We start from the raw sequence: 144179 nt of genomic DNA, 5'->3' as shown, positions 1-144179 counted from the left end.
TTTCATATATCTGTTGGCCGTCCACATATCTTCCTTTGAGAAATGCCTATGCAGCTCCTTTACCCATTTTTTAATTGGGTTCCTTTTCTTTTTTACTGTTAAGTTGTTTGAGTTCCTTGTATATTCTGGATATTAATCCTTTCTCGGATGTATAGTTTGCAAATATTTTCTCCCATTCTGTAGCTTGTCTTTTTGCTCTGTTAATTGTTTCTTTTGCTGTGCAGAAGTTTTTGGTTTGATATAATCCTTTTGTTTATTTTTCCTTTTATTGTCTGTGCTTTTGGGGTCTTGTTCAAAAACTCTTTGCCCAGCCCTACTTCCTAAGGTGTTTTCCCTATGCTTTCTTTTAGGAGTTTTATAGTTTCAGGTCTTATATTTAAGTCTTTAATCCATTTTGAGTTGATTTTGGTATATGGTGAGAGGCAAAGGTCTAGTTTCATTCTTCTATATATGGATTTCTAATTTTCCAGGCACCGTTTACTGAAGAAGCAGTCTTTCCTTAATGTATGCTCTTGGTGCCTTTGTCAAAGACCAGTTGGCTGTAAGTCTGTGGCTTGATTTCTGGGTTTGCTATTCAGAGGACCATGTTGGTTTTCATATTTGTCCTTTAAAAGCCCAGCTAAGGAGCTGCTACTTTATCCTGTAGTTAGGTAAGCATGGAGTTGATTTTGAGCTTTTTCACTTACTAGCTTTCATAAGAGTGCTGGAAAAATGAATAGTGATAAGCCAGATGATAATTGCACAGCAAAGTGTCTGACACATAGCAAATGTTCAATAAATATTACTACCACTACTATTGTCACTTGAGTAAGTAGCTCCATTAGTAGTAAACCACCACTACCAATCCCGAAGCAGGACCCACCATCAGTTCAGCTTTAGGGCAAGATGAGAAGTGGGGCCTGAGTGCTGGGGGGTTTGGAGTCATCCCAGAAAGCTAAGGGGTTTGCAGCAGAGGGAGAAGAGCAATCCCAAGGCTGAAAGCAGAGAGGGCAAGGGAGTCTGCAGGTGTTCAGCCAAGGGTATCAGTGAATTGGGTTAGAGTTAGTGAGGGAGGAGAAGGAGAAAATACAAAGCAGATGCCATAGGAAAATCATTGGAAAAAAGTAACTCGGATGACAAAGATATATAAAAAAAGAAAAAATCAGTCTTTAAATTTATATTGTAGGATTATGAACAGAATCTGAATGTCAAAGAATTTTATGGTATAATTGTGACATTCTCTTTGAGATAAAGATATTGCCAGTTCTTGAGGGTTCAGCACACCTTGGATTTAAATTAAATATATAAATCTCTTTCTTTAGTTTGGATTAACCAGTTTTTAAACATTTTAAACTAGCTTCTCTGTCTTGCAGCTTTAAAAATGATAACACAAAGGTAGTAGTAGTAATGACAGTTATATGTAATTATCATGCTACCTTCATTTGACTGAAGAACAGATCTAGTGGAGAAAGTAATGAGCCTTCTATTAAAGAGGAGGCTGGATAAGATAGACTGGAGCTGGGTGTGTGCCCCTGATCCCAGAATTCTAGAACCCACATAAATCATTCACTCACTTATCAAACATGGAGAGAGCACTGGGAAATACAGGTAAGAATGAGTCTCAAAGCTCTTGCTCGTAAAGAATTCAGTGAGTAATGAGACACATAGAAACAGAGGATGTGATGTGGGAAATAGTAAAATAGAAACTCAAATAACACATTGTGGGAATCCAGAAAAAAATGCCTAACCTGCATTGGGTGGTCATTGAAGACTTCCAGAGAGAGAATAAAGGCTGAATCACCTAAACAGGAATTTTCATGGTAGAATTAGGGACTGAGGATTCGAGTGGGGGGTGCAGGGTGAATGGGATGGGTTTTCAGGGTAGAAAGCTGTCTGTAGAGAGCATGTTACCTTCAGAGAACAGGTAGTTCACGGTGGCTAGAATATAGGCTATCCATAGGGAAATGTCAGAAGATATGGCTGGAAAGATAGGGGCTAGATCATAAGTGGATTTTTATGCTTTAATAAATGAGTGTCTTTCCAAAATGCATTGATGTAGAGACTAGATTGTGTAGTATTTGGAGAATGAAGATGGGAACTCAAGTTAGGAAGCTGCAGCATAGTGCAGATGGGGGTCACAAGGGCTTACACTTATGCAGTGACAGTGGGAACAGAGAAGAGAGGCAGGAAAAGGATTTGGGTGTGTGTGGAGGGTTGATGATGGTAGGTGATGGGAATGCAGATGGGAGTCTTGAATTACATTCTAAATTCTCCCTTAGGCACTAAGTAGATGCCAATCACCAATGTAGACAATACAAGACAGGTGGGAGTGAGGGGCTTTCTTTGAAAATACTCCATCCTCTGAATAAAGATTAGTTAAAGGATTTGGGCTATACACTTGCTGTATGCTTCACAATTTCCCATTTCCCAGACTTTGTGTTATTTTCTCCACTGAGAAAGCCCTCCTCCAGTGCTTCTGCAAATTCAAGAGCTACCTATTCTTCCAGGTCTGACACAAATTCTGACTTTTCTGGAAAGCCCTTTCACATTCTCCACCAGCCAGAAGTTACCTGTTCAGTGGTTCATTCATATAGTTCTTTTATTCTGAGAAGCAGCATAGGATAGTTCTAAGAATGTGGGTTCTGGAGTCAGACTGTGTGGGTTTGACTTTGCCTGTATCACATATGAGTTGTGTGACCTAATCACTCTCTGTTTCCATTTTCTCATCTGTAAAATGGGGTAATATTCATTCATACTCTTTTGCAAGCTTAATTGAGTGCTCAATGAGTTCACTCAGGTAAAGCAATTTGAACAGTAGCAAGCACAAAGTGCTCAATAAATGCAGGCTGTTGTAGTCATCCTCTTCTGGAACTAAACCCTTCCTACATTGTATTGTAGTTACTTATGTAAATGTCTGCCTCCTTAACCAGGCTGTCAATGGGGGTAGAAATTGTCTTTTGAATTTCTTTCAGCACTGAGCATAATGCTTATGCAACAAATATTTATTGACCCATTGATCTATTCTGTACCATTGTTTTTGACTATGCGTTTTCTTGTTTAGGGCAAGCAGTACATTTCAACCTAGTTTTTCCTCAGGCTTCGAGCATCCACCTAGTGTTTTAAATAATTTAAGAGTTTATAGTTGATGGTTAAGACATGTTCTCATTCATATTTATGATTTTCTTGATGATGAATACTTGGTCAGAAATGCAACCACTGGTTATTTCATTTTTCTAGTGACAAACATAATTTTCCTTATGATTTGGTTTCCAGGAATGGTGAAAATTGAGGACTATTTGTGCTGTTTAAAAAACATTGACCTATATTATCTCAGATGTCATAATTTCTTAGTTTTTCTATCTGCTTCACTGACAATAAGCCAAGAAAGAGACTTAGCATGCAATTGTTCACCCACGCAATAATTGTGTGGTCTAATAATTCTTGGCAGTATTTTCCCATTTTAATGGCAAGTATATCTGAGTCTTGTTTATATTTAGGCTAGTCAATAGCAAATAAAAATTGTTGTCATCTAGGTCTAGTCATGTCATGTCTTTCATGAAAAAGGGGCTCCACATAAGTGAATTTTCTAGGTAATTGAAATTTATCATTCAGGTACCCAAACTATTTTCACTTTAATTGCATTTATTAGAAATTCTCTAAATTAGTGGCTCCGTTTCTACTTTCTTAAGCATACTACCTCAGACATAAGATCACTTTTCATTGATAATTTATTAATTTATAGCTTAATTAATGCATTAGTCCATTTCTGTTGCTTATAACAAAGTACACAGAACTGGGAACACAGCTGGTGAAGGTCTTGGTGGTGGCAGTAGTGACCCAGGGGTCTCACATGGCAGAAAATGGTGGAACACACACACACACACACACACACACACACACACACACACACACACACACACACACACACAGACACTAACCTCCTCATTCACTCTCCTTTTAAAAACCTCCAAACCATGCTCACGACCACTATTTTTAATCCATGGTCCTAAAATCTAATCACCTCTTCAAGGCCCCATCTTTCAATTACCATGATAGGATTTCCCATTCTCTTAACACTGTCACAGTAGGGGTCAAATTTTAGGGGGACATTCAGTCCAAGGCAATTAAACAAGATTTTATTAAGCATTCTACCACATGGTAGGTGCTGGGGACCAAAACCTAACAATTTGAATTCCAATTGTGAGTGCTGTTATTATGCAGGAGTGACCTTGGTAGACATAGAGGTATATAGGACTGTCTCTGCACTAAATGTCTCTTAACTTCTTTGCCCTTTTAGGTTTTCAGATACATTTCTTTGAGGTTTTTCTAGCTTCTCCTCCCCTGTGCTGGTGCTTCACCACCAAGTAGTGCCAGCTGAGAGCTACAGTCTCAAATCTCCATCCAGATTCCTGGCTGTGTGGCCACTTGTATCCAGGCAGCTGAACATGGTTGTAGAGGCATAGACTTTCCTCTGAGAGTCTCAGGAAGACCACCAAACAACAGGGACAACTGAGGGTCTACCTGCAGCAGTCTCTGAAGAGCATGGGGACACATGGAGACCAGCAAAAAGGTGTATGAACTTGTTAAGTTGGAGCAACTCAGATGATCTGTCCAGTGGTGTCTAGCTCTTCTGGATTTAAGGGACCTCTTTTTCATAGTCTCATCTTCTGCAGGAAGCAGCTTTTCTGGAGATAAGCCTTAGAAGGTGGGGCTGAGGCCATGATCACAGGCATGTGGTGTCAACCACCATTTCTGGATGTTCCAAGCATTCTTCCAGAAATTCTTTTTTCCACTTTCTAATGTTGCCATAATTATCTATAGCTCGGAAAATATTTTCTGTCTGTTCTTGATAGAAATATGAGTGAAGAGAGGGTAAATATGTTCTAACCCTGGGTCTATGTGCAGACTACATGAGCTTTAGTCTGTTGTCTTTATACTGTCTCTTTTGATGACCTTTCTCTATCTCTTGGTCCTCGACTATTTGAGGGTGTAGCTGAGGTTGCCAAATTAATGACTTCCAGATAAATGAGTCATTACTGTCTCTGAAACTTCTACTGAAGTGATTTTTGCAAGTATTTTTCTAGGAATATACATCAAGTTTTCATGCTTTCATCTTAAGAGCATTTCTTGAAATAAATATTATTTAACATTAACAGCAATTTTATTTTCCTCTTCACTTCTTTAGAAGTGTTAAAAAATAGTGGCAGTGACACTGATGTATAGTCATTTTTAAATGTTCTGAAATGTAGCTCATCAGAGCATGTAGATTAGTTATACTATCTTAGTAAAATACACTGTTTAAATTCTCTCCTCTTCCTTTCACTTTCTCCATAATCCTTCTCTTTTCATTTCCCTCTATTAGCACTTAGGGTCATTAGACTCAACTACCTCCTTCCCTCTGTCCTTCATCTGGGCTTCAGTTAGCTCTTACTGTATTCTGGGTGGTCCCTGCAGGATTCTACACTCTGGTAGGAAGGGCAAAATGTATACAAATTCCATAATAAAACAGTATGTGTTTAAATGTTGCAAGAGTTACAAAATGTGTTAGGCCTTCATGAAGGAATGATGATTCCTGGTTGAGCGATTATAACAGCATTTAATATCTTGCAGACCAAGTTTCTAAATAACACTGTTGGGAAACATCAAAATGAGAATTGACAAGGTTAGAGAGTGTTGTGAAGGTAGAACTTGGAGGGACTTCAAGGTCAGACTAAGGACTGGATGCCTTCAGCACATCCATTATGTGCTTCAGATGAGCCTAATATTGTGTTGGAACACGGCTAGTGTTGGGCACTGAGTCACTGAATTAATAATTTGAATGGGGAAAGGATGGAATGTGGGTTGAGGCTCGGGCAGAGCAGTCAGTGCTGTCTCTTTCGAGCAGTCAGCCCTTGACTGCACATCCTAATGGGCAGCGCAGCCTGTGAGATGCAATTCATCAAAGCCACACCAGTAGTAGAAAGAAGGCAGACATAACGTGAGGCCCAGCAGAGGTTCAGGTGGGCTGATGCATGGCCCAGATGTGCCCAGAGCCAGACTTATCTTTACACTGCCAGGCTTTGCCTCCATTTCTTTCCTCTATGTTCACTGTCAGTTTTGCTTCTTCCCTGCCCTTCATTCTCTCATCCTTTTTTTCATCCTTTTGCTCATTTTCCATGTATTATTTTTCTCTGTGCTCTTTTCCTTTCAGCTGTCCTCTGCCCAACATAAAAGCCCTTTCTCCTCCCCTCATCACTTTGGACCAGCTCAGTCCTGGGTACTTTTCTCTCTTTTTTCTCTCTGGCCCCTGGTGTGGGGAAGCATTCTTCACTGTTAGGTGGATGTGCAATTTGCATTTCGGGGGACCCCTTCTGAGCTACTTTCTTATGTCCCCTAATCCCATTCTAAAATTTCTGTTGACTGCCTCAGACTCACTCTTGACTTGAGTGGCCACTGTTAGCCTTCAGGTCTGGTTAGTATCTGTGTTATACAAATTGTGGTATGTTCTTAGAGTGCACCCACTGGTTTTTATAGCTTTCACTAGATGGATAGATGTTCTTGTTGTTCCCCCAAAATGGTAAGTGCAACCAAAGGCAATATCTTCAGAAGCAGTGGAATTTATCAATCATCTAACTGGGTGATTTTGCCCCTCAGGGGATATTTGACAAGGTTTGGAGACATTTTTGGTCATTACTACTGGGTGAGGGGAGGGATGGTGGCACCTATCAGGTAGAGGTCGAGGATTCTGTGAAAAATCCCATAATGCACAGGATAGTGCCCACTCCAAAATAATTGTCCAGCCCAAGATATCCATATAGCTGTGGTTCAGAAACCCTGATGCAAAGGTATTTGTCTTGGAACTTGCAGCTAGGGCAAATACGTAAATAATATGAGGATTAATTAAAGCCAAATGAAATTGCAATCAATTAGGAAAAATAATGGGGGAAACTTGGGATGGCAAATAGTAAATGTGCCTGCTTTAACAACAACAAAAACAATTGTTTGTACTCTATTTTCACTCACAAAAATTATATTCATTAGATTTCCCCACCCTTCCCAACAACCCTGTGAGTTTTGTATTGGAAATATTTTGAATATAAAGAAACAGAGGCATAGAGAATAAGATGACTCTCCTAAGGACCCCAGCAAAACACAGATTTATGGATTTTTATTTAAAGCAAAAAACCCCCACAAAAACCAAAAACACAGGGCTGTTCACACAGCTTCACTGGAGCTCTAATGGCAGAAAATAAGGGCAGTAACCAAAGCTGCTGTCACAAAGAAAGGACTCTCCCAGTTCTCTATTTGGTATTTAAAAAAAGGAGTGAAAACAGCATAGCTTGAATCTGAGATAATGCTTGCCACTTTGTGAATGCTCTTACAGTGCACTGCCTTCGAAACAAATTGGCCCTCGTCTACAAAGGTTTCTTTTTTGTACTCTCACAAACTCATTTTTAATGGCTTGTGTGGCATCAGTTGTACCCCTGAGCTGTAATAAAGCACTCTGCAAGTCTCCACATGCGAGTCAGAAATGAATCTCATGGAGAGGAAAATGGTGGAACGTTAATAGGTTTTAATCCAAGGTAAGCAAACCTATTGAGCCACTACCATGTGCTTTTTAAAAATCTAAATGTCATGAAATTTTCAGCAGTTTTCCCTTGCCTCCAAGTCAGTTTTGGTCCAGAGAGAGCCAAGTAGGGATCAGAAGGGAAAAATCTGAAATGCACATAACTGCCCAGGAGCACACCTTGAAGAGTTTACAAGAACCATCCAGGCAAAACAAAGAAAAAATTGAGGGAGCACAAGTGAAACTGGCAGCGGCTAGGTTGGGCAGCCATCAGAAAAGACTGTAAGTGCAGCAGACATCTTGCAATATATTTGATCCTATCTTCAGTACCTCGGATGGAGAAGGGGGTGTTGAAATCTGAGGATCTCTGTTTCATGGGTTTCCCCTTAGGTTTTTATTTGAGCGGAGAAACAGTGTTTGTATATTTTACTTTATTGCACTGATCCTAGCCAATTTACTGAGTGAGATCTAATTGCTAAACACTCAGTTTTAAACTTTGTTTTGCAGTATCTTGGCAACTTTTGATAGATGTGTAACCATTCAGAAAATAACAACCTCTTAATATTAAAGTAAAACAAATTGGATTTTAAACTAGTGCGACTTTTTGCATATATGGGAATCTGGAGCCATATTTTGAATTTTCCTCCTTTGGTGGGTGGGTAACAATGAAATGTAGACATAAACTCAGGGCCTCACCTCAGGGCCTTTGGGGCCAAAGCTGCTGGTCCCACTTTCAAGCTTCTCAAAGATATGTTAATTGCTGTAGTAACTACAAGGATACTCCTGACACTTGAGACATGATCTCTTCTCTCTTGTGGAATGAAAAATGTGTCCCTCCCTAGTCATAGTGCAACAGATTCAATTAAGCTAAGTTACGGAAATGTTGAGGCCCTGCAAAAGAAATTTAAAAATTTTGTCATGTTTTCACGTTAGCATTGAGATACCTTAGAAGTAGGTATTGTTATATCTATTTTAAATGAAGAAACCGAGGTACAGGGAGGTTAAGTAATTTGCCCAGGGTCACATAGCTCATGGAAGGCACAAGTACAATTTGAATCCAGGCAGTCTCTGGAGCCTCTTTGTGCTCCTAACCACTCTGGTACACTCCTCAGAGCAAGCATGAATATACCCCATTTAATATTGAGTTGCAGAAATTGTAGAGCTCTTCTATTCTATTTTCTTGTTATCCAAGTCTATGAATAATTTGCAACTACTCACAGAAAAAGCCCAATGAGTCAGAAAAATTTTGGTTCCACTTAAGTGCCCTCCATGACTCTCTACAGGTAGGTGCCCACTTCCCAGATTTAGCAGCCTCTATAGAAAGCAAATGTTGGTTCTACCAATATTTTACAAAAATTGAATCTACAGATGAGTCTTAGACCATAGCCAGAAGCTCTTCTATCCTGGGACATGGGTGGGAGAGTCAGGATAGATAAAAAATCAGTGTTGAATGTGTTATTTCCTAAGATCTATCAAATTATAAACTTGGGACAGTCAGCAGTAGTCCCAATGACAGGTCCCCATCTTGTGGCTTTGGAAAGAAAAAGAAATGGAAGGAGGAATATATGATTCAGAAGGCTGAGGATAATGCTTCTCACACTTCAGTGCGCTTATGAATCTCCCAGAGATCGTGTTAAAATGCGGATCCTTTTTTGTAGGTTTGAGATGGAGCTGGAAATTCTGAATATCTAACAAACTTCTAGGGAATGCTGATGCTGCTGTTCCATAAACCATATTTTGAAGGCAAGGATCTAGAATCAACCAGCAGCATCACCATCACCTGGAAGCCTGATAGATATGCAGATTCTTGGGTTCTGTTGCAGGCCTACCAAATCAGAATCTACATTTTAAGAAAATCTCCAGGTGATTTATATGCACTTTAATTGTTTGAGAAATACTAGTCTAGAATATTCTTCCAACCAGAAAGATGTGCATAAATTTGCAAATGATTTGGCCATGGTGCGAAGGAAGACAGGGATAGTATGAAGTTCTCATTAGAAGTTCCATTCAAGTCTTTCAAATAGCTCTTTTCTTTGTAATCACTTCAGTAGCTGAAAAGTCCCAGGAATTCCTCATTCAAAACTCATTTGCAAAAGTTTGTAGAATCTTTTCATTTTAGAGGAGTTATTCAACTCAAGTTGTTTCTCCTTTAGGATCTGCCTATAGCCCAGACACTTGAACATTTAGAATTTAGAAGAATGACAGGAGTCTTTTCCACCAGCATCTCTATCTCTGGATGCTAGAGTCCTACGTTATATGAGTTGCTTGTTGAATGCACTGTGGCTCTGTCAGCCCAGCCTGGGGATGGCCACTACCTTGCTCCAGCCAGAGATGCCATAAGGTTTGCACTCAACCCAGACCCTTCCAGCACCAGTGCCCAGGCCCCTCTGTGTAGCAGAGGAATGCAGATCTAACCTCCTTCCTCAACATGATGGGCTGCTGCCCCAGGTAGTGGTGGTTGTGGGGCAGGTTTAAGGTGAGCCTGGATTGGCTGCTGAGGTGCCAGAAGACTGGGAACCGTGAGGACTGAGAACACATCCCAAGGAAAGGTGGCAGGAGGAGGACCACACCAAGGCTTCAAACACTCCATGCATGCTCCATTGTCCCACTCAATTTCACTTACAAAACACAAATGCAAGGTCAAGTTGTTATAAGAGCTTTAAGACAGTGACTACAGAGCATTAAACCCCAAGTGCAGGACCCATCTGAGCACAGGGCCCTGTGCAACTGCACTGGTCACAAGCACATGAAACCAACTTTGACTTTGGAAATCGCCTTGTATCTTTGTGTTCCGGGAATTTATTCAGACTTGCTTGTGCTTGGTCTATCTGAAAAACTAAATGTTTATGCTCATCAGATAGTCTAATGCAGTGGTTCTCCAAGTCTGGGCCTGGATCAGCAAGATCAGCATCACCTGAGAGCTTGTTAGTAATGCACATTCTTGGGCTCCACCTCCAAGTACAGAAACAGAATCTCTGGGGGTGCGGCCAAGCAACGTGTGGTTTTAACAAGCCCTCTTAGTGATTCTGAAGCATGCAAAGGTTTAAGAACCACTGATCTAATGGTTTTGAAGCTTTTGGCTAGGAAAGAATTTTTGTTTTGTTTTGTTTTAAATCACAAATTATTGTTGCAGAATTCCCAACAATTATTTGGAAGTGACAGTGGAATCAAAACGTGGGCTGCATAGGTGGTGCCTCCTCCTGTATGCTTTCTTCCAGAGGGAAAGATCTGTTGCAGCAGCTGCTGAGTGGGGAACTTAAGTTGCAGTGCTTCTAATAGCTTTTTAGAGATGGTGGGAGGGCGTGTGTATTGAAGTAAATTAGGGTTGGGTGAGGGAGACGGGGAACCCTTAGCATGGTGGCTTTGTGTTGGGCCCCAGAGAGACATCAGTTCAAATCGCAGCTCTCCTTCTAACTAGTGGCGAGACCTCGGGGGAATTATTTATTTTCTCTGATCACACTGGAAACAGTATCTTCAGCCATAAAATGGAGGTAATAATAGTGATTCTCTACTTTATGAGGTTCTTGTGAGGTTTGACTGAGCTAATGAGTGGAAGTCCTATCACAGTGTCTGGCACACATTCAGCATTCAACAGATGGAAGCTGTTATTTGGAAATAAAATTATTGCGTACTGATCTAATCATATGATGCAGTTGCATATTTATGAATTTGATTAGTAGCAATGATTATTTGATAAAAATTGAATTATCCTATTTCCATAAAGGTCAATGGAATATAGTGTATATATATGCATATGTGGCTTAAAGCAGTTCTGTTATGGGACCTTCTTTTCTTAGAGGGTTTCTAGGGATGCTACCTGGCCCACTGGAGGTTTAAGTTTTCTTCCTTCCTGAAGGATTGGAAGCTCAGCTCTTCCCCAGCATTAGCTTTGCTTTTGTGCTGAGCATATGTTATTGGAATTTCATAGGCTTTCTTCCTCTTAGCACCCATATACTTTCTAAATCAATAATTTGCAAAGTAAAAGGGATTTCCTTCAGTAAATACTTGCTAGGCAGGTCCATCTTGCCCTGCTTTCTGAACAGGGGGAAAGACTCCCTCTAAGCCTGGCGTTGAGAAGGATGGCTTATCGATTTGCTGCCTGCTGCGTGCTCCATCATCACATCAGTTATGGGGAGAGTGGAATTTTCCCTGCTCAGATATGTGGGCCTTTCTTTGTGTTTGGGTCTAAAAACCAACTCCAGGCTAATTGCATTCTTCTTATTGAATAATAAATGAAGATCAAGGTCTGTTTGGCTCTGAATACAAGCCAAATAGAGTGTGAGTTAAATATCAAGGCCAACAGGCTTTTTCTGCAAACCAACCACACTGCGTTTTGATTAGTTAAAAACCAACCAAACAAAAGCAACAACAACAACAAAACAATCCGAACTCCAGATGATTCAGCAGTAAAAGAATATTCTCTTTAGTGACTTTGGGACCCAGGTGGCATGCATCTGGATGCCTTTAGTGTTGCAAGACTTTAATGCTAAGGGCTGAAAACACGTTATACCCCAGCTCTCCCTGGTATCGATTTCCCTCACACTGATGTAGTGTGGGGCCTCTTGGCATCTCGCTGCTACTTCTAGCAGCTGAGCTTTGGCCCCAAAGGGTTTTATTTAATGAAAACTTGGGGCTTATACTGTAAGCAAGCTGCCTCAGGAATTGAAGCTGTAGACATCCCAATGGAGAAAACATCAAGACGAGAGTCATGTGCTGGGTTTGTGCAGGGGATGAGACAATAATATGAAGCCTCCACCAAAGCATGTTTTAAAGAGAAGAGGGAGCAGCAACCTTCGAGTGACTGAAGAGAGTTAGCAGAAGCTCTTATTACTGAAAGATCACGTGCTTACATGAAATATGTACTGAAGTTGCACTGGGGGAGGGGATGAGGAGAGGAGGGAGCCCGACATTAGAATGTTGGAGAAGACTATCTGGCTGTGTGTCAGTACCTGGTTACAGACTACCACGGCCTCTGCGGAGAGTTAAACAAGAGCATGTTTTAAAAATAAGCTTTTAATTTCAGGACAGTTTTAGATTTACAGAAAAATTGTGAAGATAGGATAAAGAGTTCCCACATGCCCCACACTCAAGTTTCCCCTATCAGTAACGTCTTACATGACTACGGTATATTTCTTAGAATTAATAAACCAATACTGATAAATTATTATCAATTGAAGTCCATACTTTATTCAGATATTCTTAGTTTTTACCTAACATTCTTTTTCTGTTCCAGGACCCCATCCATATTACATTTAGTTGTCTTGTCCTTTTAGGCTCTTCTGGGCTGTGACAGTTTCCCAAACTTTCCTTGTTTTTGATAACTTTGACAACTTTGAGAAATACAGGTGAGGTATTTGGTCAAATATCCCTCAGTAGGGGACATTGGATTTGTCTCATGCTTTTCTCATGATTAGAGTGGGTTTATGTGTTTTTGTGAGGAAGACCATGTGGTAAAGTGCCATTTTCATCATATCATTCCAAGAGTACGTAATATCCATGACTTAAAACTATTGACGAAACAGAAGTGTTTTTAATGGAAGACTCTGATTGAACTGGGGCAGGTATTGAGTGCTGGGAATTAGGAAGATTTTACCTCCCAAATGTGGTATATTTTCATGCAAATTAAAAAGAAAAACCATTGATAGACCATCAATATTAATGAACCACGTCAGTATATTTCAGATGGTGATTTTTATAAGGAAAACAAAGTTAGTCTTACTTCTCACAAAAGAAGTGGTAAAAAAAAGTAAAGGAGGAGAAAAATGAAACACATTTGGCTCCAGTTCCAGTTCGAGGGGATTATAACAATGGGGGAAAATGTGAGAGGGAGCACTTCACGTGGGGAGAAAATGTGCTGTGTAATATGGCTTTGTCAGGAGCCCATTTCTAGACTTTACCTGTGGTGTTTGCGCAGCTGTTCTGCTATTGTCCTCGTCAGCAGCCTGAAGGCTGATTTCTTGGTGAATTTTCACCTAATTTGCTTTGCATCTGCCTTATAAGCTATAGTTTCATTCCTGCACTTCAAAAAATGCATCAGCCCAGAATACTGATTTATTAATTTACAATGAGAAATATAATCATTAGGGGATTGGATACTCCAGTTCCTTGACCAGCATGTGCTTTCCCTGCAGGCACATCTAAGCAGGAAGCCAAATTATCATCAGAGGGCGGCTTGGTGAGCATGGAATCAGGCCAGGGGAGTCAGTTATGCGATTCAGCGTTCCTGTGCTTTTTATTCTTTAGGCCAAGCAGCACTGCATGGCAGAGATGAGCCACTGGGGCCAGCTGCCTCTGCCCTTGCTATTGACTAGGGATTTCCATTGTCTCCTCTGATGAACTCATCAAGCAGGACCCTGCTCAACGATCCCCTCCTCTGAAAAGCATTTCTTAATTTCCCTAGGCAGAGGAGGTCCATCTTCTTTCTTACCCCATAACACTTTATGCTAAGTATTTATTTTGAATCCTGTGTTTTGGTTATTTATTTACTTGCCTGTCTTCCCCACTGAACTCTGAGAAAATTGAGTGATGGCCCCGGGTTGTGAAGCGGGAGCCCAGGGCTGGCTCCTCCATCTGCAACCAGGCAAAGAGCAGGCTGAAAAAAAGCAGCTCGATGCTACAGCCGTAGCCACAGCCACCATGCAGGTGGCCCTCTAGACACTCGACTGCATTTGACACAAGGAGAGTCACCAGTGGAGAACAGAAAAAGAAGGGGATGTCTATTTTTATCTCTAAGTACTCTCTAATTTCCCTGTGATTTTTCTTTTTGCATTTGTTTATTTAGGAGAGTGTTGTTTAATATCCATACATTTGTGAATTTTCTAGATTTCCTTCTGTTATTGTGGTCAGAGAACATATTTTCTATGATCTTAGTCTTTTTAAATGTATTAAGACTTGTTTTATGGCCAAAAATAAAAAAATCGCAAAAAAGAAAAAATATTCAAACATACCAAAAAGTAGAAAGAAAAATAGAATGAACAACCATATACTGACTACCTAGATTCAACAATTCACATTTTGTTAGGCTTGCTTCATCTTCAACTTTTTGCTGAAACATTTCAAAGAATGTTACAGATATATTTTACATAAATATTTAGCACGAATCTCTAAAAACTATTGTTATTTTCCTATATATAATCACAATTTCATTATCACACTTAACAAAACTAATTTCTTAATTTTATATCCTAATCTCAAAGTCTGTTCATATTCAATTTTTTAATCCTAAAATTATTTTTTATAGATAGTTTTTGGGAATCAAAATCCAGTCAAGGATTATAAATTGCATTTGGTATGTTTCTTTAATCTTTTAATATCTTAGGTCTCCCCTCCCTTTTTTCCCTATGCCAATGACTTTTTGGATAAATGGGCTACTTTTTCTAAAAAAAAGAAAATTGAGTGAAGGGACTTTATTGTATTTATTGTGTACAGCACATGGCAAGAGGTCAGTGTTCAATAACTACTTGACTGATGAATGGAAGTAATAATTATGGTTATCTACATTATGATAGGGCTTTATATATGTATTTGTTTTTGCTTTTGCTTTATGTTTTAAAACACTTTCCAGTAAGTTGTTCAGTAGGCACCAGCATCAGATGAAAACATGCTTAGAGGTTAAGTGGCTTGTCAACTCTCCATTGAACGCACTTTTCTCCAAACCTATTTGTCTTTGGGACTGAGTCCTCCCTCCTGTCTGCCCTCCCCATCCTTGCCCCATGGATCTGTACTCAGTGCTTGGGCTTTCCTCTGACCTCCTCAGTTTGCCTCTTTTCCTTCCTGTAGGAACCCACAGCTCTTCAAATGCGTCATATTCTCCTTCTGAGGAGGCCGTCTCAGCCCTGTCTCAGTGGGCAGAATTCTGCACTTCAAAATCCTTTTCTCCCCTCTTCTGAGCACTCATTCCCTCCCCATGCATTTCCCTTCCAATTTCCAGGTCAGACTCCCATTCTCTCAGCAATTTAGTCTTAAGAAGCAAGCAATGTGATTAAATTTAATTTACACTAAGATGGTAATGACCTCCTACGGGTATTTGGATTTTAAGATTTTAAGAATGAATTTCTTATAGCACAGTTCTGGGAGCTGGCTACATTTTACCATGTTGGCATTTCTTTCTCTTTCTCTCTCTCAAATATAGAGTTACTTATATTACTGTGTTATTAATTGTGCTAACTCTGTATTTGGTAAAATTCCCTGGGCCTTTAGAAGCTATTTCTTTTAAAATTCTTTTTAAAAAGAAATTTCTATACCTTGCAGTCCAGATGCTACCATGAATAAGTTCTTCAGACCACCAGCTACTAGTCCTTTAACCTTTTGGGGAGACACAGCACTACAGGGATGAGTCATTCGCTTCTAGGCCCAGAGAACAAATCTGAAGGACCTTTTCATATCTTATAATTAAATACATTCTGCAGCTTGCAGATAAACATGCTGATCTGACAGTGAGTTAAGAGGTTTATCAGCATTTGTGCACCTGCAGCGTTACACTAAAAGACACGGCTTCATTAAAACTCACTGTGCTTGTGAGAACAATGAGGAATGGTCGTAGATGTTAAAAAGAAAGACACTACTAGATGGTGGCTTTAAGTTCATCTTTGAAGGGATGAACTCATTCCATCCGACATGTCCAGCTGTGCAAACAGCAGCACCAAGTGAGCTGTAGTTAGCTGTACTAATACACGGGATTAGAACAGAGTCTGGGCCCCATAGAAATGATGCGAATGCTTAATATACGTGAACACTGTGAATGCTGCGCAGAGGGGGAAATGAGAGCCCCAGAAGTGACAGAAGATATTTTGGTAACTGTCACGAAAGGAGATTGTATTTTCAGGACCTTCTAGGAACATTTCTCTTGCCAATGACTTTTTGTCTTTTGAGGCCAATGTTTCCTAGGATAAAATACAAAACATCAATCTCTCAAGAAACTCCACAGGGAAATAACAAGGGTTGCCACAGTTACCATTGTTCTCTCATAAAATCTCAGAATAAGGAAAATTCTGGGGTGTGTGTGTGTGTGTGTGTGTGTGTGTGAGTGTGTGTGTGTGTATTTAGACTTCACCTGCAACAACATTTCTGCCTACAGAATAGGTGGGTTGGGTGGTCTGGGTGGGCATTAGCAGTGAGAGAGTAACAGGGAAACAGGGACCCAGGGCCTAGGCTAGAAGACCCAGTCATGAAGGTACTAGGAAGTGGGTCAAAGAGAGCGGAACTCAAGTTCTAGAAGCCTTGGCAGTAGATAGAAGGGCCTAGTAGCAAGACAAACCTTGATACTGTGCGGACCTCATCTGAGGAAGTGTTGGTGGGAGTGGGTTCTTTACATGCTTCCTATTCTTGGTGAGGGCTGTAGGTAGTCTGAGTGGAACTGAACTGAGCTCTTTCGTAAAGCAGATGGGAGAATGCAATGGGAGGGACCCAGCATGTCCCAAATATCTGTAGACCCATCCCCGACACTTGTGGCACTGCCATAAAAACTGGAGGATTCCATATCACCTTCTTATTTCCCTAAGACCTCAAAATGCTAGTTTAAACTTTTTTGAATAGTGCAACATATATATAGATTGATTTTACTACTAGTCTTAGCAACCGAATATTGTAGGTTTCACCCATGTTCTAGGACCTTAATCAATTGAATCCCTTTGAGAAGTGGCCTGAACATCATTCTTCCATATTTAACTTATATATTCAGAAAAGCTTTTAACATGATATACATAAGTGATCCCAGAGATCAGAAATTCTTCTGAAAATTTCACTGCTGTCTCTAATTACATGATTCCTTATTTTAGTTATGTATCGCAAAACTTACACCATCTCTTTGTTCTTTTGGCAGAATGTATGGCAAGAGCTAAAGCAATCTGTTTTTAAAGAAGGTTTAATTGGGTAAGATGTGAGCAAGGGACAGATGAGGAAAAAGACACAATTCCATGTTGAAAACGATTGCAGTGGTCTCTTTAGAAACATGGGCAAATTCTCTTGAGTAACAATATGTATGCATATTTGGTGTCTCTAGATAAACTGTAAACTCCTTTGAGAATGTTATTTGCTTCTTTTACATTCTCTATCAACCTAACACGATACTCAACATGGTAAATGTTCACACTCATTCACTGCATTGGTAAATATAAATGTGAAACACACATAACTAGCACAATATGCTCATGAATTTATCTAAATCATAATGCACTTAGTCAACCACCTTGGCAACATATCCAGGCTTGTCCATTTCGTGCATTTTGAGTGATATCACTCAGGATTTATTGGCATGTTGGTCAATAAGTTACTGAAATTAATTTTCATTTAATTAATCATCAGCAAGGGAGATACACAGATGACAAATGTTCAATTTTCAGAAATCTCTTGCGCAATCTGTCTCTATTCCTTCTGTCTTCCTAATTATTGATTTAATGTGTGAGCCCCTCCTCCCAGTCCTTCAGCAGCACCCTTGAGAGTTCAGCCTTTTAAAGATGTTCTCATTAGAGTCAATAATTCACCATGACATATAATATAGTGCCCTTAATATCTATAAAGCTGTTCTTTCATGTTGTACATCCTGGGGTTCTCAAATAATTAATTTGACTAACTGTAAAGAACAATACCTTCTATTATGACTCATAAAAATGTATTATCCACAGAGGCAAATGTGTGGACATGGGTGGGAGGCAGGCTCTGCAGCAGAGTTTCTCAAGAAGATTTCGAAGTTGGAATCAGGTGGTTCTGTTCTGGATGTATATGGAGACATGAAATAAAATATAATTGTAATTTGGAATTAGTCAATTACCAATTGATCCAGATAATTTCTTTGAGCAGTTTCTTCTTTCTTCTAATTTTTGAGAATAAAAGATCTCTTAGAAATAATTTATTTGGTGTCATTAAAAAAGCTTGCTTGAAATAAAGCATTCTGAAGATGTTATACTAAGACCCAGGAGAAAATCCCGGTGTCTGTTGCTCACATTGGTTCAGAACTGTTCAGGTTTTAAAATAGGGATATGTATAAAAGTTAAACACTTTTAATTAATTCATATTAATGAAGGGCATTCATATGCCAATTTGGCTACCTAATAAAAGGGAATAACCATGTGAACATTACCATTTTAATTATTGCTAAGTAAAAATACAGATTCTAATTTAGTTTGTGGCAAAAATCTGCAACAATTTTGTTAAATAAAAAAGTACCTTTTAAACTTTCATAGTGTAATTAAGAGTCAAGGGTCCCAGATTCAAATTCCAGCTCTGCCAATATCTAACTAGGCAGCTTTGAGTACTAGTCACTGAAGTTAACTCGGACGTGGTTTCCTCATTTCCTTCCAGCTCTAGTATTCTATATTTCTTTCTGTGATGATCACTTAGACCTCCAATGAATGAATCACTCACTCAATTGGAATAGAGAAATTCAATAGCCATATGTTTTTCTTGAATAAATCCTAGGTAGAAGATATTTATGGGAAAGAAGAAATGGATAAATTATTGTCAAAATATGTATATTCCATTGGTTGGGACAGTTCCTAGGTTGAAAATTTTGTTTTATAGGGAACAGGCTTAGGAAATCTAAGCCAGAATGTGTATCTATTCATTTCTATTCATTTCGAAGTCATAGCGTGAAAACTTTCATTGGAAGGCTGGGAGCAGTTCTAAGTCGAAAAAACAGACCTTAACTCACAGTAGCTACACATTTAGCCATACATACCAGCTGGAGAACAAAAGACATTGCCCCAGAGACCAGAGGCACCAAAGTACACTAAACCTAACCACGTGAGGACACCTCTGCTGGGTAACTTTAGCTATGTTCCTTTGCTCCATCCTTGGAACCCTGAATGAAAGAAAAGGACTGAAAGACTGAAGAATTTGAGACATACCTTTCTTTCCTGGAGAAACCAAGTACCACTTCAACCAGATTGGACATGTATTTATATTTCCTTCCTGCCACCCAGCAGGTGGCAAAGACTCATTTAGTTAGAGACAAAGTAGAAGTGATTGCACTTCTGAGTTTTTTGCACATCCAAGTTGTAGTGTGTATTAAATTTGTGTCTCTGTTATGCATGATTCCCTGCTGTGGTCCAGTAGATAATATAAAGACTGTATTTTATAGACTGAAATAGTCCCCAGATTTAATATTAGAATCTTAAGTGAAGAAACACAGCCTTTCTTGCACATTTTGTCATATTTGTTGCTAAAAGTCCTTTGTCTCAAGGTACATCAAACTGGGCACTATTCCTAAGAACCCACTTGGTACAGCACTTTAGAGTTAATAAAAGCGTATTCCCACTGGTTTCCATTGCTGTTTTGTGCACAATTCCCCACTGAGTATTTGATGAATTTCTACTCCTTGGGGGCCCCAGGTTTTTGTGAGTATGCTGAGGATCCATGCATCTTGTCACAGGGAGGAAGATGATTTCCTCTGATAACATTCCCCTGGCACCTGAGGAGCTTATCACAGCCCTTTTTTGGCTGTTTCTGTTATGTTGGCATGGGTCCAGAGCACTGGGAAAGAAAAGGTTGTGCTTTTACAGGGAACATTTTATTCCCTCTTGGGAAAAGTGAACATGACTCAGTGTCAGGAAGGGAAATATTTCATACAGATAAAGAGAATGCATATCCGCCTACCTCTTTTAATAGCTAAAACACATTTAACGGTCCTTTTGTATTTTATTTTCTTGAGGAGCTCAAATTATTTCGGAAAATCTGATTTCTTGAAACCAGACATGCCCTAGCTTTTTTGTGAAGAGTGACTATTTTTCATTTCCCAGAAGACCTATGTGATGAGGAGCACCAAAGTGGTGAGCTCTGGCTGGGTGTGGGTGGGTGGGTGTGGGGAAGATTTCTGAAATAAAAGTCCAAGAGTTGGGTGCAGAGTGAGCTCTCTCTCCCTGTAGAAAAACTGAGAGGGAGACGGCAATTATTAAAGTTTGATCAGGTAAGTCATTGGAATTTATCAATAGGTTTCAACCTATTGGATGGGAACCATGCTAGGAAATGGTCACAGAAACCACATTCTGATTTGGAAGGTGATGGGTACTGGGAGAGACTCAGGCAAATCCAGTCCTCAGTTAACCTTTGTCGTATTTGTCATTTCTTGCCTGAAAATCCCAACTCCTTAATAGAGCTGTAAGTCTCCAGAGAGTATAGGGTTGTGTTTTACTTCTTCTTTTTTTTTAATGATTTCTTTTTACCCAATGTAGCTCTGGGTGTATGCTCAGTAAAATTGTAGATGCTCAATAGATATACTTTGAGTTGACTGGTGGATTGTCTAAATTCAGCAGTTCATATGGGCTCCAGATAAATCCTTACCCACAAGATTAGGGCAGTGTCATATTTTGCCTTAACTTCTCTGTAATGAAAACACACATTTGCTGAGAAGGCTGAGAAAATTTTTTGCTTCTTGTTTTCTCCAGACTCTAGTTTATGTGTTAGTCCAGAATGGATGCTTCATGTTGCAGAGGCTACTACTTATCTTCCCTTATCCATTCTCCACATCTACCTTCCTCGGGATAAACTTTTTTTGCAAGGCCCATGCCATCCATACTATATATTATAATCCCCAGCCTCCTTTGTAGTTACATGGGGCCACATGACTCACTTTTGGCCAATGGAATGTAAGTGGAAGTGCAACTTTGGGATACTGTCCTTAAAGGAAGGGGGGAAGCCTTCCTTCCTTCTTTCTTTCATCTTGCTGCCTGGAATGTGGATGTAATGGCTGCAGTTCCATCAACTATCATGCACCATGTTCTTCAGAATGAAAGCCATGCATCCAGAACAGCAAGGTAGAAGACGCTGGACATTCTGACACCATGGAGCTTCTATCTTATCTGATCGATTGGCTTCTATATGCGAGAGAAATAAAGAAACCATATTGTTTAGTCCAGTTTTCTTTTGGGTTTTAATTCTAATTAGAATATAATATTAACTGATATAGTCCCTGAGTCAGCAGTCTGCATTCAGTTATTAACCACAATTCAATGCACACTTGCTTTATGCAACAGATACATTCCTAAGCCTTTTTTGTAAGTTCAAAGATATTTTAAACATAATAATAGGGGTTATATTTTAAGGAAACTAAGCAGCATTTTTAAAAATAAATGGTTTACGTTTTTTTGCCGACAAAAATGTTTTATGTGCCAAATCTTGGAACAAGAAAAAAAAAAAAAAAAGCATAGTGGAAATACTGGTGAGATCTGAATAAAGTCTATAGTTTGGTTAATAGTGTTGTACCAATGTTCTTTTCTTAGTTTTGATAATTGTACCATGATTATGCAAGATGCTAACATTAGGTGAAGCTAGTTAAAAGGCATATGGAAACTCAGAAAAAAATTTTTTTATTGTGGTGAAATATACGTAACATACAATTTACCATGTAAACCATTTTTAATTGTATAGTTCTGTGGCATTAAGTGCATTCACATTGTTCTGCAACCATCACCACGATTCATTTCCAGAACTCTTTCATTTCCCAAACTGAAACTGTACCCATTAAATACTAACTCCTCATTTCTTCTGCTATGGTTTGAATGTTTGTCCCCTCCAAAGTTCATGTTGAAACTTAATCCCCAATACAGTATTTGAAAGGTGGGGCCTTTAAAAGGTGATTGGATCATGAGAGCTTGCCCCCATTCATGGATTAATGGGCTAATGAATTAATGGGTTATCATGGGAGTAGACTGGTGGCTTTATAAGGAGAGGAAGAGAGCACACGAACATGCCCAGCCTTCTTGATATGTGATGCCCCGTGCTGCCTCGGGACTTTGCAGAGAGTCCCCACCAAGAAGAAGCCCTCACTCGATGAACCCCCTTGGACTTTCTTGACTCTAAAACTATGAGAAATAAATTTATTTTCCTTATAAATTACCCAGTTTCAGGTATTCTGTTGTAAACAACAGAAAATGGACTATGACACTGTCCCTTCCCCCCAGCCCTTGGCAACTACTTCTCAATTTCCCTATCTATGAATTTGACTACTCTAGGTACTTAATTTAAGTGGAATCATTTCACTGGCTTATTTCATTTAGCATAATATCTTTAAGGTTCATCTATGTTGTGACATGTATCAGAATTTTCTTTCTGTTTAAGGCCGAATAATATTCTATTGTACATACCACATTTTATTTATTCATTCATCTGTTAATATGAGGTTTGAGGGACACAAACATTTGGTTTATAGAAGCCTCCCCAAAGATATTCATGTCCTAATCTTTGGAACCTATGAATGTTACCTTATGTGGCAGAAAAAAAAAAAAAAAAGATTTTGCAGATATGATTAACTTAAGGATCTTGAGATGGGAGATTATGCTGGATTATCTTGGGGAGTCCTAGAGGCAATCACATGAATCCTTATAAGAAGGAGGCAGAGAGAGATTTCAGACAGGAGACGAGGAGGCAATGTGACCAGGGAGATAGACATGAGAGTGATGAGGACACAAGCCAAAGAATGCCCACAGCCACCAGAATTTAGAAGAGACAAGGAATGGATTTTGGCCATTAGTGATACTAATTTCAGACTTCTGGATTCCAGAGCGGTGAGAGAAGAAGTTTCTGTTGGTTTAAGCCACCACGTTTGTGATCATTTGTTACAGCAGTCATAGGACACTGAAACACCATTTTAAAAACTAGCAGATGTTTTATTAACATGATGCCAAATGTTTAGCTGGTGAGATATAACTGAAGTAGACAAATTATGCAAAAGACTTAATTTTTGTTTATCTGTCTTATTTAGCGTTATGTTATCTCACACCACTCATATTTTCTGTACTTACTACAGTACTTGTAAAACAAGTTTTCCTGACTGGAAAAATGCTACATGTTAGTTGTAGAAAACTTAGAAAATATGGATAAACACAAAGAATTAAATAAAATATCACCCACAATGCCAGCACCCAGTTTTGATGACAATTAGATATATTTCCTTCAAGTCCTCTCATTTGATTTACAAACTGCATTTAAAATAACATTCCAAATTTACTTAGCACAAATTCGGTTTGTGTATAATGTGCATTTATGAGTATGTGATATTTTATAAACAAAATTATTGTCCATGAACTATTCTGGATATGAAGAATTAAATCAGCTGAGTTATGTATACTGTTACTAAACTAACATGATAGAGAAAAATGTTTAATGATTAAGTGTTTTCTCTCCTTATGAATTTGCATTTGTTTTATGCAGATTTGTGACGGAGTTGTGATGTCATTGTAAATAATTACTGTTACATATTTTTTATTATTATTCTATTTTTCTACATAACAGAATTCTTTTCCCAGATTATTAATAAATTCTCCTAAACATGATTTTAAACAGTTATGTAATATTCCATTCCATATCTTAGCCATTTCTCACATTTTAATTTTTTATTTAAAAATTTTATTTATTATTTCCCATTTTTTATTCCTATACTCAATAATCTGAAGAGCATCTTTGCACATAATAATTTTGGGTCCATTATGTATTGTTTGTGAATTGTTCATTCATGTACTTTATTCATTTATCTCTTGAGGGTCTTAGTGTTTTTCTTACTAATATATAAGACAAAGATGTAAATACTTTAAAATAACAAAGCAGATTTTTATAATTTGTGCTTATTTAATTGTAGAAATACTTAGATTTTGAACCCAAATGACAATTATATTATAATAAACCCAATCCCCTAGTCACGTCAATGGAAAAATAATTTTGGCTTTATAATTTTGGCCTTTGCACGAATAAAGTCCTGTTAGTAAATGGATTGAATTTTTTACTTAAAAAAACAAACAAACCACCAAGTAGTTAATAATGTTGAATATCATAATTTAAGTGTTTTAGAAAATGTGTATATAGATCTTCCCATATTATCCATTATAATCGCCCTTCTTAGCCAATACCAATTTCTTCTATCAAGGTGAATATTAGAAATGGGAGATATCCCACTTGAGGCAGTAATTCTGAATTCCTAAGTAGTATTGGTTTTCAAAATGATTCTATTTTCAGTTGAAGCTAGAGGTCTAAAGGAAGAGAAAAAAACATAAACTCCTTTGCTCTTGAGCCTTTAGTACTGACAATTCCACTGGAAAGAAATTTTTAAAAAGATGTCTGCACCTTATATAAACAAAACAAGGCTTTCTTTATTTTAGGATGGAATTGGACTTTTCAAAGGCAATGAAATGTTCAAGAGTTCAGGCAACTGTTAGATATTTTCCAGATGCAGGCCAAGGAAAATAATGGTGGAACTAGAAGGGGTATAAGAATCAATCAGATGCTTTGTTGGAAAGCAAATTGCAACTAGCCCTCCAGATGAGTGTATCTATAGGCAACTTCAGCTGCTGGAAGACACTTAACTAGAGGAAGACTTTGTTTCATCATGATATCTTTTTATTTTGCTTCTGTATTTAGGCTTTAATTGTGTGTATTGCTTCATGAGTCTCTTGTTGATATAGTATGTATCGTTTTTCTTCCTGTTTCAAAGCAAAAAGCTCTAGGGAGAATACTTTCCTCCCAATCTTTGAACTTTAGTCCCAGATCAGCCCCTGGAATAGTATCTGGACTTAAGTATACCATTCTGGAGCTTCAAAAAGATACTATAAACAATCTTAGATGAATAATAAAGTTGAAAAATGTACAATAAACAATTTTCTAAACTTATGACACTAATAGTAATTCAGAAGAGACACATGTAGAAAAATTTCTTTAATACAAGAGTTTTTAAGCAGAAGGCTTTTAGGACACCAGAGTGGCTATTCACCTAAAATAATATTAATAAAGCCCTTTTAGAAGCAAATGAATAGACTGAATAGTTTCAGCAAATCCTGATGTAACTTAATTAGAAATTTGAAATTTCCAAAATATATTGGGATGACTTTCCTAGAAATATGTATGTTCTCATCTCTCTTAAAAGTTCAAGTGAAAGTATTATTGAAGGCTCATCTCAGAACTACGGAATGAGGTCACTTAAAATGATAAAGAATATGTTACTTTTAAAACTTAAAAATTTCTGGAGTAAAGAAATATAGGTCACAATAAATTAACTCAATTTATCAACACGTTTATTGGGCATTTATTTGATAAAATGTATTGTACGTGACAGAATGCTTTATGTAAAAAACATAAACTAGTGGGAGAAACAAGCATTAAAACAGATAATTAAAAAATAATATGGTAAGTGCAATTCATTCATTCATTCATTCATTCATTTATTATACATTGCCTGTGGTGGGTGCAGGGTATAGAGAAATTAGAAGCAAAACAAAACCAAACCCGGGCCTGATTTGGCTCCTCATGGAGCTTAGAATATAATGAGAGAGAAAGAGAGAAAGAGAAAGAGATACTAAACAAATAAATAAACATATAATTAAAAACTGTGATCATTTTAATGAACAAACACATATAGTTGTATGAGTGAGATTAGGAGGATCTAAGTGGGAACATGAAAAGCCTCTCTGAGAAAATATTCAGCTGAGGTCTGATGGATGGGTAAGCGTCAGACAGACAAAGAGTAAAGGGAAAAATGATCTGGTCTAGGGCGCTGGGCCAGGAACGAGCTTGTCTGTTTTGAGAATCCTAGAGAGGGCCAGTGTGGTTGGAGTTGGGGGAACAAGTGTGAGATAATGGGAGCTGAGGCTGGAGAGATGGGCAGGGCCGGAGTGTGCAGGCCTGGGAGGCCACATTATCTTCAGTGTGGGGAAGTCTGTGAAGAAATTTCTATAGAGAACTTACATGATTTATAATTATGACTTTGAAAAGATCCTTCTGGGTGAAAAAGGTTCCAGGAAGAGGGGCCCTGAGCAAGGGCAGGGAGGGGAGAATGTGTGTGTGGGTGTGGGGGAGTGTGTGTACCATAAGTGGTATGGTTTTGTTGAGTTATAAACTGTAAGATAGGGAGTGGTGTGAAATGAGCGGGGAGGATAGGCCAAAGACAGATCTCAGTGGGCCTTGGAGAGACACTTGAGGAGCCTGCACGCCAGGGGAAGGCATTGAATGGTTTTAGGCAATTTATAATTTACAGAGCGAATTATAGCCATATTGAAGGAAGTTGCAGTAAACCCGACTTAAATTGGAGTAATGACACCAACAGTGGCCTGGAGCAGATATGGTCAAGAAATGGTAAAACTGGCCGACTTTGGTGACTGATCAAATATGGCAGGTGAGGTAGAAAAAGGAGTCAAGGTTGAAGCTGAGGTTTCTAGCTTGAGGGGCTGGATGGAGAATGCAGGTTTTGGTGTGTGCATGGTGGGTGGGGATGATGAATCCAGCATTTAGGTGCCCAGCACAGTGCTAGAAACTATATTTGACACAAAAGGTCAAGGAAGCAACCAGTCATTAAATGTCTAATATATGCAAGTTATACTTTCACAACACTTTACTCATTTAGCCCTCATCACAATACTGTGAGTAGGAATTTCAAATCTCATTTACAGGTGAAGCAACAAGGTGCACAGAGACTTAGATTCTCTATGTTGAATGTCACTATACTCATAAAGCTGTGTAGGTAAGGTCAGTATGGATATGGTGTGGGAGAGAGACACACATAAACACATGATCTAATAGAATTAAATGTTAAGTTATATGGTTATAACAAGAGGTGATGAAGACAACCAAAAGGATAAGAACAAAATGGATGGGAGTATTTGCAAAGTCCTACAGGAAGTATGGTCCTCCATGCTGAGGACCTCAGGGTCATTGCAAATGTCAAAGGTGGAGTCTCTGGCTTACATGTCATGTGTTATATCATATCAGTATGAGTAAACAAAACCAGAGGGCTTGTTTTTGGTCCTTTTTACTCGCACATGTTCCTGACAAATAGATAATTGTGCATTTTCATTTGAGAGAAAACTCCATTTCTTTAGTATGCTCAGTCTTATTCTATTAACAGTTTCCACTGTTCTCAGGAATCTAACACTTTTTGAAATGGCAACTGATCAGAGTGTGGCTGTGTAGAAAAATCACAACAGAGTTGAGCAATGCAGTTTCCTGGACTAGAAAAGTTCATAGAGTAATTTATAACACTACTATAACATAGAGTAATTTATAAACACTGACCCAAAGCCACTGACCATGGGAAAAGTTTCTGTAGAACTACTCTTGTGATAGCGTCTGACCCCAAAATAAGTGAAACCTACTCGACCAGCATTTATTCCAAATCTCAGCAGCCAGAATCATCTCAGCTGACACTGGCTTGAAGGCTTTCACTGCCAAAGATCTCATTGAGATGAAATATCCTGATGTCATAGAGACGTGGATGTTAACAACCACATTTCATTTTTATACATAATTTATAGCTTATGAGTTCTGGAATGACTGGTTGTACAAATAAGAATACTAGTAGTCCCAGCTTTTAAATGCCAAGAGTTTAATTTAGACAAAGATCTCTTGTAAGCTTTAAATTCTGACCTTCTTAGATAAGTCTATTTCCATCTTACACATTGTATAAAGATAAGGAAAATTAAAGGCTAAAATGGAGGACCAGATGTCTTCTAGAGGTAAGCCTACCTCCTTGCTTCCATGTATTAGGTTAAGCTAGATGAATTAGCTGTTTTTATAGGTTAAAACAGTTTGAATAGCAGCAATTCCATCTGGTTCAACCTAACAGTACTGAAATCACTGCAGAAAAGGAGCAACCTATGTTTTTCTCACCAACTTCAGAAAAAGCTCTTCTACAACTTCCTTTGGCAGTCCTTTCTATTGTCTTGGAATTCATTCACTCAGGAAGTTTTTACTATTGACCTAAATCCTCTTGGTTCAATTAAAGCCATTTTACTTCTCCTGTCCAGAACGATCATTGGAAAGGACAGCTTGTCATTGCTTATTTGAACCCCCTTCATCATTTTGAAGACTGTAATGAAGTGTCCAATCAGCCTCTTTTCTCTAACTTAAAGTTCCACTAGCTTTCCCTCAATGCCCTATCCCTTTCAACTTTTTGAGGCCGTTAGCAAGGAGAGACCAGGTAAGTGAACTTGGACAAGCACTTAATCTTTCTAGGACTCAACTTCTTTGTTTGCAAAATGAGGATTTGGAATAAAATCAAGTGTTTTTCATCTGCTCTGAAGATCCTTCTTAAAGGTCTGGGAAGGGGCATGGTGGGTATGTGTGCATGTAGGAGAGAGAGAGAGAAGGCTGGTTTCTACTCTACTGTATTTGTAAATACTTAAAAAAATTTGAAAGGTCTCTTTCTGCATCTCCTCCTTCCTCTTTCCACTCTTCACCTGAGTTCACACACACACACAGGAAAAATAGAGAACAATCTGTTATAAATAGAATTTAAAAATCCTCAATAAATTACCAAACAAAACCAGGAATATATCTAAAGAATAATATACTATGATCAGTTTAAAAAGAAATGAAAATATACATCTAATTATAATTAATTAATATAGTATAATGTGTACTGATAAAGGGGAAAACTCTCTAAAGTTGGGGAAAAGTCTCCAAAGATTCTGAAAATGAATGCAATAATTTTAATATTCACTTTTGACTTAAAAAAACCTCTTAATTAAATAGAACTAGGTGGACATTTCCTTAGCAGATATATATTTATGCATCTCAACCAACAAGTCTGCTATTTGACTAATGAGGGACCACTAGAAGCAGTCCCAATAAAGAGAAAAACAAGGCAAAAATGTTCAATTTTACTACTGTTATCTAACATAGCTCTGGAGATACTAGTGAACAAATCTGAAGAATAATCAGTTTGGGGGACTTGAGCATCCAGATGGCAAATTTTAATATAAGGTTGTCATAATTAAGAAAGATATAGACATTAGAACAGACTAGAGAAAACAGAAGTGTCCACAGATACTCATATAAGGAAACCTAAAAAATGACATGTGACATTGCAGATCAGCAGATAAAGAATGAACTATTCAATAAATTATACCAGGTGGAATTGCTAGATAAAATACGAGATGCCCAGTTAAATTTGATTTTCAGATAAATAACAAATAATTTTTTAGTATAAATGTGTCCAAAATATTTCATGGGATATACTTATACTAAAATGTTATTCATTTTTATCTGAAATTCAAATTTAACTGGTCATTAAACTCTATTTTTATTTGCTAAATTTGACAATTCTAGTGCCAGGCCAATGTGTTATTCTTGCAGACAAAAGTAAATATGGATTCTTACCTCATTCCCTGCACAAAAATAAATTCTAAATGGATTAAGGTCTTAAATGTAAAAAGCAAAAACTTAAGATATACAGGAAAAATTTCATGACCTTAGAATAGGGAAACACTTCCCAAATAAGACTCAGAACTGTAACCCATTTTTTTTGGAGGAGAAGATATATAAATCTGACCATCAGAAAAGATGTACTTTTTTTTCCCAAAAAACACTATAAAAAGAAGGAAAAGATGAGCTACAAACTGAGAGATTTTTGATAGTACTTACAATCAAAAAGGATTAATACTCAGAATATATGAAGAATTTCAACAAACCAGAAGGATTTCAATGATAAGAAGACAAAAGAAAGGAAAAAAGGCAAAAGATATGAAGAGTAAGTTTTTAAAAAGAGGAAGCACAAAAGGTGAATAATTGTGAAGATAGCTCAACATTATTAGTAATCAAGACAATGTCAATTAGAGACATCATTTTACATCATCAGATATCAAACATTAAAAAAATTAGGTTAATTGTGATAATCACTACACAATGTATAGTGTATCAAGCCATCATGTTGTAAACCTTGAATATATACAATCCTTGTCAATTAAATATTTTTAAATTAAAAAAATGGAAATAATCAGACAATGCTCTATTTTGGCAAAGATGTAGATTGATGGGAACATAAGTACATTTCTGCAGCCATGTAAATTAGCACAATTACATTGGAAAATATTTAACACGGGATCCTAGGATGGCAGTGGCTGCGGCGGTTGGCGCGGAGTAGCTGAGGTGGAAAAGGTGGCCACTGGGCCTTAGGCAGCCGGGAGACTTGCGGACCTTCCTCTTGCCATCTCTTATGGGAGGACTGCTGCTGGGGGCCGGTCATGGGGGTTGACCGCCACTTTGCCCTTGGCAGGAGAGGCTACCTCATTTACAGGCAACAGCTTTGAAGTATGGAGCAGGAAAAGAACTGTTTCTTAGCTGCAAAAGCGAGTCTCTAAACAGGGAACATGGCACCGGGGCTGCTGTTGACGCTGCCAGGATCCCAGAGGCCGGGGCCGCGCTGAAGGTGGCCAGCTGCCCTATTCAGGATTCGAGGTTTCAGGCCGGCATAAAAGAAGATTCCTGGGAGCGCCCGAGCCGCACCGCAGGACCGAGTGAGCAGCCTGAGGTGGTGGCTACCGAGAACGGGGACGGTGACAACGCAGAGGCAGAGAGGGAGCCGCCCGACCCAGCACAGCCCTGTGAGTGACCCCAGCCCGGCCCTGTCTCTATAAAAAGAGAGAATGAGGGACACTACATAATGATAAAAGGACTGATCCATCAAGAAGACATAACAATCATAAATATGTACGCACCCAATGTTGGAGCAGCCAGATTTATAAAACAAACTCTATTAGACCTAAAGAAGGAAATAGACACTAATACCATAATAGCAGGGGACCTGAACACCCCACTGTCAATACTAGACAGATCATCTAGGCAAAGAATCAGCAGAGAAACACAAGATCTAAACAATACTCCAGACCAATTGGAATTGCCAGATATCTACAGAACATTCCATCCAACAACCTCAGAATATTCATTCTTCTCATCAGCACATGGATCATTCTCCAGGATACATCACATATTAGGTCACAAATCAAGTCTCAATAAATTCAAAAAAATTGGAATTATACCATGTATTTTCTCAGACCACAATGGATTAAAACTAGAAATTAAGAACAAACGAAACTCTGGAAACTATACAAACACATGGAAATTAAACAGCATTCTACTTAATGACATATGGGTCCAAGAAGAAATCAAGCAGGAAATCAAAAAATTTATTGAAACTAATGAAAACAATGATACATCATACCAAAACCTGTGGGATACTGCAAAAGCAGTATTGAGGGGGAAATTTATTGCATTAAATGCTCACCTCAGAAGAATGGAAAGATGGCAAGTGAACAACCTAACACTTCACATTAAAGATCTAGAAAAACAAGAACAATCCAAATCTAAAGTTAGCAGATGGAAAGAAATCATTAAGATCAGAGCAGAACTGAATGAAATTGAAACCCAAAAAACAATACAAAAGATCAATGAATCAAAAAGTTGGTTTTTGAAAAGATAAATAAAATTGACAAACCATTAGCATGGCTAACAAAAAAAAGAAGAGAGAAGATTCAAATAACAAAAATTAGAAATGAAAAAGGCAATATTACAACTGATTCATCTGAAATACAAGGAATCATTCGAGACTACTATAAACAACTATACGCCAACAAATTTGAAAATCTGGAGGAAATGGATAAATTTCTGGACACACACAAGCTCCCAAAACTGAACCGTGAAGACGTAGAAAATTTGAACAGACCAATAACAATAAAGGAGATTGAAGCTGTTATCAGAAGGCTCCCAACAAAGAAAAGCCCAGGACCAGATGGATTCACTGCAAATTTTGCCAAACATTCAAAGAGGAATTGACACCAATTCTTTTTTTTTTTGTCTTTGTCGTGACCAGCACTCAGCCAGGGAGCGCACCGGCCATTCCTATATAGGATCTGAACCCGTGGCGGGAGCGTCGCCGCGCTCCCAGTGCCGCACTCTCCCGAGTGCACCACGGGCTCGGCCCTGACACCGATTCTTTACAAACTATTCCAAAAGATTGAAACAAACGCAAATCTCCCAAACTCATTCTATGAAGCAAACATCATCCTGATACCAAAACCAGGTAAAGATATAACCAAAAAAGAAAACTACAGGCCGATATCCTTGATGAATATAGATGCAAAAATCCTCACTAAAATACTAGCAAACAGAATACAGCAACAAATACATAAAATTATTCACCACGATCATGTAGGATTCATCCCAGGGATGCAAGGTTGGTTCAACATATGCAAATCAATAAATGTCATACACCATATTAATAAAGTCAAACACAAGGACCATATGATCATCTCTATAGATGCTGAAAAAGCATTTGATAAAGTTTAGCACTCATTCATGAAAAAGACCCTCTATAAGTTAGGTATAGAGGGAAAGTATCTCAACATAATTAAAGCCATATATGACAAACCCCCTGCCAATATCATCCTGAATGGGGAAAAGCTGAAAGCTTTCCCTTTAAGAACAGGAACTAGACAAGGATGCCCACTCTCACCACTTCTATTCAACATAGTGTTGCAAGTACTAGCCAGAGCAATCAGAGAAGAGAAGGAAATAAAGGGCATCCAGATTGGAAAAGATGAAGTCAAACTGTCCCTGTTTGCAGATGACATGATGCTATATATCGAACAGCCTGAAACCTCTACAAAAAAACTGTTGGAATTAATAAATGATTTCAGCACAGTAGCAGATACAAAATCAACACACAAAAATCAGTAGCATTTCTTTTCTCCAATAGTGAACATGCAGAACGAGAAATCAAGAAAGCCTGCCCATTTACAATAGCCACCAAAAAAATAAAATACTTAGGAATTGAGTTAACCAAGGAGGTGAAAAATCTCTATAATGAGAACTACAAACCACTGCTGAGAGAAATTAGAGAGGATACAAGAAGATGGAAAGATATCCCATGCTCTTGGATTGGAAGAATCAACATAGTGAAAATGTCCATACTACCCAAAGTGATATACAAATTCAATGCAATCCCCATCAAAATTCCAAAGACATTTTTCTCAGAAATGGAAAGAACTATCCAGACATTTATATGGAATAATAAAAGACCACACATAGCCAAAGCAATGCTGAGCAAAAAAAATAAAGCTGGAGGCATAACACTACCTGACTCTAAGCTACACTACAAAGCTATAATAACCAAAACAGTATGGTACTGGCATAATAACAGACACACTGATCAATGGAATAGAATAGAGAATCCAGAAATCAACCCACACACTTACTGCCATCTCATCTTTGACAAAGGCACGAAGTCTATTCACTGGGGAAGGGACTGCCTCTTCAGCAAATGGTGCTGGGATAACTGGATATCCATATGCAGGAGAATGAAACTAGACCCATACCTCTCACCATATACTAAAATCAACTCAAAATGGATTAAGGATTTAAATATATACCCTGAAACAATAAAACTTCTTAAAGAAAACATAGGAGAAACACTTCAGGAAATAGGACTGGGCACCGACTTCATGAATATGACCCCAAAAGCACGGGCAACCAAAGGAAAAATAAACAAATGGGATTATATCAAACTAAAAAGCTTCTGCACAGCAAAAGAAACAATTAACAGAGTTAAAAGATAACCAACAGAGTGGGAGAAAATATTTGCAAAATATACATCTGACAAAGGATTAATATCCAGAATATATAAGGAACTCAAACAACTATACAAGAAGAAAACAAGCAACCCAATTAAAAAATGGGCAAAAGAGCTAAGCAGGCATTTCTCGAAGGAAGATATCCAAATGGCCAACAGACATATGAAAAAATGCTCAACATCACTCAGCATCCAGGAAATGCAAATCAAAACCACACTGAGATACCATCTAACCCCAGTTAGGATGGCTAAAATCCAAAAGACTCTGAACGATAAATGCTGGCAAGGTTGCGGAGAAAAAGGAACTCTCATACATTGTTGGTGGGACTGCAAAATGGTGCAGCCTCTATGGAAAATGGTATGGAGGTTCCTCAAACAATTGCAGATAGATCTACCATACGACCCAGCTATCCCACTGTTGGGAATATACCCAGAGGAATGGAAATCATCAAGTCGAAGGTATACCTGTTCCCCAATGTTCATCGCAGCACTCTTTACAATAGCCAAGAGTTGGAACCAGCCCAAATGTCCATCATCAGATGAGTGGATACGGAAAATGTGGTACATCTACACAATGGAATACTACTCAGCTATAAAAATGAATGAAATACTGCCATTTGCAACAACATGGATGGACCTTGAGAGAATTATATTAAGTGAAACAAGTCAGGCACAGAAAGAGAAATACCACGTTCTCACTTATTGGTGGGAGCTAAAAATTAATATATAAATTCAGACACACACACACACACACACACACACACACACACACACACACACACACACACACACACACACACACACACACACACACACACCCGGGGGCGGGGGAGAAGATATAACAACCACAATTACTTGAAGTTGATATGACAAGCAAACAGAAAGGACATTGTTGGGGGGGAGGGAGGAGAGGAAAGAGGGAGGTTGGTTTTGGTAAGGGGCAACAATAATCAACCACAATGTATATCGACAAAATAAAAGTTAAAAAGAAAAAAAAAAAAAGAAAATATTTAACACTGCCTGGACAAGTTGAACATGCACATATACCCTACTTGTAGCATTTCCATTCTCATATTTATGTATCCTAGAGAAACTCTTGGACATATCAATCAGGATAGATATGCAAGAATGTTCAAGGTAGCCTTATTTGTAATAGGAAAAAAAAAACAAGAACAAAAAGAAAATAAGCCCAAATGTCCATGAACAGTAGATTGAATAAATAAATTGTGGTGTCTTGTTAAAAGAGAACACCATACAGCAGGGAAAATGATCAAAATACATCTATTCCCTAGAATACAGATAAATCTCAAAAGCATAATGATGAGAATAAAAAAGCAAGTCACAGAAGAATGTATATAGTATGATTTTGTTTACATGAGATTCAAAGGCAGGCAAAACAAATTACACATACACATATATTAAAATGCAAGAGAATATTATTACTACGAAATTCAGGGCAGTAGTCACTTCTGGGAGGTACACACAGGAACTTCAAAGGAATGGTGCTGTTCTATTTGCTTAAGGAGTCGAGGGGTATTTATTTTATTTCAAAACTATATTATTCTCTAAAATATACATATATGTTATAATATTCTATCATATGTACAAGTATAATGTATTTTAGAATAAATGAAAAGAAAGAAAAGAAGGTATCAAGTTAAAATTTAATTTTCTAGAGAATGACTGTATTCTTAGAAGAGTCCAGAGAATTAAAAAAAGTAGTGAGTTCAATGAGCTTGGATAAAAATAAACACTCAAAAAATTAATTATTTTTACTTACCAACACTCATTTACAAAATGTAATTTAAAACATATTCTGTTTCTGATAGCAATGAAATTCTTACTTTTCCCAGAAATAAACCTGATAAAGAATGTGTAACACTTATATGAAGAACACCATGAGGGTTTGCTGAAGGGCATAAAGTCTGAATATCTGTAAAGAAATATTTGTTGACTTCTAATAGAAGTCCTCTCTGAAGGACTTCAAATCTATACTTCCTGGCTTCTGGTCAAGGTGGTGGAATAGATAGTTGCCAGCATCACTCTCTCCCACAAAACAACCAATTCACAACTATTAAAAAGCAATGACAGCCAAGCTGGAGCTGCTAGAGATCAGGGGAAGACGAGGAGAGATCTACGGAGTGCATGAAGCTGGGAGAAGCCATGATGAGAGAAAGAAAGAACTGCTCCAATTGTTTTGAGTCCTGGTCACTTCCAGGCTGGAGCTGCCGAGTGCACAGAGCAGCAGCTGGCAAAAGCCGCAGCTGTGCCCTTCAGATGAAGTTGCTTGGAGGTGGTAGGGGAGAAGAGGGCCTTGGTGGCCCCCAGGAAAGCAAGACTACTAATAGGGTTCCTTTGGACCTACATAGGAGCAAGTAGCCTCAGGCAACTGAAAAAAAAGAGCCACTCAGAGGCTGGTGAGTCATTGCGAGGGACCACACTCGGCCTGCCCCCTGGGAAGTGTTTGGAGTGTGTACGGTGGGGGAGATGAGCCCACCAGGGGAACACTGGGGAACAGCATGGACAGCTGATCTGCCCTCCAATCAGTGCAGGACCACTCAGTGGAGACTGGTCGGGAATATAGAAAAGCAGGGGGTGCAGTTTACTGAAAAGATTCAGGCCCAGACCAGAGTTTCTATACAACCCAGGTGTACAGGAAATCATAAGAGCCAGAAGTACCTATAAAGTCAAAAATTAAAACCTGAGCTGCACAAAAAGCCTTCCTCAGGGAATCAGCAGCAAAGCAACAATTTAGCTCAACCACAGAGCTCAAGTGCTGGTCCCCACAGGAAGTTCCCACATTTTAGAAATAAGCAAAGGACAACAAATTAGTTCCAGTGCAGAGTTTGAGTGGTGGGAACATCAAATAATCCAACACAGAACTGGAAGATAAAACAAAATACCCACAGATCAAAGTTTGTTATTAACTAGTAAAGGTCTCACATCACCAAGGAACCCCTATAAAACCTAGAAGGACCATACTTCCCCTGGGCTACCAAGCCAGGGAGGAGTGGGGGCCTCAGCCATGCCCCTGACACCTGCAACCAGCCCAGCAACGACCACTGAGCTGCTACAGAAAGCATCTGGGCTCTCCTGAACTGGAACAGTGGGGGTCTGAGGGCCTCAGAAATGCTCCCCCAATATCCACAACCAGCCCAGCATCTACCACTGAGCCACCCAGGAAGTGCCCTGGGCTCTCCCGAGCCAGGGTGGTGGTGGGCAAGGGCTTCAGCCACACCCTCCTGACATCTGTACCCAGCCCAGCAATGACTAAGACATCACTGGAAGTCCCTCTGGTGTCCCCTGCAGGAATGAGGAGGGTGCCACAGGCCTCAACCCTGCCCATCCTCCTTCCTCCTTCTCCCACCCTATTTTCTTCCCCTTTCCCCTCCCCCTCCCCCAACTGCTCCACAACATCATAGAATGTAAAAAAATAATATTAATAAATAAACTTAAAAAAAAAGTCTATACTTCCATATCTAACTTCAAACCTAATGGAGAGGAATGCTGATCCAGTTGGTGGGGTTTACATGTACTGATTCAGTCACTATTTCTGAGGGTGAAGCTTCAAAAGAGCTGGACACTTTATCTTTGTCTACATGTGCAGTGAGAGCATGCAGTGGCCCCAGTCCAACTCTCTCTTTTTTTCCACCAGGCTTGGCCACTTATCTTTCTTTCATTGGGCCCTCTCTCCCACCTTAGCTGGCTTTGCTTTAGATCTTACTTTTAATGATCAGACAAATTGGTTTTCTCTTTCCATGTATCTTTCTGGATCCTTTTTCTCTAGCACTAATGGGTGTGGTATTTCATCCCACTGAAATGGCAAATTTTAGCGTTTGGGGTTTGTCATTGGTTGGTGGTGGGCGTGGAGGAGGGGGGTGGGCGAGGACGAAGGAGACTGATGATGCGGCCTCGGCAGAGCAGATTCTTCTTTGATGTGAGGCCATCCACATGGACGTAGCTTAAAAAAGGAGATCCCCAGTTGTTCCAAATTAGCTTATTAGGGGTCTGAATATGGTGTAGGGCTAAAGATTCAGCTAATAATAAAACATTATTTTTCTGTACTTGCTTTCTCAGGGGCCTTAAAGAAAAAAGGGCTGATTATGCCAAAGCAGAAATCAATTATTTTTCATTAATATCTTACCCCATTTGCTAATGACATTATGTTCTTGGATAGGAAGGTACAGAATTATAAAGATGCTCCCCAAATTAACCTATAAATTTAATGAAATTTCAATAACTATGCCAACCAATTATTGTTTTTATCTTAAAGATATGATCAAATTGTTTATCTTGAAAAATAAATGTAAAAGAATGTCTAGAAACTACAGAAAAAAAGAATAATAAGGGAATTGCATTAAAAGTTATCAGTACACACTCTAAATCTACAGTAATTAAAACTGTGGAACCAGCCCAGCAACAGACAAATAGATCGATGTGTGGAATGAAGGGCCTATAAATTGCACGTATGTGGGCATTTAATATATGATAACTGAGAGCATTTAGAATCAATGAGAAATTAAACAACAAATATCATCACTGTTACAATTGGATAACAATTTGGGAAAAAATAGGTTAAATAACTGTTAGTCCATTTTCTGTTGCATATAAGAGAACACCTAAAACTGGGTAATTTATAAAGAAATAGAATTTATTTCTTACAGTTTTGGAAGCTGGGAAGTCCAGGTTTGAGAGGTGCATCTGGTGAGGACCTTCTTGGTAGAGGCTCTTGGCAGAGTCTGAGGTGGTGCAAAGTATCACATGACGAGGGCTAAGCAAGAGTGTTTTCATGTGCTCACTTGCTCTCCTTTTAAAGCCACCAGTCTGCTCTCTGATAACCCATTAAACCATTAATCCATGAATGGATTAATTCATTCACAAGAACACAGTCCTCACAATCCAATCACCCCTCAAAGACCTCACCTTTTAAATACTGTATTGGGGATTAAGTGTCAACATGAGCTTGGGAGAACATTCAAACCACAGCAATAACTAGCACTATAGTAAAAAATAAATTCCAAATAGTTTAAGGATTTAGACAGACAAACCCTGTAAATTGTAGGAGAAAAAGAGAGGATATTTTTACAATCTTGAAGCAAGAATGATCTTCCTTAGCATGTTGCCAAGACCTGAATATATAAAAGGAAGGAATGATTTGACTTAACACAAACTGAAAACATATGAATGGAAAAAGAGGCCACAAATAAAGCGAGAAACTGGAAAATATATTTATAAAAGGGGTTAATGCCCATAATATATTAAAGATATTAAAATGAAAAAAGAGAAACAACCCAATATAAAAAAGGTTAAGTATTATGCAGGCTAATCACGGTCTGGGGTAGAGGGGAAAGGTAAGGCCACAGGTTTATTTGTAAGTTTCCCCAGGTGTTTCTTATGAGCTCCCATTCTCCATCAAGTGAGACTGAAAGGGAAGAAATAAATTATTCCTTTCATCCATTTGACAAACGCTTCTTATTTACATTCAGAGTCTTCAAAGACAGTTGACACATTGTCATGACTTCCTTTATAGCCTTGATGCTGAGGATTTACCATTCTCTCTTCCCTAGAATTCCAGGTCTGTTATTACCAAATATCTCATGAATATTATGTTTTAAATATCTTGTAATCACTTAAAATGTTCAAAACTCAATTCATCATTAAGAGAATAGTTTACGTGAGTTTTCTATAAGCAAACAGGTTCCATGCTGTATTAGTTATTTATTGCTGCTTAACAAATTACCCCAAACTTAACAGCTTAAAACACAGTTTCTGTGCGTTAGAAATCTGGATGCAGCTTAGCTAGGTGCTTCTGCCTCAGGGTAGCTCACTTACAAGACTGCAATCAATGCATTGACAGGAGCTGAAGTCTCATCTGAAGGCTTGACCAGAGAAGAGCATGTGATTGCTTCCAAATTCACTCATGTGCTTGTTGGCAAAATTCAGATTCTCATGGATTATTGGGCTGAGACTTCCCTCAGTTCTTTGCCACATGGTGGTCTCCATGGGGCAGCTTACAACATTGTAGCTACAGAATAGCTTTCCTCAGAATAAGTGAGTGAGAGTGAGAAAAGGTGTCCAAGATGGAAGTCACAGTATTTTTGTAAACTTTTATCAGAGGTTATATCCCATCACTTTTGCTGTATTCAATTGGTTAGAAGTGAGCCCTTGGGTCCAGCTGACACCCAACAGGAGGGGATTACATAGGGCATAGATACCAGGAGGTGAAGTTTTTTGGAGGCCATGTGGAGGCTGCCTATCACAGATGCTGAGGTATCCAGGTGAGCTGGTGACACAGGCATAATCTGTAGTCCAAGTAGATGGGCTGGGATGGGCATTACAAGGTTCAGAGGCATAAGCTCATGGTCAAGCATGGCAGGAGGGCACTAGTAAAAGCAGAATGGGCACAAGTTGAAATTCAGGGTTTGGAGTGGCTATGAATAAAACAGGTGAGTATGATGTTCAGACCAACATCCCGAGTAGCATGGCTCAGGCAAGCAGAACTGCTGGGGTTTGACTTTGATTTTAGAACAGATAGGATAGGTTTAAGGGCAGCCATTGGATGGTGTGGGCCAAGAAATACAAGCAGTTCTGGTGGGAAATTCCATGGGTGCTATTTATTATCACAGGGAGCTCTGTTCCTCATGGGAGGGAACTTTTAGAGCCTCGATGTTTATTATTGTCCCTCTTGAACCAAGTCTTCCTTCTCAGTATCCCTGATACTTTCAGTCACACCCTAACTATCCTTATGGCTTGGTCCCAAACTCTTTGGCTCCTCTCTCTCGTTCCCTTTCCCTTTCCCGTATCCAATTTGGGCAAGTTATGCAGTCATTCACTCAATAAACATTAACTGTGCACCTGTACTAAATGTCAGGTTGGACTTGTACTGTCCATCAGGGTAACCACTGGCCATATGCAGCTATTGAGCACTTGAGATGTGGTTAATGTGACTAAGGAACAAGAATTTTAGTTATTTTAAAATTGTAATGATTTTAAATTTAAAAGCAGAATCAGTGTAACATATATTTCTGTTAAAGACAAATTATAGTTTTGGTAGGACTACATTCCACTTTCACCATTGAAAATTTAGTGTCCACACTGAGATATGCTATAAGTGTAAAACACACACTGAATTTTGAATACTTCATATGAGAAAATAATTTTTATACTGATTTCATGTTGAATTAATAAATATTTTGGATATACTGGGTTAAATAAAATATATTTTTAAATGAATTTTACCGGTTTCTTTTTACTTTTTAAATGTGGATACTAGAAAATTTTAAATTACATATGTGATTTGTATTATATTTCTATTGGACAGTGTTAATTTTGATTATATGATTTCTTTAGTTATCTTCTTTCCTTAAAATTCCTAGATGCTAAACAGTCCTTATAATTTTTCATCTCACAATGTTTTTATAACCTTCCTAACTCCTGTACATGTTGTGTTTCCAGAACCATTGACCTAAATGATCTCCAAGGTGAAGACATTTGTACAACAGTGAAAACAATTTGGAAATAAAGTCTTTGTTTTATATTTCTGTCCATTTCTCTAGAAACTCTCAATTTACAGCTGAACACCAACGGGAAGTTCATGTAATACTGAAAAGTTGTGATGGTATTTGTCGCAGTGTAGTATTTGTATTTGGTGCTTCCCTTTTTAAAAAATACATATATATTTTACTTTTTAAAATTTTAACTTCTCAATATACATTGTAGTTGATTTTCATGACCCTTTACCCACTTCTCTTCCCTGCCAACATCATATCTGTTCACTTGTCTTAAAAAGTTCAAGGAATTTTTGTGATTGATGTGTCTTTTTCACCCCTCACCCTTTGTGTGTTTATTTATTTATTTATTTTTACCTCCCACAAATAAGTGAGAACATGTGGTATTTCTCTTTCTGTGCCTTACTTGTTTCACTTAATATGATTTTCTCTAAGTCCATCAATGTTGTTGTGAATGGTAGTATTTCTTTCTTTTTTATAGCTGAGTAGTATTCCATTGTGTAGATGTACCAGTTTCCTTGTCCACTCATCTGATGATGGATATTTGGGCTGGTTCCAACTCAGCTATTGTAAATAGAGCTGCAATAAACATTGGAGTACAGGTATCACTTTGGCATGATGATTTCCATTCCTCTGGGTACGTTCCCAGCAGTAGAATTGCTGGGTCTTATGGTAGATCTATCTGTAATTGTTTGAGAAAATTCCATACCATTTTCCAAAAAGGCTGCACCATTTTGCAGCTGCACCAACAGTGTGTGAGAGTTCCCTTTTCTCTGCAACCTCTCCAGCACTTATTATTCTCAGTCTTTTGGATATTAGCCATACTTACTGGAGTGAGATGGTGTCTCAAAGTGGTCTTGATTTGCATTTCATGAATGCCGAGTGATTTTGAACATTTTTTTATGTGTCTGTTGGCCATTCGTATATCTTCCTTTGAGAAATGCCTATTCAGCTCCTTTGCCCATTTTTTAATTGGGTTATTTATTTTTTTTGCTGTCAAGTTGTTTGACTTCCTTGTATATTCTGGATATTACTCCTTTGTCAGATGTATATTTTGCAAATATTTTCTCCTACTCCGTTGGTTGTTTTTTTCACTCTGTTAATTGTTTCTTTTGCTGTGCAGAAGCTTTTTAGTTTGATATAATCCCACTTGTTTATTTTTCCTTTAGTTGCCTGTGTTTTGGGGGTCCTATTCATGAAGTCTGTACCCATTCCTACTTCCTGGAGTTTTTCCCCTATGATTTCTTTAAGGAGCTTTATTGTCAGGATGTATATTTAATTCTTTAATCCATTTTGAGTTGATTTTGGTATATGGTAAGTGATACAGGTCTAATTTCATTCTACTACATATGAATATCCAGTTTTCCTAGCACCACTCGTTGAAAAGGGAATCTCTTCCCGAGTGTGTAGACTTGCTGCCTTTGTCAAAGATCAGATGGTTGTAGGTGTATGGGTTGATTTCTGGGTTCTCAATTCTATTCCATTGACCTATGTGTCTGTTTTTATGCCAGGATCATGCTGTTTTGGTTATTATAGCTTTGTAATATGGTTTTAAGTCAGATAGTGTTATGCCTCCACCTTAATTTTTTTGCTCAGGATTGCTCTGGCTATGCATGGTCTTTTGTTATTCCATATAAATGTCTGGATAGTTTTTTCTGTTTCAGAGAAAAATGTCATTGGAATTTTGATGGGGATTGCATTGAATCTGTAGATCACTTTGGGTAATACGGACATTTTCACAATGTTAATTCTTCCAATCCAAGAGCATGGGATATCTTTCCATCTTCTTGTGTCCTCTTTAATTCTCTTAACAGTGGTTTGTAGTTCTCTTCATAGAGCTTTTTCACATCCTTCATTAACTTTGTTCCTAATTATTTTATTTTTTTTGGTGGCTATTGTAAATGGGCTAGCTTTCTTGATATCTTTTTCTGCATGTTCACTGTTGGAGTATAGAAATGCTACTGATTTTTTTGTGTTGATTTTGTATCCTGCAACTTTGCTGAAATCATTTATCAACTTTAGGAGTTTTTTTGTAGAAGCTTTAGGCTGTTCAATATATAGAGGATCATATCATCTACAAACAGGGACAGTTTGACTTCATCTTTTCCAATCTAGATGCCCTTTATTTCCTTCTCTTCTCTGGTTGCTCTGCTAGTACTTCCAACACTATGTTGAATAGGAAGGTGAGCGTGGGCATCTTTGTCTAGTTCCTGTTCTTAAGCGAAAAGAGTTTAGCTTTTCCCTGTTACGAATGATATTGGCAGTGAGCTTATCATTTATGGCTTTAATTGTATTGAGATAATTTCCATGCATACCTAACTTGTAGAGAGTCTTTATCATGAAAGAATGTTGAATTTTGTCAAATGCTTTTTCAGCATCTATAGAGATGATCATATGGTTTTTGTGTTTGCTTTTATTGATGTGGTGTATCATTTATTGGTTTGCATATGTTGAACCAACCTTGCATCTCTGGGATGAATCCCACATGATCATGGTGTATAGTTTTGTGTATGTTTAACTCTATTCTGTTAGCTAGTATTTTACTGAGGAATTTTGCATCTATATTCATCAAGGATATTGGCCTATAGTTTTCTATTTTTGATGAATCTGTCTAGTTTTGGTATCAGGGTGATGTTTGCCTTACAGAATGAGTTTGGGAGAATAGCCTCTGTTTCAATCTTTGGAACAGTTTGTAGAGGATTGATATCAGTTCCTCTTTGAAGGTTTGGTAGAACTCTGAAGTGAACCTGTCCGGTCCTTTGCTTTTCTTTGTTGGGAGCCTTCTGATAACAGCTACAATCTCTTTTATTGTTATTGATCTGTTCAGGTTTTCTATATCTTCTTGCCTCCATTTTGGTAGTTTATATGTGTCCAGAAATTTATCCATTTCCTCCAGATTTTCAAATTTGTTGGCATATAGTTGTTTATAGTAGTCTCTAATGATTCCTTGTATTTCTGAGGTGTCAGTTGTAATATCACCTTTTTCATTTCTAATTTTTGTTATTTGGGTCTTCTCTCTTCTTTTCTTAGTTAGCCTTGCTAAAGGTTTGTCAATTTTATTTATCTTTTCCAAAAACCAACTTTTCGTTTCACTGATCTTTTGTATTGTCTTTTGTGTTTCTATTTCATTTAGTCCTGCTTTGATCTTAATTATTTCTTTCCATCTACTAACTTTGGGCTTGGATTGTTCTTGTTTTTCTAGATCTTTAGGGTGAAGTGTTAGGTTGTTTATTTGCCATCTTTCCATTCTTCTGAAGTAAGCATTTAATGCAATAAATTTTCCCCTTACTACTGCTTTTGCAGTATCCCACAGGTTTTGGTATGATGTGTCATTACTTTCATTAGGTTCAAGAAATTTTTTGATTTCCTGTTTAATTTCTTCTTGTACCCATATGTCGTTAAGTAGAATGTTATTTAATTTCCATGTGTTTGCATAGTTTCCAGAGATTCATTTGTTATTGATTTCTAATTTTAATCCATTGTGATTGGAAAAAATACAAGGAATAATTGCAATTTTTTTGAATTTGTTGAGACTTGATTTGTGACCTAGCATGTGGTTTATCCTGGAGAATGTTCCATGTGCTGATGAGAAGAATGAATATTCTGAGGTTGTTGGATGGAATGTTCTGTAGATATCTGCCAAGTCCAATTGGTTTAAAGTGTTGTTTAGATCTTGTGTTTCTCTATTGATTTTTTGCTTAGATGATCTGTCCAATGTTGAGAGTTGTGTGTTTAGGTCCCCTGCTATTATGGTGTTAGTGTCTATGTCATTCTTTAGAACTAATAGTGTTTGCTTTATAAATATGGCTGCTCTGAAATTGGGTGCATATATATTTATGATTGTTATGTCTTCTTGATGGGTAGATCCTTTTATCATTATATAGTGGCCTTCTTCATCTCTTTTTATGGTTTTTGGCTTAAAGTCTATTTTATCTGATATAGGAATAGCTACTCCAGCTCATTTTTCATTTCTATTTGAAATGCATGGTATATCTTTTCCATCCTTTCACTGTTAGTTTAGGTGTTTCTTTACAGGTCAGGTGAGTCTCTTGAAGGCAGTATATTGTTGGGTCCATTTTTTTAATCCTGTCAGTCAGTCTGTGTCTTTTGAGAGAGGAATTTAATCCTTTCACATTTAGTGTTATAATTGAAAGGTGCTGATTTACTCCTAGCATTTTATTGATTTTTGTTTAGATGTCTTAATTACCTTTTGTTCCTTTCTTTCTAATTTTATGTTTGTCTTCTGTATTCATTGGTTTCTTGGGGTGGTAGATAAACTATTTTTTTCTTTACTGTTAGCCTTTTTGTTTTGCTGGCTTATTTTGTTTTTTCTTGAGTATTCATGGCAGTGGTGGTGGTTTTTGAGGTATCAAACCCTGTACTTCCTCAAGAAATTTCTTGTAAGGCTGATTGTGTGGTAGTAATTCCTGCAGTTTTTGTTTGTCTGAGAAATATACTATTTGTCCTTCATTTTGGAAGGATAGCATTGCTGTGTAAAATATTGTTGGCTGGCAATTTTCGTCCTTTAGTATTTTGGGTATATCATCCCCTTCTTTTCTGGCTTTTAGGATTTCTGATGAAAAGCTTGATGTTCGTCTGATTGGGACTCCCTTATGGGTGACTTGCTGCTTCTCTCTTGCAGCTTTTAAGATTCTTTCTTTGTCTTTGAGTTTTACCAGTTTGACTATCACATGTCTTGGAGAAGATCTTTTTGAGTTGACTATGTTTGGGGATCTTTGGGCCTCCTGAATCTGAACATCTGTGACTTTCCCTATACCTGCGAAGTTTTCTGCTATTATTTCATTGAGTATATTTTCAATGCCATATCCTTTTTCCTCCCCTTCCAGAATACCCATGATTCAAATATTTGAGTGGTTAAAGTTGTTTGTTATCTCTCTTAGGTTTTCTTCAATTTTTTAAATTCTGTTTTTTCTCATCTGCCTGTGTTAATTTAAACAGCCTGTATTTCAAGGTCAGAAATTCTCTCTTCTGCTTGTTTTAGCCTGCTGTTTAGACTCTCTGTTGTGCTTTTTATTTCACTGAATGAATCCTTCAGCTCCACAAGCTCTGCTACATTTGTTCAAGGCATTGATTTCTTTATACATTTCTTCTTTCAGATCCTGTATATTTTTTCTCATTACATTGTGCTGTCTAACTGAGTTTTCTTGTATCTCATTTAGTTTCCTTGGAATTGTTGCTCTAAATTTCTTTTCAATCATTTCAAAGACTTACTGTTGTATAGGATCTAGAGCTTGAGAGTTATTATTTTCCTTTGGTGGTGATGTACTTTCTTGATTTTATGTTTCTGGTATCTTTACTTTGGTGTTTTGTCACTGTGGCAGGGGGTATCACAGTTCACTCATCCCACCCTGATGTCTGTCTTGGATCCTGGAGGGACTGCCAATTCTGGGCAGCAGGAAGTAGCCTGGGCTGGGGTTCTCATAGCACCTTCCTGTTCTGGCACACCTGACTCTGGGCATGTGGGTTCAGTGGCTCTCAGGCCTCTCTGGGCAGCAGGGACTGACCTGGACTGGAGGTCCTGCAGTACCTGCCTGTTCTAGCACAGCTGACTCAGGGCATGTTGGCCTGGCAGCTCTCAGGCCTCTCTGCATGGTGGGAACTGGACTGAGCTGGGGGTCCCACATCACCTGCTTTGTCTGGCACTGCTGACTTGAGGCATGTTGACCTAGAGTCCCTCAGGCCTTCTGTGCAGCAGGGACTGGCCTGAACTGCTGGTCCCATGGTGCCTGCCTCTTCTGGTGCAGTTGACTCAGGGTGTGTGGGCCTGGTGGCTGGCAGGGACTGTCCTGGGGTGGAGGTCCTGTGGTGCCTGCCTTTTCTTGCATGGCTGTCTTGGGGCATGTGGGCCCTGCAGCTTTCAGGCCTCTCTGGATGGTGGGGACTGTCCTGGAGTAGAGGTCCCGTGATGCCTGCCTCTTTGGGCACGGCTGTCTTGGGGCATGTGGGCCCTGCAGCTCTCAGGCCTCTCTGGGTGGTGGGTACTGTCCTGGACTGGGGTCCCGTGGCACGCAACTCATGCCTGTTCTGGCACAGATCTCGGGCCTCCTGTTTTTGCTTTTTAATAGTTGCAAAGTGGTCGATTTGTGGGAGGGAGCAACACTAGGAACCGTCTAGTCTGCCATCTTGACTGGAACTTGATGCTTCCCTTTTAAATTGTCTATGGTTTCTAGAATCATGTGCTTGAAATTTGAGCAAATTACCAGTAAATGGTGGCCTAAAACTTTTCCACAGCTAGGACTTCTAGACTAGCTTCACTTTTCTAAGACCATAAACTTCATGCTACCAAATACTGAATAACTATATGTTCAGTGGTTACAAAATTAAACTCACTCCACTCTCAGATGTGAATATTGTTGGTGTTCTTCACGTGTCCACCATGAAATCTGTGGCTTATGAACACATGCATGTTCCTTTCTTCTTATTTCCCAGCTTGGGCAGGGCCAAGTGGCCCTTCTGTGCTGCCTCAGCCCCACCTTGGTTCTCTGTGATGGCCTTGCTGTCTGCCATACCCTCCATCTAGTTCCTGGGCCTGGGTAGTTCACCCTGCATGTTCTGTGCAGGGTTCACCCTCCTGTTAGCATGGTGGGCCCCAAGGCAGGCTTTCTGGATCTCCATTCATCCACCTACCATCCACTCCACTCCTCCCTCCATGGGAGTATGTGGAATCTTCTGGGTTGTCCACCTGAGAGCTAGGGCGGTGGGTCTCTCTTTTGGCCAGACTCCCTTCATACTGCAGGGCCTGTTCAGTGGATTCCTCCCAGGGAACCAAATGGGAAGCACGGCCGGTGCCCTGTTGCCTTCAGCCTTCCCCGCTGCTTACTTAATATCCCTTCTCTGCCAGTCTCTGGGTCAAATGCTGGAGAAGGGACACCAGGACCCTTGTGTCCCACCTCCTCTTGCCTCTCCTTTCTCCCTCTAACTCCACTCCCCCTTCCCCAACCCCCAGCCCCAAATCACTCTCACTGTCCCCCCCTTCTGATGGATGAAAACGGCTTTTGTTTCATGCTCCCTTTCACTCTAGATTTTATCTCCTTTATGTCATTTGTTTCTCCTTCACAACCCCGGGTATTATATCTGAGCCTTAAGGTAGGTGGATATGGGAGGAAGATCAACTGACTGCTAAGAGTGGTTAAATCAGTAAAGATTTTAAAAATATTGTGCATGAACCAAATGTATTTTCACACAGAAAAATATATTTTTCTAAAGTGTGTTAGAAACAGAAATGCTACTTTGAACATTTTTGGGGGGAGGGATAGATAAGAATTTATGTCCAAAATAGGATTAAATAAACTTTTAAATATCTTCTCAGTATTCTCAGATGTGTGGTAGCTTATATAAAAATTGCTTCCCTTGGTCAGCAGTATTTTGTAGCTTCTCCACTGCATGAGGTCATAGCTTGCTCAAAGAATCAAAACCTTTCTTTTCAGTTTAGAAAACTAGATATTCACCTTATCTAAATGGGCACTCTTGATCCCCTACAGATATAATAAGATCTCATTCTCTGCTTTTTCTAAGTTAAAACTAAAATTGTGGGTCTAATATATGTCTACTTCTCCTTCAGTTGTTCCCAGAACTTTTTCTATGAAAAAGATTCTAGGGCAGGGATGAAATATATATGATTGTTCATGAGTTAGGCTGTGATCTCCTGTGTTAGATCCTATTTTCTCTCCTAGTTTATGAACACACACAAACATGTCTGTCTGAGTTTGGTTGAAATCTTCCATAAAAAAAGTTAATTTTGTCTCTCAGTATCTACTAAAAAAATTATCAGGGCTTAAAAAAATCTTTCTTGTTTCTCATAGCATTAACATTTATTTGAAATGAACAATAGTTTTTTAAAGTTAAAATCATCCCAGCACCAACATCACAGATTGAAACAAGGCAATAGCCAATATTCAGACAGTATCTAGAAAATAGTATACTGATAAGTGCTCCAGATTGGGAATCATGAAAAAGGGGTGTAGTATACCCCTGCCATCGTTACATATGTATCTTTGAGCAACTCATGTCATTTTTCTGGGCTCCAAATTTCTCCCTCTATAAAATATGGAGTTACATTAACTTTTCTTCTAAGGTCTTTACTTTGATAAAAACCTGTGATTCTAAAATCCAGAGGAGAAAAGTGACCACATACACTGAAAAAACATTTCTACCAGCTACCCCCACTTCTAACTGTGCCCTTATATGTTTCCTGCGAAACCAAGGAGGGATAAGGACTGTCTGGCAGAGTCACCAGGACAAAGGATTAAAGGAAGAAAAAAGGATCCAGATGTTTCCATTTGGAGTAATTGAGTTTTCAGACACATCTAATTTCAGATGATCTATATCCGGGGACAATTGAGCCAAAGACAAAAAAGTGAATCTTACAATTCAGCTGGGCCTTCATGATACCACTTCGCATTCCGCACTCTAATCGATGCTATCCTCTCACACGCTTGCGATGACAAGGTAGGAGTTAAGGGGAAAGACATCCTTAAGCAAAAATCAGATTAAAACCTCCAGGCTCCCAGTGGTTTCACAGCAGAATTTATTGCATAGCCACGGAGTACAGAGTACTGTTTTAAGTGAGATGAGGAAGAGATACAAAAAACAAGACTAATGGTACTGCAAAAAGTTCTCAGTCTAGTTGATGAAAACATGTGCACAATAAAAAAAACTTTATGATCTTTTAAAAAATCATATAAATAGTAAATGTTTTTATCTGCACATTGAATGTTTCCTTTAATCCTTCAAGGTTAGGATGTCATATAAATTTAAATCAGAGCCAGCAATAGATAGGGCGAATATATAATTTATCATTTAAAACTTTTGGGAGTGAAAAGAGGCTGTTCTAATAATTAGTTATAGAAAGCTTACACTGGGACTGTTTTGGGTTAAACTGGGATATACGGACACGCTTTTGATAAAGAAAATAGATTTGTCTCAAGAGTTGACATCATTGGAATGAGCCTTACATAGGGTAAGAATGTTGAGGCAAGAAGTAAATTTGAGCTTTGTAAGCTGCCTGAGTGAATGCTTCAGTCAAGCTCCTCTTAAGCCTGGAAAATTCGAGGTGACCTCTGTCACCTAGTTTTCCCTCTATTCATTTCCTCAAATAAGCCTTTATTATATATTGTCTATTGAACACCTGTTTGAAGGGGTGGAGTGAATACAAAAGTTTAAAGTACCATCCTGTTAAGGAGTTGGTTGCAGGCGAAGACCAAACGGACTTGAGTTGTGCTTGGTAATTCTGTGCACTGGGTGCTTGGGATAAATTGCCCAATAAATTGTACAGACTATGAGTTGGAAATTAGGCAGAGAGAGAAATCACATTAGAGTGGGAAGGAGGTAAGACTTGAGGAAAAGTTGTGAGATTCAAGTTGAGTCTTGAGGGATAAGGTGGAAATTGCAATTTTCAGAGTGAACAGCACATTATATTTTCCACCTTTCACAAAGAGCATAAAACAAGCTATTAAATACAGAAACCAGCCCTCACCACCAACAACAATAACAAAAAATCTTGTATTTTATGTACAAATTGCTCTACTATGTAAAGGGTTTTATAAATCATTAAGAGAAGAATAAACATCTTTGCAGAAAAATGGACTAAGGACATGAAACAGAAATTAACAAAAGAGGAAATATAAATGGCCAGTATACATTTGAAAATTTATTCACTCAGTATGAAAAAAGTGAAAAAATCTTGACAAACTCATGGGAGTAGATAGAAAATGGTCATTCTCAGGACCATTGGTAGGAAACGGTACATCAGGATGTTTTTGGAAATCACTTTAGCCATATGTATCAATAGGTATATGTTTTTTGGTTCAGAAATACCGTTTTTAGAAATTTGTCCCAAGGGTTTAACCAGAGAATTACATGAAGATGTAAGTACATACGAGGATGTTCAAAATAGTGCCATTTGCATTAATATGAAAAATTAGAACCAACTAATAGGACTTTTAATAAGACATTTGTTCAATAAATTTTGGTACAACAAAAGTAATTATGTGAGGTGATAGATAATTAGTTTGGTTGTGGTTATTTTGCAATGCATATATACCAAAACAACACATTGTACACCTTGAATATAGTCAATTTTTATCTATCAGTTATACCTCAATAAAATTAGAAAAATAAATTTTGGCACATTTATACAATAGAGTAATATGTAGTCACTGAGAAAGTTGATGTGCCACAATACTCATATTCATTAAGACACTTTAAATGAAAATACTCAGGCCAAAAATTAGCATGTATAATAAGACCCCATTTATGTCTATATACTATATACACATATAAAAACACATAGAAGGAGTTACTTGTTAGGATGTTTGCTCAAATACTAACAATAATTATCTGTAAGTGGTATTCATAGTGGTAGTACTAGTAGGCTTTTTGGTGAGGGTGATTAGTTGTTTTTTTCTTTTTATAATTTATATTATATTGTTTGAATTTTACTTAGTGAACATGTGTTGTCTTTCTAAACTGATTATATTAGTAAAACAATTAAAAGTAATTTGAGGAAAAATATCTTGCTTATTTGATAAGCAGTGTCCATATAATAGGCACAGAAACACATTTCCAAGTTTGTTCCTTATAAAAATCCTCAATATAAGCTACTGGTATTCCTGTAAGGCATGATTTAGTGCAAAAAAGTCTGAGAAGATCCATATCTCTGCATGTCTGCTTGATACGGGGACCTATTTTTGAATGTCTTGATGTATGAAAATTTAAGCCATTTCATCCAATATTGTTTCTGTAATTGAACTTTTGAAAAAATATTGAATTGTGGTGAATTTGAGATTATTTAATGACAACTCCTTGCAGTACATCTGCTCTATATAGTTGGTCACCTATGAAGACTTGTGTCTTAGCCATCAACCCTAGGGATAGGATTAACATCTTTTGTTGGTGCTAAGGAACCTATTAATGTCTGGAGAACATGTCTAGGTAGAAGTCCATCTCACCTCCTCTATTAAGTAAGGATTCCTTAGGAAGGCTGACCTTTTCTACAGAAAAGAATTTCGGATCCACTTCAGGGTAGAAATAAATGTACAGTCAAGGTGCTACTGTTTCATGCATGCAGCATCATCAAAATAGTTTTGGTTTAAAAGGTTCTATGGTAGTTATAAACATGCTCACCTTGGCTGAACCACCATAAACTCTCAGTGAAGTATACATGTAAAATGAATGGCTCACAATGCTAATTCTGTATTTACCTTCGCAAATACACTGTTGGGCTTGGTAACTAAATGAGAAAATAAGTTGTATGGTCTAGTTATTTATAAAACAGAAGAAAAATATCACTTCACTATAATAACTATATTTTAGAATAATGAATCTGTCTATTTTTTGTTGATAAATATCTATAGGAGTCAGTAATCTGCTAAACCCATTCCTAATTTAAGATAATAAAATACTTTGTTTGCATAAAAAAAGAAGTCTTGTCTGGTCTTTGTAGCTGGAGTTACAATCTAGTTGGGCCAACTAAAGTTGTACAAATTGAGTAAATCAAGTTTTCAAAGTAAGACTATTTTAAAAATAAAGACCCAAGTCGTGTGGTACAATAGAATTTTAGGAAAATCACACACACAAAAACACACCCCTTCCTCCACACCACACACATCAGATTCCCAAGCTTTTTCTACTCTAAACCTACAGAAAAAGAATTGCTGGGTGGTGAAGCCTGAGCATGTGTGTTTTTAAATCACCAAGGCAATTCTGATGTGCAGCCAGGCTGAGAACCATTGCTCCAAGGGACGAGCCACCTGGCCTCAATTGGTGTCTCTGGCAAATAGAAGGTGAGCCTTCCACGGCGGGACTCAGAAACTAATAAGCAGTTGAAATAGTATTGGGTTTGGAATCAACTAAGTCTTGGAGCAAACTGCTCAAGAAACCTCCAAGGTTGAGGTTAGTAACTTTTTTTCTGTAAAAAAATGTTTTTTTTGGAAAAAATTCTTGCTGTTTTTTTCTTATTACAAAAGTAATACATGCTTACTACAGAAATTTTGAAAATAAATTATAAAGAGCACAAAGAAGATAAAACCTGTAATTCTATCAACCAGATATCACCACAGCATTGTCTATATTGTTTCAGTCTTAATACATATATATGGAAATATACAAGTATTGTACATACAGTTTTGTAACATGCTTTTTAAAATTAGCAATATAGCAGGAATATTAGTGTTCTTCTATGAAATAATGTTTGAGGGCTACAGAAAATTGCACCCTATGATTAATTTAACTGCTTTTCTATTTTTGGAAATTTTTAGCCTTTCAGTTTATGACTCAAATAATCCTGCAATGATCCTCCTTGACCACAAATCCATATGTACATTTTGAATACTTCATCAGGAGTGCTAGAGGTGGGATTTCTGGGTTAAAAATGAATATTTATAAGGCATATCATGCATATTGCTCCATTATCCTTTGGAAAGGATATACCAATTTTTTATTTTGACCAGAGTTTAAAAGCATGAATCCTTACTTGTATTGAATATTTTATAATCTTTGCTAATCTGATAGGTGACAATGTATCTCAAATTAGTTTGCATTTATTTGAAACAACTTCTAAAGATATTCAATATTTCTTTATGGTTACTGGTCATTTATATTTCTTGAGAGAAAGGCCTGATCATGTCCTATGTTTATTTTTCAATTAGGATGTTTGCATTTTTCTTATTGATGTAATAAACTCTTTGTGTTTCACATATATGGAGCATATTTTTTTCTACTTTATTCACTTAAAATTTTTCCTGATGGTGTTTTGGGACATATAAAAGCTGACAACTACTTTTTGAGAACAATTCACAATTTAAATTTGTCTTTATGAAAGAGGTAACCTTGGAACAATCATGGATTTGTCAAGAATGAGGCACTCCCATCCTGCACTGGACCACTCCAAGCTCCAAACCTAATGATTGCTCTCGCCTAACAATATCTGGTTTTGCAAAAGGTCATTGACACCTTAGTATGAATTTAAGTCAATGTTTTATATCTCAAGGGGTACTTAGGCTTTTAAGCTTTGATTCTAGTTAAGCACTGTGTCCTGTCAAAGAAGTTTTAGGCGTTAAGGAATAGGGTGAAAGAGGTAAAATCAATCCTGCAACTATTTATCAAACAGTTATGATGTAAAAGTCACTAAGTAACCAAGTATCAATCTGCCTATGTGTAAAGAAAGCTGTGTGTGCAAATCATATTTTGAAAAATTTCTTGATGAATACATCTGCCTTCTTTTATTAATTTAGTAATGTGTATAAAATAAGACTTTGTGTTCATGCAGAGCTTTACAATAAAACAAACAAACAAAAACATGTTCATGCATTATTCCTTTTGATCTTCAATAACTGATGAGGTAGGCAGGGGCAGTGGTCACTACCACAGTTACACTGTTGAGGAAGCTGAGACTCGTGGATCGAATGACAGGAGCAGGCTCTTCAGTAGGTGTTTACTGTGACTGAAATTAAAATGCAGGATGATCCAGTACGAATGCAGTGCTTAGTGAAGGAACTGGTATTTTAAAAAAGCGTCTGAACATTACAAAAAGGCAAAGGAGCCAAAATAAAGTTGAAAGAAATAAGCCGGAGAATTTCCCAAAATCTAAATGAAACATGGGTGTGGTTGACTTGGCATGTAAGTGCAGATTTAATGAAACTCTTGGTTTTCTTTTATTTTCTGTGCTTTAGAGTTTGCCTATTTGTTGGCAATATTTTATTACTGCATGAGGATTTTATTTCACGTGGTTGAGAGGCTATTTTTCTTTTCACAGTCTCTATGTTGAAATTTCATTCTGTATATCAAAGGTATGTACACACACGTGTGTGTATACAATGTATTTTCATGTTAGCCTCTTTGGGCAAGCATGGCTTGATCTATACTTGAATTCTATAGTTAATTTTCTCTGCAAGTGAAGCAATTTGCTAAACACAGAAATCCGGAGTTACAGCTTTGCTTCCCTTCACATGGGCATCACGGAATATCTGTATTCATGATACTGCTTATCTCGTTCTCCAAACTATTGGCTTTTATTTGAAGTAACTTGTATTTGGCAGAGAATTCAAAGATCTGATCAAGAAATTGGAAACTAAAATCAATAGAAACTGAAAAGGGAATTTGGAGGGAGGAAAAAAAAAGAAACAAGGTAAGATTGTATACTGTGGAAAACCCAACTTTTTGTCTAGGAGAACAATGGAGGAGGAGGGGCCCTGTAACACTGAGGAGAGATCAGGAATTGAGGGATCAAGCACAATATTCACCTTTTTACCAGGTGTCCACAGGGTGTGGCTACTGAAGGGTGTGACACTGACATTTAAACACAGACCAAGATGGCTTCTTGGAGAGATCAATAGGGCTTGGGTAGGACTCATATCTGACATATGGCAATGAAAGTGTACAATTTTAAAAAGGATCAGACCCGATAGCTGCACTGGGCAAGACACCCGGGTGATTGAAAGGTATTAAATCTATAGAAATCCTACCTAAGGGTAGAACAAGGTAAAGAATGAAACGTGAGGGAGAGAGAAAGATTGTTGTTGGACATGCCATTACATCCAACCTGGATTGGTGAGTGACATGGATGATTAAAAAAAAAATAGACTGAAAAAAAAAAGTATAGGGATGAGATTTATAGATAAGGGAAAGTCAAATTTGTCTGTAACTATTAGCTAATCAGATAATCTAATTATACTCATCATTGTACTCTCAACACTCCCTCACAAACACTCTTCACACCTTCACCCTTCTTGCCTAGATATGTTTGGAAAGCACACAGCTGCGTTGACTGAACTCACTTAAAATCCATGATCACATGTGTGAAGGGGCATTCTATCCTTCCTGTCAAGTCTCTTCCCTCTTCTGGAAATCATGAAGTATGAGTCCTTCAACTTTATTCTTTATTTTCAGGATTGTTGTGACTATTCTGGGACCCTTGCATTTCAATAGCGATTTCAGGATCAGATGCCAATTGAACTTTTGATAGAGATTACATTAAATCTATAGATCAGTTAGGAGTATTGCCATCTTAACAATATTCAGTCTTCTGATTCCTGAACATGATGTGTCTTTCCATTTACTTAGGTGTTCTTTCATTTCTTTCAGTAATGTTTTGGAGGTTTCAATGTGTGAGTTGTGCATTTCTTTTGCTAAATTTATTCTTAAGTATTTAATTCTTTTTGATATTATTGTGAATGGAATTGTTTTTTAATTTTGTTTTTGGATTTTTCATTGCAAGTAAATAAAAATACAATTGGTTTTTGTATATTGATCTTGTATTCTGCAACCTTGCTAAATTCATTTATTAGTTATAGTAGCAGTTTTAGTGGATTTTTAGGGTTTCTATATATAAGATCATGTTGAGTATATAAAGAGATAGTTTTCCTTCTTGCTTTTCAATCTGGATGCCCTTTATTTCATTTTCTTGTCTAATTGCCCTGGTTAGAAAATTCAGTACAATGTTGACTGGAAGTGGTGAGAACAGTCATTCTTGTCTTGTTCTGGAGGTAAGCTGTTCTTTAAGCTTGATGGAATCCCAGCTCTTTGTCCTTTCAGATGATCCTACCAAACCCTGATAAAATGCTCATTTGAATGAGATGCAACAGTATTCTAGAGAAAGGATTCTTACCCATATAGTTGACATTGACAACCAGAATCCTCAGAACCGATGGTTGGACACATCACAATTATGGGATCAAGACTCAGGCCCTAGTCACAAAATATAGCCTACAATAATAGATCATAATTATTATATCCGTTTCATGAAAGGCTAGATAGTGTCTCTAGAAAGTTTGAACCAATGCACATATCTTTATTTTCACCAATTTAATCAACTTCCTCTAATAAAAACCCATTTGTAACATTCTTTGTGCTAATTAGCCAAAGATTTGAGGTTGGTTAGAAATAATAGCTGAAACACTTTTAGTAGTAACATCTGGACGGTAGATTTTCTGATATAATGTTATCCCACCACCGCTGAAGGTTGAATTCTGAATTAGGACAACTATCTGTCTCCAGAGTGTAGCTTAAATTAATGCACGCACGCACACACACATACATACTCATACACATTATAACGTATATAACACACTCTCAATGCTGAGTTAGTTTGAAACCTGTTATAGACATCACAGTAATGTCAGATAGGCACTCCTTGCTTAGTGTGGATGAAACAGAAATTGTGCTTCATTCTTAAAGATGCTTCTCCACAGGACCCCCATTCTTTAATAAGAATTCCCCATCTTATTAAATTGTGCCATCGACATCACCATCCATGCATGTACTTAAGCCAAAAATCTAGGTGTTAGCCTTGATTTCATGATTTCTTGCCTTCTACGATCAATCTATTAGCAAGTCCTTTTGATTATACCTCTAACTCATATCCTAAAGCCTGTCTCTCTCTTCTCCACCTTAGTCCAAACCACCAGATTTACATCTATTAACAACAACAAAAAAAGTGACGTGGCAGGGAGTCTATGCCAGATCCTGTGGTCCCCGTGCCTACTTCTTTTCGGGAGGTCTGAGCTAGCCTCCTAATAGGAGCTCTGGTTTTCTCTCCGCCATCTATTCCTCTCACTTAAATACACTCTTAGAAAAGCAGCCAGGTGGCTCTTTTAAACATGTAAGTTAGATTACATCACTTCTCTTATTGAAACTATCCAATGACTTTCAATCATACTTGGAATGGATTCCAACCTCCTTACTCAAGCCATAAAGTCTCCATGGTCTGTCTCCTGATGACTTTTTTGACTTCATTTTAAACAACCTCCACTCTTCCCACTATGTTAGGGCCATGCTAGACAACTTTTTGGTCCTTGAAAATGCCCAACTCATTGCTGCCTTGGAGCCTCTGCTCTGGCTGTCTGGCTGTCTGCTCTGGCCAGACGGCTCTTCCTCTGATCTTAGAAGAGTTGTCTGTTTCTTGTCATTCAGATCTCAGCTTACATGTCAGTTTTTCAGAGGACATCTTCATCTACATATTATAACTTTGATCCACCCTTTCATGCTTTGCAATGTCTGCCTATTTTAATTATCCACATTACAGATGCTTAGTTGTATGTCTCATCTCCTCCTAACTAGGATAGAGCCCCATGATGGAAGAAATCTTGTCTGTATTGTGCACCTATGTATCCCCATTGTGGAGAACCATGCCAGGTACCTAGAGGTGCTCAATGAATGTCTGTTAAATGAATATGTGGAAATTTCAGAATAGGGCCTAATATTGTGATAATAGGATCATCAGAATTATTCTGCTTGAGTGGAATTTTTGGTATCAAATACTGTTTAAATAAATGAATTATAATCTGGGAGCTTAAAACTTCTTTAGGGACAAGAATTAATTGTATGATATTTGTTTTAATAGGATAGAATCCAGATCCACTTTTAAAACATTGCACAAGTTGTTTAATTTGTATATCACTAAATGACTTACATCCTAATTACATTGGGTAGTCTTGGAACTTATCTGTTTAACTTTCCTAGTGTCTGATCCATCAGTTATCCACCCTCTGCACATGAAGCTCTTGGCCAGGATTCTAACAGGATCGGAATCCCTTGTGATTTCCAGTAAGGAAACTCATCAGTATTACTGACTAAAAAAAGAAAAAAATCACATCGCCTTATAAAAGAAGTCTCGGGTGCTGTCTTTAATGCTTATTTAAAAAGTATTTATTAAATAAATCTTTATTATTAAAAAATAAGTCTTTAATGCTTATTATTATTATTATTATTATTATTATTATTATTATTTGTATTAATCTCTCTCTTAAAAAGGAAAATGTGCCTCAAGTTGCAATTAGGGGGAGGTGGGGGACTGGAGTAGAGCAGGGGCAGGGAACACAGGAAGACTGCACCTGTTTGGAGTGCCCTTTGAATAATAATGACTTGTGGTATTAACTGGTTCTGTGCTCTTTTCTTCTTTCTCACTCTTCCAATTACTAAATCCTTTAGGGCTATGAGATATGAGTCTGCCATTGACCCCCGGAGAGAGTTATCAGTTCAGAGCCTGGAAACAGCAATGGTGTGCTGGTAAACGTCCAACAAATGACTCTCCAGAAAAAGAGCCCTGATTTGTGGTGCTGGTTTCTGTATGGTAGATACTCCTATGATGGCTAATCTCAAGCTACCAAAGAGACACCAGTGAATGTGTGTTGGGAAGAGATGCTAACAGTTGGGCTGTCATGAGCTAGCACGGGCTGGTGCCAGCACACCGTTGGAGCAAAGATGCAAATTCTTAGCTTCAACTTCAGAGAGTTTGATCCAAGTACAGGGCAGAAAAAATGTGATAATAGGTACAGTGAGGCTGAAGTAATTTCACGCCCTATCCCAAGACGTAAAACCAAAAAACAAACCGAAAACCAAACCCAAGCCAAGCCAAAAAAACTGTAACAGAGAGAGGAGAGAGAGAGAGAGAAAGAAGAAGGAGGAGGAGTAAGAAGAAGAAGAAGAAAAGAGAAGTTTAGAGAGAGGTGATATTTCTATGTTCTTTAACATCAGGTCTGTAATTGCGTCTGGGAGAGTAGGGTGTGAAGACATGGAGAAAGTTAGAGACGTTAGAGTAGAGGAAACCTGTGTCTCTCCCAGGGACAGGGCGCTGATTATACCAATGATTCCCCCAAGAGTGAGAGGCCCTGGGTCCTGCTAGTGGCACCTGGAACTCTGGGGCAGGCAGCCTTGCTGATGGTCCTCTTGGCACATGGGCAGGAGAACTAGACAGCAAGGATAGCTAGGAAGGGGATGGGAGCAGCAGAGTGCCCCTACCAGCCCACACTCTTCCCAAAGCCTCCAAAGGTGTCACCCCTCCCTTCACTCTTGATCTTGTCCATTCCCATGAGAAGCACAGGGAAGGGCTGTGGGGCAGGGGCGAGGGTTCTAATGAGAAGGATGCAGAAGGCATAACTGTATAGATCAAGAACTTTTTCCAGGACTGCAGACATATCACCAAAAAAAAAAAAAAAAAAAAAAAAAAAAGGGAGTTTCAAGATGGCGGCGGCTGCGGCGGCTGGCGCGGAGTAGCTGAGGTGGAAAAGGTGGCCACTGGGCCTCAGGCAGCCGGGAAACTTGTGGACCTTCCTCTGGCCATCTCTTAAGGGAGGACCGCTGCTGCTGGCCGGTCGTGGGGGCTCAACGCCACTTTGCCCCCGGCAGGAGAGGCTGCCTCATTTACAGGCAACAGCTTTGAAGTGTGGAGCAGGAAAAGAACTGATTCTTAGCTGCAAAAGTGAGTCTTGAAACAGGGAACACGGCGCCAGGGCTGCTGTGGATGCAGCCAGGATCCCGGAGGCTGGGGCCGCACTGAAGGCGGCCAGCTGCCCTATTCAGGATTCGAGGTTTCAGGCCCGCATTAAAGAAGATTCCTGGGAGCGCCGGAGCGGCGCCGCGACTGAACAGCCCGAGGCGGCAGCGCCGAGAACACGGAAGGAAACAAACCAGAGACAGAGCGAGCGCCCGACCTGGCACAGCACTGTGAGTGATCCCTGGCACAGCTCTGTTTGGGGGGTGAATGCCCACGCAGCTTCCGCCTGCACCACCAGGCCACTCACTGCCCCGGTGCTGCCTCCATTTTCCCAGGTGCGGGCAGCTCCGCCCTGCTCGGCCATCACTGAGCCCATTTGCTTGGCCTGGCGCGGGGCTTTCCGGACCCTGCGGGCCGACCTCCTCTCCCACTCCCTCCGCGGTTCTCTGGCAGGACTGGGGGAGTGGGGCGTCCCGACCAGTTTTGGGAGGGCTAGGAAGTACGGGCGGGCCGACTGTCACTCCACCACACCCTGGACTCCGGCCTGGTAAACTTCCTGTTACTGGGAGGCAGATACCATCTCTGCGACCACCAGTTTGGAAAAAAGCCTAACGAATTTCTGGTTGGGAATAGTGCGGTAGGAGAGTTCCCAGGTCCGCTTGAACCGGCCGGAGAGCAGGCTGCAGGCGGGCACTAGACTCGGTTTATACCGGGGGGATACAAAGGTGAACAAGACCCGAGAAAGATCTACACAGTGCTACAAAGGCACCCAGAGAGACCGGTCGTCTGTGCCTAGCAGAAACCTGGTAGACTTCCTGGGCGAGGCGGTGCTGAGCAGGGTCTTGAAGGCCCACCTGATAGACGAGGGGTGCAGAAGACACGCCCCAGCCCAGCACAGTGTGCACAGAGGCGGGAGACGTGCGGCCAGGGAGGCGGAGACTCGACAGAAACCACACACCCGGTGGGGTCGCCACTGCACGATCTAACAGCCTGGGCCAGAGCACACGGAACGGGGAGAAGTCCTGCACAGGAAGTGAAAGCTCAACAGAGATCACACACCCTGTAGTACGTGATCCACCAGCCCAGCAGAGTCCAAGCTGACCAGAAAGGTGGATCCCCGGAGAAGCCCAAGACCCGAGGCAACCACACACACAAGACACTAGAGGCCAACTGAGCAGTCACGGTGGGAGCCATACCAAATTGGCAACCACAGCAACATCCTATTAGTCATTAGTCTTAAACCGGTGGACTGTGAAACCCCCTGCAACAATGAATAAACACCAAAAAAAAGACACCAGAAATACAAAAAATCAAGAAAGTACACCACCAAAAGTTAATAAATCTCATACCCTAGATCCTATAGAACAAGAAGCCCTTGAAATAACTGACAAGGAATTTCGAGTGATAATTCTAAGGAAACTGAATGAGATACAAGAAAACTCAGCTAGACATCATGATGAAATGAGGAAAAGTATACAGGATCTGAAAGAGGAAATATACAAGGAAATCAATGTCCTGAAAAAAAATGTAGCAGAACTTGCTGAACTGAAGAAGTTATTCAGCGAAATAAAAAACACAACGGAGAGTTTAACCAGCAGGCTTGTCGAAGTTGAAGAGAGAACCTCTGAACTTGAAGATGGGCTGTTTGAAATAACACAAGCAGACAAAAAGAAAGAAAAAAGAATCAAGGACATGGAAGAAAATCTGAGAGAGATATCAGACAACCTCAAGCGCTCAAATATCCGAGTCATGGGTATTCCAGAAGGGGAGGAAAATGGAGATTCCATTGAAAACATATTCAAAAAAATAGTGGCAGAAAACTTCCCAGGTATAGGAAAAATCACAGATCTTCAGATCCAGGAAGCTCAACGATCTCCAAACGTATTCAACCCAAAAAGGCCTTCTCCAAGACATGTCATAGTCAAATTGGCAAAACTCAGAGACAAAGAGAGAATCTTAAAAGCTGCAAGAGAGAAGCGTCAAATCACCTATAAGGGAGCCCCAATCAGGTTAACATCAGACTTTTCATCACAAACCCTAAAAGCTAGAAAGGAATGGGATGATATTTTCAAAATACTAAAAGACAAAGATTGCCAGCCAAGAATACTCTACCCTGCAAGGCTATCCTTCCGAAATGAGGGGCAAATAGTATATTTCTCAGACAAACAAAAACTGCGGGAGTTCACTACCACAAGACCACCCTTACAAGAAATCCTCAAGGGAGTACTGGGTTTGGTTCCTGAAAAATAACTACCACTGCCATAAAAACCTAAGAAAAATCTAAACCCGCTAGTACAATAAAAATGGCATTCATGAAGAGAAAACAAGCTAACAAAAACACTATCTACAACCTAAGGAACCAACAAACAAAGAAACCAAACAGTAAATCAGAAAGCAAGGAACAAAAGACACCTAAGACAACCAAACAACCAATAAAATGCTAGGAATAAATCAACACCTTTCAATAACAACTCTTAATGTTAAAGGCTTAAATTCCCCAATTAAAAGACACAGACTGGCTGACTGGATCAAAAAGCAGGACCCAACTATATGCTGCCTACAAGAAACCCACCTCACCCATAAAGATTCACACAGACTAAGAGTGAAAGGATGGAAAAAGATTTACCATGCAAACAGAAAAGAAAAACGAGCTGGAGTGGCTATTCTTATATCTGACAAAGTAGACTTTAAACTAAAAACCATAAAAAGAGATAATGAGGGACACTACTTAATGATAAAAGGACTGATCCATCAAGAAGACATAACAATCATAAATATGTACGCACCCAATGTTGGAGCAGCCAGATTTATAAAACAAACTCTATTAGACCTAAAGAAGGAAATAGACACTAATACCATAATAGCAGGGGACCTGAACACTCCACTGTCAATATTAGACAGATCATCTAGGCAAAGAATCAGTAGAGAAACACAAGATCTAAACAAGACTCTAGACCAATTGGAATTGGCAGATATCTACAGAACATTCCACCCAACAACCTCAGAATATTCATTCTTCTCATCAGCACATGGATCATTCTCCAGGATAGATCACATATTAGGTCACAAATCAAGTCTCAGTAAATTCAAAAAAATTGGAATTATCCCATGTATCTTCTCAGACCACAATGGATTAAAACTAGAAATTAATAACAAACAAAACTCTGGAAACTATACAAACACATGGAAATTAAACAGCATTCTACTTAATGACATATGGGTCCAAGAAGAAATCAAGCAGGAAATCAAAAAGTTTATTGAAACTAATGAAAACAATGATACATCATACCAAAACCTGTGGGATACTGCAAAAGCAGTATTGAGGGGAAAATTTATTGCATTAAATGCTCACTTCAGAAGAATGGAAAGATGGCAAGTGAACAACCTAACACTTCACCTTAAAGAACTAGAAAAACAAGAACAATCCAATCCTAAAGTTAGCAGACGGAAAGAAATCATTAAGATCAGAGCAGAACTGAATGAAATTGAAAACCAAAAAACAATTCAAAAGATCAACGAATCAAAAAGTTGGTTTTTTGAAAAGATAAATAAAATTGACAAACCATTAGCATGGCTAACAAAAAAAAGAAGAGAGAAGACTCAAATAACAAAAATTAGAAATGAAAAAGGCGATATTACAACTGATTCATCTGAAATACAAGGAATCATTCGAGACTACTATAAACAACTGTCCGCCAACAAATTTGAAAATCTGGAGGAAATGGATAAATTTCTGGACACACACAAGCTCCCAAAACTGAACCGTGAAGACGTAGAAAATCTGAACAGACCAATAACAATAAAGGAGATTGAAGCTGTTATCAGAAGGCTCCCAACAAAGAAAAGCCCAGGACCAGATGGATTCACAGCAGAATTTTACCAAACATTCAAAGAGGAATTGACACCGATTCTTTACAAACTATTCCAAAAGATTGAAACGGACGCAAATCTCCCAAACTCATTCTATGAAGCAAACATCATCCTGATACCAAAACCAGGTAAAGATATAACCAAAAAAGAAAACTACAGGCCGATATCCTTGATGAATATAGATGCAAAAATCCTCACTAAAATACTAGCAAACAGAATACAGCAACACATACGAAAAATTATTCATCACGATCAAGTGGGATTCATCCCAGGGATGCAAGGTTGGTTCAACATACGCAAATCAATAAATGTGATACACCATATTAATAAACTCAAACACAAGGACCATATGATCATCTCTATAGATGCTGAAAAAGCATTTGATAAAGTTCAGCACTCATTCATGACAAAGACCCTCTATAAGTTAGGTATAGAGGGAAAGTATCTCAACATAATTAAAGCCATATATGACAAACCCACTGCCAATATCATCCTGAATGGGGAAAAGCTGAAAGCTTTTCCTTTAAGAACAGGCACTAGACAAGGATGCCCACTCTCACCACTCCTATTCAACATAGTGTTGGAAGTACTAGCCAGAGCAATCAGAGAAGAGAAGGAAATAAAGGGCATCCAGATTGGAAAAGATGAAGTCAAACTGTCCCTGTTTGCAGATGACATGATCCTATATATCGAACAGCCTAAAACCTCTACAAAAAAACTGTTGGAATTGATAAATGATTTCAGCACAGTAGCAGGATACAAAATCAACACACAAAAATCAGTAGCATTTCTTTTCTCCAATAGTGAACATGCAGAAGGAGAAATCAAGAAAGCCTGCCCATTTACAATAGCCACCAAAAAAATAAAATACTTAGGAATTGAGTTAACCAAGGAGGTGAAAAATCTCTATAATGAGAACTACAAACCACTGCTGAGAGAAATTAGAGAGGATACAAGAAGATGGAAAGATATTCCATGCTCTTGGATTGGAAGAATCAACATAGTGAAAATGTCCATACTACCCAAAGTGATATACAAATTCAATGCAATCCCCATCAAAATTCCAAAGACATTTTTCTCAGAAATGGAAAAAACTATTCAGACATTTATATGGAACAATAAAAGACCACGAATAGCCAAAGCAATGCTCAGCAAAAAAAATAAAGCTGGAGGCATAACACTACCTGACTTTAAGCTATACTACAAAGCTATAATAACCAAAACAGTATGGTACTGGCATAAAAACAGACACACTGACCAATGGAATAGAATAGAGAATCCAGAAATCAACCCACACACTTACTGCCATCTGATCTTTGACAAAGGCACCAAACCTATTCACTGGGGAAGGGACTGCCTCTTCAGCAAGTGGTGCTGGGATAACTGGATATCGATATGCAGGAGAATGAAACTAGATCCATACCTCTCACCGTATACTAAAATCAACTCAAAATGGATTAAGGATTTAAATATACACCCTGAGACAATAAAACTTCTTAAAGAAAACATAGGGGAAACACTTCAGGAAATAGGACTGGGCACAGACTTCATGAATACGACCCCAAAAGCACGGGCAACCAAAGGAAAAATAAACAAATGGGATTATATCAAACTAAAAAGCTTCTGCACAGCAAAAGAAACAATTAAAAGAGTTAAAAGACAACCAACAGAGTGGGAGAAAATATTTGCAAAATATACATCTGACAAAGGATTAATATCCAGAATATATAAGGAACTCAAACAACTTTACAAGAAGAAAACAAGCAACCCAATTAAAAAATGGGCAAAAGAGCTAAGTAGGCATTTCTCTAAGGAAGATATACAAATGGCCAACAGACATATGAAAAAAATGCTCAACATCACTCAGCATCCGGGAAATGCAAATCAAAACCACATTGAGATACCATCTAACCCCAGTTAGGATGGCTAAAATCCAAAAGACTATGAACGATAAATGCTGGCGAGGCTGCGGAGAAAAAGGAACTCTCATACATTGTTGGTGGGACTGCAAAATGGTGCAGCCTCTATGGAAAATGGTATGGAGGTTCCTTAAACAATTGCAAATAGATCTACCATACGACCCAGCCATCCCACTGTTGGGAATATACCCAGAGGAATGGAAATCATCAAGTCGAAGGTATACCTGTTCCCCAATGTTCATTGCAGCACTCTTTACAATAGCCAAGAGTTGGAACCAGCCCAAATGCCCATCATCAGATGAGTGGATACGGAAAATGTGGTACATCTACACAATGGAATACTACTCAGCTATAAAAACGAATGAAATACTGCCATTTGCAACAACATGGATGGACCTTGAGAGAATTATATTAAGTGAAACAAGTCAGGCACAGAAAGAGAAATACCACATGTTCTCACTTATTGGAGGGAGCTAAAAATTAATATATAAATTCACACACACACATACACACATACACACACAAACCGGGGGGCGGGGAGGAAGAAGATATAACAACCACAATTATTTGAAGTTGATACAACAAACAAACAGAAAGGACATTGTTGGGGGGGAGGGGGGGAGGGAGAAGGGAGGGAGGTTTTGGTGATGGGGAGCATTAATCAGCTACAATGTATATCGACAAAATAAAATTTAAAAATAAATAAATAAATAAATAAAAAAAAACAAAAGGAAAAAAAAAAAAAAAAAAAAAGGATCCATTTTTTATTTTTCACTGGGCCCTGCAATTTAGGTAGCTTGTCCTGGATCTGCATCCCCCCAAAATTTGCTTATCCTTTCCATAGGATGTAATAGAGGGACAGGAAAGCAGAGAACAGTCCAACAGTATCCTTAGAACTGCTCTCAGGGTGGCCCTAGGACCATATGCCCAAACCTCCTTCCAAGACATTTATATGTGCTTGGAGGGCAAAGGGATCAGTGGACATACAAATTCAGGAAACAGCACCCTAAAACCCCACCTGCAGACTTACAGGGTATATCAACAGGGTAAAAGTTCTGGGATGTCTCCCAAGTAAATAAGATATCCTCTTAATTTTGTTTAATGTTTGAATAAACAACTGTATTTATGCAGGGGAAAATTTATTGTCTGACCAACCTCTTAACACCCTGGGGGCAATTTTTCTTAACACTCATTTGGAAGGTGCTGTCCCAGAAACTCAGGAAGAATTGGACACACTTCTGAGACCTGGGTGTAGGGATCTAAGAGCCTAGCACTGATTTCTTCACTGCACCCCTTCCAGAAGTGATGAGCAGCAAGTCATTAGGTTGCCATGGTATTTGGGAACTTAAAGGGAGCTCATACAACCTACTTCAGATGTAGACAAGAAAAAAGAGGTCTTTCAAGGTTAAATCAGTTTTATTTATTTATTTTTTGGCAAAAAATTGGGTTGACTTTATTATTTTTCTGTTCATAGCATGCAAATTATTGCTAAAAATCTTTTTAAAAAAATTTGAATGAGTTGGAACTCATTTGCCACTCTCAACCTTTTCTCTGCATCATTAATTACTAACTCACTAACAAGAGGTATGAAGTTATTTTACTTTCTTCCACAACTACAAAGTCCCTTTCAAAAATAGTTAAATCATTGTTTTAAAGTGACAGGAGCATGTAGCAGCCCTGTCAAGAGTTAAATACTTGCAATAATGGTAACAGTTAACATTTATTGAATATTTGCTATTCCAGGGGCTGCACTGTACCATTTTACCCTCACACAAACTATGGAGTAGGTACTTAATCCAGATATATGGAGTAGATACCCGTGATGGTTAACGTTATGTGCCAACTCGGCTAAGGTACACTGCCTAGTTGTTTGGTCAAACACCTGTCTAAATGTTGCTGTGGAGGTATTTTTTTGATGAGATTAACTTTTAAATCAGTAAACTTCAAGTAAAGAAGAATACCCCCCATTATTTGGGCAGGCCTTAAGAGCAAGGAGCGAAATTTCCTGAAGAAGATGGAATTCTTCTCAACACAGAAACTTCAACATAGAAACTCTGCCTGAGTTCCCAGCCTGCTGCTCTGTGCAATTCAGACTCAAGACTGCAACATCGTGGGCTGGCTGGTGAGCTCAGTTGGTTAGAGTGTGGTGCTGATAACACCAAGGTCCAGGGTTTGATCCCCGTACTGGACGGCTGCCAAAAAAAAAAAAAAAAACCCCAAAAAACAAAAAGACTGCAACATTGACTGTTGCCCAAATTTCCAGCCTGCTGGGCCTGCCTACAAATTTCAGACTTGACAATGCCCATGATCACATATGGTACATCCTTAAAGTAAATCAATATCTCTCTGTTTCTCGCTCTCGTTCTTTCTCTCACCTCCTCCCTCCCCCCTTTTCTGTCTCTACCCTCTCCCCTCTATATTTAGTTGCATTGTGGGTGTTGGTTCTTTTTCTCTGGAGAATGCTGGGTATTCTGTTTACCCCTCCAGGTCTACTCTCTCCTTTCCTCTGCCTTGTCTGTAACTGTTAAAATGCATCAATTTGTTTTCTTGCCCTCTAGCTTGCAGCTGGGTTGGGCCAATGTGAGGTGGTGGCAGGAGGTCAGAAATCAGGAGGAGTGAGGTTAGGGTGTGTATTGTCTTGGCTCTGTCCCTGTCAGGCTGCGGGTTGGCAGAGCTCCTAAGGCTGGAGCTCACATTCAGTGTCCTTTCCTGCAGCTACAGCCACAGTGGCAGCTACAGCCTCAGCTCTTTTGGGGTTTCTGAGGCCACTCCCTTCCTTTGCTCCTCAGGCCTAGGTTGGTGGGGACTCTCCACTGTTGCTAGCCCCTCCCCTCCCATCCCTGCTGCCATATGCTTTACTGTTCCTCATAGTTTTCCCTTCATCCTACCTGTGGTTCTGTACATCATCCTCAGTTTCTCTGTTTGAGTGTGCCATCTGTTTCCTGCCGGAACTCTGAGTAATTCAATGCCCTTTTAATTCTCATTTACTCTTTCCAAGTTAGTATCTCCATTTGCAAAATGTGATCAGTACAAAAATTCCTGTGATGCCTAATTTTATGTGTCAACTTAACTGGGCCACAGGATGTCCAGATATTTAATTAAATGTTATTTCTGGATGTGTCTGTGAGGGTGTTTAGAGATTAGCATTAGAACTGGTGGACTGAGTAAAGACTGCCTGCCCTCTCCAGTGTGGGTGGGCAACATCCAATCTGTTGTGGGCCTGAATACAACACAAAGACAGCGGAAGGTTGTTTTCCTCTCTTTCTGCCTGACAGCTTAATCTGGGACATCGATCTTCTCTCGCCCTCCATGCTCCTGGTTCTCAGGCCTTCAAACTGTGATTGGAATCTATACCATCACTCTCTAGCTCTCAGGCCTTTGAAATACTCCACCAGCTTTCTTGGTTCTTCAGCTTGCAGATGCCAGATCGTGGGACTTCTCAGCTTCCTTGATCATGAGGGCCAATACTGTATGGTAAATATCTTTTCCCATATACAAAATCTCCTATTAGCTGTGTTTCTCTGGAGAACACTGACTAATACAACTCCTCATAAGCTTTTAGTTAGCACTCAATAAATATTAGCCACTGCTATTATTTGCCACAGACAGAAACGACCTTAACAAAGATAGAAATCCCTCCTCACAGGGCTTCTGTAGGATTGCTTGGCTAAGAGGTGCACAGTACCTGGCACGCACGGGCTGCTCAATATATGCTCAATATATGGCATTAAACTGTGATCATGTTTGCTCTTTTCCAGCGCCACACTCTGAATTCTATGTGGGCAGAATTTTGAATTGAGATGCAGGTGAGAGATGGTGAGAGTCACTTTACACATGTTATTTCATGAAAGTGTCACAACAGAACTAAGGTGAATTATTCCAGTTTTAGAGATGAGGAAGCTGAGGGCCAAGGAGTTAAGGAATTTATCTAAGACCAGTACTATATCTGGTAATGATGATTCCAACCCATATGGAATATATCTGATTCCATTAAAAAAAAATTTCTTAACATTATTTCTTACATTCTATGATGTTGCAGAGCAGTTGGGAGGGAGGGGAAGGGGGAAAGGGGAAGGAAATGGAATGGAAGAAGGAGGAAGGAGGAGGGGTGGGATTGAAGCCTGTGGCACCCCCCACATTCCCACAGGGGAGACAAGGGGGCTTGGCGGGCTTCCAGCGGTGGCTTGGTTATTACTGGGTGGAGTGCAGATGTCAAGGGTGTGTGGCAATAGCCCTTGCCCCCCCACGCCAGCTCAGGAACCTGGTGCCTTTCTTGCTGAGGCTTGCTGTTCGTCACTGGGCTGGATGAGCATGGGGAGAGGCATGGTCGAGACCCTCAGACCCCCACCACCCTGGCTTGGGAGAGCCCAGGGCTTTTTCTGTGGCAGCTTGGTGGTTGTCCTGGGGTGGTTGTGCTTGTCCATGAGGCCGAGGCCCGAGGCCCCCATCCTCGGGACTGGTTGTGGGTGTCAGGGGCATGGCTGAGGCCCCGGCCTTCCCCCCTTTCTGGCTTGGTAGCCCAGGGGACTTCTGGTCCTTTTAGGTCTTATAGGTGTTCTTTGGTGAAATGAGACCTTTACTAGTTATCAAACTTTGTCTCTGGTTGTGGGTACTTTGTTTTTTCTTTCAGTTCTATGTTGGATTATTTGCTGTTCCCACCACTTAAACTCTGCACTGAAACTAATTTTTTGTCCTTTGCTTACTTCTAAAATGGGGGAACTTCCTGTGGGGACCAGTACTTGATCTCTGTGGTTGAGCTAAATTGCTGCTTTGCTGCTGATTCCCTGGAGAAGGCTTTTTGTGCAGCTCAGGTTTTAATAGTTGACTTTATAGGTACTTCTGGATCTGGTAAAATCTGGTGCCCTGGGTTGTATAGAAACACTGGTCTGGGCCTGAGTCTTTTCATCAAACTACACCCCATGCAATTCTATATTCCTGACCAGTTTCCTCTGAGTGTTCCTGCACTGATTCAGGGGCAGATCAGCTGTCCTTGCTGTGCCTCAGCATTCCCCTGGTGGGCCATCACCCCCACTGCCCATGCTCTAAACACTTCCCATGGGATGGGCCATACTCCAGTCCCTTGTGATGACCCACTGGCCTCTGAGTGGCTCCTTTTTTTCATTTGTTGTGGCTCCTTAGTCTTATGTAGGTTCATGGGAACCCTGTTGGTGGTACTGCTGGCCTAGGGGCCACCAAGGCCCTCTTCTCCCCTGCTACCTCGAAGCAATGTCATCTGAAAGGCACAGCTGCAGCTTTTTGCCAGCTCCTGCTCTGTGTGCTCAGCAGCTCCAGTCTTAAGCAGCCATGGCACGAGATGGTTGGTGAGGTTTTTCTTTTTCTCTTCATGGCTTCTCCCACCTTCATGCACTCTGTAGGTCTCTCCTCCTCTTCCCCTGAGCTCTAGCGGCCCCGGCTTGGCTGTAATTGCTTTATAACAGTTGTAAATTGGTTTATTTGTGGGAGAGAGTGATGCTGGGGACTGTCTATTCCATCATCTTGACTGGAAGCCTGATTCCATATTTCTTGAGCCAAAGAAGACTTGCTATATAGAGCTTATGTTCGGTTGGTCAGCACTGGTACGATGAGTCCTACTGTTAACATATTGAAGTATTTCCCCTTGGTGAATGGCTGCTGTCCCAAGTCTCTTGAGTATATCCTGTCTGCCCACTCCCCGCTCCCAGTTCCAAAGATAGGGTCTGTTTGGATGATTCTGTGGCCACACCTTATCAGTTATTACCTTTCAGAATATCACTCCTAGAATAAAATCCAGTAATGGAGCTGGAGAATCACATCTCAGAGGAGTAAAGAATAAGCTACTTGCAAACCTTATAGAAGTTCAGGAATGAGAGTGACCTGGCACTTTCACAACATTGCAGAAAATACTCCTCATTTCTGTGCCAGTCCCATGGCTGATTTCCTTGGAGGGATGAGCCTCCAAGGGAGCTTTAGAGTGAAGGTATAGAGGGATGGGATTGTCTGTCTCCATAGTCCAGAAAGCCCAGCCTTGTTTCTAGCCATCCCGATTCTAGCCTTCATTTCTCCTCTATTCTAAACTCAAGTCTCTGTAGTCATTTTAGAAGAATATGACAGGAAAAAAAGGTGTGGACACTGTTTGAGGTGATGAGGGGGTGGGCCAGCTTCTTCCCAGGTTTCCAGGTTTCAAGTCAGTTGGGCCAGGCCTCCACGTTTTACCTGAAAGAGGTAGACTTGTGGCTCACCAAGAGCATGAAAGCTGCTCCTAATGTCTGTGTTGCTGAGCTGACAGCCTCCTTCATCTTCACCTATGGAGTCACCTTGTCTCCTTGGGTCACACTGTCCATTTCTGAAGGAGACTGGGCTGAAGGGCCTTTCCTAATGGCTGAGGGAGAGTTTGGAGTTTAGTGGGAGAAAGTGCAGAATAGATAGTTGCTATGGTCTGAGCATTTGTGTCCACCCAAATTTATATGTTGAAATCTAGTTACCAGTGGGATGGAATTAGGAGGTGAGACACTTGGGAGGTGAATAGGTCATGAGGGCAGAACCTTCATGGGATTAGTGCTCTCATAAAAGAGGCACTACAGAGCTTCTCTGCTCCTTCTACCACGTGAGGACACAGTGAGAAGGTGCCATTCTGTGAACCAGGAAGTGAGACCTCACCGGTCACCAAATTTGCTGGGACCTTGATCTTGAACTTCCCAGTCTCCAGGACTGTGAAAAATAAATTTCTGTTGTTTATAAGCTACCTAGTTTATGATATTTTGTTATAGAAGTCCAACTGGACTAAAACAATAGTGAATAAGGAAACCCAAAGTCAGGGCTCATGGGTTAAAGCGTGGGGTCCAGTGAGAGGAGGAGGCTAAGGGAAACTCATCCATAGGGGATTGTATGCTGAAGGCAATTCTACTCTGTGTTTCCTTGCAGACACTTCTACAGAGCAGCAGGCTCTGTCCCTGCTGTGAGGATTTGCCCAGGCCAGCCCTTGCCCTTTACAAATCTCCTTTCTGTTTCTTTCTCTCTTTCAAAATGGACTTTCTCTGGATTAATAATGATATGCTGGAGAGCTTCTTATCTCTGCCTGGAATTATGCTTCAATAATAATATTACCTCTATACTTTAATCTAAAAAGTAGAGGGGAATTAAAAATAATTCACAAAGAAAAAGCAAACCTCCACAATTGAAAGAGATAGGGCTAGGAGCAGAAGAAATGACATGAAGACGCTGGGCTGAAAATGGTGGCATTTAATCAGGGATTAGGCAGGAAGTCGGTGAGGCAATTCCAGAATGACAAGAACCGTCATGAACCATCTAATGAAATCTTTGTCAAGGTTTTCAAATACTCCAACGCCATTTAAAAACCACTTTCCCCTCTGCCCTTGTGTTTTTGTCCAGGCTTAGAAGTGAAAATGAAATAATCAGAAGTGAGATGCTGACGCTATTGACTTTTTCTCAAAGGAACGATGGTTACAAGTTTCATGGGAAAGCCTCTTGCCGATAAAAGGCCCTTAAGAACAGGATTGACTTCGTAATTTTGCCAGTGCAAAATTAAAATGTGGAGTCCCATGTTCAAATTATTAAAAATGTCAAGTAGACTGGCCAGCAAGAAACCAAATGTGGGGCACTTCTGAGCATGGGGACACTGTGCGACCACACAGGTCACACACCCATATGTTGGTCCTGCTCAGGAGTCTCTGAAGGTTAGCACTATTCTCATCTTCTGGCTTAATAATGCATCTTCCATTTTCAAAGCATCAGGAATGTGGTGATTGTGAGTGTGTGTGTATATGCTATTTTTAGGCATTTAAGTTGATTTTCAAAATGATTTTTTAAAAACTCAAACATTTCTAAAATCCAACTGATCATGTCAGTACTACTCCGGTCTAAGTCTGAGCAAGAGAGAGTGCTGCCCAAAGCCCTACACTTCAGAGAGCTTTGCTCTACTCAACTTGAATTTTTTTTTTTTTTTTTTTATGGTTAGCTCAGGGATGCTGTATTACAGTTACTTATTTATTTATTTATTTATATATTTATTTTTTAATCTCCTCCCCATCCCCCTTTCCCACCTCTGGTGCTCTCAGTTCTGTTTTCTCCTTTTGAAATTTCAACAAATTATTGTATTGTTGTATATTTCTTTTTTGTTTGTTTGTTTGATTATTTTTTAGCTCTCACTTATGAGTGAGAACATGTGGTATTTCTCTTTCTGTGCCTGATTTATTTCACTTAACATAATTTTCTCTAAGTCTATCCGTGTTGTGAATGGCAGAATTTTATTCTTTTTTATGACAGAGTATCAACTCACATCTGAGCAGCCAAGGAGACATGCCACCCCAGGCAAATGCCCAGGTGCTTAGATCCCGAATTCCTTGCCCAGATGACCCGGACCTGTTCCAGGGATGGGCAGGCATCTTCCTTGGGTTCTTCCTTCTAAGGGTGCACCTCACTACCAATGGCCAGAGAGTAGGCCAAGAGACAGCTGTTTGAGGGAGGGGAGAGAGGGTCCTGTTGGCAGAGCTTGGACATATGAGCTGGCCTGGGATGTCCTCACCATTTGTATGACAGCCCTTGTTGTGCAGAGGAAGCTGGAGGGAGGAGGAGGTAGGGATGGGCTGCAGGTGGTGTTTCCCCCACACTGCCACATTCCAAGGACTCTGAGAATTCTAAATTATAATTGGCTTTTCAGGCCATTACAAAGGTATTTTTCTTATGGTGGGATCAAACATATTTAATGCAGTTTTCTAGTTTGATTTATAACTTATTAATCTTTAGACTTAAAGTATGTGGGCTTTCATTAGCATTCTTGCCGTGGGTTCTGCAAACATTAGTGGCAGACCTGGATGGACAGCAGCAAAGAAAGTATATACTTCCATAATGAAATTGAACACCAACTTCCCATAGAAAGTTTTACAAAACTATTCAGTCACTCTAATTTTGCACACATGTTCATACATGTTTGTGTATAATATATACACATTTTGACAAGGACAGTTTTTATTTTGATTAGTGGAATACAGCAGCTTTTTAGTATGCAATTATTAATTATATACATACTATGGCCCATTTCAGGTAACTTTCTGCTCCAAAGGCTTCTTCATTTAGTACTAGGATGTTGTTTTTGCCATAGCAGTATACTCTGGTAAAATTTGTGTTTACATACCACACAACAAATAATTTTATCTTTACTGTTGAACTTTTTACATGAGCCTATAATAGCATTCATAATAATGTCAGATATTTCACTTTGATGGCATGAATATCCAAAAGATGTATTTTGATTTTGTGACTAGAGTAAAGACAAACAAATCTTTATTGAAACGAACGGATTTTTCTCTTTGAAGTATCCAGGGCACTGGTAAACAAAACAGAACAAAGCAAAACAAAAAAACTGACTGGCCTTATTTAACCGTTTGTGCAGTTCTTCTGCTAATGGAGCCAACACATGAACAGTTACCACCTTCCTTTTTGTATGTCCAAAATGAAACTTGGGTTCCAAAGTGGATGACGTTAATGTAGAGGAGCAACCAGTTGAGATAAATGAGAAGTCATGCTCTGCTGAGTGCTGTGTAAACACACCTTCTGTAGGCTCACATGCTCAACAGTCATTTTTGGATGCAGTCCTAAAGTAACTTCTAGCTTGTGGAATTAGATGATGGTGCTTCTTCAGAAGATTTGTGTCTTCTGGTTTTCATGGGGTCAGTGATATCACTCAACCCCCACAGTAGATGGTAAACTGTGTTGTCAGACATTCTTTGCAAGTTCCACATTCATCAGCAACTTAATTGTGAGATCAAAATTTGAAACTTAGTTTTTCACTAAATATGTACTTTTGGTTTTTCGAGCCCCTTGCTGCTGAAAAAATTTATTACAAAATAAAATAGCATTACTAACTAATAATGGCTAATAACTATTAACAGATGTACATATATAAACCATACAATAAATAACAAAACCATGTAATAAGAATATTCAGGCCACTGTCTATAAGCTCTTTGACAAGATGGCTCAGCCTTTGCTCTCATCCATGTTTCCCAGCTAACCAACGCAGTCTCACACCTCCGACCCTGCCACCTGATGGCTTAGTGACCTCATGCATTTTGAAGGGAATGGTATAGGCCACAGCAGAATTGGCTGTCCCAAAAATGGCTAGCAGGGGCAGTGGTTTTGAGTCCTTCACCCATCACTACTCAAACTTTGAGAAATTAACTTCATGAGATCTTTTTTTTAATTTAAAAATTTAAAACTTATTATTAGCATATTCATTCTTACAAGTTGTGATATTTCTTTATGCCCTTTACCTAAAATATCATTTCGCAAACCCCCTCCCTCCCTCCTTCCCCATCTCTAGCATAGTTAGGTTTGTTCTCTCCTTCTGAAAGTTCAACATATTGTTGTGGTCTTTTCTTTCTTTCTTTCCTTCATTCATTCCTTCTTCCCTCCTACCCCTCCCCCCCATTTGCAGAACTGCCATATCGTTTTCCACGAAGGCTGCACCATTTTGCAGCCCCACCAACAGTGGATGAGAGTTCCTTTTTCTCTGCAACCTCCCCAGTACTTATCGTTCTCAGTCTTTTGGCTATTAGCCATCCTAACTGGGGTGAGATGGTATCTCAGTGTGGTTTTGAATTGCATTTCCTGGATGTTGAGTGATATTGAGCATTTTTTCATGTGTCTGTTGGCTGTACATATATCTTCCTTTGAGAAATGCCTATTCAGCTCCTTTGCACATTTTTTAATTAGATTATTTGTTTTGTGTTGTAAAGCCACTTGAGTTCCTTTTATATTCTGAATATTAATCTTTTGTCAGATGTATATTTTGCAAATATTTTCTCCCACTCTGTTGGTTGTTTTTTTACTCTGTTGATTGTCTCTTTTGCTGTGCAGAAGCTTTTTAGTTTGATATAATCCCATTTGTTTATTTTACCTTTAGTTGCCTGTGCTTTTTGGGGTCCTATGCATGAATTCTGTACCCACTCCTACTTCCTGGAGTGCTTCCTCTATGTTTTCTTTGAGGAGTTTTATTGTTTCAGGATGTGTATTTAATTCTTTACTCCATTTTGAGTTGATTTTGGTATATTGTGAAAGATACAGGTCTAGTTTCATTCTCCTACATATGAATATCCAGTTTTCCCAGGACCACTTGTTGAAAAGGCAGTCTCTTCCCCAGTATGTAGCTTTACTGCCTTTGTCAAAGATCAGATGGCTGTAGGTGTGTGGATTGATTTCTGGGTTCTCTATTCTATCCCATTGGTTTGTTTATTTTTATGCCAGTACCATGCTGTTTTGGTTACTATCACTTTGTAATATAGTTTAAAGTCAGGTAGTGTTATGCTTCCAGCTTTATTTTTTTTTTTGCTCAGGATTGCTTTGGCTATGCATAGTCTTTTGTTTTTCCATATAAATGTCTGTATAGCTTTTTCCATCTCAAAGAAAAATGTCATTGGAATTTTGATGGGGATTGCATTGAATCTGTATATCACTTTGGGTAATATGGACTTTTCCACAATGTTAATTCTTCCAATCCAAGAGCATGGGATATCTTTCCATCTTCTTGTGTCCTCTTTAATTTCTCTCAACAGTGGTTTGTAGTTCTCTTTGTAGAGATTTTTCACATTCTTGGTCAGCTTTATTCCTAAATATTTTATTTTTTGGTAGCTATTGTAAATGGGCTAGTTTTCTTGATTTCTTTTTCTGCATATTCACTGGTGGAGTGTAGAAATGCTACTTATTGTTGTGTGTTGATTTTGTAACATGGAACTTTGCTGAAATCATTTATCAACTCTAGGATCTTTTTTACAGAAGCTTTAGGCTGTTCAATATATAGGATCATATCATCTGTAAAATGGGACAGCTTGACTTCATCCTTTCCAATCTGGATGCCCTTTATTTCCTTCTCTTCTCTGATTGCTCTGGCTAGTCCTTCAAATGCTATGTTGAATACAAGTGGTGAAAGTGGGCATCCTTGTCTAGTTCCTGTTTTTAGGACAATATTGGCAGTGGGCTTATTGTAGATGGTTTTAATTATGTTGAGATACTTTCCATCTATGCCTAACTTGTAGAGAGGCTTTATCATGAAAGGATGTTGAATTTTGTTAAATGCTTTTCAGCATCAATAGAAATGATCATGTGGTTTTTGTGTTTGCTTTTATCAATGTGGTGTATCACATTTATTGATTTGCATATGTTGAACCAACCTTGAATCCCTGGGATGAATCCCACTTGATCATGGTGTATAATTTTACGTATGTGTTGCTGTATTCTGTTAGCTAGTATTTTACTGAGGATTTTTGCATTTATATTCATCAAGGATATTGGCCTGTAGTTTTCTATTTTTGATGTATCTTTGTCTGGTTTTGGTAACAGGGTGATATTTGCCTCATAGAATAAGTTTGGAAGAATGGCTTCTGTTTCAATCTTTTGGAATAGTTTGTAGAGAATTGGTATCAGTTCCTCTTTCAAGATTTGGTAGAACTGTGCAGTGAACCCATCCGGTCCTGGGCTTTTCTTTGTTGGGAGCCTTCTGATAACAGCTACAATCTCCTTTATTGTTATTGGTTTGTTCAAGTTTTCTATATCTTCTTGCCTCCGTTTTGGTAGTTTGTATGTGTCCAGAAACTTATCCATTTCCTCCAGATTTTCATATTTGTTGGCATGTAGTTGTTTATAGTAGTCTCTAATGATTCCTTGTATTTCTGAGGTGTCAGTTGTAATATCACCTTTTTCATTTCTAATTTTTAGTATTTGGGTCTTCTCTCTCCTTTTTATAGTTAGCCTTGCTAATGGTTTGTCAATTTTATTTATCTTTTCAAAAAACCAACTTTTTGATTCATTGATCTTTTGTATCATTTTTGGGGTTTCTATTTCATTAAGTTCTGGTCTGATATTGATTATTTCTTTCTGTGTGCTATCTTTGGGTTTGGATTGTTCTTGTTTTTCCTGTTCTTTAAGGTGAAGTGTTAGGTTGTTTACTTGTCATCTTTCCATGCTTCTGAAATAAGGAAATTTAACGGGATAAATTTCCCCGTAGTATTGCTTTTGCAGTATCCTACAGGTTTTGGTATGATGTGTCATTATTTTTGTTAGTTTCAAGAAATTTTTTGATTTCCTGTTTAATTTCTTCTTGGATCCATATGTCATTAAGTAGAATGCCGTTTAATTTCCATGTGTTTGTATAGTTTCTAGAATTTTGTTTGTTATTGATTTCTAATTTTAATCCATTGTGATTGAGAAAATACATGGAATAATTCCAATTTCTTTGAATTTGTTGAGACTTGCTTTGTGACCTAACATGTGGTCTATCCTGGTGAACGTTCCATGTGCTGATGAGAAGAATGAATATTTTGAGGTTGTTGGGTGGAATGTTCTGTAGATATCTTCCAAGTCCAATTGGTCTAAAGTATTTAGATCTTGTGTTTCTCTGTTGATTTTTTGCCTAGATGATCTGTCCAATGACGAGAATGGGGTGTTCAGGTCCCCTGCTATTATGGTGTTAGTGTCTATTTCTTTCTTTAGGTCTAATAGTGTTTGCTTTGTAAATCTGGCTGCTCTGACATTAGGTGCATATATATTTATGATTGTTATGTCTTCTTGATGATAGATACTTTTTTCATTATATATTGACCATCTTTATCTCTTTCAATGGTTTTTGGCTTAAAGTCTATTTTATCTGATATAAGAATAGCTACTCCAGCTTATTTTTCATTTCTGCTTGCATGATATATCTTTTTCTATCCTTTCACTCTTAGTTTATGTGTGTCTTTACAGGCCAAGTGAGTCTCTTGGAGACAGTATATTGTTGGGTCCATCTTTTTAATCCAGTCAGTCAGTCTGTGTCTTTTGAGTGGGGAATTTAGTCCCTTTATATTCAGAGTTATTATTGAAAGATGTTGATTTACTCCTAGCATTATACTGATTTTTGTTTAGATGTCTTAAGTATCTTTTGTTCCTTTCTCTCAAGTTTTCTTTTTGTCTTCTGTATTTGTTGGTTTCTTGGGGTGGCTTATAAACTTTTTTTTTCTTTATTGTTAGCATTTTTATTTTACTAGTGGATTTTGTTTTTTCTTGTTTATTTGTGGCAGTGGTGGTTGCTTTTCAGTTATCAAACCCAGTACTCCCTTGAAAATTTTTCATAAGGCTGGTCATGTGGTAGGGAACTCCCACAGTTTTTGTTTGTCTGAGAAATATACTATTTGTCCTTCATTTCAGAAGGAGAGCCTTGCTGGGTAAAGTATTCTTGCCTGGCAATTTTTGTCCTTTAGTATTTGCAATATATCATCCCATTCTTTTCTGGCTTTTAGAGTTTCTGATGAAAAGTCTGATGTTATTCTGATTGGGCTCTGTCACAAGTGACATGCTTCTCTCTTGCAGCTTTTAAGATTCTCTCTTTGTCTTTGAATTTTGTCAGTTTGATTATCACATTTCCTGGAGAGGACCTTTTTGGGTTAAATGTGTTTGGTGATCTTTGGGCTTCCTGAATCAGGGGATCTGTGACTTCCCCTATACCTGGGAAGTTTTCTGCTATTATGTCATTGAATGCGTTTTCAGTGCCATTTGCTTTTTCCTCCCCTTCTGGAATACCCATGATTTGGATATTTGAGTGCTTAAGGTTGTCAGTTGTCGCTCTTAAATTTTCTTCAATTTTTTTGATTCTTTTTTCTTTTTTCTGGTCTGCCTGTGATAATTCAGACAGCCTGTCTTCTAGGTCAGAAATTCTCTCTTCTGCTTGTTCAAGTCTGCTGGTTAAGCTGTCTGTTGTGTTTTTTATTTCATTGAATGAATCCTTCAGCTCCACAAGCTCAGCTACATTCTTTGTCAAGGCGTTGATTTCTTTCTACATTTCTTCTTTCGGATCCTGTATATTTTTTCTCATTTCATTGTGTTGTTTCACTGAGTTTTCTTGTATCTCATTTAGTTTCCTTAGAATAGTTACTCTAAATTCCTTGTCTGTCATTCCAAAGACTTCTTGTTCTATAGGATCTAGTGCTTGAAAGTTATTAATTTCCTTTGGTGGCAATGTATTTTCTTGATTTTTCATATTTCTGGTTTCTTCCCTTTGGTGTTTTGTCATTGTGGCTGTGGGTATCACAGTCCACTCATTTCACCCTGATGTCTGGCTTGGATCCTGAAGGGACTGCTGCTTCTGGACAGTAGGAAATAGCCTGGACCAGAAGTGCTGCCCCACCTGCCTTCACCAGCTGGTTGGGCTTGGGGCATGGGAGCCCAGAGCCTCTCAATTCACTCACTAAGATGGGACCGCCTGGGCTTGAAGTCCTGTCCCAGTCCCTTTTGTCTTCTCTGGCCAGCAGGCTCGAGGCCTGTGGTCTCAGAAGCTCTAATGTCTCTCTGTGGAATGGGGAGCAACCTGAACTGGGGTCCCATGGTGGGTAGCTCCTGTCTACTCCAGCATGATTTCAGGTCCTCCATTGCTGCTCCTCAAAAGCTGCAAATTGGTTGCTCTGTGGGAGAGAGCAACACCAGGAACTGACTACTCTGCCATCTTGACTGGAACTCCTGGACATCTTTTATATTTAATTACACGTTATAGTAAAAAAAAATATGTTCATTGCACATACATTTCCCATGAAACTAGACAAGATCACATCAGAAGCTGAAAATACAAAGTAAAGATCTACCAGTGCAACTATCAGTAGTAATTCTTCTTCTGGCTATTATCAAAAAGACAAAAAATAACAAATGTTGGCATGGATGCAGAGAAAAGGAAACTCTCATACATTGTTGGGGGGAATGTAAATTAGTATAGCCATTATGGAAAACAGTATAGAGATTCTTCAAAAAACTAAGAATAGAACTACCATATGATGCAACAATCCCAATGCTGAGTACTCATCCAAAGTGAAGAAAATTAGCATACCAAAGAGATATCTGGTATGGAACAGATGTCCTAATCAGATGGTCATTCAACAGCCAAGATATGGAAACCTAGGTGTTCATGGACAAATGAATGGATAAAGAAAATGTGGTATACATACACAATGGAATACTACTCAGCCATAAAAAAATAATAAAATCCTGTCATTTGTGGCAACATGGATGAGCCTTAGAGATGTTATATTAAGTGAAATAAGTCAGGCACAGAAAGATAAATTCCATATGTTCTCACTTATATGTGAGAGCTAGAAAAAAAAAGTTGAACTTTTAGAAGTAGAGAGTAGAATCATGGAAGGCGAGGGAGGGGGGTTAGGGAGAGGTTGATTAATGAATACAAAATTACAGATGGATAGGAAAAATAAGTTCTAGTGGTCTACAGTAGTGCTGGCATAACTAAAAGTAATTTATATTATTATAACTAAAAATAGTTTAAGGTACGTTTTCAAATGACTAGGAGAGAGGAGCTCAAATGCTCCCATCACAAAGAGATGATAAATTTTTGCAATGATGAGTGTGTTAATTACCCTGGTTTGATCACCACACATTGTATACATGTATTGAAATATCACTCTGTACCCTATAAATAGGTACAATTAATATGAATCAATTAAAAAAATTTAAATAATAATAATTCTTTAAAAAATTAAAAATCCATGACAAGTATTAGACAAGTAGGGACAATAGGTGTAAGCTAGAACTGTCCTACTTTTGGTTACCACATTTATAGGAAAATAAAGAAGCTTTACTTCTTTGTCCCTTTGGGATTGGTGTTCATAATTTTGCTGTCTCATATGTGAATGTACCTGAGTTTTCCAAAAATGCAGTTTCCTAGGTACACGATCATTTTAGCCAATGGCAATGTGTGAGCCAAGAGTGTCTGCTTGATACCTATGATGTGTGACCATTGGTCTATTCCTTTTACCACTGAAAGTAATTAAAAAACTACCTGGTTGACTAAGCTGTCTTGGTCATTTAGTTATAAGGCTAGAGCTGAGCAGACCAGTGGACTAAAGATTGGCACATGGTATATACTCAATAAATATTTCAATAAAAGAAACCATTGTTGGAGGTGTTACTGAAAGCTACCAAATTCCTTGGGACAGTTTACCTTGTAACATCAGTGATCTCAGAGTAGGATTCATATCCGTGTGTTTATGCCTCACTAGATGCTTAAAGGAAACCTAAGTAATCAAAAAATAATGTCAGTATTTTCTTGAAGGTCATAATAAAATGACCTTACATCATTCAAAATGTTGGTGAGTAACAACTTCCCTATTAGGGCGTAAGAATAACAAGATCTTGCAAGAGTGTTTACAGCAAAGAAAGACAGACATTACTTAGAATCACTGAACAAAGACCTGTCTATCACATTCTACTGTTCCTGCAGTGCTGACTTACAGATTTTGCCTCTGCTTGACATGTCAAGCCAAGAAGCTAAATGCTGATGATATTTAATATTGTTTGATGTCCTAATCAGATGCTCATTCAATAGAAGTCACTGCTGAATTTTTCAAAGACTTACAGAAACTGATATTCTATTTGCTAACATCATTCTTAACTTGCTGCTTTGGTTTTAGGCTTTAACTTAATTTTTTCTAGGCTTTTCATTAAGTAGATAACAGGAGTATGATGGGATAGGGGTTAACATTAGGACCAGAGTATTGTCCTCTCATTGTTCACCACCGCCTGCTGTGAATCTTTTTTATTTTTATTTTTTGCTTTTATTTTCTCAGCACTAAGGAGACCTGATATCATATATATTTGGCCTTTCCCAAGAATGTCATAAAGGACCAGATAGATGCATCTTCTCAGAGGACATAGACGCCTACCTGTGTTAGACATGAGGAGAATTTTCTAGTTAGCTCATAAGAGGTAGGATGGTGCTGTGTGTTCCAGCAGTTAGTTGTCTATATTCTCTGATGAAACAAAATAACTTGTGTTCCTATGTAAATAACAGGGGCGAAGAAAAAAAATCACATTATTGTAGGCTTTATCAGAGTGTTCCATGGAACTCAAGTGCTCCATGAAAGAAGGGTTTATGGCCAATACCCTCACATCACACTTTCCTCTTGGAGGTTCCTGACTTACATTAACATAGTAAAAAATCTGATTGTGTTATGAAGCCATTTAAATTTGTTTTACCTGGAGTTTTAAAAAGCTATTTATGGCAAAGGACAAAAAGTTAGTTCCAGCTCAGACACACCTCCAGTGCCTTGGGTCCACCTGGGGACCCAAGGCGTGGAGCCAGGGACCAGACCCACCCTACCATAACCAGGCACACTGCACCAGCACCTCAGGGCCCACCCGGGGACCCGAGGCATAGAGATGGGGACCAGAGCCCCCAAAACCAGGCACACTGCCAACACCAGGGAGCATGCCAAAAACATCACCTCCATGTGGGTGGCCCACTATAGCCACCACAATAACCATGGCTGCTGCAAAAGCAGCTAGATGCCACAGCCACCATGCAGATGGTCCACCAACCACGGGAGTGCATTGACACAAGGAGAGTCCCCAGCAGAGATAAAGAAAGGAGGAGGATGTCTCTCTCCACAAAGTCCATTCCAGAGTGACAGAAGAAGCATCTGCTCTATGATAGTATTGGGGGACCTAATCATACCTCTCAGCACTGATCAGATCATCTAGGCAGCAAATCAACAGAGTAACCATTATTCTTTCAGAAGGAGAGAAGAAATCTAGGGTAATTAGAGGGGGGAGGGGGAGGGAGAGGAGGATGTGGTGAAATTGGACAAGGGGCATAAAGAATAAGTATGATTTGTAACAATACATATGCTAGTAATATTGATTTGATCAACATATTTCAATGTTGAACCCCCAAAATGTGCGTGATCAATTTTGATTCAATAAAAAAAGAAAAAAGCTATGATGAAGCCCTCATTCTGTGCTACTTCCTATAGAAATAACTAAAGTAGTTGTAATATAATTTCTATGTCTGTTTTCTGGGATTAATTGAGCTAATGACTTACTACCAATAGTCCAAGATATCACTTCCTATTTCTTTTATCTGTGCTATCCCATATGTATTTTCTTTCCGTTATTTTATGCCAACGGGCTATGGTAACCCCTCCTAATTGTCATAGTGCCACATGGTCTTATAACATCAGTGACTTTCATTCTTCGCAGAGCCTAAGGGCTCCTGTTATTCAGTCTCTTGTTTTATCTTCCCTTTATTCTTGATTTTTGAAGCTTTATTGTCTTCTATTCCACAGTAGAACCATTGCAATTTAGCTGGCATTTGGCCACTTTTTGTTTTCTCATTCCCATTTCTCTTACCTCCAAATGTTTCTTTGCTCTTAGATTTAACCTGCACAGCAAACGTTCATCTATTTTTACTGTATCTGTTATTTCAATAAAATGAAAACATTCCAGATTATGGATATAATCTCTTGTCAGACCTATATTGACCTGATTAACAATTTTTAAAGTCTGAATAGATTTACTGCGCTTTTTTTTTTTTTTTGGAGTGGAGGACTCATTACCTACTGAAAGAGTATAATCCAGGCCAGCCATCTCAGCGGGCCACATTTCTGTCCTGTTGTAGGTTTGAAAATCTGAGTTTACTCAATTTTCTCAAGAAAATGTGTTGAATGCCTTTGACATACTAGATATTGGGATACAGTGACACAGAGAATAATACAGGCAGGTCCCTGCTCTCATGAAACAAACATTCTCCTAGGTGAAGGCTCTGTCAGTGACTTCTGTTTTAGTTTGTAATATAGTTTTGGGGTTTTTTAAAAATGTGTTCTTGACCCAGTTTTGAGCCTCCGGCTAGAGGCCAGTCAGGTCTCTCATTTGAGCAACTGATTAAGTCCACACCCTCAAGGACTTCCCTTGTCAGGATCTCATGTTCTGGGCCTCTAAGTACCATCCCTAATTGCCCCAGGGCCAGGTACTGATAACTAGATCATTCCCTGTGTCTGGGAACTAGGGAAGTTATCCAAGTTAGCCAATCCAAAAGGAGCTTGGGAAACTTAGCTAACCCCATTCTTCTTGCCATAGTAAACTACCTACTACAGCTCAAGCTTGCTGTTACCCTGTCCCCAGTTGCAACCCCTGTGTGGCCCTGGGTATAACCATTCTTTCCTTGGGGCTGCAGATAACAAGTTTTGTTGTTTATCTATCCAAGAATGTCTTGTGTTATGTCCCTCCATCAAAAGAACCTCTAAATATCATAAAACATAGCTGCAAGAAAAATTTTGTTTTATCCCTCTCATTGTAATAAAAATTGCAAAGGACTCAAAATAGAGGCACTAATTGGTGGTGAAAAGGAGGTGGGATCAGGGCCGAGCCCGTGGCGCTGCGGGTTCGGATCCTATATGGGAATGGCCAGTGCACTCACTGGCTGAGTGCCGGTCACGAAAAAGACAAAAAAAAAAAAAGGAGGTGGGATCAGGATTTTAAGAGACATAAGAATTCTTTTTTTAAAAAATTAACTCGAGTAACTTAATTTTCCCACCAAGGACTCTAGCAGATTAGTACATCCCGTATATTCATTTATTTATTGTGTGCTTATTGAGTATTTGCTGTGGCCCAGGTATTATAATGCTCTAGGAGGTATGCAAGAAGTAGAAAATGTGTATCCTTCTCTTGAGAAGGCTATAGACTAATTAAAAAGACAAGACATGCACCTGAAATGATTAGAGAGACAAAATCAAATGTGTAATAATGTAACCAAACCATCCTAAGTTAAAAAAAAAAAAAAAAAAGACAAAAAATGCCAAAGAGAGAAACAAATTTGCCTGCAATCTTCCACAATAGCTAACTTAAAATAATTTTTTAAAACTTCCCTAGTTATTTTGTTGGAGAAATGTTTGTGTTATTGTTCTTTACCTCAGTTCATTCTTCCCAGCTCTGAAATCCTTTTTCTGAGGCATACAAGGGCCTGGCTGTTTCTAGCCTTGCTATGAGAAACTCAGATGCTTTAGAGTCATGTGGATTTTGAGCTGAAGCAGGTAACGAGGTTCTCTCAGGGGATGAATTTTGGAGAAATGCGTTGGCAGTTCAAATCAGATGAAGCTATTTATTTTAAAACTTGGGAGCATTTCAAAAAGGAAAATGGTTTCAGCCCAAATCCATTGCAATATCAACCTTCCTGGTTGGGGAATTGAATGTGTAGTTAATTCACTTTTGATGGGCAGACTCCTGGAAGCTGGCCTTCTCCAGAAGGCATTTGGTGTTGGTCCGCGGGTTTTAAGGAAACTCACTTTTCCTAGAGGAGAAGCAGGAGCTGTAGTTGATCAAGTCTCTCCCCTTTCTGTAGACCCACTCTCCAGTGACTTTCTGTTATTGTCCTTATCAGTACTTTCTTATTAAATATCTACCTTGTGTAAAGGATTGTGGTGGCCTCTGCAAGGAATACCACGCACTCCATCAGAGAGATGAGGTGAGGACTCTGTATGAGGCAGAATGTGGGCATTGCCATAAGAGAGGCATAATGTGCTTGGTTGGAGTGAAGAAGGAGTCTTTAAACTGGGTAGATTAAAGAGAGCTTTACAGAGAGAATAACACTTGACTGGGACTTGGAGAACAGGTTTGATTTGGCAGCTAGAAAAGAAACATGCAAACTACAGCCTGTGGGCCAACTGTCCCCTCCACCTGTTTTGATAAATGAAGTTATATTGGAACACAGGCATGCCCATTCATAACTGCTTTCATACAACTACAGCAGAGTTAAGTAATTGTGACAGAGACTGTATGTCTCTCAAAGCCTAAAAAAATTTACTATCTGACTCTTTAGAGAAAAAGTTTGTGACCCCCTCATTTAAAGTTAGTTGCTTGAGGGACTTGATATATGGCCTTTATATTTGGATTTGATGTAGTCCAAAATATATGACTTCATCTGACATGTATTCTGAAGACAAAGTGCTTCTGAGTCCTGGGAGTGTTTGGGAGATATGATGGTACTGAACTTCAGGACAGTGAATGTGGCAGATGGACTGTAAAAGATGCTATTTGCAGGAAGGAAAATTCAGAAGTCCAAATTGTCGTTAAGTAAAAAATAATGAACCTGTATTAGGAGCATGGCTGTGATGACAGAGACAATGCAAAAGACATTGTGAATAAAGCACTGGAGTTGTGGTTCAAAGGAAAGAGAGAATTGAAGATGGCTCTGCGGTCTTGAGCCCAGATGACTGGGGATGTCAGTGACCCCTTCTCTGAAAATATACCCACCTGAACAGGATGGATTGGGTACACCTCCCACTCTATCCCAGTTAGAAGGAGGGATAATACTGAAGTGGCCTCATTCCTCCAGGGCATGTAGTGGTGGAAGGAGAGATGGTCAGAAAGTTTTGTCACAGACAGAGCAAGACCCAGAGCCTTGCTTATGGAGGAATATCTGTTAATAGAATGAAAATCAGGCTACATTTTTTCTGAGACAGAAATATTGCATGAGTTGGAGGGGTGTCCTTATAATTTTGGTCATCTTGGAGTACTGCCAGATAAAATACAAAATGCCCAGTTAAATTTGAATTTCAGATCAACAAGGAATAATTTTTTGTATAAGTATATTCGAAATATTGCATGAGAGATATTTATACTAAAATTATTTCTTGTTGATTTGAAATTCAAATTTAAATGGTAATCAATTTCAGGTCAACAATGAATAATTTTTTTTAGTGTTAAGTATGTCCCAAATATGAGATATATTTATAAAAATAATTATCTGTTGTTTATCTAAAGTTCAAATTTAATTGAGGGTTTTTCTCCCCCTGAATCTGCTCTGACAGACCTTCTAGTGAGGTAAGCAGTGATAGCTTTCACTTTCGGGGAGATTGAACAAGAATTGGGGTGCCTGTATTTGCTTTCCCACATAACAGTAGAGTTGACACCCCCAGCCCTTCTGGAGAGCACAGCAGAGTGGAGGATAGTTCAGCGAACATCAGGCTGAGCTTGAGGCACTGTCCAGAATGCAGAGAGGGGATGGACCCAGTAGTGTGCTGGGGTAAAGTTTCATGGTGCTGGTTTGATCATGTAGCTGAGGGACTTGAATGGAGTAAAGCAGGTCTGGATTAGAGAGAAGGAGTGAGTTCAGGAGGAAGATAAATTCCTTAGAGGAGCCTCCTTTCAAAGATCCAATTTTGAAAGGAAATTTCTCAGGACAGAACAAAGCAACAACTATGCTAGATAACGTTTCCAGCTTCTATCACACTAGCTCCAGTGCAGGGATCTGCCTACCTTAGACCTCTGAATCTTTGATATGTTGCTTCAGTGAGTGGATGGACGTAATCCACCCCAGTTATCTCATAGGGCCGTGTGGTCACTAATTTTATGTCTCTGCTTGATCTAGATCCTGGAGTAGCACTGACTCCCATCCTGCTTCCCTCCAGTCCCATCTGGAGAACGTTTGGAGCCATTGCTGGTTTTTGGCAGCACCAGATTCCTCTCCCCAGCCCCAGTCCTGAGTGATGATAAGACCGAGCTCCCTGGTTGGCCAGACAGGTCATCAGTCAGGGGAAGGCAGGACCTGCCTCACCTGGGTCACATTCCCAAAAGCTGCCATACAGAGGACTGAATTGCTTCTCACAGCTAGATGGGTGCAGCCCTGGTCTTGGAATTTTGGGGAGTGAGGCTGTGCCCATTGACCTCAGACATGCCCCCAACACAGCAGCCCAGAATCACCCTACACAATGTGTGCTGTTAAAACAGTGTGTGTCTGAGACTGTTTCACCATATTTCTTTTCCTTTTTATGCAGCGTCCTCTCTGGAGAGATGATGCAAACAAAGACATGCGGGTTTGTATTAAAAATCTTTGGTGGATGGTGTGTTGTCTGCTCTCCTCCCAGCTCCCTAGCAACAGCTGTGTCATCCCTTTATAAATCTCTTCATGGGAATTCTAGCTTTTCTGTGCGGGTCCCTGTCACTGTTTTTTTGTCTCTCAGTATCTTTCCTCATGCCTGTCTGTATCTCCCTATTTCTCTCTCCCCTCCTCCACCCCTCCCCCTACTCTCTGTCTCTGTCTGTCTCTATTTCTGTGTCCCTCTGCATGTCTCTTCCTCTCTGGCATGATTTCCCACATTAGCCACTGTCCATTTCTTTGATTCCTTCTTGGCAATGAGAGCTACAGCACCATTATGCAGCAAGCAGTTCTGCTTCCCTGCTACCTTAAAATAATAATGTTTCATGGTGACAAATGGATATAGTTAACAATGAAAGTGAAATGCTTAGCAGGCAGGGGTGCGACCGTGTCAGATTTCTCTGCCTGGCAAAAACAGAGTGGCCTGAGAATCTCTAAAGAAAGAAATATGTTTGTGGGGATAACTGGTGATGTTTGCCAGGTGGATAGCTCCACTGTCTTGTTCTTAATTTAGCTTCTGTGAATCTCCAGACTAAGTTCTCAAAGGTAAAACAATAGTCATTCTTAATTTACTAAGTTTTTGTCAGTATCCTAAGAAACTTCAAAGGTATTAGCAGATTTCAAAATCTGGTTTTACATTTGCTATTTTTCTCTGATACAGAATTAAAAACAAAAATTAAACAATCTGAATTAATGAAGAAATAGAATCCTTTTTGTTCCCTGGTGGCTGAAGTTTCTGCATTGTGTCAGAAAAGACCCAATTAAAGTTGAAAGAAAGGAAGAAAGAAAAAGAAAAGAAAGAGAGAAAAAAATGAATTTTTCTACCCTTCCCTTCTCTCCCCAGCACTAAGAAGAAAAAAAAAAATTATCTAAGAAATCTTCCAACCAAATGCCGTCTGCACACACATATGTGCACGTCTGTGTTTTGCACACTGTGCTTGTGCCTTCCCCTGGCTGCAGATGTCTACTCTGGGAGCAGTGCAAGTGGGCTGTGTATGTCTGCGAGTCAGCTTGGTTATGCACATGGAAAGAAGAAAAAAACAGAGCGAGGTAGAAACCACACAGCCTAAATCAAAAACAACTGTTCTACCATGGGGAAAGCAGGCGGACCTTGCTTTATGTACACTCCACTCTTTGCTGCCCAGCCTGATCTTTGAAATAAAATAAGAAGCGTGGCAAACTAACTGAAACATAGGTAGAAATAATATATTTGGGTTTCAGACAGGAAAAAAAAAGTAACCTGGCATAGCTTAAAAGGCATCCATTTCATAACAACACATGTGCAAAGAATTATAATAATTGCAGTGCACACATCGGTAACAGACAGAGTGAACAATGAATATTAAAAACACATTCCTAGAGCTGGCCCCGTGGCTTGGCAGCAACTCACAGTGTGGAGACCTGCGCGGGAGTCAAAGGAAGTTTCTCAGCTTCTAGAGCTGTCAGGCCTTGGCAGGGGCTGAGGTGAGACCCTTGGAGTATGAGAAAAAAGGCGGGAGGAGGTGGTGGTAACTATGCCTGTCATTGTGGCTCCTGTCTCCCCAGGCAGAACCCGGGATGGCTTCAGGAGGGTTTCATAGAGGAAGTCTGCCTCAGCCTTTTGGGGCTCCAGTTCAGAGCTGAATCTGAGCCAAGCTGAGGAGGAGGGATGGGGATAGAAAAACAAACAGCCGGGAACAAACAGACAGAAGGTAATGCTGGGAACACCCAGCCAGTGTCCTGGATGAAAATCCCGAGTCCTCTCTCTCAAGGCTCTCCTACAGCACTGATCTATCATGAGGACTTCACTGCTGTGTTTGTCTTCTGGAGACTAAAGGCATCGAGCTGCCGTTTTCCCTTCAATATTTGCTATGCGGTAGGGTATGGATTCTCCTGCTGGTGTGTGTGTTCCTGAACCTTCAAAGGCACATTATCCAAACATTAAAGGTACACAATGATCTTTTCACAGTGAATCCCTTCCATTGTCAGCAAAGACAAAGGCCCTTCTCTTAAGTACAGCTTTGGTTTTGAATGTTCAGATTTTGCCTCTTGCCATTGGCAGGCAATTGACTTTTGAATTGACTTTGGCAATGAGAGAGGCCAGAGGGTGGGAATCTCGAGCAAGAGAATTTGGTTCACACACTGGGAGTTGAGGTCTGAGGATTGTGGGCTGTGAACACCAAGGATAGGTGAGGTAGGATTCAGAGAGCTCCATAAACTTGGATGAGAAAAAAATTACATCTTTATTTTTGCTAATCTCTGAAATTTAACATTTCTTAAATTACATATGTAGGAAGCAAACCACAGTCATGTTAGTAATACTTATGACTTTGTCACCAGTAAAAATCATGCATATTTTCATGTCATTTCATTGTTGTTTCAGATATCTCCAATTATTATTTATACTCACCATTACTTCGGAATTATGGTAATTATCAGACCTACTACAAGATCTTGTTATTTTATGCATTAACGAAGAAGTACATATTGTAATAAAATACTTTGATAACTGTATTTTAATATAATTGGTTTCCCTTGACATATTCTGTACCGTATCTTATTCTCTTTAAAAAAGATTATTCTGAAAAGGGGTCCACAGACCACATGGCCGCATTGCCAGAAGATTCCATGGCCTGCATGACATTCGCTGGACCTCAAAGAGAGTCCTGACTCTAAAACAGTCATAGACACTGGGTCGTCTGTGCAGAGAATTCCACAGTGGGCGGCCCCACGTGTGTCTACACACTCAGGTGAGAGAAGACAAAGGCAAACACATGTCTCGAGACACAACACGGAGGATTCAACAGAGGTACTTCTTACTTGTCCACTCCCTTAAATATGCCCAGTAAACGTTAGCGTTTGCCCAGACGAACATTTGCATTTTCTCTTCAGTGATTTGCAGCAGAGCTCCGAATGATTTCATTAAAAAGAAAACAAAATAACCCCCTCCAACAACTACAGTTTCTCCAGATGCTGCCATTGAATCACGGTTGATAAGACAGAGAAGGGCTGGTGATGAACTCTTTTGCCAGCTTCTGCATCAAGGGGAAGGACAGAGAATGGCTGTAAGAGAGGAGGTGAGCGAATCGATAGTACAATACGGGTGACATGTCAAGGATTCAGCTGAGAGAACTGACATCCTTAAATGTCAGAGAGGCAAGTTAGAAAGTTTCTGCATTTCCATGAGGTTGGCCAACGGGTACAAAATTACAATGAGATGCAAGGAATAAGTTCTGGTGTTCTGTTGCACAATAGGGTGACTACGGTTAACAGTTAAGTTTTGTATATTACATAATAGCTTGAAAAAGAGGCTTTTGAATGTTTTTGCCACAAAGAAATGATAAATTCGTGAGGTGATTGATACATTAACCATCCTGACCCAATTATTGCAAAACTGTATATGTATCAAAACATCAGATTGGACCCCATAAGTATGCATAATTACAATGTGTCAATTTAACCCCCGCCCCCCAACAAAAAAAGTTCCTGCATTTCCAGTGGTCTTCAGATTTGGAAAGAATGACTTATTTGGTTGATCAAAACCTGAAATCTTGCTGAACTATTGTACCAATGCAGAATCTAGCACTAGAAAGGGTGTTGGGAGAACAGGCCACTCACAACTCTCCAGAATATGAACCTCAGCATTTGGCTTATGAGAGACAAAAATATTGTCCTGAAAGAAAATATGCAAAATATTAGCAATCTTCATAGACATCCCACTCCCTTTTTTTTAACTTGGAAAGAAATATTGAGGGTTTTACTAGACTTTTTAATATAGTTATATAAGAAATTCAGAAGAGATATAGATGGACAGGTATATGTATATGAGATAGGTATATATTTTATATATATGCATAAAATGTGTATATGTATGAGAGAGACAGAGACATGTTTGGTAAGATCTAGATCAGTTATGTACCAGCCACTATATTAGTTTTTTATGCATTTATTGATCTGATTTAACCGTTTCAACCTTTCTATGAGGTATGACATTACTAGCCCAAGTCTTTCAGATGGGGGCAGTGAAGCTTAGAGAATGAAATGAGTTGACCGAGGTCACAGAACTAGCAAATGGGATGTTAGCTCAGGTTTGTCTGACCCCCAAAGCCACTATGCCATTATTTCAAGTGGTTCCAATTATAAAACATCTCTGTGACTGAATCATTAAAATCCAAGATGTTGTCACAGGAGTTGAACTGTGATTATGTTTCAAGTTAGGAAGATAAATGGCAATGTGATAACAGTTTACATATTGTTAAAAAAACTTTATATTGAACAAAATAGTTTCTCACATGCAGAAAGTCAAATGGGTGTGTTCACCTATTTTAATCATTAACTTAAGTAAATAAAGGAAGAGCTCCTTGATGATCCACTTGTTTGTCAACACAATAGTTCTCTGTACCTATTGGCAGGGTGTGAAAATGTCATTTCCATTCCCTGCTTATAGGACATAGGAGAATCCACCTGGTACATAAGACTGACTACATTTCATTGTGTTGGAAGTGTGTTTCTGCACCAGTTGCCATCTCTTACCGACTGTATCTGCGGGGCAGTCAGGGTAAAAGCTGAGGCCAAGGCCATGCTAACAGCTATTGCAAATTCTGAAAAAAGTAACAAAACAAAATCTCAAGGTCGTGCTGGGATATGCATCAAGGAGGTGTTGCTCTTCACCATCCATACGCTTCCTCCTATTTCAAGTAACGCCGTGATAAGATAGCAAACATATTTTACATGCTCCTTAGAGTAACTTCCCTACATGAAATCACAGCAAGATATGTAGTCTATAAGATACAGGTATTAGATGCTACTTTAGGATGATCTCCAAGGCCTTGTTCAACTCTTACTTTTTATGATTCCAGGAGGTTGACAATTGCTAAGATAGAAAAGCCTCCAAGAGTGTCTTTATAATGTCTTGTAGCCATCAGTACTTAAAAGGCTCTTGAACTAAGTTTGGTTATGCGTTACTTCCCCTGAGCTCTTTCATCTGCAAGTTATAGGACAAGTTATAGAATCTCAAAGACTAAGTAAATAATCTACGATCAGAAAATTTAATTTGTTCGTGAGGTGGAGAAAGGCATCCTGCCATTAAGCAGTCAGATGGAAAACATGCAAACCACAGTTTGTGGAAGAGAAAAGAACATTAAAAGCCCTTGCCCAGAAGCACAGGCAAGTGCAGGAAACATACTCAGAGGAGCCAACATGTCTATTGTAAATGTGGGAAGCGGGAGCCTCAACACCAACTGAAATTCCAAACTGAAATAACCAGAGACATCACTCCCAGGCCAATCTTTCCAATGGGGAGCACTGGGGAGTCTATGAGACTCGCTCATGCAGAGCGGGGTTTGGAAAAGAAGAGTCTGGTCAAGTAAAAATTCTCTCTGGGTCGGACACAGCATTGAGGCAAATACCAGTGACAGACAAAGATGGCAAAAGGCACAATTTGTCAGGACCACCTCTCTATTAAGCAAAAAGATGAGAACTTCTCTGGGAGTAGAAGAAAGCACACATTAATTATTGCTGCAAAAGATCTTGGAGAGTTGATGTGAATGGGGTGGCAAAAATTACATTTGCATTAAGAATCACCTCTATGTCCAAAAATGGATTATCACCCAGTGCAAAATCTGGTTGCTTTTTACGGCCTTATTTTTCTGGTGTGCCCTCTTTTCCACATCAAAGAAACCATGGTGTGCAAAATCAGACCCAGTAACGTTCATATTGTTTTGGCATCTTTTATAATATGGAGGTGGTATAATCAGGGCTACTTATAACCCATTTACTACTTTTGTGCAAATTTGAAAAAGAGCTTCTCTTTTCCCAGGTGAACACAGCTCCGCACTAGGGGTGACCTGCTAGGGATTAGGTTCCATTACACATCAGTGGGTGTAGCGGATGGGTTGGTGCCTGGCTGTATCTTCTAAGCCACTCTAGAAGTTACCTCAGCTTCAGTGTTCAGCTTTCTGTATAAATCAAGACTTCTCACTTCAAGCTCCCATTCCTCTCTGCCTGGGGGATTTTCCTGGCTTCAGGAACATGCTGGATAAGACAGGAGTTAATGCCCATGAGCAGTCCTCAACCAAAAAGAGATGAAATAGAGTTGGTGGATAAATTCCCCAGCCTCCTGACCCCTAGGTGAGTCAGCTTGGAAGTGTGTCTGCACAGTGTCCCATAGGGTCCTCAGAAGATTGAGCTCCAGGTGCCCAGAGTGGCCATCTGCTCACTACCACACCCTTTGTTGATTTTCTTCCTTGCTTTGTTACACTTCTTATTTGTGTCCCACAAAATCCATATGTTAAAATCCTAACCCCCAGTGGGATGATATTAGGAGATGGGGCCTTTAGAAGGCGATTGGGTCATGAGGTCAGAATCCTGATGATTGGGATTAGTGCCCTTGTGAAAAGGGACCTCAGAGAGCTCTCTTGCCCTTTTTCCACCATGAGAGGACACAATGAGAAGTCAGCAGTCTGTGACCTAGAAGGGGTTCCTCATCAGAGCCTGACCATGCTGACACCCTGATCTCAGACTTCCAGCCTCCAGAGCCATGAGAAATAAATTTCAGTTGTTTATAATGTACCCACTAAGACACTTGCCCACTCCTTTTTCACGTCTCCTAGGATCAGCTTCTAAATCTTCACATCCATATCCTTATCACATAGTCTGCTTTTTGGGGAACCCAAATTAGACACTGGACTTCCTCACTATAATTCTAACTCTTGGCTTGATGTACCCCCCAACATTTAGAGCTTTAAATCTAATTTGGCCGGCACGTGAAATTCTCCATGGACGGAAGTACTATTTCACAAGTCAGACAGCATTAAGAAAGGAAGAAATCACCGTAAAAGGAGAGAAGAAGCAAAATGGTCACCCAGAGAACTTACAGGGAGAAAAGATTTGCACAAATGTCTTAAAGAAGACGTACTTAAAAGAAAAGCAAACCATATGCCCTGGCAGTCAGCAGAGTAGAGGGAGAGGGGAGAGAATGGAATGACTCCCTGTCAACATCTGTGTGATGGGGCACGGCTTCAGGTTCAGTGTGACTGTCATGGCTGTGAGGTTAGGAGGACTGAATAAGTGACATGGCAAAAGCCCAATTCTTCGAACCTCGCTGCAAAAGCTCACTGGAGGCCGGCCAGAAAGAGAAGCAAGTGGGTGTGGCGGGAGACGCAGTGTGGAGCAGGTGCTGTTCATCCCTCCATCAAGTTTAAAGTTATCTCCCAAATCTGGGGACTCAATTCAAGCATTTATGGAGCCCTATAATATATGCTGAGCACAGTGCTAGGCACTGCCTCGTGGGCGACTGAGAGAGAACTGGACACAAATCCTGTCTTCAAGGAACTTGCAATCTAGCAGAGGACATAAGACATACCAAGACATTTGGCACAGGCCAAAATGACTGCCCATAAAATAACTACCTACTAGATTCTAAGCATATTAAGAGCAAGACTATTTTCTACATCTTTATACAGCCTGCAAGACAGTGCCTTAAAATAGTAGGTGCTCATAAATGAGTGGTGTTTGAATAACTTAAGGAAGAATTTCATTCTGGAATATAAAACTGTGAAAAAGCAGAGAAGGCAGAAACTCATTGTGGCTTGGAAAATAAGGGAAGGCTACATGGAAGAGGTGGCTTGGAGCTGAATGGCAGTCAAATATACCCAAGTACAATGGGCTCTGGGGAACGTTTTCCTTTGCTTGTTGGCAGACATCTGTGCTCACGTTTGGAGCCATGTCCTTTCTTCCACCATTCCTTGGTATCTCATGAATGTATATTCAACTCTGACTTTTAAATATTTTAAAAAATGATTTACTCTTAAAACATCCTAAGTTGGAGCCTTTCCTTTTCTTGACATCAATAAAAGGGTTTTATTTAACTGATTTTACTGTAGCTGAGGGACTGTTGTTAGTTTATTCTTCATTGTTACTCAGAGATATACTTAAAAACACAAGGATACATTTGAAGATGGGAAACAAAAAGATGGGAAAATGCACCTTATTTAGGGAAGCCAAGCCTCCCAAAGAGAAAACAAGAGGCTGCCAAGTAGATTTGTGTTTTAACTTGTGGTCCTTCTTGCTCCCAACTTGTAGACACCTAACTCTCCTTTACACGCTATCTCACTTCCCCTCTGCCAGGAATCACACCGATGCCCTCAGTGGGTGTTCCATGTATGGCAGGGGACAGCAGGGTTTATGTGGAGTGCCATCTGACAGTCAGAATTCCCCCAATTGATCCAGCATGGTCAGTACCTTCCAGGTAGGTAGACTATCTTTTCATTAATTTGTGAACCATATGAAATTGCCCATTTTGTGGTTCAACAAATTGGTGATTAGCAGCAATTTTACATGGTTCAAAACAATTGTTATGTAGGACAACTAGCCCATCACCTAGAAAAATAAAAATAAGTAAATCCTGAAGGTTTTCTTTTTCTTTTCTGGTTCCGATGCTGGCATTGAAATCTGTCTGCATAGCAGACATGCTGCATGAAAATTCTTAGCAAATCTAATGAGGTCACCACAGGAAGAATAGATTTGAATCTCAGTCTATGAGCAAAGATATGCAAGAAACATCAGAGACCGTGCAAGTTCTTAGATCAACCTCATGGTCACGCCTCTCTGGACCCCTCCCCATGGTGCTGCCAGAAAGCTGATCCAAGTTTGCGCTGTGCTGGAATCATCCTACTACTCTGTCTCTGCTCTAGCCACGAAGGAATCCCTTTTATGAGTATTTTGTTCTCTTCCCAGGCTTCTCCACAGACACTCCATTTCTACCTGCAAACTCCCTTCTCTTCCCTCTACCTCTCTGGTGAACTTACTGCATTCTAAAAGTTCAGGCTTTTAGAAAGCGAAAGCCAGAAAGCCTTAAAGATTTTACTTCCTGATTATAAAACGTACTTCCCCAGGGGCAGCAGAGCCTTCTTAAATGAGGCAGGGGTAGTGGGAAGAAAAAGTGGAGGGGAAAAAAAGGAATTAATATGACAAAATATTTGCTACAAGGAGAATATATGGCAGAGTGGTAGAGGTTGGATATGTACAAGAATGTCATCACCTTAATTCTGCCCACGTTGAACTTGAATCCTCCTGATGCCTTAGAGCACTTTTAAGACCAAAGGAAGAGGAGCGGAATCCTTTGTCTCCAGCCTCTTCCTCATGGAAAGTGAATTAGCACAGCCCACACTCCATGAAGGATGCAAGGCTGATGTGGGTTTGTGAGATGGATTTAGGTTGGTCCCTTCCTTGTCTGAACTGGTTCATTACAAATAATCCTAATGAAAGTATGTGAATCATTTCCAGACATTCAGGATTAGAGCAGGACAGGCCAAAGGAACTTCCTCTCTGAGCCCTAAGGTTACGGCTTCCCCCTTGCATTTCTTTTTTCTCTTAAAGCCATTCAAAATTTTTGTTTTGAGACTGCTTCAGGCTCTTTGCCACCTGTTCATATGTGGGTGGCACTGGTTTATGTTTAGACTTATTTTTTGACTTGACAGTCTGTTTGCCTAGTTACCCAGGTGATTGATTTGGCTATATTAAAAGCCATTTTCAGAAGCCTTGCCTTTTCCATGCACCAATGACAGCAAATATTTCAAGCCTGAGTCAGAGCCACTGTCTTTGTGGAGGTCGCCATGGTGCGGATGTGTCTTCACTGGTGCTCTCTTCCCCGTGAGATCCTGCCACGGCAGCCTCTTACATGTGAGCTGGAGAATGCACTGTCATCTAGAACATACTTTAATTAGAAGTAGCGGTTTCAGCCAGACCTTCTGACAGTCCATGCAAAGGCGCACTTGAAATGATCTAGAGAAACTGGTGAGCAACAAAAACGAGAAGCCTCGCTGATGTGCACTGCCCTGGAGTTTTCGGTTAAACAATGTCGTTTTCTGACAACTTTGAAAAATAGACACAAGGGCCACAGAAGAGAATATGTATCAGTGAGAAAACCTTTGTGCCAGATAAGAAATTAGATATAATAGTAAAAATGGACTAAAGTGTCCTGTGGTATTAGGAAGTAATAACACATTTATGGATAAACCCTCCTTGGGGACTGAGAGTCTGAATGCCAAGGTGAAAAAAAAAAAAGACAACAAAAAAACCCAGACTTGCTACTTACTGAGTTAGGACATGTTCTTTCATTAATTCCTTAGTGAGGAAGAGGAGGTGAGGAGATTTCTGGCTTGTGAGGAAAACACTTCCCAGGGAGAGAAATGGCAGAGGCCTAGGCTCATTGGTGGGGCTGAGATATGAGCAGATGAAACCAACCATGGTTGCAATGATGAAATGCTTCTAAATGGCCACAGAAGGACTTGGAATGTGGCCTCCTATACACCATCTGACCATTTAATCTCTGTGTATGAAAGAAAAAGCCAGCATGCATTTTCTTCTCCCACTCTGAGCAAAAGACTCAGGTGAAAGGGGGTGAAAGACTGCAGTGCCTGGCACCTTGGCCTTATAAGTATGGCATTAAAAGATGGTGAAAACCCCAAGGAAAATCTTTTATTGCCATCTATTCAGTTCCACAATGATACAATTGCCAACCTTGAGGTCATAGATTTAGCAATTTCCACTTAATAGAAACAAAACTTATTCGGCAGTCATGGGGGAAGGGGGGGGGAATCTGACCTTTTATTTTTCCCCACCAAGAGCTCTTAAGCAAATACTTTTTCATGGCCATAGGAGTTCAGGGGCCAGTTTCAAACCTTGAGCTCACTTGCTGTCCGCAGATGGAGAAGCAATCTTTGCCAATGGCTCTCCTTACAGTCTGTCTCGGGGATCCCTGTACGGTTCAGCAGCCAAAAAAAAAAAAAAAAATTTCTTGACGAGGCATGCTGTTTCCCTACATTCCAGCATTTTTCTTTATAGAAGAGTTCCCAGACTATGTGTATTACATGGTGCCCATTGCCCATGAAGAAGAGCGAGAGTTTTACTTCACCACTCGTCTTAATCTTCCTGATGGAGATTTTGTAAATACTTTCATCAAAGGTGTGCTGTTAGGGCCATGCAGGAGAAAGTACTACTTTTCCACCGAGAACTGGCAAAACTTCATAAATGCCAAACCTTATATTCCTCAGATTTCAAACTCTGTAGATCAATTTCATTGAAACAAAGAGGCAGAAGGAAAAAACCCATATCACCCTTAAACCATTTTGTCTTATGCTGAACAAACCCAAAGGCAGTGAGCTTTCTTTCTGTCTTCACCCTGCCTCATTTAAGACTTCCATTTATTTGCCCTTGTGCCAAATTTAGGGAAAGGTTGGGGCAAGGGAATGGATGTCAAGGAAACATACATGTTATTTCATATTCATACATATTTTTTTCTTCAATTTTTATTACAGGCCTGTGAGCTCCCTAGGCAGGAGGAAATTTTGAATGAACTCAGCTTTTAGTGACCATGAGTGGTGACATAAAAAAGAGCTTTTCAGCTCTCTGGTTACAGAGATAAGTACAAAGGGTAACTGGCATTAAGTCTGTAGTAATAGCTGCTATAAGTACTGACCATGATTTGAATCTCTCGATAACTGATTCTGGGGAGGCTGGAATATTTATCAAGACATTAGAAGAGGCTGTTTCTTGCTGATAAGATGCCTACAGCTGATGAGGTCCACCTGTAGACAGGGATGAGGCTGGGCTGGATTTATAGCCATTTGTAGCAAGAGTAAAAAAATTGTCTCCTTATGAACAGCATGAAACATTCATCAGCAAAATTAGGCAATCTGTTGCCTGGGGCAAGCCTATGGAATCTTAACAAAAGCATGTTTGTGAGCACCTCACATGTAAGGAGATTGGATATTGCACTCAGACTTGGCCAGCAAGTCAAAATTTCACTGAGTTGGAGGCTGAGGAAGTAGGAGGTTGGATAAATGAGATGGAAGAGTTATTAATCTGTGGATCTCGTTTTTCAGAAAAATCTCATATTGAACTATAAGGTGCCAGATACGTGATTATCCTAGGCTTTAGAAAAGTGAAATCACCCATGTTATACAACTTTAGGGCCTTATTTTGGGTTATCACCACCATGGGAGAAGTTGCAGTGCAGGCAATGTTAAAGTTAAAAACAAACAGCAATAAAACAGTCTCCTGCATTTTATTTTCCCTCTCTGTGAAGTTCTGTACCCATAGGTGACCTCAATACCAGCTTTTATGTTTTGGTATTTTAAAAATACAAATTGACTATAATATACTATAAAAATATGACTTTAGTTAGCTTTTACACTTAGAAGGTGTTTTTCTAGATTGATTCTATTTTTAAAACTAAAATCTGGAATGAGAAGCAAATATGCTGACCATATAGGGTAATTGGGTGGCCCTCTAGCAAGCTCTGGGTCATATCTCTCAATGTCTTTAAGGGAATGCCCTTTTCACCTCTCCTTGGTTGATTTTTTAAAAGCATATAGACTTGATTTTGATGAGCAACACATTCCCCTCTTTCTAGGCTCAAACCATCTGTTGTGCAACATTTGCCTAAAGCCTGCTTAGGAGAAATAATATTTTTGGAGGATCACCTGGAAGATATGCAGATATTTTATTCCACTGGATATGCTAGAGTTTTTCTCTGGATCAAACCAGACCATCAGAGAAATGGCTGTTTGCATCTTACTGGTTTTCCCTGTCCTTGAAGAATCATTTTTACTGAATTTGTAAATTCAAATTTGGTGTTTTGGTGTTTTACCTTGATCTGTAACAAATAGTGCTATGTAATATGCTGCTGTCAGACTGGCTGTGGCGGAAGGCATCTTCTCCCACCCCACCCCTCTGTCCCACCCAAGTTTCTACTTTAGAAGAAGAACCCAGTCACCCCTGCTGGGCAAAGTGTAGGTATGGGTATGCTTGTGTGTGTGTGTGTGTGTGTGTTTCCAGAGCATCTAATGTGTTCTCCTTTCTTCAGCTCTTGTGGCTTATCTGGCTTCCTTTTTGGCTTTGGCCATGAAGACTCACAGTCACTCTTGTGGCCCACCTTTGGTAACTGCCTGTGACCGTCACTGGTGCATCTTCCATCTAGTTTCACATTACTGTCCTCACAGGCAGCATAGCATTGCTGTTAGGAGCCAAACAGCCTGCGTTTGAATTTTGCTCTACCACTTCCTCTAAGCTGTTTTGCTTTGAGTATGTTTCTTAACCTCTCTGTACTTCAGTTTTCTCATAAAATAGACCCAATAATAGTGCCTGTTTCTTAGGGTCACAGTGAAGAGTTAAAAAATGTAAAGTTTTTAAAATAATGCCTGGCACAGAGTAAACACTATATAAATGTTAGGTATTATTCATTTAGTCTGATTGGTCTCTTTAAAAAAATTATATTTTATTGTATAGATTTTAGTCAGTCATCTCAAATTATTTTGGGAAGGGATGGGAAACAAACAATTCTAAAATGTGAAAATTTAAATGGAGAATTGAAGTGACTATCCGTCTAAACCCGACCAATATTTTAACTTTTACTTTAATTATTTGGGTGTTTTAGGTAAAAATGCTATTTTACCTGAATTGTCTTGGATGATCATGAAAATTTCTTTACTCTGTGTGAGCAGAGAGTCTCCCTATTTCTTTCTTAAACATTGAGCTCAGTGGTAAAGCAATTTCAAGCCAATTTTGGCTTAAATGAATATGAGGAATAATATTAAGAATAATCCAATACTCAGTTGCCACTCCAGGAGCCCTTTCCTCTCCTATCCTACTGTGAATGTTTGTTACCCAAGTGCCTCTGGCATCTTGAAAACGTTGGTGGGATCCATAACAAAACCATACCCTGTGTTCAAATCCCAATTCTTGCTATTCTGCCGCTCTCCTGGCAGTGTGTGAACAAAGACCCATGGGCATCTGGCTGGTAACGTGCCTCTGAATGGCAGCCTAAACCCCCCTTTGAGGGCCCTCTCCCAGACCCCAGCTGGGCACCTGTGCCCTGGGAGATAGCACTGGCTCCTGAAGGTGGCTGAAGGCTTGGGCTTTGTTTCAGAAGCTGCAGAAGCCAAAGAGAAAAGTGATTCTTTTCCAGTGTGCCTCACTCCTGCCCAGTGCAGTGTCTTCCAGAAATTCAGACACTAGATTCTCAGTGCAGGGCTTGCTTTACAACCTAGCTCTTACATTGGCGCTAAACAGATAAAATATTAAGCACCAGTGCACTCCCCAAATCATTAGCACCGAATCCACAGGTAATGAATTCAGCTCAAGGCTATTTGGGGCCTGTTGTTTTTATTTCTCACCCACAGAATACACTTTTCAGTAATGAACTCTCTCTGCATAAGATGAAGTTATACACACTGTGTACCCGAGAGCTTAGAATGTCTCATTTCTGCCAGAAACTCTAGACCTGGGGGCTCCAAACACTCCATCAGGTGCAGAGAGGAAGAAAAGCCAATCACATAGCTGTCTAGCCTCAATGATGATAAAACTCTCTTTCTTAAGCCAAATTACTGATTTGAAACAATTTGGAAGATTTTTAAAAAAGCTACAAAAATGGATCAAAATTCAACGGTACTCCTTTCCCCCTTTCCGTAATTATTTTAAATTGCTCCACTAGTTGACCAACATCATCTTTAATTCTTACGCCGACCCTAGGAGGCGGGTGCCCTATCATCTCTGAGCTTCCCGTAGAGAAGCCAGGCCTCAAGAGAAGTGGGTTTCCAGAGGGCTCCTGACAAGTGATGGAGACAGATTTTGAAGGTGGTCCCAGCTACTTGGTCTGGTGTTGAAGTTTCCAAATTTTCCTGGTAGTCTAACCTTAGTCTAACTCTGATTAAGTGGGAAATGGAAAATTCAATTTGCACAGGGTCTATCCAAATACTTTTTTCAAATAGGAGAAGAACATTTCCAATTTAGAGAAGGTATCAGCTAGACAAATAAATTATGTAGCCTGGAGTGGGTTGCCGAGCTGCCAAACTTTGGAATGGAATAAATTCCATTCATTAAACTGTCAAAGAAATTTTGTTTCATGTACATTTGTGATCACGAGTGTGTGTATGTGTATGTGGGTTATCATATCAGACTTTTGCTGATTGCCCTTTGGAATATAAAACCATACAGTTTAAATACATGGTATTATTTGAAACTTTTTTCTCTGCACTGGGCTCATGAAGTCAGGCTACTAGTTATTTCTTGCCTGGCATTTGTAAAGGCCATGTTGGTCTTTTAGTTCTATGCTCCAAATCTTAGTGAGGGATCATAGAAATTGTGTTTAAAAAATTAATCTTCAAATATGCAAAACAGTAAGTTAATGTGGAGTGAGCTTGGCTATTTGATATTTAAATCCAAAAGAATATTGTGAGAGCAAATAGAGTGAGGGATGAGAATAGGGAGGGAAATAGTTTTACTCTAATGTAATGCAGTGATAAATGCATTGGAAGTTGAATACATAATGGCTAAAGGCTGAGCAGTGACTAATATAGTGTGGGAGAACTCTCGAATATGCTGGTGAGTGAATTTGTCTTCAATGATTATTGGGTATCAAGACCATTTCTGTTGTGACAGAGACCCAAACCAAACTGGTTTAAGTCAAGAGGGAAGTTATTTGCTGAGGTAAGTAGGCATTCCAGGCATATCTGATTTCAGGCAAGGCTTTACTTAGCAGAGGTCCAAGGACCCAGTCTATCTATCTATTGGCTTGGCTCTGCTCTCTGTTATAATTGGATTAATTCTTGGGCTTCATGGTGTTTCGAGGTGGGTATAGCAACTATTTACTCTCATTATGCTCAAACTGAGGTCCAGAAGTTTCATTAAGAGTTTCATGGTATCTCATCATCTCTGATGCTTCTTTTTGAACCAATCTATGTGGCCAGCAGAGACTGAAGCTCAGATTGGTTGGGTTTAGGTCACATGACATCTATGGAGTTGGATGTGGATTGAGAGTGGGGGAAAGTAGATATTCAAAACAGAGAGGGGAGCTGGTAAAAGAGGTAGAGTGAATGGACAGCGGAGGGCCAAAACACAGAATCTATGACACATAGTATAGTCACTGATGGTAGCAATAAAGGAAAAAATACATTAATATAAAAATTTTTAAATAGATCATCCATCAGAAGGAGCATGCTCAGGGTCATAGGTAGGAGCCATGGGCAGACACCACCACCTAGCAGAATGTGGGAGCACATCAGAAACACCACTTCCACATTGGTAGCCCACCACAGCTACTGCCACAGACACTGCTACTACAAGGGTAGCTCACCACCACAATAGCAGCCAGAAGCCACCATGCAGGCAGCCCACTGCCCACTCAACTGCACTGACACAAGTAAAGCTACCAGTGGAGACCAGAAAAAGAGGAGGACATCCCTCTCCTCATAGCCCACTCTAGAGTAATAGAAGAAGCAACTGCTTTACCAGATGACCAGATATCAATATAGAGGTGCTAGAAATATGAAAAACCAAGAAAATATGACACCACCAAAGGAATACAGTAATTCTTAAGTACCAGACCCCATAAAACAGAAACCTTTCAAATGACTGAAAGGAATTCTGAGCAACAATCTTAAGGAAACTCAATGATATATGAAAAGACTCATTTAGACAACATAATAAAACAAGAGAAAATATCCAGAATATGAAAGAGGAAATTTACAAAGAGATTAATACCTTCCAGAACTCCTGGAACTGAAGGATTTATTCAATAAAATCAAAAATACAACCAAGAGCTTAAGTATCAATTTAGAGCTAGCAGAGGAAAGAATTTCTGATCTCAAAGATAGTCTTTTCAGAATAACCCAGGCAGACAAAAAAAAAAAAAAAAAAAAAAGAGTAAAAGGAATTTAAAAATGCATAAAATCTAAGAAAGCTAGCAGACAACCTTAAGTGCACAAACATCTGAATCATGGGTGTTACAGAAGGGGAGGAGAAGGAAAAGGCATTGAAAATGTATTCGATGAAATAATAATGGAAAACTTCCAATGTGTAGGGTGAGATACAAACCTTCAGATCCAGTAGGCTCAAAGATCCCAGAAGTGCAAAGATCCCCAAACAGATTCAATCCAAAAAGATCTTCTCCAAGACACATTATAGTCAAACTGGCAAAGCTCAAAGGCAAAGAGAGAATCCTAAGAGCAGCAAGAGAAAAGCATCAAGTCACCTGTAAGGGAGCTCCTATCAGACTAACAGCAGACTTCTCAACAGAAACTCTACATGCCAGAGTAAAATGGGATGATACACTCAAAATACTAAAAGAAAACAACTGCCAGCCAGGAATACTATACCCAGCAAGCCTATCCTTCAGAAATGAGGGAGAAATAGTGCCTTTCTCATACAATCAAAAAACTGAGAGTTCAGTACCATGCAACTAGCCCTGCAACAAATCCTCAAGGGAGTCCTGCATCTAGAATCTGAAGGATGATGATCACTACCACAAGTATACAGGAAAGAACAAAACCCACTGGTAGAACAAAAAATCAAAGAGGAAAGAGAAAGAGACTAAATCTTACCACTCCAACAAAACAACAAACATCAAAGACAAACAATAAAAGGGGAAGAAAATCACAAAAGATATTTAAAACATCCAAAAATCAACAAAATGCCAGGAGTAAGACAATGCCTTTCAATAATAACCCTAAATGTAAATGGATTAAACCCCCCACTCAAAAGACACAGACTGGTTGACTGGATGAAAAAGCTAGACCCAACTATATGCTGTCTTCAAGAGACTCACCTCACCTCTAAAGAAACACACAGACTAATAGTGAAGGGATGGAAAAAGAAATACTGTACAAATGGAAACAAAAAACAAGCAGGAGTAGCTCTTCTTCCATCAGATAAAATAGACTTGAAACCAAAAACCTGATCAAAAAACAAGGACCTGAACACTTCTCTCTCAGCATTGGACAGATCATCTATGCAACAAATCAGCTGAAAAACACAGGATTTCAACTATACTTTATACCAATTGGACCTGACAGGTATCTACAGAACATTTCATCCAACAATTATAGAATATACATTCATCTCATCAGCACATGGAACATTCTTCAGAATAAACCACATGTTAAGTCACAAACCAAGACTCAACAAATTTAAAAAAATTGAGATCAAGTATCTTTTCAGACCACAATGAATTAGAAATCAATAAGTGAAACTGTGGAAACTATACAAACACATGGAAATAAAACATGCTCCTTGACAACATATGATTCTAAGAAGAAATTAAACAGGAGATAAAAAAATTTCTGGCAACTAATGAAAATAAAGACGCATCATGCCAAAACTTCTGGGATACAAGTGCTGCAAAAGCAGTACTAAGAGGGAAGTTTATGGCAATAAATGCTTACATTAAAGGAATAGAAAGATTTCAAATAAACAATCTAACACTACACCTCAAAGAATCAGAAAAACAAGAACAATCCAACCCCACACTTAGTATATGGAAAGAAATAATGAAAATCAGAGCAGAACTAACTGAAAATAGAGACCCCAAAAATGACACAAAAGATCAATGAAACAAAAAGTTGATTTTTTGATAAAATAAACAAAATAGACAAACCACGAGCTAGGATAACTAAAAAAAGAAGAAAGGACCCAAATAACAAAAATCAGAAGTGAAAAAGGAGACATAACACCTGATACTACAGAAAAACAAAAATCATTAGAAACTATTATAAACAATTTCTGGATACATGTAAACTACCAAGACTGAACCTAGAAGAAAAAGAAAACCTGAACAGACCAATAGCCAGCAACAAGATTGAAGCAGTAAACAGCAGTCTCCCAACAAAGAAAATCCCAGGACCAGATGGCTTTTCTGCTGGATTCCACCAAGCTTTTAAAGCGGATTACTACCAATCCTCTTCAAACTATTCTGAAAAAATTGAAACAGAGACCATTATCGCAAACTCATTCTTTGAGGCCAGCATCACCTTGATTCCAAAACCGAACAAAGCTACAACAACAACAACAACAACAAAAGAAAACTACAGGGTAATATCTCTGATGAACATAGATGCACAAATCCACAACAAAATATTAACAATCAGAGTACAGCAACACATCAAAAAAAATTGTACACCACAATCAAGTGGGATTCATCCCAGGGATGCAAGGATGGTTCAACATATGCAAGTCAGTAAATGTGTACACTACATCAACAAAATCAAGGACAAAAACCACATGATTATCTCAGTAGATGCAGAAGAAGCATTAATAGATGCAAAAGACAAAATGCAACATCCCTTCATGATAAAGACTCTCAGCAAATTAGGTATAGAAGGAAAGTATCTCAAAACAATAAAAGCCATATATGACAAACCCACTGCCAATATCATCCTAAATGGGGAAAAGCTGAAAACTTCTCCCTTAAGAGCAGGAGAAAGACAAGGATGCCCACTCTCACCACTCCTATTTAACATAGTATTAGAAGTACTAGCCAGAGAAATAAGGCAAGAGAAAGAAATAAAAGACATCCAGATTGGAAAAGACAAAGTCAAACCATCCTTATTTGCAGTTGACATAACTCTCTATATAGAAAAAGCTAAAGATTCTACCAAAAAACTCTTAGAGCTGAAAAACAATTTTAGTAAAATTGCAGGATACAAAATCAACACCCCCAAATCAGTAGTGTTTTTATACTCCAATAATGTACTAGCAGAAAAAGAAATCAAGAAAGGTAGCCCATTTACAATAGTCACCAAAAATATAAAATACCTCGGAATTGACTTAACCAAGGAGGTCAAGGATCTGTACAATGAAAACTACAAATCACTGTTGAGAGAAATTAAAGAAGACAAAGGAAGATGGAAAGATGTTCCATGCTCTTGTATTGGAAGAATTAACATTGCTTAAGTGTCCATGTTACCCAAAGCATTCTACAGATTCAATGCAATCCCCATCAAAATGCCAATGACATTCTTCACAGAAATAGAGGACGCAATTCTAACATTCACATGAAACAACAAAAGATCCCAAATAGCCAATGTAATACTGAGCAAGAAGTAAATAAAGCTGGAGGCATTACATTACTTCAAATTGTACTACAAAGCTATAATAACCAAAACAGCATGATACTGGCATAAAAACAGACACTCGGACCAATGGAAAAGAATACAGAACCAAAAATAAACCCACGAACTTATAGCCAACTGATCTGTAACAAAGGCACCAAGAACATACATTGGGGAAAAAACTGGACATCCATATGTAGAAGAATGAAACTAGACCTGTACCTCTCACCATGTACCACAATCAACTCAAAATGTACTTCAATCAACTAAAGACTTATAGATAAGACCCAAAACTATAAAACTACTAAAAGGAAACATATGAGAAACACACCAGGAAGTAGGATTGGGTAAAGACTTTATGAGTAACACTCAAAAGCACAGGCAACAAAAGAAAAAATAAACAAATGGGTTTATACCAAACTACTAAAAAGCTTCTGCACAGCAAATGAAACAGTAAACAGAGCAAAAAGACAACCTACAGAATGGGAGAATATATTTGCAAACTATACATTCAACATGGGATTAATATCCAGAATATACAGGAACTCAGGTAACTTAACAGTAAAAAATGTAACCCGATTAAAAAATGGGCAATGGAGCTGAATAAGCACTTCTCAAAGGAAAATATACAAATGGCCAACAGACACATGAAAAAATGTTCAACATCACTCAGCATGAGGGAAATGCAAATCAAAACCATATAAAGATATCATCTCATGCCACCAGCTGGCCATTATCAACAAGACAGAGAATAACAAATGCTGGTGATGATGCAGAGTAAAGGGAATCCTCCTACACTGTTGATAAGATTGTAGATTAGTGCAGCGATTATGGAAAATGGTATGGAATTTCCTCAGACAACTACAGATAGAATTGCCATACAATCCAGCAATCTCACTGCTGTGTGTATACCCGAAGGAATCGAAATCATCATGTTGTAGGGATACTCTCCTCCCATGTTTCACACAGACCTATTTGCAATATAGCCAAGAGTTGGAACCAACCTACATGTCCATCAGCGGATGACTGGATAAGGAAAATATGGTATATATACACAATAGAATACTACTCTGCCATAAAAAAGAATGAAATACTGCCATTTGCAGCAACATGGATGAACTTAAAGAAAATTATGTTAAGTGAAATAAGCCAGGCACAGAAAGATAAATACCACAAGTCCTTACTCATAAGTGGGAGCTAACCCCCCCCAAAACAAATAAACAAAAAAAGAAAGATACACTAACAACAATAATTTGTTGACCTTTCAAAAGGAAAGAACAGAACTGAGGCCACCAGAAGTGAGAAAGGGGTAGGAAGAGAGTGGGTTAGCATGTAATTGGTAAAGGGCTACAAAATATGATTATGTTACATAAAGATAAATATAATAATAAACAACAAAAATTTAATTGTACAATTAAATAGGTGAATTTTATGGAATGTAAATCATACCTCAATAAAGCTCTTAAAATTTTTTCAAAATAGCGTTAAAAGTGAAAGAGTACCCCAATGTATGGTAATTAGTCTTCTGTGTTAGATTCATACATGTATCTTTTTGTATCATATACATACTTTAGAGAAGGTACATTAGCTAAAAATCATGACATTTAGTTGTGGTGGAAGAAGTGAAGTGTTTCCAGTTGTCACCAACTGGGTGCAGAGGGCTATTGCACTGACAGTGTAGCAATGTGCGTCTTCACTAGCTCTTACCTTTCCTGTCTTGAGCTGGGATGTTTGCGGTGAGAAAAATAACAGGAGCTGGATTAGGGGAGTTTTTGTCCTCCTCAGCCTTTCAAAGGCATTTATGAGAGTGGGACGAGTGGGCTACAAATCTTGTGGTTCCTGTCTTACATGGGTGAGTGCAGGAGCAATGGAGAGGAACAAGAAGCTGCATAAATGTAATTGATGGACTCTAAACACTGAGGCAGAAGTTGAGCACTGGCAAACCATGGGAGAAACAACTTTCTAGACTTAGTTGATCAGTGCTGTGGCCAGAATGTAGACAGTCTACCCCGGACCAACATAGGATTTGTGCAGCCTTGGTGTGTTTGCATTTGCTTTTTCCTCTGCCTGGAATACACATCTCCCAGCTCTCTCCATGCTTGGCATGTGGTCATCCGTCAGACCTCAGCTCTGGAGAGAGCTTTCTGATCCTCTCACTTTTCCCCATTTACTTAACATTCTATTTCATTTATAGCACTTTTTGTAATTTGAAATTACTGTGTTTATTTATTGATCTATTGCCTGTGCTCTCCCACTAGAATTTTGCTCTTGAAGGCAAGGGCCTTGTTTATATTACTTATGAATCCCCAGCATCTAGAACAGTGCCTGGCAGGCATAAAGGATCAATAAATGACACAGAAAGGACAGTGTGTGCTGGAAATAAAACAGCTCACTTTGCCAAATAAAGACAACGATATGAATCATCGCCCGTTTGGGCAGGGGTTTTGAGCGTCTTTTGTGCAATGGACCCTTCTGGCAGTCTGGTGAAGCCAAGGACCCCTACTAAGCATATTTAAGAGTGCATCAAAAATACATTTTTTGATTCAATTTTCAATGGAAATCAATTATATGGAAACACAGTTATCAAAATACTTTAAAATTTGGGATATAGTAATATATGTGCTTCTATATTAATGTAGAAAATAAGATCAATGATGGATCTAATAAGTAACATGACTTTTGAGTGGCAGAACCTGCGGGCAAGGTAGGCGTCGCGCTCGCAGGGACGAAGGCGAACGAGGACCGCCGCTCCGGGGGAGAGAGGAAGGGCGTGGAGTCCAGGAATCGGCCGCCGCCGCCGCCTCCTCCCGCGGCGGGAGACGGCGCACCGGCGGGCACACCGAAGGCAGCAGCGACCCTGCGCGCAGGTGGCAGTGTAGAAGCCAAAACGGGAGCTTCCAGAAGTGGTTTCTGAAAAATAAGAGTTGAATGTACATGAGTAAGCAAGCACAGGAATCTGAAAAACCACAGGCTCGCCAATTTGCCCGCTTGACTGAAATAAGGATGGCTTATATGCAGATTGGGGTCGATCAAGTTTGTAAAGTTGATTGTGACACAATTCAAAAGAATTTGCCTTTGATTATCACTAAAATGTAAGGTTTTGTGTATTAAGGTCCTTTTTCAACAACTGGGTAGCACATTATTATGAATGGTAGAAAAAGCCGGAGGGGAAAAATGTTCACCTTTGTGGATTTTCTTTTTGTTCCTGAGAATGGTGGGTCATGGCTATTGATACTTCCACTGGGAACCTAAAGTTATTGTGTTGGCTGTGTAAGGGTTGGGCATCAAATGGCTGTTAAAGGGAATGAAGCTTTCTCTTCCTTGGGGGTGTGCACATTCATCACAATGTTGGAATGTGGTGGTACCTTGTGATTTTTGACATTCTTCCTTTATAGCTGAGGAAGGATTTCTTTAGCCCCTGCTAATGAGGATGAAAAACAAAGTTGGATGCTGTTCTTTTTTTTTTTTTTTTTTCTGTGACCGGTAAGGGGATAGCAACCCTCGGCTTGGTGTCGCCCGCACTGCGCTCAGCCAGTGAGTGCACCGGCCATCCCTTATATAGGATCCGAACCCGCGGCCTCGGCCCTCCCAGCGCCGCTGCGCTCCCAGCGCCGCACTCTCCCGAGTGAGCCAAAGGTTCGGCCCCGGATGCTGTTCTTAAAGTTTAAAAAGATGAAGTTGAGACGTTTACCAATAGAAAGCAAATTGGGAGCTCCGACTCAGAAAGTGTAGACTAACCTAAAGGCTTGAAAGGTTCTCTGCAAACTGCCAGTTTGCACTGCATGAGACTTAAATTCATTATCTGACTCAGGAAACTGGGAAGTAACTAATTCTCTCCAACATGTCTAAGAGGAAAAGGGTCTTATCTAAATCAAAAAGGAAAAGATCCACATTTTATTCCTCTTTTGAATTATGTCACACTCATTGTGTAGACATTAAGTGCTTTAGAGGTGTATTAGTCCGTTTCTGTTGCTTATAACAAAATACATGGAACTGGGTAATTTATAAAGAAGACGAAATTTATTGCTTACAGTTTCTGAGGTTGGGAAGTCCAAAGTCCAGGAAACACATCTGCTGGTGACAGTGACAGCAGAGTATTACATTGTGAAAATGGTGGAGCAGAGAGAGACAGTAACCTCCTCATTCATTCTCCTTTTTAATAAAGCCCTCCAAACTATGCCCATGACCTTCGTTTTTAATCCATTCACTATGGCATTGTCCTACAATCTAATTACCTCTTCAAGGCCTCACTGTTACCATAATAGGATTTCCCACCTTAGTAGTTACAGTGGGGATTGAGTTTTGGGGGGACATTCAACCCAAGGCAAGAGGTTATTTTGTTTTACTTTTGAGGTATAACATATATGCAATAAAGTGTGTAAAATGTGTTAATCTAAAGTGAACTGCTGAATTAAATTCTATACCATGTGACTGTTACACAGGTCAAGCTGCAGAACATTTCCAACACCCTAGAGATTTCTTCTTGCTCCTTTTGCTCAGTATGTATCTCACCTCCAACATGAAGGTAACCACACTGATTTTTTAAAACTCTGTGCACTAGTTTTGTCTGCTTTTAAGCTCCATATAAATCATATCATGTAGTGGGAACTCTTTTGTATGTCTTCTTTCATGTAACATAATGTCTGTGAAATTTGTCCATGTAATTGTGGGTATTAGTAGTTTCTTCTATCATCGAGTAGTAATTCTTTTGTATGGATGTACTACAGTTTATCCATTTCCCTGTTGGATCTTTGGATTGTTTCCAGTTTTTGGCTGATCTGAATAAAGCAGCTATGAACATTCAAAAAAAAAAAAAAAAAAAAAAGTAACATGACTTTAAAGTAATGATGAGAGTAAACAATATTTCAAGATATTTGCACCAGCTATAATGTTATGTGGAAATATGTGTGGTTTCTATTGGTAACAAAGTCACAGGTATGCTAATTACTACTATAGCTTGTTGTCTATTATCGTAATTGTAGGAAATGCTAAATTTCATTAGTGATTAATGAAAATGAAGATATAATTTTTTCCCCATCTAAGTGTATGAACCTCCTGAATCTTACCTATAGACCTCTTAAGGGAACGGTTACGAATTCCTGGCTAAGGGCTTCACCACAAATCTGGTAGCATTGAGAGTTAATGTTAGAGCAATCAACAGTTATGCCTAAATCTTATCTGTAATTGCTTGGTGTGAAAGTTTTATACACACACACACACACAAACACACACACACACACACACACACACACACACACCATTAGAAAACTGTATATAGCTCATTTAATTTAAATTTTAATTTAAATAAAGTACTCTTGCCCTCACAGAGTACTGAGTTCAAGAACTCCTTAAGTAATTCTAAAGAAACCTGATCCAGTGACCCCACACATACTGTTATTAACTATTCTAGTTCTATGGTTGGATGAGTGAAAAAACAAAAATTTATAGAATAGGTGCCCTTACAGGGATAAACTGTTTAGCTCAGGTGGGTCAAGACCCTTCACAAATGCAGGGAAGTTAGGACATCAGATGATTCTCTTCTACAACATGCTCACACATCACATCTTCCTTTTGCACGGGAAAAGAATCAGTTAATCATGAGTTTTCCCTTTTCTGATAAATAATAAAATATAAATCCCAGTGGCTATGATGTGCTGAACTTACCTCCCCGACATGATGCTTTATGATCATTTATTTCTGTCTTTGTAGCTTGTACTAAACTTCACAGGGGAAGAGAATCATTCACTCACTCCTTGTTTGGAAAGCTGTAAAGGAGATGAACATTACAGATTTCATTCTTTCTTCTCACTTTGGATCAGAAGAACACCATCCTACAAAGGAAGGTCCCAAAAGAGAAACAACAACTCAGGGTAGACTTTCCTCCTCCAGCTCCCTGGGAGAAATGTGATGTTCCTCAAAGTGGAAAGTGAGGCAGTGTGAGTGCACCCATTTCAATAAGGATTTCAAAGAGATGTTTAAGAATTTGCTCTCCACTATGACTTCAGGATAAACTGTGATTGATCCTCACACAGACTTTTTCTTGATTCTTCTAAGGTATCATTAAGAATTTAGACACAATGTTATAACTTAAAAAATTTCCAAACGTTGTAAACTGTAGTAACTTTAAATATGAGGGTCTCATTTTTCAATAATACCTATACCAGCAAAGGCAGGATTTTCTAATTCAGTTTGACATGTGCATCAGTCAGTACGTAGTAGGTTTTGTCATGGTGACAAACAACCCCCAAATCTCTGTATCTTAACCCAAGAAAAGTTTCTCTGTTACATTTTTGTTGTGGTCCAATACAGAGGCTCATTATAGTCATTCGGGGATTGAGGCCCATGGAGGTTTCATCTTCACACTCCACAACCATTAGACTAGGGGGAAGGGAATATGGAAATCATGAACTGGCTCATAGCACTACACATCCCGTCTTCTCACATTTTACTGTCTAAGGAAAGCAACATGGCTGCACCTAACTTCAAAGGATATGGGAAGTGCAAGTGTACCACGTGCCTGGGAGGAGAAGAGCTGGGAATACCTGTGAAAGGCTTTAGGGCTACCATATTCCACCTTCTGTTTACAATATCTTTTGTGCACTCCCTGTGCCAAAGGGAGACAACCCCAAAGTCCCACCCATTGATAGCATCACATTCAGAGCTTGGAATTTCTGAGGGATGTTCAGTAGTCTCTATATAAGGTCTGGTTGGGGCCCTTATTAGGCCAGAGAACTGTGAATTAAAAGATGATAATAATCCCTCTTTATACCCGATGTATGGGGTGCTTCAAAAGTTTGAGGATAAATGGAATTAAAACAGAATACACATCTTTCCATGAACTTTTTGAAGACCCCTCATATAATGGTGGAATGGTATAGTAAAAATTCAGAAAATATTAACATTCAGAAAGGGAAACTATGGGATACACATAGGAATTCTGTGGTTCCTCTGGGCAGCTGTGGCAGGAGCCTCCTCCCCAGAGGGGTGGGGAATGTTCCTTCATTAGACCTGATTCTGCCCTTTGTTCCTCTCTGAGTGGCTCTCTCTTCCCTATTATCTCCATGGTCACATCTGAAGTGAGTGCTGGAGATTACGTCTCCCTTGGGACTGGAAGTTTACCTAGCCTGCTTCTTGCCTCTTTTGCTGCTAGCCCAAGAGTCTTTTTAAACCACAATCACAATCTATCTAAACCAGACTGGTGGTTCTATTGGTAGCACAGCTCTTTCTAAAACTTAGTCAGCTTCTTATGTATTTGATTTTAGTCAGCGTCATATACCAAGAGCTCACTCACGTTTTTTTTTTCTAGTCGTGGTTCCTAGAAATGCCATATGAGTATTTTTGTTTGTTTCTCTCCTTCGTGTTCCCTAATTCCTTCTGTATTTGATTGTGGTTCCTTGGATTTATCAGGCTTCAAAGCGAGAGCCACACACTTAGTCTCCTTTTCCTGAACATTTTTGTCCAATTGAAAGGACTTTTTTGGCCTGTTCCTCAGTTAGAACTGAGACATCTTATTCCATTCACAGGTGCTTGTTTGTTTTGTTTTATACTCTGTGTGATTTACATGTATTATTGTCTGTATTTTTCATTATAACTATCCTACTGTATGTGAAGTGATATCTCATTATGGTTTGATTTAAATTTCCTTAATGACTAATGACAATGAGCATCTTTTCATGTTCCGATTGGCCATTAGCATGTCTTCTTTGGTGGAATGTCTATGCAAGTATTTTGTTCAATTTTTAATTGGGTTATTTGTCTTTTTTGTTATTGAGTTGTAAGAGTTCTGTATATATTCTAGATACAAGTTCCTTGTCAGATACATGATTTGTAAATATTCTCTCCCACTCTGTAGGTTGACTTTTTGCTTTCTTGATGGTGTCCTTTAAAGCACAAAAGTTTTAATTTTGATGAAACTCAATTTATTCTTTTTTTCATTCTTTTTTTGCTGTGTTTTTGGTGCTTTATATGAGAAACCATTGTCTAATCCTGTCATGAAGATTTACTCCAATTCTTTCTGCTAAGAATATTATATCTTTAGCTCTTTGATTTACGTATATAATCTTTGAGTTATTTTTGTGTATAGTGTGAGGTAGGGGTCTAAATTCACTGTTCTGCGTGTGGCTGTCTAGTTTTTACACCACCATTTATTGAAAAGACTATTCTTTTCCCATTGAACTGTCTTGGCATACTTGTTGAAAATCTTGTTTCTCCTCCTCCATCTTATTCTTTTTCTCCTCTTCATTTTTCAGTTCACTTGCTGTCTATCATCCAGCAACCCTATTTTCCTAAACACGTATTCTTTTTGCTCTGACTGATCTTAAGAAAGTAGGTCCCTCTTTTTTATTTGTTGGTTAGTTTGGACTCAGATCTCATCTCTCAGGGCAGCAGTTTCTGAAGCAGGGGAAAATGACACAGTTTCTCCCCCTAGGTCAGTGGTAAAGAAGCAAGCAGGCTGCCAGTCCCCTAATGACTCATGTAGAGTAAGGATCCTGGCTCCCTGGGCTCCTTACACTCCTCCTAGCTCAGGCATAGAAAAGCCACAACCTACCTATTCAGCTCTTCTTGGCCTCAGAGAGAACTAACCACACATTTACAGGAGTCCACACTTCATCTTCTTCTCTGAGGTCCAGATATGTTTTTGTGCCAGACTCTTCCCAGAATCCACTACTTTGTGGTAAGCAGAAGAGTGTTTCTTATCTTTAGTCATTCATGCTGCCCACAATGAAAATTCTCTTCATCAAGATTCCCACAAAGCCTGAGGTCTCTCTCGTGCATGGACTGTAGCAGCCTATTCCCTCAGGAGAAGGAATGAAGAAATAAAATTGAGTATGGGTTTCCAGAAATCCCTAAATAAATTCCTATATATTTTAGGAAGTAACCTGAGATGGCAAAATATAGTTTCAGTGACCGTCATGTTTGTGGTGATGAAAAATTGACAAGTTTCATGACCACCAGAGCAATATCACATTTAAAAATTTTTAGTATGAAAGTGTTTGTGTTTTGTTATTACGTTGTTCAGAAATTATTTATACATTTTTTTTTTGTCTTAAGTCAGGAAACAGCATTGATTCTTGGCTTGATGACATCTCTTTAGTATTTTATTAATTATGAAGAAATAATTCAGCACGTTGCTGCTTAAATACAGGAATCAGGAATCTTATGTATTATTTTACCCGTGATTGAGTAACCAGAATAAAGCTTTTATACTACATTCTTACAGCTTATTGAAGTGCTCTTAAATCCTATAATGAGTGAACTTACTTTGAACTCAGATATCGATGATCTACTTTCCATCTTAAAATACATTGAGTAGTTGAAACAGTGGAGAATTTCTCAATGTGATTCAGTTCATGCTGTATGCAGGTGGAATGGCAGATTGTTACATACTGATGACTTCAAAAGTTACTCTGGAAAATTAAATTAGAGCAGAAATTTATAAATTCAGACAAGTAGGGGTGGGTGTAGGAGAAGAAAAGAGGTAATTGGATTTAGTAAATGATTTTAACTTTCAATTCTTTTGAAATAACTTTAAAGTATTTATTTAAATAACTTTAAACTATTTTGACTCCTCCAAAATAGTTTCTGCATAGAAACCATTGGAGTGAACCTTGTTATCTTGCTTTTGAAAAAATCCTTAATTTTAATTCGTAAATAGTAAGATTTATTTGTAAGCAGTTAATAGGTTCAAGTCCTTAACAGTTTTCTTTACAATATAGCATTCTATAAAAATCTTGGTTATCTCATGAAATTGATAACTTTTTAAAAATCATAGATTGTTGCTTAGTTGTTAACAAGACAGTCTTTAATCATTGCAAAACCTAACTCCATCTTATAGTCACTAATCACTGCAGAATGTCTCTAAAGGAACTGGAAAGGATCCGAAAGAATGGGACTTGGGCACAGTAGTCAAGGCATATAAAATACTTGCTCAGCTGTCTATACACTTAGCTAACCTAATATTTGAATGTGCAAGGGAATCTTTTTGTGAGATTCCAGTGTCATATTTATGGATACAGAGTCTGGGTCATCAGTTGTTATGGGAAGAAAAGAGTATTGGTTTCTTCGCTTTGTGTCTCTTGCGAGTCATCAGAAATGTGTAACAAGAACACTAATACATACATACGTACATAATTAAAATTGTGCCAGCTTGCTAGGTTTCTCTAGAAGAGGTGTTCTATGTCACTGCCCAGTCATCTGTGACTGATTGATCTGGCAACACCACTCTTGATTTTCAGCACTTTCAGTTTTGAGGACACAGGTCTAGAGTGTCAAATGCTGGCTTGGCAGTCTTGTACCTTTAAAAATTTTTTTTTAACCTCTTCCTGGTTCTAGCAAGAACAGAAAGGATTAGAGTGATTGCATCTGTTTATAAAACACTCTCTGAGCACCTTTTATACCCTTGGTATTGTACTTGTTTACTTCGATTAAGAGCAAGATAAAGCATGGTTCTTGCTCTCAGGGGACTTGCAGCCTAGCAATGGGGATCAATACCTAAATCTTGGGAATTAGAAAATAGAGCCTGGTCATTTGTATTTTTGATGAGCTTCAGAGTTAAATGTGGTTTATGCCAAAGTTAATAATTATGTAGACTTCACAAGGTTTTACCTTACCAATACTTTTCTGGTATAGGCCACCGGTTTTGAGATTATTTATTTTTTTAGATGCTGTAGAGTTCTTTCATTCCCTTCCATAGAGCAAAATAAACGCTTTCATTTTTAAAGTGATTCGATGTAATCTTTCCCACTCGTAAGTGTATACAATGTGTATACAATGGACAATTTGGGGATTTTTATTAAAATAAGAATGCTTGTGGCATTGATTTCTATTGGTTTAATTCAGTTGTTTCTCAAGAGACAAAAAGAGACATTGCACCACATTGAATGGGAAGCTTAACCAGTAAGGAGTTTATTCTCACAACCTGGGGATTCACTATTATCTCGGAAATCCTAAAGAAAACACCATGGCCTCAACAACTTGGGCAAAGTGCTCTGAGAAAAATTACGATAGATGCTTCCTCTTGACTGAATTATTTGAATATCACAAGGGGAGTGTGCTGTGGTTTGAATGTTTTTGTCCCCTCCAAAACTTCATGTATAAATTTAATCTCCGGTGCTACGGTATTGGAAGGTGTGGCTTTTGGGAGGTGATTGAGTCATGAGGGCAGAGGTGGTCATGGCTGAACTTGGGGCTGAAAGTTTGCTGTATTATGTTCATGTCCTAGGACTTTGTGGAGGGCAGAACTTAAAAGTGATGAACTAGGATATTTGGCAGAAGAAATTTCTAAGCACAAAGTATTGAGGAAGCTGTGTGGCTTCTCTTAACAGCTTGTAGTAAAATATGAGAGCAAAGAAACAATTTATAGACCAAATTTATTGTTTAATTAAAAGGGAAGCAGAATGTAAAGATTTGGAAAATTCTAAGCCTAGTCATGTAAAAAATAAAGAAGTGTGTTTAGGAGAGAAAACCAAGAGTGTGATCAAGTGACTGTTTGATAGGAAGATTAGTATGGATAGAAGGAAGTGGGTGCTATTCATTAATACAACGGGAGAATGACCCTGAAGACATTTCAGAGATCTTCAAGGCTGCCATGCCCATCACAGGCCTAGAGTGCCAGGGCCTTGAAGGCAGAATGGTTTTGAGGGAGGGACCCAGGGATCCTGTGGGACTTTGGGGCTTGCTTCCCAGAGCCACCTTGGGTCTCTGCTCCTCAAATTCCAGTGCAGTGCTCTTTAGCTTCCCCAGCTGTGGTTCAGGTATGGCCCAGGCCACTGCTCCAGAGGACATAAGCAATGAGTCTTGGTAGTGTCCAAGTCATGCTAACTCTGCACACACAAAGCGAGAGCTATAGAGGTATGGCTACCTCCACCTAGCTTTCAAATGATGTCTGGACAGCCTAGAGGCCCAGGCAGACTCGCTACAGGGGCAGGGCTACTACAGAGAGTCCCCACTAGGGCAATCCTTAGTGGATCCCTGGGGGCAGGACCCCCGAGATCCCTGACCTGTACAGCCACCAGGATGCAACACCAGCTTGGGAGAGCTGCAGGTGATCGACTCCTACCCACAGGAGCAGCAGCATGGGCTGCACATAGCAATGCCATGTGGGCAGAGTCACTCAGAGCCTTGGGGCCCAACCCACATCCCAGTGTGTCCAGAAGGTGGAAAATAGAGTCAAAACAGATTAATTTCCCGGCATAATATTTAATATAGTTTACCCTGTTGGATTTTGGACTTATTTGGGACCTGTTTCTCCCTTTTTCTTACCTATTCTTCTCTTTTGGAATAAGAATGTCTATCCTATGCTTTTCCCACCATTGTATTTTGAAAACACATAACTTGATTGATTTCACTGGCTCATAGCTGGAGGGTAATTTGTCTCAGAATGTATTGTACCTTGAGTCTCATCCATATGATGTTTAGATAAGACTTTGGACTTAGACTTTAAAGTCAATGCTGGTATGAGTTAAGACATTTTGGGGATATTAGGATGAAATGAGTGTGTTTTTTTATTTGAGAAGGACATGAATTTTGGGGGGCCAGGAACAGAATGATATGGTGTGAATGTATTCATCCCTTCCAAAATTCATGTTGACACAATCCCATGCAAGAGTATTGGGAGGTGTGGCCTTTGGGAGGTTATTGGGTCATGGTGGCTCAGCTCTCATTATTGGAATTAGATGCCCTTATAAAAGGACTTGATGGGCAGCATATGCCCCCTTTTGCCTTTCTACCTTCTGCCATGTGAGGACACAGTGTTCCTCCTCCAAAAGATGCAGGGTGCAATGTGCCATCTTGGGAGCAGAGACTGAACCCTCACCAGACAACAAACCTGCTGGTGCCTTCATTAAGGTAATCTCACCCTCCAGAACTGTGAGAAATAAATTTATGTTCTTTATAACAGCTATTCTGTTATAGCAGCACAAATAGACTAAGACAGAGTACAAATTCCACTTTTCACCCTTAGACATAGGTGAACACTATCGTAAATACTGAGGTATTCACAACTGTCTTACCCTAGCATCAAGAGCCTAGATCAGTGGTTCTCAATCTTGGCTTCATCCAAAATCTGGATACTCCCAAGCAAATTAAATCAGCATCTGGGGCAGGGGGGCGGGGGGGGGAGGACAAGCCATCAGTATTTGATTCTAATGTATAGCCAGGTTGAGACCCAAAGCCCTGGGCCCTCTGAATGTGATACTATTTTCTGAGTGTCACTAAGTATAATCAAAGTCTTGTGTCAGGTGATGCTATAGGCTTTCTTTGTCTTTTTTGTAATAGCTTCCAGTGGCCTTTTTTTTTTTTTTTTTTTTTTTACAGTTTTCCTTTCTTTTGCAGAATACTGACTTTGTCTTCTTGAATCTGTAGCCTGAGAAGAAAGATAATCCTGTGCATCTGGAGATGTGGTGAGCATATCAACTAATCTGCAGGTGCTGTGGAGCAGGAATTCCCTGGTAGTGCTGACTTTGTGGGGTTAATAGATCCTATTGTCATTTTATGACTCTTTAGTTTTGGTGGTGAAAGGATGGCCTCCCACTACCAAGGGCCTATCCTTCAGACAAAATTGTGATCAGAGTTGCATCATTAATTAACTTCTGTTATGGGTTTAATTGTATCTCCCAAGAATGATATGTTTGAACCCCCAGTATCTTCAAATATGACCTTATTTGGAGATAAGGTCTTTAGAGAAGTAATCAAATTAAAATGAGGTCATTAGGAATGGCCTTAATTCAATACAACTGGTTTCCTTATAAAAAGGGGAAAATTTAGACACAGAGACAGATAACACCATGAAAGCACACACAGAGAATACCATGTGAAGACTGGAGTTATGCTTCCACAAGTCAAGGAACTACCAAAAGCTAGGTGATAGACCTAGGACAGATCTTCCCTAGCTCCTTCAGTGGCAGCATGGCCCTGCCAACACCTTGATCTTGTACTTCTACCCTCCAGAACTGTGAGACAATAAATATCTGTAGTTTTAGCCACTCAGGTTGTAGTATTTTGTTAAGGCAGCCCTAGAAAACTAATACAACTTCTCAGACTAAAGTATTTGTAAATAACTTTACATTCTTGTACCTGTAAAATTTTTAATTGTTTACAAAAGGTGCAACATACATTATCACATTACTGGCCCTCAGGAAATTGCATCTTAGATTGGCCTTGAAGGATGAATGGGAGTTCAACAGGCAGAGAAGTTTGGGAGTAGGAAGGGGTAAAGGGAAGTTTGGAGGAATAGAATCCTAGGGCTAGGAAACAACAGAAACAAAGATATGCAGGTAAATGGTGGAGAATGTATTTCAGAAACCGGATAATAAAATTTGTCTGGAGTGTGCGTGTAAATGTAGGGGAGCAATGAGAGAAAGTGCTGTAAAGTGAGATCATTTTCACCTTGACAATAGCCTCAAATATGCATCAGAGGATTTTGTGCTCAAACTGGCACTTTACAGGCCATGGTGAGAGGATGGTTCTTGAGCGGGGGTGTTATGTATGAAAAATGTCTTTGAAGAGGCACCTCTGGCAATATGTTGTGGAGTGGATTCATTTGGAGATAGACTAGAAGCAGAGACCTTAGTTGAGAAGTGATTGCAATAGCCTGGGCAAATAGTGGTGGGGTGATGACAGTGGGGATGGAAGGGAGGAGGTAGTTTTAAGAGGCATTACCACAAAGGAAGAGAGGTGTGCAGGAACTTTAGGCATGTGGCAGGCTGACGTGGAAATGTTTATAGGCAGGTGGGATTTTCTTGCCTGTTACATCACACCTCTATGTGTGCAGGCAAAAGGCTGGTCTGCAGAGGCTTTGCAGTTAGAGATAGAATCCAGATCCCAACCCACTAGTGTCCAAGAAGGAAACCTCAAATTGGTACACGTAACCTGGGCCTTTCAGAGTGTGTGGCAAGGGATGTGGGGCTCTGTGACACTAGTCAAGTATCTGTGTTTAACACATCTCATCTGTGTTATGGGGCATGTAGACACAGGATCAGGGCATCCAGAATCTTTCAGTTCTACCTAATGGCATATGCTACATTGACCAACTACATAATTTAGTCAAGAGCCACTTGACATATGCCTTAAATATAACCTGAGTTACTTCCTTTCTACACAAAATATCCACTTGTTAATTTTCACACTCCAGTCATCCTTTTACCACCTTTTCTTCCAGCCAAAATAAACTCGTGCAAAGCAAGGCTACTCTCTTTGGAAGTACAGAAAGTCATGAGACTCACGGATGACTGGAATTTTCCTCATCTGTGGCGCATGACGGTTGCCTAATCTGCTTAGGCAGCTCAGCACTCACAGGTAAGTTAGATGTGACAGTGCCAACTGGAGGGATTATAATGTACAACATCAGGTCACTCTTGCACTTGAAATTCTTTGTGAGTATGGACAAGTAGAGAGCTCAGAAGCAGTGTAATCCTCCTCGAGGGATGCACAGGTGGAGGCAGCTCTGCGGCTTCCTGGCTCCCTGCTCCAGGCCTTAGACTTCACTCACCTGCCTTCTTAGTCCTGTCCTGAGGACACAGTAGTTCTTTTCCTGTTGATAGAAAAGTCCAAGGGCGTGGAGCCCTGAATTAGGGCATGCTGGGGGCTATGAGCTGCTGTTCTGTGTATTTACAGTCACTGTGGGAAAAGCAGCAGTTCCCCTCAGGTACCCCGTAAGGCAATCTGGAATCCTAGGTGCATACAGAGCTGAATTGTGCATCTGATCAGTAACTTTCTAACAAATGCATAAAAACAGAACCTCAGCCTGTTCCTGCCGCCACTTTCACAACCTAAAACACGTATAGTTGAAGCATTTTTTAATGAAAGCTGTTTGCAAAAAGAATTGAGGATTTGATGATCATTAAGTAGATAATGTCCACTCTCTACTGTGTCTATTTTATTTATTTTTATTATACATACATGTGGGGTACAACGTTGATTTTCAATAATTGTGTACACTGTGTGGTGGTTAGATCAGTATAGGTAGCTTAATTCATCATTACAATACGCAATCTTTCTTTGTGTTCATTGACCAATTGCTCATTAGCCCCCCTTCATATTCCCCTCCCCTCCCCTTTTCCACCTCTAGTTTTCTAAAAGTTCAATGTATTATGTGATTGTTGTTTGTTTCTTTCTTTCTCTCTGTCTCTCTTTATTGCTCATTTGTTTATTTATGGACTCAGCTCCCAGTTATGAGTGAGAACATGTGGTGTTTCTCTTTCTGTATCTGGGTTGTTTCACTTAGAATAATTTTCTCCAGGCTCATCCACATTGCTGCAAATGGTAGAATTTCATTCTTTTTTATGGCTCAGTAGTATTCCATTGTGTATATATGCCACAATTTCCTTATCCAGTCATCCATTGATGGACATTTAGGTTGGTTCCATTGCCTAACTGTTGTAAATAGAGCTGCAATAAACACGAGAGTGCAGGTATCCCTTCAACATGATGTTTTCCAGTCCTTTGGTTATATCCCCAGTAGCAGGATTGCTGGATCATATGGAAGTTCTATCTGTAGTTGAGGAACCTCCATACTGTTCTCTATAATGGCTGTACTAATTTACAGTCTCACCAACAGTGCATGAGGGTTCCTCTCTCTCCACATCATTGCCAGCATTTGTTATTCTCTGTCTTTTTTATAATAGCCAGTCTGATTGGAGTGAGGTGATATCTCAAAGTGGTTTTGATTTGCATTTCCCTGATGATTAGTGATGTTGAGCATTTTTTCATGTACTTGTTGGCCATTTGTATGCCTTCCTTTGAGAAATGTCTATTCAGTTCCTTTGCCTATTTCTGAACTGGATTATTTGTTTTTTGCTATAAAGTTGTCTGAGCCCTTTGTATATTCTGGATATTAATCCTTTGTCAATGTGTATTTTGCAAATATTTTCTCCCATTCTGTAGGATGACTTTTCACTCTATTGAACGTTTCCTTTCCTGATACTATCAAAAGCCATCTACAGATTCAATGTGATTCCCATCAAAATACCAATGACATTCTTCACAGAAATAGAAAAAGCAATCTTAACATTTATGTGGAACAACAAAAGACCCTGAATAGCCAAAGCAATCCTGAGCAAAAAAAGTAAAGCCGGAGGTATTACACTTTCTGACTTCAAACTATATTACAAATTTGTAGTAACAAAAACAGCATGGTACTGGCATAAAAACAGACATATGGACCAATGAAACAGAACAAAGAATTCAGAAATAAACCCACATATTTACAGCCAACTGATCTTTGACAAAGTCACCAAGAACACACATTGGGGAAAAGACTGCCTCTTTAATAAATGGTGCTGGGAAAACTGGATATCCGTTTGTAGACGAATGAAACTTGATCTGTACCTCTCACCATATACCAAAATCAACTCAAAATGGATTAGAGATCTAAATATAAGGCCTGAAACTTGAAAACTCCTAGAAGAAAACATAGGAAAAATGCTCCAGTGGTTAGGACTGGGCAATGACTTTATGGATAACACCCCAAAAGCACAGGCAACAAAAGAAAAAATAAACAAATGGGATTATATCAATCTACTTTGTCTTAAAGGGTACAATGGAAGGCAGTCCCAAAATAAAGATTTCAGAAGTGATCTACAATTTGAGGGTAGTAAGCTGGGCTTACATTTCCCTGGTAGCAAACAACAGATTCTATCTCTGGTAATTTCACCACATACAACTGCTTTATGGATGGACACGCAGAAAGCACTAGTTTAGAGAAGGGAAGGGGACAGGGAGAGAGACAGAGAGAGGCAAAGAGAAGGAGAGGGAGAGAAAGAGGAAGAGAGAGGGGAAGAGAGTCAGATAAGCGGAGGAGAACAGAGATAACAGAAGATGAAAGAGTCCTTCTGGCTTCACTGTTTGCGGTTCCAGTACTTTGTGAATCTTTATTTCATTTCTGCCTTTGTATTCTAAGAGATAGCCTGATATTCTTATAAAAATTTCCCTCTTTTTTGTTTTAGCTAACTCGCCAGTTTCAGTTGTTTACCATCTAAGGGTCTTAACAATTATGGGTGTTTTTCTTACCATGGACCAAGCTAATTTCCCCTGAAATACAATTATGGTTGTCTTTTTCCAATTCTCAGAAAAATATAAGTTAATGGATGATCTCCTTGATTCTATGTTTTTCTCCCATAAATAATTTCTCAAGCCATTGGAAATTGTAACCACTTGCCTGCTTGTGAATACCAGCAGATGAAAAAATGAACAGGCCAGGAAATGTTAATAGTAAACGACTTGTTTTGCTAAACATTGTGTATCGGTGTTTACACATATATATTTACATGTATAAACAAACATATATATCTATATAATAGTCATATTTTCTGCTAGTAAAACGGATGCTAGCTTACATGTTAGAATTGAACAGCGCAATAGGCATTTTTTGCAACTGAAAAAGTTTGAGAGCCACTGCCTTAGATTAACTTAAATTTCCTCTGCTCTCTTCATTTTTACCTTTCCAGGCACTGCAGAGCCATATGGGCCCCGATCTGTCTCTCCCACCAGTGTTTTGTCCCCTGCCAGCCCAATTTCTAGCCTTTCACACTGGGAGCATCCCCATAACCCACACTGGCACTGCACATCATAGGGTGCTTGTTGTGTATGGAATATAGAACAGAGAGCCAGAATCTCCATGTGTATTTAATGGTGAAGAGGATCTGTTCCTCACAATGACCCTGGGGGTGGAAGGACAGACCTCAAGAGCTGCGGTATGGATTTCTTAGAAGTTTGTTCAACTCTGGGTCAGTCCCTATGGAGAATACCTACTCATTAGAGTGCTTCTTTGTCTGGCTTACAGATTCCTGTATTTTTTAAAGTTAGGCCTGTGGATGGGGTAGGGGTGTCTTATTAAATACAATAAAACTTTTCACATCAATTAAACCTTAGGCTTTCTTGTTAGACGCTTTTCATTAAATGTTTATTCAATTTTTCATGAATGGCATTCCATTAATAAAAGATAATTTTTATGTTTGTAGAATTGAAGACTGAGTTGATTTTTTTCTTGCTATTTATATATTTTAATAAAGAGGTAAATACTTATACTGATCGCTGTTGCTCATGTAGATAGCTGGTAAACTCAATATTAATGAAGCTTAGTTTTCCATAAGTTAAGGAAATCTGACAATTATAACTCTATTTTCTAAAATTGCAAGAGAGCTTTGGGAAGGTCATTTATTTATCCATCCTAATTTGGTATGTAAAATGCTGTTGTTTACTGGATCTTCCTCATAGTTCTTGTGGTTTAGAAAATCACATTGTTTTAAATGGGGTTTCTCTCTCTTATTTGGTATTTTTAGGCAGTAGAATCCCCGTCTTTAAAATTATTTATCTTCTCCCAGGTCTCTCCTACCTTAATATATTTGAGAAGTATACTTTTTAGAACCCTCCAGAATATGACATCTCCCAGTCTTTGTGATCTTTCCTTCTCCTCTCAAATATGAACCATGCTTTGTTCATGACTCCCCTCTTTCAAAAAGGCCTCCCTGGCCCTACCTCATTACCTTACATTTCCTTTTAGACTCATCTTCAGTCTTGTCTCCCGCACGATGTCTTTTTTAATCACCAGAGCCCTCTGTGACTGCTTCATTCCAGAGCTACATTTATTGTTGGTTGCACTCATTGGACATATTTTAAAAAATCTATTTTACCACATTATTCGAATTTTTAGATATATGTTTCCCCAGCTAGATTTTAATTGCCCTTGAGGGCAAGGAAGGTCCATATCCTCAGCACATACATAGTTCAGTGCCCAGAACATAGTGGATATTCAGTACGTCCTGATTGTGGTCGATGCTCTTGTTCTGACCAAAAACTGTGATCAGAAGAATTCTTGGAACTATTTGCTTCTCAGGTATGTAAAGGCAGTCACTGTATGTCTCTCAATAAAATTATAATACACAAATAGCCATTTGGAAATTATAACCCTAAATCAATTGGGGGGGTTATGTTAATCAGAAATGAAATCAATCTAATTAAAGCCGTGTCCCAACCCTCTTGAAGGTGACTCTAGGAGAAATTCGACTATTAATACCCTACTGTAACTACCACAAGGGAGGACAGGAAAGTAAACAAAATAAAATAATATTATATCTGGTCTCCAGAGTTTTATTTTACACAATGCTTAGAATACAATAAAAAACTATAAGATGTGATGAGGCAGGAAACTGTACCTATAATCAAGAAAGAACAAAGCAAATGGAAGCAAAGGACTCAGTTGCAAAAACTAGCCAACAAGGCCTTTAAAACAAATATTATAAATGTGTTAAAGAATTTACAGGAAATTATAGCTATCAAGAATGACAGGTGGGGTATTTTAGGAAAAAAATGAAAACTATTAAAAAAGAATCATATATTGATCTTCCCCCTCAAGCTTATTGAGGTATAAATGACAAATAAAAATTATACATATTTAAGGAATACAACTTTTTTTTTGTCTTGGATGCAAATATAGTTTTATTTATTTATCTTCTATTAAAACATTGATTCCACATATCTGTGGGGTACCACATTGATGACCAATACCTGTGTGTAATATGTGATACTTAAATTAGGATAATTAGTATATTCAACATCATGCAATGTCATCATTTTTTGTTGTCCTTTACCAATTTTTTGCTAACTCCTCTCTCCCTTTCCCACCTCTGATAACCTCAGTTCTGTTCTCTCCTTTTGAAAGTTCGACATATTCATGATGTTTTGATATACATACAAATTGCAAAATTATTACCACAACCAGGCTAATTAACATACCAATCACCTTACATAGTTTACCTTTTCTACTCTCTTAGCAAATTTCTAATATAGAATACAGTATTTTTAACTATAGTCACCATCCTGTACATTGTATTTCCAAAAATGTTCATTCTGCATAACTGAAACTTGGTACCTTTTGACCAATGCCTCCCCCCCGCCATATCCCAGCCCTGGTAAATACCATTCTACTCTCTGCTTCTAAGTGTTTGATTTTTTTGACTCCACATGTAAGTGAGACCAGATAGTATTTGTCTTTCTATGTCTGGCTTATTTCACTCAGCATAATTTCCTCCAGGTTCATCCATATTTTTGAAATGGCAGGATTTCCTTCTTTTTTATGAACGAATAATATTCTATTATATATGTATACACACTACACACAGTATATATGTGTGTATATATATATATATCACAATTTCTTTATCCATTCATCCATTGATAGACACTTAGGTTATTTTCATATCTTGGCTATTGTGAATAATGCTACAATGAACACGAGAGTGCAGATATCTCTTTGAGATGCTTATATCATTTCCTTTGGTTTCATACCCAGAAGTGAGATTACAGGATCATGTGGTAGTTCTATTCTTAAGTTTTTGAAGAGCCTCCATACTGTCTTCCAATAATGGTTGTACCAATTTACATTCCCACCAAAACTGTACAGGGATTTCCTTTGCTCTTATGACCTCATTTAACTTTAATTACCTCCTCAAAGCCCTGTCTCCAAATTCAATAATATTAGGGGTTAGGGCTTCAACATGTGAAATGTGGGGAACATGATTCAGTCCATAGCAGGTACAGTCATTTAATGGAATACTACTCAGCAATAAAAAGGAATGAATGACTGAATTTCATAAACATTGTGAGTGAAAGAAGCCAGATACTAAGGAGTACATTCTTTCTATTCCGTTTAAATAGCGACAGAAATCAAAGAGCAGTTGACTGGGGGAGGGGGGAGGTTGTCTGGGAAGGAGCACAAGAGAAACTTCTGGGTGATAATAATGCTATGTCTTGGTTGGGGCAAGAATTACATGGGTGTATATATTTGTCAAAACACATTGACGGTACACTTAAGACCTGTGCATTTTATTGTGTGTAAGTTATATCTTAATAAAGAAAAGGCAACTAAGAAAAACTCTTCTCTGGTGATTTTGATGTTCTCCGAGGGTGGGGAGCACAATTCTATAGAGATTTTTCTATTTTAAATAGTCTTACAAATGATGGAGCAGTTAGGGTATTTCAAATTAACACATAATTATTATGGGCCTTCATACAATAGACTCTCCAGTTCACAGATGCGAATCAGAGGAAGGAACTTGTTTAGGATCACATTACTAACCAATTAACTATGGAGCAGGAACCCGTATTTCTAGCCTCCAAGTGTAGACTATTTGATATTAAAGAAAACATAGTATAGCACACCAAGTAGGTATAAAGGGGCTGGGGATGCTAGAGCTTGCTGTCTCCCAGGATGGAATCCTAAATCTTCTTTTGGCTTGTGAGGAGCAATTTAGACGCAGGCAGATTTTCTGTGGTGCTGAAAAAGGCCTGTGCTGACTACACAGAGGCTGGGAATGTGAGCTCAGCGGGAAGTGTCTCCCTCTCCTGTACCTTTCCCCAAGTATTTTCCTCAGGCCTTCAAGTCTTCCTTCCAGGGAGGGGCTTTGCAGGTTTAACCTGATCTGAGGCATTAGCATTTTCCTTTCTAAGGCATTTTCAGTGGATGTTTCACCACACTTTGAAATCTCTGGGGGCAGGAATCATGGCTCACACATCTAACACAATGATGGGGGATGCATGTTTGTGTTATAACTCTAGGTATTTAACAGCAAAGGAGAAACCATCCTCGTTTCCATCAGCAACAGCTTGGAGGGTTATGCAAGCACTTTGACGCAGCTTCACTTTGACTGCAGAATTAAATCTGCAACCACAAGAGAAAGAAGCTGATTTTGCATGGCCCTTTTGTAAATTCAGAAAGGTTTTGGGAAATCTCTAAATTGAATTTAACTGTTGAGCACAGGGTGAACTTAAAACCCTCATCTGTTTTAAGTCATCCCCACCCTCCCATACCCTGTGCACTCAGACGGAGTCTGACTTCTCAGTGCTTTGGCTGTGGACATGTGCTCTGGGTGAAAGGCCAAGGAACCCTAGGGGCTGAGATTACTGCCTGCATCACCACATTCTTTTTGTTTGAATTCACTCAGCTGAAAACCACTGAGTGGTTGTAGAATGCCCTGCACATAGCAGTGGGGTCCCAGCAGGCCACAGAGGTGGGTGGAAAGAGCACTGCCCTGCAATGAATGTCGGCGTTATTATTCAGGAAGGAAAACAGGAAGATGGGAAGAAAAAATAGATATTTCTCTACAACAATATGTCAAAAATTTTGTACTTCAAAAGGAGGGTGTAACTGGCATCTCCATTGAAGCCATACCCCATGATAATTTATTTTTTTATTTGTGTCCTGGCACTGGCTGTGCCAATGATTCCATTGGTACTCAGTGAACCTTCCGGAACACAAGGGAAGTCTACTTGTTAATTGGGATCACTGCTAAAGCAAGCCACTGATATTTGGGGGATGTTTGAGTCAAGGAGAGTGAATTTCTTGCTCACGTCACAGTCCATAAGGGGAAGGAGGGAAAAGGTGGTGGAGGGGTGTGTCCTTCTCTCCATGGTTATTTAGGGCTTCAGGTCCTTGTGCAGCATGACTCTGCCATTGTTCAGAGTTTGTCCTTCACTGTATCAGGCTGGTAAGTGGGGAAAGAGAGCTCATGGAGGGCCACATCGGAGGTCTAGGGGCTGGACCTAGAAGTGCCTTAGCATCACTTCATTCCACTGCCCAGAACTCAGCCAGATGACTTCAATTGACTGCAGGGGAGGCTGGAAGACGTGGCCTAGTTTTATGTCTAGAAGAAAAAAGGAAAAGAGATTTCATGAGCACAGAGCCCTGTCTCTGCCACCGTATATAAACATAGGTGGTAATAACATAAATTCTACCTTTATTAAGATACCTAAATACCTACAGACAAGTGGGAAAGAGTATGTTCCATGTTAATCTTCCCAAGAGGTGTTGACGTGGCTTCTGTGTATGTTAATTATAGACAGTGACCCATTTACTCCTATACTATCTTCATGACCAATTTCTATTCCTTAACCTACAATTTGAAAATGGGCATTGATTACATAAATGTTCCCACAGGACAGATTTCCCTGCAGTACTAAAAACACACATTTTGAGGCCTATGCAAAGTCTTTAATCAGGAGTCAGGACACAGAAGTCCATAACAAGACTTCTAAATTGTTTTATTCCTTCACTTTATATGTACCACTAAGCAGAATTATTAATCAATATATCCCATTGTAATTAAAATTGAAGATAGCAAAGATCAGTCAGAAAATATTCTCCAAATTTCTGTTTCCCTAGTCAGATAGTAACAGTTCTAAAACTAAGTCAGAAGCACCTGTTAGGAATGAGACCTTCAACAGGTAGATGTGGTAGGGGCAGAGAGAAGTAGGTGCAGATCTGGAACTCTGGGCAAGGAAGGAAGATTCGGCAGAGAGCCCTGAGCAGCAAGGGAGGAGCTTGAGGGTGCCAGGGTCCTTGGGAAAGCTGTAAGGAGGGAGAACAGTTTCAGAAGCATAATTCTTAGGTGCTACTGTAGGTGTCTTGGGGCAGGTACCATAAGCATTTCCACCCGGACTCACCTCTGTTAGTCTCAACACAATGTCTGTGTTAAGGACCAGTGAATTCCCTATACTTCATCCCCAACTTGGTCATCATGGCTGGCTGATAAGGCATCTAAAATCTGTAGGCACTGTATTAGGCCATGCCTCAGTCAAATCATCTTGAAGTTTTCTTGGAGGTTCTTTATCAAAGAACTGACATGGAGCTGGAGGATTAAAGAATAGTTATACTGGTGATAACTAGAAATCTGGGCCACCATCTCTTCCTGCCAGAGCTGTCACCCCCAGGAATTTATTTTATTTCCTAATGAGGTATAGCATTCCATTCGAAGGGCATTTTTAGTTCTCACTGCTCTGTATGTTGTACTATGTCACTGATTGAGTAACCGTGAGGGGTCCTGGCCTACACATTTCCATGTGGTTAATTGCAACAGCATGTGGTAGAAGTCCTTACTGAATATGTAATCTGATGCCTCTAATGTGATGGTGTCAGGTGCATAAAATGCTTGAAATAGGTTTCTTTTCTTTTCTTTTCTTTTTTTTTTTTTGGTATGGATTAAATTACTTCACTGAGAGTTTGGAAACTTGCCCAATATATATATATATATATATATATATATATATTGCCCAATAATTTTTGAGAGCTGGGGAAAGTTCTTTCTTTGTTATAAAAGCCCTTAGGACATTTTGCAAATAAAAGCCCCCTAATATAGGCCGGTAGGAGAGAGGACTCCTCTGTACCCATGTCATGTGCCCGGCATCTCATGTAGGTAGGAGGGAAGAAAATGGTGGAAGGAAAGGTGCCTAGAAATCTCATACATGAGGGTGGTGGTGAGGATAGAGGTGAGACTGACAGTGGAGAGCAAGGAGAAGGGAGAAGATAGATTTCTAGAGCAGAGTGGAGAGAGTAGAATAGAGAGAGACTTTGAGACTAAAGGGCTCAGTGTGTTTCATTCACTTGAAATTAATTCAAGAAATGCTGAAATCACCTCTAAATATTAGGCCTCCACTCAAAAGAGTGGTTTCTTATCAGATGCCTTCGGGTAGTCCCCAAAACAGTATCATCATTGCTAGTGGGCAAGTCAGATATCTCTTTCAGTCTGTTTCCTCACATGTAAAATGGGGCCACTGGTAGTAAGTATCTAATAAAGTTATTGTGAGGTTTATAAGAGATGATACATATAAAGCAATTAGCACAGAACCTGTCCTCGAGTGAGAGCTCAGTGTAGATCAGTGATGTTGATGGGGTTAGTGATGAAGATGATGGAAGACATCAAAGAAGATGCCACAAGAATCAAGTGATGAAATGCATTTAAATGAAGCAAGAGTTCATCAGATTTAAAAATTACTGGAACATTTCCAGGCAGCTACAGTCTATTTGCAGATTTCCCACCTCCCTTTCATTCCTACAACTCCCGAACACATGGACAAAGGAGGAAGTTAAAGCTAGGAGAAATGCCAGCACCTGTGTTTTCAGGATATACAGTTACAGTGTTCAAGGGACATCAAGAAATCATCTTTTATGCAGAATTGTATTTCAACATCTAAGATAGATGAGTGTCTATGCTGTTCTTAAGGACTTCTAAGGGTGTGGTTTTTCTCAACAGTTGTGTTCAGGGTGTAATTATCTGGATGTTTAACTTAAGCACCATTTCATCTGGTTCTGATCTCCTGGGCAATGCACAACAGCTGGAGTTCTATAACATAACCTATGACCCATAAGGTTGGAAGATAGGAAAAACATGCATGCAACAACCTAGCTGTGCTAAACCAGGCTTAGCGGAGATTCCTAAAGGTGAGCTTAAGGTCAGGTATCATCTGCCTTCAATCAGGGATGTTTTGGGGGAAAATGAGATGCATGTCATGCCACAATGCAGTCCAGCTGTCTGCAGAACCTCCAGGGAAGAGAACCAAGAGGCAATAATGCAAAGCAGGCAGATTCAAGGTGAGTGGCAACTTTGGATTGGCCCATTCTGACATCAAAATAGCCATAAAAGAGTAGCGGAAGTTCAGTCTGGACAGTCTCTTAGGGATTCTTTTGGGGTTTGATCTATGGCAGAGCTGAATGGGAATCCAGCTATAATGGGAGCCTACTGTTTCTTCCGCCAGCTCCTTCAGAGTCCTCTTTTCCATCTGCTCTGTGGATCTTCACTGGGCTTGCTCTAGATTTCCTACCACCTGTTAAGTGAAGGAGAACAAATCTAAACCCTGAGCTATAAGTAAAGTCTGACTCATGATGCCTGCAGCTCAAGGACCTTTCCAGGTGTTATACGTCAATGCCATATTTCTGATAATCCATCCTAGGGCAGTCCTCCCTCAAATAAACAAACAAATAAATAAAACAAGAGCACGCCTTTCCTTACTGATATGTATTACGTGTTCAAACATGTGAATGTTTTTCATTTGATTGGTCCTTAGTCTCTCATTCTTCATGTTTTAATTGTATACTTTGTTTTGGGTCCTTAAGCATATAACTTACACCCTGGGAATGGAGGCCGTGTCTCTTACCTTTATTTCTCCATTGCCTTAAAGAGTGTTAACACCATAGGTGAATAGCAAATGATTCTTGAGCAAATGAAAGAATAAGGCATGAAAAAAAGCATCCATCTTTTTGCTTACACTGATTTTTATTTCAGATCCTAGATCAGGGGCTTTCATTCATTGATCTGCTTACACACAGCTGGACGCAATACCCTTGGTTTTCCTGGTACCATCTGCTGGCTAAGTCATCCCCTGAAGGCCACAGAACACAAAACAAAAGGAGCATTGGGAAAGGGGGAAGGAGGTGTGGAAACTGGACAGGAAGAGGTGTTTAAGGGAAGTCGTGTACATTAGCAGATGTCACAGAGATTTATTTCTTTTTCTATGGGGATTTACTCTAGTGACCAAGCTCTGCTTTCAGGACTTTTTCCAAAATGCACTTGGAACATTCATCATTTGCTTTGGGGCTGCTTTGTTGGCAAAACTTTCCTTCCTTTCAGATTTGGGATTCAGGTTTTAGACTTGAATTATTAAGAGGAGCAACACCTTCAAGTTTCAGGGAGAAAGTGCAAAGCCTAAGGTAGAGGAGGAAGTTGTCAAAATAAATTAGATGCCTTTCTCAAAAACATTTTTTTCTGCTACTCACTCCTGGAACAACCACATCAAGGAAATATAAGGAATAAAGGCCTCATACCGTCTGTGTGGTGGGAGATTTGAGCTCTTGGCATGGTGTTTTAGGCCACATTTTAGGACTAGTGCCCTGACAATATGTCCTGTGTGTGTTCCTGAGTGAGCATCCTCAGGGTTAAGGTTTTGAGGGTTGTCAACTAGCAGGGAAACCCATGGATAAGCCATACACTTAGGAGACTCAATAAATCCTTACTGATTAATTCCAGACCACCACTTCCTTCTCACTCAGAGATCTAAATTTTTCTCAAAATTGTTTTTGAAGAAGGGGAGTGCTTGAAAGCATTTAACAGAGGGAAGTCTTTTTTTAGCTTATTTTTTGTTGTTTATTTATTTTACAATTAACTATGTAATAAAGGGGTTTTTATGATACTTTTGTTTGGGTAGCACAAGTAGAAATATAGGATAGTAATTATCATTAATCTTAAACTGGTGAAAAAGCAAAGAACAGAAATAGAACTTATGAGGAAAGTGACTCTCTACAATTGTTTCCACTTAGCACAACTAAAAACAATAAATTAGTACACAAGTGTTATGGAGATTTGTCAGGGAATAACAGAAATCCAAATTGTAGTCTCCAGTCTATGGCCATACCACCCTGAACGCCCTTGATTTCATCTGATCTCGGAAGCTAAGCAGGGTAAGGCCTGGTTAGAACTTGGATGGGAGACTGAAGTATAGTCTACAATAAAAAGTATGTTCATTTTAGTTAGGGCACTGCTAGATGCTTTAACAAACCCCACAATTTCAGTAGCTTTCACAAGAAACATGTTTTTGCTCATGTAATAGTCCACTGTGGATATTACTGGTTAACAGAGCACAGGAGTGGAAGTTGCTCCATTATTATTTAGGGACCAAGGCTCAGTGGCTTTATCATCTTTGACATGTTCCTCCCAAGGACACCATGGAAACCAACACAAGTTAATGGATGGAGAAAATGAGAGGGTGGAGAAGATATGTCTTCTTCTGACATGACATTTCTGCTCATATTCAGCTGATGAGCACTCATCACAGGGCCTCCCCCAGATGGCATGGGGCTGAGAGTGTAGTCACTGTGCAGGCAGCTGTCTCCTGGCCAAAATATTCCATTCTGGAAAGGGGAAATTGAACCCTCTGGGGCATAGTTAGGCAACCCGTTATGAGGAGAATTAGGAAACATGTTGAAATGCAGGAAGTAAAGAAGTTAAGTTTATAAAGCCATTTTCAAGTTCTGGCTCTGCCACCCGACAGCTGGATGATTTAGTCTCTTTGATCAACAGTTTCCTCATCTACAGTCAAGTTCATAATAACAGCTCACAGGATTGCAGAGAGGACTAAATATAACACTAAATGGGAGCTTCTTTGTAAACAAGAGAGGGTGACCTGGTGCTCCTGCTGCTGTGGATAAACAGAGTTGGTTTTTTAAAAATTAGATTTGCTACACATTTTTGAAGACTTACTCTTTAAGTTACTGGCTAATTCGTGACTGAAGAAAAATATGTGTTTCTTAAGCTTACATTATATTTCTTAATTATTACATCAGAAAAGGATAGTGCATCTTAAAAAGTACAATTTGGAAATGTGGGGTTGGGGTAATGGAAAGAAAGCCTGGTTTCTAATTGTGGCTCTGACACTGGCCAGCTGGCTGACCGCAATCTGGTCACTTCATCTGTCTGGGCTCTAATTTCCTCAGAGGCAAAAGGAGAGCGGTTAGCTAAATGGTCCTTTCCCGATCACGAATGAGATACGATGAGCAGGAAACTCATCTAAATGACTCACCAACATTATCGTATTACGATCATGAAGAGGTCAGTGGAGAAATTACACCCAACTTCTATAAATTTAGGAGTAACAGATTTTCACAATTTGAGAGATATGATTCCTATTCTAACCTCTTAATGGAATTACTTGATTACCACATTTGGACAGGTCAAGTGTTTCAAAAAATTATGTTGTATCATTTGCCCTCCTTGTCTTCTCTCCTTAGTCTTGCTTTTATGTTTTTCTTCTTGAACTAATGTGAGGGCAAATGGTATATAAACTGTAGATATGACTTAGTACACAGTATTTCAATGGCAAGTGAGCATAAGACTTTGACAAAAAAATTCCCCCTTCATAAGTTTGTTATAAGGATTTGGAAAAAGAAAAAGATTTAGATCAGACAGACGTCTTATGTGATTGAACTGATTTCTCTGTCAAGGAACAAACATTCACACATGTTTAGTATCTTCTCTAGACACTGATGTGGAAGCAAAGCTTTGGGTTCAGAGGTTAAGTAACACCCAAGGCAGTTCCCTGATCCTAGCAGACACTAAATAAATAGTTGATGAGGACAGTAAAATATGTCAGCAATTAACAATTATGAGTGATACTTTATTTTAGTTCCTGCTTTTCTAAACTGTTAACCATGAGCATCTAATTTAAAACATATATTATTTATCAAATGCACAGTAATTATTATTAAACTAGCAGTATGGCCTCTGTTTAGTTTCATATCCTCTCTGACCCCGAGTTTCTTGATCTGTAAAATGGAGATAATATTTCCTCTTGGAGTTATTGTACAATTGTACGAATTAGAGATAGTGTATATAAAATGCCTAACACAGGGTCTGGCATGTGAAAGAGGATCAATAAATGCCAGCTGTTAACTACTTTCATTATGTAATTAATGATGACCTATCTTGTGCTTTCTGTATTGTGCTAATTAATAAAGATTAAAAGAGAGTTATGAAATGGTACTTATTTGTAAGGAGTATACAAACTAGTTGGAGAGACAGAACTGGCTAATAAAAATATAAACTGGCATTTACAAATGCCAACGCACTGTTCATAATGGTGCCCCTGCTTTAGAGACAGCCAATGTGACTGGTGGGTGTTTTGTAATGTACACATCATATTGTAATAACAGCTATAACCCAAATTTGCACTTATGGATGGCCCTTTTATTTGCAAAAGGTTTTGTTGATGCTTTGTAATATGTGCTAGGGTAACAATGGGCAACCAGTTAAACTCTCCCATTTTACAGATTGAGAACCATGATGAGAAAAGCATGATGTTTTTGTAAGCTTGTGTGTGAGGAGCTTTGCAGAGGGAAGATCAAAATCAGATGTGTTGATATCTATGCTCGTATCCCATTAGAGTTCAGAGTAATAAGATTCACTTAACTGTCTTATTTCTCAGTCTCTTAAAATTCAGTACATTTATTTTAAAAAGATTGATGGCTCAAATGAACACTGGAAAATGCCTCCACCTTTCATCTCCTTGAAACCATGCCAGAAAAGGCCTCCAGCATGCTCAGCTCTAGCTTACCTTTCCTAAAGTTTCTCCCTCCCTTGATGATGGTTGTGAGAATCATCACTTGTTAACACACAGGTGACTCCAGAAATTTCTGTACTTCAAAGTGAATCTTTTATACACTGAGTGTTTAACTGTGTCAATGTGCTCTCATTATCAGGTTTAATTGAATAATTCAACAAGGAAATGTGCCCAGTGCACACATTATACACATGTGTTTGCCAAAGTTGTCTTGGCTTGTGGGAGAGAGCAATCCTGATGCCCTGAATTACTTATTCACAACGTGTATCACAAATGTACATGAGATGGAGGAGATAGACACCTGTAGTAATATGTAAATACCCAGTTTACCCCCAGTTTATTCTTTCATCACGCTGATAGGATGCTGCCCTTGTGCTGCAGTTGTATAAGTGAACAACTGGTCATGAGGAAGTCATACTTACCCTCCCACTGGATGGTATGTTCTTCTTGGCCAACATAAATCCTGTCAAGGGTGGCTATTCTCCAAGGTGAGGTAGAAGCCCTTGAATGTGTGAAGACCTTGCTAGGTTCCTGACCTGCTGGTAGAAAACAATTAAAATATTTCTGACCTAATAGGAAGATGCAGATTGCTATGGTTTGAATGTATATATTCCTCCAAAATTCATATGTTGGAACTTGAACCTCAAGGTGTTGTTATTAAGAGGTGGGGCCTTTTGGGAAATGATTAAGTCAGGAAGACTCTGCCCTTGTGAATAGGATTGATGCCCTTATAAGAGAGATTTCAGAGAGCTTTCTGACCCTCCCATCTCTTCTTCCATGTGAGGACAAAGTATTCGTCCCCTTTTTACCCTTTCTGACATGTGAGGATGCAGCAAGAGGTGCCGTCTTGAAGCAGAGAGTGAGTCTTCACCAGACACCAAATCTGCTGGCATCTTAATCTTGGACTTCCCAGCCTCTGAGAACTGTGAGACATAAATTTTTATTGTTTATAGGTTACCCAGACTGTCGTTACAGCAGCAGGAATGGGCTAAGACACAGATACATTTCCACTGCAATCACCCATGTGTGGTTGTAAGAACTATACAATACAAATTATTTTACTTTGTTAATTCATTTGGAGAAATGATTAAACTAGACAATTAGATATATATTTTGAATTAAAACTACTATACAGCATAGAAGCATAAGTTACTACAGTACTGCTGTATTAGTCAGCTTTTTGCTGCAATAATGCTGTGTAACAAATACCCCCCCCCCCAAATCCCAGTTGCCTTATACAAACAAACATTTATTTTTTGCTACAGGTTTGCAGATTAGATGTGGCTCAGCTGGACATGGCTGGGCTAGGTTTGGCTGGGCTTGACACCAGGGTGTGGGTTGGACTTAGGTCTGCTCATATGTCTCCTCATTCTGGGACTCATATTGGAGAAGTTGTGATTCCCTGGAACAATATCTGTTCATGGTGGATTATAAGAACACAAGAGGGCAAACCAATCCACACATTTACATTTAGAGCCTCTGGCTGAATGCAGTGCTCTAATATTCCATTGACCAAAGCAAGTCATCTGGCCAAACCCCAAGCCAGTGGCAATGGGAAGTGTCTCTGCTAAAAACATGTCTGGGCCGAGGAGGAAAGAAAGAATGGTGAACAAATAATATTGTTTACCACAACTGCTAAAATGAAGTTCAGGCCAATTAGATCACAAGGAAATTCAGTCAATCAGAATCGAGATATTTTTAATTTCCTTGAAATCATTTTGCCATTTGATTTCTCTATCCTTGAATCAATGGGTTTAGTGCTTCAGGGCCAGCATAATCATCTTCTAGAACACTAAAGTCACTGCTCAGCCTCAAATAAGGACTTTGAGTCTCTAGTAAGAAAATTGAAGGTCAGGATTTGGTGGGAGAGAAAATAGATTTCCACATTCCAGAATCTCCTTTGAAATATCAAAAACAGAGTTTAGGAATCTGAATATCAAGTTTTACTATAAGGTACAGGTAGAAAGAAGTGTGGTTGCAAAAACTATACAATACAAATTATTTTTCTTTGTTAAGACAGAAAGGAAGTTCCTAAACGCTTTGGAGGAAGTGACCACCTCTGGGTCTTAGAAGTGAGAGAAGATCAGAAAAGAAGGCAAAATATCATACAGGCAGTACCTGGCAACTCCTGCATGTAGAGGGGTGGGTTAGAATCACCAGACAGGCAAAGAAAGTTTCACAACAGTGAAATGTATTCCCTGGTGCAGAACAGTACCATCGTAAGACCTTTTTGAGAAGCTTCATGTTCAGCTTGGTGCTAGAGCAGCTTGTGCCAGGCAGTAGGCTAGGGTATTGGACAGGGTTTCCCAGAGAAACAAAACCAGTACGAGATATACATATGCATATATGTTTATATGTTTGTGTGGAGTAAGAGATTTATTTCAAGGAATGGGCTTATGTAATTTTGGGGACTGGCAAGTCCAAAATCTGTAAGACAGACCGTAAGGCTAAAAACTCTCAGGTAGAAGCCAATGCTGCAGTCTTGAGGAAGAATTTCTTCTTTTGTAGGGAAACTTCAATGTCGGTCTTAAGGCCTTTCAATTGATTAGATAAGGCCCATTCACTTTATTGAGGATAATATCCTTTACTTAAAATTAACCACATCTGCGAAATGCCTTCACAGCAACACCAAGATTAGTGTTTGATTGAATAACTGGGTACTATAGCCCAGCCAAGTTAACATGTAAAACTAACCATCACAGTTAGCAACAGCTAAGGGAAATCTTTGATGTCTAGGCAGGAGTTCCTAGCACTCCTGCTTTCACATGGTGTGTATTTGGTATACTAAGAATCTACAAATTCATGTAAGATAGATAGATTATAGATAGATGACATAGATAGATGAGACAGAGAAATAGAATAGGAGAGAACATAACCAGGACAGTATATTTTGAATTTGGAAATTAACGTCAACTCCAAAAGACTACTTGGTCATGTTTAACTAGGAGGCCTCTCTAGTTTCTGAGATGTCTCTCCTGCCAGAATGGTCCTAGAAGCAGAGAGAGACTTCTCTATCCTGGTAAAACCTCTATAAGAATAAGACTAATCCTTGGTTAATCACGGTAAAGACATTTGAATTCTAGAGTTGACATCTTGGGCAAGTGGACAATCTTTACCACTCGGAAGCACTTTGACCCCGCATCCATTTGGCCTCTATCTAGCATTCTGAGCTGGATTCAACATAAGTGAGTTTCAAGGCTTCCTTTTATCTAAACTGCTCATTAATCCTTTTCCCCCAAGGACCCTATTTTTGCCCTGGTACTGTATCTTTCTACTCTGATTGGATCAAAGCTAGCTTACACACATTCATGCCTTCTTTCTCCAGGTCCGTACCCTGGTGGCCACTGGGCCTTCAAGCCCTATCCTAGTCATATGATCATAGGAGAAGGATGAG

This window comes from Cynocephalus volans, chromosome 6, assembly GCF_027409185.1.
Source record: "Cynocephalus volans isolate mCynVol1 chromosome 6, mCynVol1.pri, whole genome shotgun sequence".
NCBI lineage: Eukaryota > Metazoa > Chordata > Mammalia > Dermoptera > Cynocephalidae > Cynocephalus > Cynocephalus volans.
Note: the sequence above shows the minus strand (reverse complement) of the source record.